This window comes from Triturus cristatus, chromosome 8 (genome assembly GCF_964204655.1).
Source record: "Triturus cristatus chromosome 8, aTriCri1.1, whole genome shotgun sequence".
Taxonomy (NCBI): domain Eukaryota; kingdom Metazoa; phylum Chordata; class Amphibia; order Caudata; family Salamandridae; genus Triturus; species Triturus cristatus.
This window is the reverse complement of record NC_140591.1, coordinates 950436456-950580634: the sequence shown is the minus strand read 5'-3', so window position 1 is coordinate 950580634 and position 144179 is coordinate 950436456.

The window sequence follows — 144179 nt, the reverse complement described above, 5'->3', positions numbered from 1 at the left end:
TATCCAACTTGCTGACTGCTATAATATTTCGTAAGCAGTTAGTAAACCTGGGAGGGGCCGTTGACTTCCATTCTTTACAAATCTCTCTCCTGGCTATAACCATCACGTAGAATATAAATTGTGTGGAGTAATTATTAACGTTATAGCCAGGTGGTAGGCCAAAAAAAACTAACCTCGGAGAGAGTAAAATGGTAGTTGTTAAAACCTTCCCCAGGAAGTCAAAAATCTCCTGCCAATATTCTAGAATCTTTGGACATTCCAAAAATATATGAATGTCGTCAGCTGACGGGAGTTTACAGCGCGGGCAACAGTAGTTGACTCGTGTGACCCTGGTCAATCTAGCAGGGGTCCAATACACCCGATAGGCCGTGAACAGATGGTTTCTCCTTAGATTGGCCAGTTTTATAAGGCTCTGAGACAAAGAAAAGGAATCTATCCAGATCTTACTTATAGCTTCGGGACTATCTGATATCAAATTACCCCAAAGATTAGCCAACTCACAGTTTGACATTTCTGTTGGCCCCAATAGAGCTCTATACCAAAATGATACCTCACGTTTCCACCCGCCCTCCCTACTGACAGATTCAAGTATCTCCGGGTCCCTCTGTTGCTGTAGCATCTGTCTTGACCACCAGGCGGAGAGTTGGTAAAACTTAAATCTTGTTAAAGATCCATTAGTTAGTAAAGCTAAGGAATCCCAGTCCAAAAGGCCCGAGTTGCACCAGAGATCTCCCCATATCCTCACGTCTGCTGTTTTTAAAGGTTGGGACAACTGGTCCTGAAGGCATTCCGGAGTACCCGGGGAATCCCAGATTGGGGCGTAAGCATGATAATATGAGATTCCCAGAGCCCTCCGAACATATACCCAATTCCTAAGGGCGGCCTGCAGGATCTTCAAACGGACTTTTTTATAGAATTTCTGGTCGCCAAATTTAAATTAAAAAAACTCCTGACCCTGTGGTAAGTCGTGAAGCAAAGCCTGAAATAGACGGCCCTGTGAGGTTGAATCCAGTTTATTGGTCAGTAATCTAAAATTTTTAAAGTGAAAGGAATGACAGTATATGAGTAAATCTGGCAAGCCTAAACCCCCAATCCTTAACCCTCTCCTTAGCTTTTTCCAGGCTATCCTAGGAGATTTACAAGCCCATATAAAAGAGCCAATCTTACCTTGAAGGCACTTGATCTCTTTCTGAGGAAATGATAGAGGGATGGAATTATACAAAAAGGTTAATTTGGGAAGTATGAACATTTTAATGAGGTTGACGCGTCCATAAATATTTAATGGCAGATTACCCCATCTAGTTAATGTTTTTGTAATTTCTTTTACTACTATCTGCCAGCTAATTTTTGGAATATTTTTCAATTCTTGAGTTAAATGAATTCCCAAATATCTCATTCTATGTTTTACATTTTGTATAGATGTGGTATTATTCCATCCCATTATTTCGGTCTTGTCTCTATTTATTTGATACTGAGGAGGGAAGTTATCCCGAAACCCAAGCCATGTCTCGGCGATATTCCAAAACCCAGGACATGTATCGGGTCTAGAGATTATTAGTTCAACAAGTACTTACTTGCACCCACTGGGGTGAACCACTCAAGAAATCATTTCAACAAGTACTTACTTGCACCCATTGGGGTGAACCACTCAAGAACTCCATGTACCAGCTTCCCCAGGGGCGACCCGGAGGAGGGGCTAGCGGTGTGCGGTCCATTGCGATTGGTCTACAAATATGGCTCCTTCGAGCTTTGAGCTGACGAGCTCCTGGACGACGCACCTGCGTGCCTGTGCGGGCAACGAGGCCTTTGACGGTTGTTTGGCGGCCCTCTTCTCCACCCCTAACTATTTTCTCTACTGAGGAGGAAAGTTATCCCGAAACCCGAGCCATGTCTCGGGCGATATTCCAAAACCCGGGACATGTATCGGGTCTAGAGATTATTAGTTCAACAAGTACTTACTTGCACCCACTGGGGTGAACCACTCAAGAAATCAGTTCAACAAGTACTTACTTGCACCCATTGGGGTGAACCACTCAAGAACTCCATGTACCAGCTTCCCCAGGGGCGACCCGGAGGAGGGGCTAGCGGTGTGCGGTCCATTGCGATTGGTCCGTCCACTCCCTTCCCCACTGTGTAAACACGCCCTGTGGCTGTTTTAAGTTGGGAGATTAAGTCCTCTTGAATCCCGGGGCCGGCCATTGTTTTTTAATATTATTTTTTTTAAACATATTTATAGAAACACCTAGAACATGCTGGACAAACCGTACGTACCTATCACCATGACGATTTGCGTGATATTCATTAAAAGGCGACTATGCATACAATGAATCCACGTGGAATGTATTTACACCGCTAGTGAAGCTCTGACGTGTCTGACACCCTACCGTGCCTAATTCTGGCGCCCCTGCCGGTGGGTACTCTCCAAGTAGACACCCTTGTCGTTTATTTATACAAACATGGGTACCTATTGACGGGCACATTTAATACATTAAAGCCATTCAAAGGGGATTCGACAAAAATTCGACCAAAACTATGCAAGACACCCCCCTCATGGTTAATAAAACACACATCCACCGCCGGATGTGTAATACTTTTTATTTTACTCTCTGGAAAGGAGAGAAACCTCACTTGCGTGTCACAGCGCGCTCCTGGCTGAGCCCAATGCTGTGTTACACTCACCAATCCCCGCCGAGTGCCACACACCTCTGTGTTGTATTCCACCAGCTAGTGTGTCTGCTATGACACTCTCTAGCCCATGTGCACTGTAAAACCACCCCGTGAATATGTCATGCCACACTTGCCTTTGCATGGATTATATTGCCCCATCTAACGCGCCTTCCTCGATGCCTATGTTATAACGCACAGCGTTATGCCATACATATTACAATCTGGGATCCATATCTTTGTCACAGTGCATATTCAACATTACACTCCCCAGCACATATTTTATATTACAACTTTAGAGACTAGTTAGGCTACACAACACTGCCCTGTGCATATTACACTCCAAGGCGCATATCGCATAGCACGCGCAAGTGCCTGTGCTATCTTGCGCTCTCCAATGAATCTGTCATTGCGCACAATGTATTGCATATCATATTTCACGCCCGGTTCATCTTATATCACACTTTTTGGGGCATAGTTTATACCATACACTATATCTAGTTTTAATTTCGACTCATGCTCTCAGGACTATGTTCTATATAACACTGCATTCACCTACCCTTTTCACAGGCATTACATTTTGCGATGGGGGGTGGAGGGTCAGGGGGTGTTTCTACCAAGTGAGCCCGGAGTCACAGTCATAAACATCCTCTTCTTCCTGAATAAAAGTGAGATTATGCTGCATACTTGTTCATATTTTAAGTAGTTCGCACAGACACACATTTTCAATACAATAAAGTTCCTAATACCCACCTTCTCTGAACAGTTAGCTTGCTGCCCCATCCCTCTCCTCCCTATCCTCTGTTGTCTGAATCCATGGACTAGCCTCCTCCCTCCTGCCATGCATGGTCTGATGTGCTGCCACTGCCCTCCATTTAGCATGATGTACCAGTCCACTCCTCCTGCCCTCCATTGCGCAATTCTATGCCCCATCATTGACCTCCTGCTTAGCACTGTGCTTAGCTTGCTGCCCCTATTCTTCTTACCCCTGCCCTCCGATGTCGTTGTGCATGCCCCTGCTCCATCCTTTTTGCCCACCATGTTCCATGGACCTGCCACTCCTATCTACTCTGAGTGTTCTGTGGAGCTGCCATTCCCCTCCTACCTGACTTGCATTGTCAGATGACTGTAACCTGTCCCTGCCACCTCCACTTTGCCTGTCCACATGCCATGCCCCTATCCCCTTTCTCCTGTCCTCCACGGTCCATTTTACTGCCACACCCTTCTGCCCTCCCTGGTCTGTTCTGCTGCAACTGCTCCTCCTGCCTGCCCTGCGCGGCCTGTTGTGAGGACCCTTCCCCTGAACTATCTTGTCTGTGCCCAGGTCCTGACCCTCCCTTCTATCCTCCATAGTCCTTTGTGCATGCCCCTGCACCCTCCTTCTTGCCCATCAAAGCCATTGTGCTGCCACTAACCCCCCACTTGCCATGCATGGTCTTCTGTGCTGCCACGGCCCCTCCCACCTTCCCTGTGTGGTCAGCTAGTGCCCCTGACCCCCTCCCACCTTCCCTCCATGGTCTGTGTGCATGCCATCATAGTCTCACTGTTGCTCTCCATGGTGTGTCTTGTTTCTAGTGCCCATCCTGCCTGACCTCCATGGTCATCTTGCTGCTCCTGCCCTGCCCCCTTGCCCTAAGCCCTCTGTTTCCATGTGCAGACCCCTATTCCCTCCCTCCTGACTTGTCTGTTCCATTGTAATGCCCCTGATCCGTCCCTCCTGGTCTGTTATGCTGCAGCTTTCTCTCCTGTCTGTCCATTATGGTCAGCTAGCTACCATTGCCTCTTTCCCCTCTGTTCTCCGTTGTCCATGTGCATGTTCCTGTCCCCTCCCTATTGCTTTCTATGGATTGTTGTGCTGCACTCCCATCCCGCATGCCCTGTGTGGTGTATTGTGCTGCTGCAAACCCTGATGCCTGCCCTGCAGGGTCAGTTTGGTGCACCTCTCCATGTCCCTCCTGTCCTCTGCTATCCAAGTCCATGTCCCAACCGCAATTCCTCCTGCCTTCCATGATCCAATGTACCATACTAGCGAACATTTTGAACTTGGTAAGAGGGTGATTTTGAAAAAAAACTGGGGTATTGATTTTCCCCTATGAGTTACATTGAAAAAGAGGAGATTGTAGACAGGAGACTAATCAAATAAAGCCCATTTGGGCTTAAAAACATTGAACGTTTCCTGGCTGAATGGGGTCTGTTGGCATGTATGGTTGTACTACCACTGCCTCTTCCTTCTGCCCACAATGGTCTATTATATTGCCACAGCCTCTCTTGCCAGTCCTGTATTGTTGGTTTGTTGCCCCTGCCCCCCTTTCCACTGCCCTCCATAGTCTGTTGTGCTGCCACGGCCCTTCCTGCCTGCCCAGTGTGGTCAAATTGTTGCCTCTGCACCCTCCTACCTGCCTTCAATTTTCAGAGTCCGTGCCCCTGGCCTCTGCCTCTCAACAGTATCCTAATGAACAACTAGATTGCTAACATTCTATATTTATTACAAAAGTGTGGAACGCCTGACGTCATTTTGATGTAATCAAAACTGTAATACCTAGAGCATTTCCTTTAGAAATTACATATATGAGAGGGTCTTATTTGCATCAAAATTATGGTTAGTGCTCTAAAAAACTAAAATGAGGACACATTTTCTGAGTTTTCAAATAGCGACAAAGCACTTTTAAATTATTTGTTATCTTTATGTTTTTTATCCAGTTGACCAATTGATTAAATGTTGCACTTAGGGGAGAGGATGTGGTGTTACTTCCAGAGCTGCAGACTTTGCAACTGGGGAACCAGGTTGGAGTTTCTGCTTCAGCTCGACATTCTGTGATTCTGGTCAAATCACTTAATCCCCATGTCTACAACCAAAATGAATTTGTTCTTGTGTGATGTAACCAATGCTCATGTAAAGCACTCCAATACCTGACAAGTCTGCACTATATAAAACTGTAAAAACACAAAAAATAAGTGTTTTGCACACTTCTGTCATTGGGCTATACTTTCACACGCTGGTGGGGCCCATAACACCAACATTCATTCTCATCAATCTATCCGTGCCTACAGGGGAGAGAGGTCTTCAATTTCCCTTCCGAACTACTGCTTTATTTCTCTTGGATGGAGGAGACCTCATCTATTTAATTTCATCCTAACAATTCCTCCATCCGGAGGCCAACTGGATCATTTAGTTGAACTAGGGATTTTGATCTTAAACACTTCAATTCTTATGCTAATAAAATATACATTTCAAGAAATAACCACCCGACACAGTTCTTCAAACAATCAATTTCTTTATGTAATGAAATTTGCATGTTAAAATACTAACAAGTGCAATAGACTCTTGAGTCATAATTACCTAATCTGGCTAATTGTCGTTCTCTAAATCAGAAGCGGGTCCTCAGAAAATCATCAAAGAGTCTAGCGTCCTGTCCTCTGCTGTCAGCGTCGTGAATAGCATCGATCAGGGTGCGTCTCGAGATCGTAGGGTGGTAACCTAATTTCCCTCTCTGGACTACTAATATTTATACTGATATTTTGCATAAAAAGGAAACATTTCATAATTTCTAGTCATTTCATTGGCTGAATTCAGCCCCGTCCCAAGATTTTAAGCAACAAATTTAATGTTCACATTCGGATGATGTATTAAACTAGGCGTATGGGAAAATCGTTCCCAGGTCAGGAATGTATCTGTCTATTGTGGAAAAGGTGGCTTTTGGTTCCAAACTAGCAACATTTCTTCCATGTTCAGGGACATTGGCTTCTCGCCCAGAGTAGTCTTCATGGACCTGGTACAGGGGTTCAAGGAGAGGTTGCTACCTAGTCAGAGCAGACGCCTTCCTCTGCTGTCAATTGCATGAAGTCATGTACTTTAGTGTGGATTCGGTTGGCGGCCATCTTTTTAGCAGGCCGAAATAGTCAACTTAAGGTAAAGAAACACAAAACGTAATTAATACATGGAAATGAATAAAACAATGTTATTCCCTTGCTAATACCCTTATGTGTATGCATTTATCTAGCCATATGCGACAATTAAAGCCGTTAAATGCAGGTTTATTTAGGCGCAATCACATAAACATTGCTTAAACTAAACATATAATTTTTAATATGCGTACCATCTTAGTTCACCTATTAATTTAGCCATGCAAATGCGTTCCCACGTATGTTCTCTTGATTAATAAGGTTGGTTAGTTTATCACAGCATACTGTTTAATCATTAAAATTATCATTTAGTCCTTTTAATATAAATATATATAAATGGATTGGGTATACCAAATAATTTTATTTTACCCGCTCCAGCAATCCCCCCCTTTGGTGATTTTATCACCACCAAACAACCCACAAATTTCAATTTGGTTTCCCCTTTTGCAGAAATTTTAAATGTCTTTTTGCTTAATTAAAATTCAGTTTCCCTTTCATCTTCTCTCTGGGTTCTATCATACATGCTCTCCTTCCATTCTTCCATTTCTATTTCAATGAGATCTTTTTCTGGTTTCTTTTCTCTCTTTTTGTAAATTTCTCTGTTAACCTTCTTTTTATTTCTCCTATATCTACAACACATACATCCTAATCTAAGTAGTAATAATACAAGAATCACACAGGTTAATGGAAATAATATTTTCCCTATTATAGTACTATCTAACTTACCTAAGAAAGCTTTTATAGCAGCCATCTTATTACTAATTCTAGTCCAGATACTTTCAACCTCCAGTGGTTTTATTTCGTCATGCAATTCTGTAATATTTTTGATATAGACTTTTAGATCTCTGCTTTCGTCAGGAATGTAAGTGCAACAATGTTGAACTTTCAGCATTCCACAGACTCCACCCTCTTTTGCCAATAGAATATCAAGGGCAAGTCGATTTTGCATAATCATAGCACGCATGGCAACCAATTCAGTGTTTACCAATAGAAATTCTCCAGCTGTGCTTGTTGACAAACGATCCACAATAGTAGATAGTTTCCGATTATTATTTGCATTCAAAGATATTCCTACTGCTGGTATCAAGGCTCCAAAAATATCCCCTACAATTTCTAACCAGGTTTCTCTTCTGCTACACATTAGTCGGATATTTGGTCCACTATTTTCTACTCTATCCATGTGAAAGATCTTTGGAAAGACCAGGCCTACATAACATGTGCCATACCAATGGTCAGGCAACCTGTAATAAGCCTTGTTCCCACAAATATAATATAATCCAGGGAAAACTGGGTCTTCTCCACCTCTAAATCCCCATCCAGATGCAATGAAGTATGTATCCTGACACTCACTTGTCCCTATGTATATGTAATCATACTGGGATCTTTCTCTCATGATGCATAATTTGCCTTTCTGTGGTGAATCTATAGCTATGGTTGGTCTAACGTCACCTTGTGTTTCCTTGTTCCCATCTATTGCCCAAATGTTTTCCCCTTCTTTATGTCCTTCTGCATTCTTGTGTATTTTCAATCTTCTCTCCTCAACCATATCCAAGAATGTTTTCTCTTCTGGTTTCAAACTGCAAGTTAAATTGTTCTTAAAAATATATTCTAGGGATAATCCTTTAGTTTCTATAAAAATTTCTCCTAATGTGTTAGCATCTTTAGCTGGATTTAATTCTTTATTCATGGGCAATCGTCCAAGAATATTATCTATGTTAGACAAATTATATTCTATTTTTCCTACTTGATAAAATATACTAGTCAAGACGCTACATGTTATTCCATAAGTTGCTGGGAGGTGATGATAAGTCACCCCTTCTGAAACAGATGCAGGTAATTGCATGCAGACGTAGCAATCCCTTACTTCCATTGTTTTAACATATTCATACAACAGTTTTGAAAACACATTGCTAGAGAAATCATTTATTGATCTATCTTGATGCACATGCTCTGTGCTTGTTCTAACCGGTATTACTTTTTGTGAGTTTTTCACTATATTAGTCATGTTCTCAGTATGTCCTGCTAATGTATCTAGAGTTACTTTGAAAGAGATCAAAAGAGCGAGTACGCTCCAAAGAAGCATTAATAATCCTGTACAACAGCAACATGTCTTGCACCATCTTCTCATGAAGGTACATCTACTCTTGTTATCATCTATGTTAGCCATGTTGTTAGATCTAACCGTGTCTTTAGCCTCTTCTACTCAGCCTCCTTTAGCTTTTAAAGCTAAACTTATCAGGTTGTCCAAATATTGCAATTTTCTTATTCAATCCTCTGTATTCCTACAAGGATCGCCTAAATTACTCAGCTTGGCCTTTCGTCGTTTTTCACTTCTGTCTCGTCATCCACATGCAGGATTTCCTGATCTTCCACTTCTTCTCCGATGTCGGATAAGATAACTCTCAGGATTTCCCCAGTCTCTTCTTCTTTTATCAGTTTCAGCCAAGTCTCCTCTGGATTTCCTTGACTATCTGCCTCTTTTCCTTGTTCAGGCAGTGCCACGTACGTCCATTCAGGTGACTTATATTTCTGATTTGGTTAAGACCGGATCGTCATGCTCCCAACAAGCACTCCAACCCAAAATTGGGGAACAAATCTGGCGTGGCTATTTTGAAGACCTATACGCCTCCAAGCCACTTATAGCAAACCATACTCCCCCTCTCCCCAATGTTTTTATATCTCATACCCAGGGAATGCTTCAAAAGTGCACTCTCAACGAAGTCAAAGTGGCTCTTAGCAAAGTCCTTCCAAATAAAGCCCCAGGCCTAGATAGGATCCCTGGTGACCTTTATAAGAGTGAGCCAGACATCTGGGTTCCTTATCTATACGGCCTTTTTAACGCAATTTTAGCTGGAATGCCGCTACCTTCTACTTGGGCTGGTGCCGAGATCATACCAATTCATAAAAAGGGTTCCCCCCTTGATCCGGCAAATTATAGACCGATTAGCTTAATTGATGTCGCCCAAAAGATCTTTGCGCATGTCCTCCTAGCAAGATTGCAAACATGGATGGATGATTCCAACATGTTAACCCCTTTCCAGGTCAGCTTTAGAGCCAAAATGTCAACTGTGGACCAACTCTTTAGGCTACAGATGATCCACTGGAAATCTATTATCTTAGAAGGGGGCAGCCTTTATCTCACGTTTGTGGATCTAAAGTCTGCCTTCGACATGGTGAATCGTCGCCAGCTGTGGGAGCTGCTAAAGGGGATGGGAGTCCCCCTTTATCTTTGTGACCTACTGGAGCGGTTACACAAAGATACTTTTGCTAGAGTAAGGTTCGGACTAAATGGTGAACTTACGCACCCATTTGGAGTAGAGAAGGGAGTGAGGCAGGGCTGTGTACTAGCCCCCACCCTCTTTTCTCTCTTTTTAAATGGGCTGGTTGAGGATATACTGACCATAAAAGATATAGATGCACCTAGGTTGGCGGGCAGGAAAATACCTGCACTAATGTTTGCAGATGACACCCTGCTCCTGTCCAGGATGCCCATGGGGATGGAAAGAGTCCTGGACGGATTTGCTTCATTCTGCAGGAAAAGGAATTTAGTCATCAATGTGAGTAAGACCAAATATATGGTCCTCCATGCAGACATCCCAAACCGCCCTACACCAAAACTAGCCGGCCTGCATTTAGAACGGGTGGACATCTTTGACTATTTGGGCTTCACTCTTAATAATAAAATGAACTGGGGCCCCCAGATTTCAAAGGTAAACCTTAAATTTGCACAGATAACTGGGGGAATTATAAAGATGTACAAAAATAGCCCACTAAAGTTGATTAGCCCCCTGGTAGAGGTATACAAAGCCCAAGCAAGGGGGATGGTGGCCTATGGTGCGGAACTATGGGGCCACAATAAAGTCGACATTTTAACCAAGTCAGAAAACCTTTTTTTTAGACAATTACTTGCACTCCCTATGAGCACTCCTATGCAGCCACTTAGGATGGACTTGGGTATACAATCCATTGCTGATATGGTCGCTTCAAGACCAGTTATGTATTGGCGCCGACTATGGAGCACTCCCGAACTTGCTGTATTTCGGGAGGAACTGAGATCTATCTTGATTACTCCAAAATCAGGCGCCATTCCCTGGTTAGCATTTGTAAAAAACTCTGAGGGGGCAATAGGGAGAGAAGACCTTTGGCTCACACCCGAGGAGCCATGCCCCTTATCCTCCAAAAAATCTCTGGCAAAAACCTTGGAGGATCATAATCTGATCCAGATTTTCAGATCAGTGCATAGTCCCAACTTGACCTCGGTATTCCTCGAAGTTAAAAATGGCTATAGCTTCGAGCCTGCATTAGATCTGATCCACCCGGTCATTGCCAAGAAATTATATATACAATTTAGGCATGGCTCCCTACCGCTATTTGCAAGAACGAATAAGTGGGTTGGTTCTAGTAGCCAAACCTGCCCTGGGTGTGGTGATCAAGAAGAATCAGAGGTTCATGTTATATTCTTCTGTGCAGCCTACAAAATCCCCCGTCGAAAATGGATTATCCAGTTGGCAAAAAACATGGGGGTTAGGAACTATAGAGATTTGTTCAGGTTGCTGAAGTATGACTCTTCTCCCCTATTTGTCACGGTGATTACTAAATTCCTATTTTCAATGTGGTTAACCAGGAGACGTTTACTATTACACTAAGGTAAACCTTGTGACACTATCCATCCTAAACTTAGTGCCTTTTTAGACCATGTTTGGAGGTTTTTATACATACATTTTTAATTATGTACTAGTTCCTGTATTTATTGTATAAGTTTTATGTTTTTTGTGTGTTTATGAACTTTTATGGCTGACAGCCGTAATAAAGTTTTTCTGACTGACTGACTGATTTCTGATTTGGCTTCCTTGCTCGTTTGTTTGCTTCTGACACTTCTGTTTCTCCCTCTTTCTCTGGATGCTGACTAGTTACTTCATTCACTTGTTCAGCCTCTGAGGGTTTAGCTCGCGTCAGTCTGTATCTTAATTTCTTAATTTTATTTGGCCAAATGTCTCCTTTGGCGTTCCTTCTTGTTTTGCCGTCTTTGCCGTTGCTTTCCTCGATCCAAGTTCTCTTTCTCAGAACTCGACCTTCTGGTATCTCTGTTTCATTTGATTTTTCTTTTTCAGAAGTCTCTTTTTCCACCTCTTGGGTTGGCCCTACTTCTGTCCCTCCTCGGGTCTCCGGCACGCAATCTTCTTGCTGACTTATTGTCCCTTCACCTGTCTGGATGTTGCAGTTCCCTACACCTCCTCGGGGATCTTCCGCAATCTGTCCCTCTCTTTCTACAACTGTCCCTTCTTCTTCTTCTTGTTCCAATATTTTCTCAGGTGGAATTTCTTCTACTCTCTCATTTGGTGTAAATGTTACTTCTGACTGAATGTTCTTTTCTTTCGTTTTCTTTTTTCTGTGTTCATCATTTGCGTTTTTCTCATCTCCAGAATCTGAAGTATCTGAGATCTGCAATCTTTTCCTCAGAATTTCCTCTCTGGGGGTCTGAACTAGTCTTGGCTCATTTTCCCCCCTTTCAGGGTTTTCTTTTGTTTTTGTGTTTTCACTGCTCGACTCATTACTTGATTCTGATTTGTCAAAGTATTCCTTTCCAATGCCGTCTGCTGGATTTGTAACTCTCAGAGTGTGACTAGCATGTGTCCAGTTCTTCAGTCCTGCACACTTCACAGCAGTTGCTGTAGTCAGTATGACCTGTCTTGGCCTTCCCCACCTTGGAACCAGGCAGTTTCTTCTTCTGTGTACTTTTATCCTTACCCAGTCCCCTGGGCTCGAATCATGGGCTGGTTTTCTTTCAAGAGTGGTGGCATCCGCTCCAACCTGGTGAAACACAGAATGAACTGCGTCAGCCAGGCCTTTACAGTAATCCAAAATCATGTCATCAGTTATAGTCATCAGCTTGTTGACTGGCACAAACACATGTCTCATGGCACGACCCATGATGATCTCGTGTGGACTCAAACCTGTGGTTCTATCAGGAGTAGACCTGATGGTCATCAAAACCAGAGGCAAGACATCAGGCCATTTCAACACTGTGGCCAAACACATTTTTCCAATTCTATTTTTGATGGTACCATTCATTTGCTCGACCACACCAGAAGCCTCTGGTCGGTAGGCACAATGCAGTTTCTGTTGTACACCCAATGCTTCACAAATCAGTTTCATGATCTCATTGTAGAAATGTCCTCCTCTGTCTGATTCAGTGGTTATTGGGAACCCGTACCTTGGGATGAATTCCCTCAACAACAGCTTAGCCACTGTGATTCCATCATTTCTTCTGGTCGGGTATGCCTCCTCCCACCTAGAGAACAGACAAACTACCACCAAAACATACCTCAGTTTGCATTTCAATAAAATCTACTTGCATTCTAGTGAAAGGTCCTCCTTCCCGACCTATGGTACCCAGACTCACCACTGTTTTTCTTCCTGGATTGTACTGTTGACATGTCAAACATCTCTGACAGAGACTTTCTGCAATCAGCCTGAATTTTGGATTATACCAGGTCTGTTTAAAGGCCCTTATCATGGCATCCCTTCCCAGATGTCCTTGCCCATGATACATCCGTGCCATGGTTGACATCATGCTATCAGGCATTACTGGTCTTCCATCTCGATAAACCCACACATAATCTTTTTCTCTGGGGGCACATCCTGCTTTTACCCACTGTCTCATTTCCTCACCCCCTGCTTCATCCTGTAGTTGCCTCACTTCTTCCCATGTTCCCACAACGTTAGTAAACATTATGGAGCAAAAAGACATTTCCTTTTCCTTAGACCGATTGATCGAATATTTGTTTTGGGCACAATACTGAGCCATGTCATTTGCAAACCGGTTTCCAGTAGTGATGTAATCACTACCCTGTCCATGAGCAGCACATTTCACCACAGCCAATTCTTTGGGCATTTGTATTGCCTCAAGCAATTTTCCCACCCCTTCTGCATTCCTTATGGGAGTTCAACTTGAGGTCAGGAAACCTCTTTGTAGCCATAGTTGGCCAAAATCGTGGACAACTCCGAAGCCATACTGGCTGTCAGTCATCACAGTCACTCTTGCATTTCTCCCAATCTTGCATGCCTTGGTTAATGCCACTATTTCTGCTACTTGAGCGGATCTAACTTCTTTCAAGGGTGATGCCTCTATAACTGCTGAAACTGTGCATACTGCATAGGCTGCGCTCAACACTCCTTCATCCGTCCTCAAACAGGATCCATCCACAAAAAAACACATGATCACTTTCTGGCAGTGGTAGGTCTTTTATATCAGGGCGGGGTTTCGTGCAATAATCAAGCACATCCAGACAATCATGATCAGCTTCTTCTCTTATCTCCACTCTCTCTGCATCAGGCAAAAGTGTAGCTGGATTCACATTCACACACCTTTCCAGACTCACATTGTTCGCACCTAGAATGACCTTTTCATACTTAGTCAGCCGACTATGTGACATGAACTGTGTTCGACTCCTTGTTAAAAGGATCGCCACACTATGGGGTACAAACACTTTTACTGGATACCCCATCACAATTCCCTCACTCTGCTCTAGGCTTCGGCAAGTGGCCGCTACCGCTTTCAGACATCCTGGCAGACCTATTGCCACTGGATCTAGCATTGATGAGAAATAGGCTATTGGCCTTCTTTGTCTTCCATGTTTCTAAATCAACACTGAAAGTGCACACCCATTTCGCTCACAGTATAGCTCAAACTCCTTTTCATAGTCTGGCATACCTAGTGCGGGGGCTTCACAAAGACTGTTTTTCAACTGTTTGAAAGCTGCCAATTCTTCTTTGTTCAATTCAAGGGGGTCTTTCACCTCACTTTTTGTCAATTTCACCAATGGTTGGCAATCAGGGAGAAGTTACTTATCCACTGACGACAGTACCCAACCATTCCTAGGAACATTCTTACTTCTCTTTGGGTCATTGGAGCTCTTATTCCTCTAATGATTCGGATTCTGTATATGGTTACTTTCCTCAGGCCTTTCTCAATATTATGACCCAAGTATGTCACTTCCTTCTTACAGTACTGCAGTTTTGCTGGAGATACCTTAAGTCCTCCATCTGCCAGGTGATTTAGCAAAGCTATGGTGTCTGCTTCACAAGCTTCTCGTGTCTTTGACGCCACCAATAGGTCGTCAATATACTGGACCAAAACTGAATTTTCAGGCATGGTAAGGCTTTCCAGAGATTTCTTTAACAGCTGATTGAAAATGGAAGGGCTTTCTGTGTACCCCTGTGGGATTCGGCACCATGCCAAAATGCGGTTTCCAAACCTGAATGCAAAAAGTGGCTGGCTGTCATGATGCAAAGGTATGGAAAAGAAAGCGTGACACAAATCAATTACTGTATACCATTCTGCATCATGTGGGATCTGATACAAAATTACTGAAGGATTTGGAACAATTGGACAGCATGAAACGACAATCTTGTTAACCTTTCTCAAATCTTGTACAATCCTGAATTTCCCACTTGGCTTTTTCAGTCCCATGATAGGCGAATTACATGGACTGCTCATTATTTCCCTCAGCACTCCTTGCTGGATCATCTTCTCAATTAAAGGGGTTACCCCTGCTATTATTTCTGGGGTCAGTCTGTACTGTGGAATGTTGGGGTAAACAGCTCCCTGTTTTACAGCAATTCTCACTGGGTCTACATTTCTCATCAGGCCTACATCTTCCCCAGTGAAGTCCCAGACTGCTGCTTTCACTGTCTGTTTCAATTCTGGGGGCAATTCATCTGGATTGAATACAGCATAGGTCCCAGCAACCTCGCACTCTCGATTAGCTATGGTCATTTTATACAGGACATCCTCATCTGGTGTTTCAAAAGCTATTCCGTCTGGTGTACAGAATATGGTGCAATTCATTTTGCACAACAAATCCCTTCCTAATAGATTCACAGGACTGGTGTCACACACCACAAATCTATGCATGTCTGTGAATTCCCCTATTCTGACCTTTACAGGATCAGTAAGGTACGTTTTTATCTGGGTGTTTGACACACCAACTACTTGGATTGTTTCATCCGAAAGAGGAAGATTTTTCACATCTGCTGATCTGACTGTGGATCATGTAGCTCCAGTGTCTACTAAGAAAGTAATGTTTTCATCATTAACTTTCCCATCTACAAATGGTCCTGTCTGATCTATTTCTAGAGATGCGCCAAGTACGCACTCTGCTTCCTCTTTTCGGCACCGTCAATAGATTTCTCCTGGCTCACTTTCATCATTGTGCATCCAATATTGTGACACAGCGCTCGCGCGTTGCGGTTTGTTTACCTGTTCTTCATTGTAGAATCCCGTTTCCTTGCTATATCTTTGTGTACTTCGGCTCTGTGGTAAGGGCGGTTTTGGAACTTGATTCTGTAGACCGACAGCCTTCTGCTGTTGCGGCGATGGGCCACTCCCCTCACACTGCACCTGTGGATTTAATGACGGATTTTCATCATTAGCAAGAGGTGGATTTTAACACTCGGATTTCCAATGCCCTAATCTGCCACAGTTGTGACAGGGAAAATTCTTCTTTGCTTCTTCAATGTTACCCTTTCCCTTTCCTGGACCAAACTTTGATTTTATACCTGGATTATTGGCCTGTTCTATTAGCTGAGCTTCCTGTCTCTCTGCAACTTTTACTTGAGCCCACATTGCCTTCTCTTTTAATTTCCACTGTTTTGCCTCAATTTCATCACTAAAGTATTTAGCAAGTCTCAGAATCTCATCTATTTTCTTGCTCTGCCAGTCCACGGTGTGCTGCTTGATCATGTCCCCAATCTCAGGACGCAGACCATACACAAATCTATACACAAAATGACTCAGGTCCTTTACTCCCAGGCTGTCATCCCCACTGAACTGTTTGAACGCCAGAATTAGCCGCTCATAGTATGCGTGGACTGACTCTTTCGCTTCTTGATGTGTTCGATCTATTTTAACCCAATCTGTTTCTTTTGGGGGCACTTTATTCTTCAAGAAGGCCATGACCTGCTCATACTTCTTCATCACCTCTGGGTCTGGGGCTCCTGTTTTGGGATCCCTCGGGTATTCTTTGGTGGGCCAATCTATGACTATCTTACATTCTGCCCACAAATCTGCTGGCACTATTATAGAAAACAGACTATTTAGATCAATCCACAACACTTTTGACAATTTCACAAATCTGTCTACCTGTCTGTACCACTCGACGGCTGTTCCCGTAATCGAGGGAAATCATTGGTAAATGACAAAATGTCCTGTCTGGTCCATGGGACACGCACATATCCTCCTCCTGGAATCTCTCTCATAGGTAACTCCATTACCACCTTTTCCTTTTCTCTCACAGGAAACGCTGGGAATGTTCTGTCTGAGACGTCATCTCGCTTTCTATACCACCTGCTCTTCCACTTATCCACATCTCCCCATTTCCTTAATACTGTGATTATGTCCCTAATCTGCCCTATTCGTCCTGCAGCGTTCAGATTCTCAATGTCTTTTTCTGTAAAATCCACTCGGTAGGGCTTTTGTAATGCTTTTACCTTGTCCATGTCGATTCCCATTTCACTCGCTATTTCTGCTAGTCTGTCATGTAAATTCTTCGCTCTCCAGGTGATACTTTTGCAGAGGAACAGTAGTTCCTCATCTTGGTAGTTTTTCAGCTTTTCTGTGGGAATTGTCCTTACTAATTACTATCAGTTCTTCTAACACCATCCTCAGCTTTGCAACATCAATGGTATGTGATTCTTTTTCTTTATCCTGCAAACCTTCTCAAAAATAGGCATAACAGGACCTATGGTCATAGGAACTGTAACTGCTTCTAGATTTTTCGTTAGTTCCCTTATTTTCTCAGTCAATTCTAAGGTGGTTTCCGCTAGTTCTCTAGAATTTTCATTCTCAGCCTTAGTTTCCTTCTCTTTAAGTGAATTTCTCCGTTTTACTTCTGGGGTCATAACTTCTGTTTTAATGATTCTCAGGGTCTCCCTTACTGGTGTTCCTGTAGTGGGTGTTTCTGGTTCCTGTCTGTATGGAGGCGGGCTCTTATAAAACATATCATCTAAAACATCGTCATCTGTGTCACTAGCCTCATACCTCCGGGCTTCTACATGATTTCTTTTTTCTAGACATTTTCTTCCTCCACTTTCTCCTTCCGTTCTAAGTGGAAATAATCCTTCTGTCATACTGGCATCTCGCCACCTCCTCATTCTATCGCTATGAGTTTCTCGATCGTTCGGCCGCCCGAACATGTATCGGTACCTGGATCCATTCCTCTGCTTTTCTCGCTCATGCATCTCATCTTCCCACTCTGTCAATGCCTCAAACTGCGTAGGCCTAGGTCGCGGATCTAAACTCATCATCCATTCCCGTAAGTTCCTTAATATGGCCAAATTAAAAGACCCATCCTCTGGAAACGGTAGAACTTCGTCTTCCTTTGTATATTTTGCCCAATTGTCTAACCAAATACAGGTATGGTACCCATATTTCGCAACCATAAAGGATGTGGGGGTCTTTGCCGGAGGAAGTAACTGTCCTTCCCTCGTCACAATTTTCTTTACAAATAAATTTTTCAATTTACTAAACACAGACTTTTTCTTTCTCTCGGGTGAATGATAATACATTTTCCTGCCTTTCGTGAACTCTTTTAGTCTTCTATACCTTGGTATGATTTTTAATCCAATAGTAGCGCGACTCTTACTCACGCACCAATCCTGGCCCGTCTACGTCACTGTCACAACTTCCAATCCCTGCGCGACTCAAACTAACGCACCAATCCTGGAGCGTCTACGTCGTTGTCACAACTTCCAATCTCTGCGTGACTCACACTAACGCACCAATCCTGAAGCGTTTACGTCATTGACTAGCTGTCCAATCCCAGCGTGGTCCTTCTGACGTCTACAGTCGCTGCAGCGGCTTCTACTCCTGACTCCTGTCCTCAGTCTATCCCTCCTTTACAAAACTACTCGGTAGACTTTGTTTCAAATTTACAATACTGGTTAGTTACAACGTACAAACATCTCCATTGTCTGTCCGCTAACAACAGAATAGCAAAAGACCTTTCCCACGAGAATCCTGTTTTCCCGAGAGCAGCGCTTACCTCTGCCCTACTACAGAATTATTACGTCTGTTGGCAAAGTAGCACGTCCCTCTACTTTACCCTTCTACCACGCATTAATTAACTGTTCTCTCCGGAATTAAAAAACATAGTTGGAAACGTAATGCTCCTGAGAAGTAACACCAGAGTTCCGCAATTAATTCAAATGCTATTTCATTCACGCACTTTCACACAAAGAAGTACTGTTCATTCACACAGAATCCTGCTTTCCCGAGAACAGCGTACAGTCTGTCCCACTACAGGATTATAACATTCATTAACAAAGCAGCGCTTACCTCTACTCTGTCCTTCTAACAAGCTCAGAGAACACCTGCTACCTTTTCAATAAAAAGCGTTATCGGCATACCTATTGGTTTCCTGGTACTTTAGACTGAAATTTCAAAATTACTTTTTGCAATCATATACACTTCTCTCACACAGAAATTATCTCTAATGGTGACACTCAGCGATGCCACCGAATCGAACCCAGACAATGCGGCGTGCAACTTCAATTTTTACGCGTTTTCCCCATGTACCTACGGGCAACCACAATCCGTCTTTCCCGAGAACAGCGCTTACCTCTGTCCTTCTACGGAATTGTCACCGATTTCTTACATCCCAGAAGCCGTACAGACTACATAGAACTCAATACGACTTCAACATATAGTGTTAATACATATATCAACATTAATTGAAAATCAATAAGCTATATGTACATGCCAAATCACCAACTAAACAAAAAACTAATCTCTAGCTACCCAGAATACTGGTAACTTATATACACACAACTCATCACACCTAGACAATAAAAACCATCATCTTGCTACCAAGAAAACTGGTTCAGTTCAGAACACAAAATCTCCTCCTGCTTCCACGGACGGAATGATTCCACGGTCACACGCACATACACACATCACACGCTGGTGGGGCCCATAACACCAACATTCATTCTCATCAATCTATCCGTGCCTACAGGGGAGAAAGGTCTTCAATTTCCCTTCCGAACTACAGCTTTATTTCTCTTGGATGGAGGAGACCTCATCTATTTAATTTCATCCTAACAATTCCTCCATCCGGAGGCCAACTGGATCATTTAGTTGAACTAGGGATTTTGATGTTAAACACTTCAATTCTAATGCTAATAAAATATACATTTCAAGAAATAACCACCCGACACAGTTCTTCAAACAATCAATTTCTTTATCTAATTAAATTTGCATGTTAAAATCCTAACAAGTGCAATAGAATCTTGAGTCATAATTACCTAATCTGGCTAATTGTCGTTCTCTAAGTCAGAATCGGGTCCTCAGAAAATCATCAAAGAGTCTAGCGTCCCGTCCTCTGCTGTCAGCGTCGTGAATAGCATCGATCAGGGTGCGTCTCGAGATCGTAGGGTGGTAACCTAATTTCCCTCTCTAGACTACTAATATTTATACTGAAATTTTGCATAAAAAGGAAACATTTCATAATTTCTAGTCATTTCATTGGCTGAATTCAGCCCCGTCCCAAGATTTTAAGCAACAAATTTAATGTTCACATTCGGATGATGTATTAAACTAGGCGTATGGAAAAATCGTTCCCAGGTCAGGAATGTATCAGTCTATTGTGGAAAAGGTGGCTTTTGGTTCCAAACTAGCAACATTTCTTCCATGTTCAGGGACATTGGCTTCTCGCCCAGAGTAGTCTTCATGGACCTGGTACAGGGGTTCAAGGAGAGGTTGCTACCTAGTCAGAGCAGATGCCTTCCTCTGCTGTCAATTGCATGAAAGCGTTAAAACAAAGGGTAAACCCAAAAATCACTGGGACCTGGGTATCAGACAGTATAAGGGAAAATGGTCCCAGAGCATAAAAGCTTTTAAAGCCTAAACAAAATCGACAACAAAGATACTTAAACAATCGAGTGATGTCCAAGTGTTATTTAATCACACTTAGCAAGTGATACGTTTTTTGAATAAATTGACACTAATCAAACAGTGCGGGGTGCCAAGGGGGGGCAGGGGGGTAGTGAATAGAGTGGGGTAATGGGGCAAGTGACATATAATTTTTATAACACTGTCACAAATCATTTGTTAGGCAAACAATACTATGCCACACAGTCAAGATGAAATTCATTCATTTGAAAATAGATTATTTGACAAAAACCATGTACAATCAGAAGAACACAGTGCACATTGCACTATTGAGGTTACTGGCAAGATCATATGTCGACGTTTCGACCCCTGGACATAGGTAGGTTGGTTGAATCCTTACTAACGGGGTCTTTTTCAGGACAGAAGGGATGGTGTAACAAGGAGTAAAGGCACCTACAAAGATATTAAGTAAGTATTACAAATGAGTATTGTATCAAGTCCCAAAGAGGATTTTAAGAGGGACTAGGTAGGGAAGACATCACCATAATTACCATGTTTGAAGATGGACAAATAGTCAGTATTAGCTTGGCGTCAAAAGGCGCGGGGGCTGGTAGGCTCCAAACAAGGGTGGGGGTGACGTACACCTAAAAAGAATTAGAGTGTCATTGTAATAGTGATCCATAAATCGGATACATGGATTCTTGTGGAGAGGTGTGGCTCACTGGTTAGAGGCGGCAGACCCGTAAGCAGAGAATCGGCCAGGGACCAGGGTTCAATTCCCGACGCGGCAGGGTCGTGGACCAGGGTCAAAACGGGCTCGATAATTCTCGCCTCGGCACCTACTCTAACCAGGAACACACTCGGCAACTCTGGGCATTAAGCTTGCCTCATCTCTACAACGGCCCCCCACAGACACCGGGGATGCCTGGTTTCACCTTGGAGATACCCAGAAACGGACCATCTCACAGGGATAGCCAGGACGGGTTCCCCAGTGGTCTACAGCGCCGGGACGCCCCGTTGCTGGGGCAGCTGTGCGCTTTACAAGTCTACAACATTAACATTAACATTGTAGTTCAAAGGCTAAGTAAATATGACTTACTAATTTCTGATCAAATCACAACGGAGGTATTAATTGCTCCAACATCACACGCCATGGAAAACATCGGTGGGACAAGTGAAATTAATGACGGAGAGAATCGGCCTCTATAAATATAAAATGAAAGAGTGCGAATGTAAAAACAAATTAAAAACCAAACCCAGAGGATGTGCAGGGCGAGGGACAGGGTACCCTAATCTATCATCAACCAAAAAAAGCTTCAATAAATGAGGGAATAGTCAACACAGTAAAACGTAATGGGACATCAAACCCATCAGTTAGCTGTGAGTCAAAGGTGGAAAAAACGACAAAAGTTTGTGCCTATGTTTATAGGAAAACAGTCAAAGTGAGCAATCAGGGTCATGTACGGTAGAATCAAAACGGAACCAGAGAGGTAAACCCTTACTTAGAGGAGAGAAAAAGTCACTATCGTACACACAAACGGGAGTCAAACATTTATTCCCACTAAAGATACAACTGTATACGCTCTAAATCATAAGGAGTGAAGAAATGGCAGAGTAGTTTACAAACACCAAACATCTAACTATTCGCTCGTGCTCAGAATCAGAAGGCATGTTAAAAGCCAAAGACCGGTACACAGAGAGAAAGGCAGAAGAGTCCCTTACCATAAGTAGTAGCAATGAATGCGGTACTCGGAGTTTACTGACAAAGCACTGAGGCTGTAATTAATGTAGTTCGGTTGGTCGATCTCAGTTGATACAAGACTCCAGTGCTTGTTGATTATCTTTTTCACGGCATTACTTCTGGTAGAGAACGTTGTGACACAGATCATTTTTTTAGCAGATACAACAGGATCTTTAGTTGTGAGCAAAGTTTCCCGTGGGTTGAACCAGGCCCTCTTCTGGGCCCTTTTAACCAGGCGTTTCGGGTAGCCCCTGGAGATTAGTCTGTTGCTCAGATCCTCGGACTCAGTTATGTAATCAGTTCGCTTGGTACAGTTTCGACGGATCCGCAGAAACTGACCTACCAGAAGGTTATCTCGCAGGCCACGTGGGTGGTAGCTGCTGTACCTGAGAAGGGAATTCCGTTCGGTGGGTTTTCTGTATAGGGTAGTGAAAAGTTTGTCATCTTCACTGAAGATCTTTAGGTCAAGGAAAGGTATCTCCTGTGCATCAAACTGGATGGTAAACTGAATATCATAATCACACCGGTTGAGCCATTCATGAAACAAATTGAGTTGAGCTATATCGCCATTCCAAATTAATAATATATCATCGATATATCTCTTCCATAAATTAACATATTGAGAAAAGGGGTTGTTGTTGAGAACATAACGCTTTTCAAAATTGTCCATATAAAAGATCGCTAGATCTGGGGCAAAGGCGGCCCCCATCGCAACACCTTTTGTCTGTACGTAGTACTTGCCTTGAAAATAGAAGAAGTTCTTCTTCATGGCGATAGTAAGAAGGGCTATGATGAAATCAGTGGGTACCCTCATTGGTGCTGGTCTAGAATTCAGAACTTCTCGCATAACTTCCAACGCTGGTTTCTGGGGAATGCTGGTGTAAAGTGAAACAATATCACAGGTGACAAGTAATTGCTCACTAGAATTGAATGGTTTTTGATCAACCATGGTGATGACTTGCATAGTATCACGTAGGTACGTTTCTGTTTCCTCAGCAATCGGTTTTAGAAAAAAGTCTATGTACTTACATAGAGGTTCCAATAGTGAACCACACCCAGATACAATTGGGCGTCCAGGTGGATGGAGCATATCTTTATGTATCTTTGGTAGGGTGTAAATGGTAGGTAGTCGTGGACATTTCTGGTTCAGGTAATCAAATTCCAATTTGCTTAGAAAACCGAAGTTCAATGCATCAAAAGTGATTTGGTAAATTTCATCAATCAGATCCTTGGTGGGGTCAGACTTTAGCAAGGAATAGCTAACACCATCTTGTAGTTGTCTTAGAATTTCAGATTTATATGCCGTCGTGTCCTGTACCACTATGGCTCCCTCCTTGTCAGCGGACTTGATCACAATGTCCTTGTTGTTTTTGAGGGTCAGAAGAGAAGCTTTTTCAGACTTGCTGGTGTTAGGTATGGTGTGTTTGTATGTTGATAGTAAGGTATTGACATCTTTCAAAACCACACTCTCGTATGCCAAAATTCTATTACTCATTGCATTGGTGGGCGGGACGAACTTGGATGGAGGCCTTAATCCTGTAAGGGATTTGGAGGGATTATCCTCAGAGTTCCTAAAGAAATACCTGAGACGGATCTTACGGAAATATCCATGGAGTTCTGTCCTGAGATTAAATTAATTTGGATGAGCCATTGGGACGAAAGACAGACCTTTAGAAAGGACGGCTTGTTCATCTGTGTTCAAGGTGTATGAGGAAATGTTGACCAGTGGATTGTTCTTGGGCTCTACCATCTGTACACTTTGCGCCTTGTGGAGATTAGGGGTGGGCGGAATTTGCGGAATTAACCTTCGCAAATTATCGCGAGAATGTTTAAAATTATCGCAAACAAGCAGAAATATCGCGAAGATGCGGAAGTTTTTTTCCGGCATGTTCGCGAGATTTTCTGCATGATTGCGGGTCGCCAACTTACCCATGTGGTTGCTTGCGGGCGCGGCCATCTTGTTTTGAGTTGTTCTCGCGGTGCATGATCGCGAGAAGAAAGACGTGATCGCGCGACGCATGACGTCACTGCGGGCGCGAACTGTCGCGAGACAGCGCAAATGGCTAAAAACAATACAACATCTCATGGAGAACGCGACCGGATCAAGAAAACTTGTCGGCGAACGCAGGGATTCAGGTAAGGCGATCGCGCGCGCGCGAGAATGTATTATTTTACAGCGCGAGCAAGAAACAAATTATCGCCAAGCTGCGGAAACCGGAATTTTTGACATTTTCGCGCTCTCCGCGGAACGCAAAAATGTCAAATTATCGCAATTTCCGCGAACGGAACGAAATTTTTGCCCAGGCCTAGGAGATCTCCCCGTGGTTCTCCTGTTGGAACCGGACCTGCTTGGGGATCGCACCTCTGCCTCTGTCCCAGTTCGTACTCGATGGGTTCTGCTGGCCTCTCGGTGGTCCTCTTGGCCAGTTGCTGCCTCGTCCTCGCGGTGGTCTCCATTGGCCTTCCCCTAAAAAAGGAAAATAACCTTGGGGAGGGTACCAATTATCACGATAGTTGTAGTCGTAGCTCGGGCCCTGAGCCTCCTGGTCACTATCTGAGCTCACCGAGGAATCGGAGAAAGTAGTAAAGTTCCTCCTTCCCCTAAAGGCACCTCTGCCTCTTCCTGTGAAACGACCTGAATTGTCTTGCTTGTAATAATCCTCGTTGAGGTAGGGATAAGTGTTCTTTTTCTCGTAGAATCTGATATCCTTGGAGAGTTTACCTAGCTTCTTATTCTGAGTGGTAGTTTCAAAGTCTTTTAATGTTTTAGTGAGATTTTCAAGAGCGCTTTTGGCATTAATCAAAGTTGCGTCCCCTGCGATTTCTTGTTTAAGGGCAGCAATTTCTCTCATCAAGACTTGAACCTGTTCCGCCGCTGTTTCCACTCCTAAAACCATCCAAATGTCGCAAGGCGTTGTTTGCAATGAAGCTAAAGCCTTCTTTGAATTTAGGTATATCGATGAAAATGGCAGGTTCATTTCTAATCTGTAGTCCAACAGGTATTATGCTAGCCTGTAAATATTTTGTGAGCAGATGGCCATGAAGTTTAGTGCGAATTAGTTTCTTTTCTAAACGTTCAAGTCGTGCTATTTTTTCATTAAGTGTGAAGTCAATATTAGGTGTATCTGATGATAGGAAAAGGTTCCTGGGGTCCTGTAGCAGCTGGTTGATATAATCCTCGGTATAGGAAAGGGTTTCACTCTCCACCATTTTAAAGGACGATATCACATAAAATACCTCGCAGGTATATATCATATCATTCATGTATCCATCTATGACGCCATTCAGGTACCATCTGCAGCCAATTGATACAATTCTAATTCATCCAGGTCTATGTTTATTAACTTAAATATTGGGTGACTTTATTGTGAACTAATACCACCTTCTACGGTCTACATGCATGTATAAATTTGTGCACCACCAGATGTTTCTCTGTTTACACCGTGCTCTTTCATTATGAAAAATGTATATCTATTTCCATGTTGTGCCATTTTGTTCATTTATGGCGTTGTGCACTAATGTATTTGTCTGAGCCATTTGCATCCAGGTGCAGGACAAAAATGTTTTGTAGACTCACAAGTAATATACAATGACCAGCACCATTTGATACTTTATTCATGACGTCAGCCACTACCATGAGAAACGTACATTTCTCCATTAGCATCCCACATTGAATGATAAATATCGGTTAATCCCCCTTTCTGAGTTTCAAATTCTATTACTTTGGCTAAACTAGTCAATTGTATTTCTCCCTGAGAAAACAACACGGGTTGTCTTTCTTCTAATACATTTCCACCGCTAGCATCTAGCGTCTGCGCCCCGTTGAACGTCATGTGGCTCAGGGCGTCTCTATATGAGTGAATACTCATTACAGCCTCAGTGCTTTGTCAGTAAACTCCGAGTACCGCATTCATTGCTACTACTTATGGTAAGGGACTCTTCTGCCTTTCTCTCTGTGTAGCGGTCTTTGGCTTTTAACATGCCTTCCGATTCTGAGCACGAGCGAATAGTTAGATGTTTGGTGTTTGTAAACTACTCTGCCATTTCTTCACTCCTTATGATTTAGAGCGTATACAGTTGTATCTTTAGTGGGAATAAATGTTTGACTCCCGTTTGTGTGTACGATAGTGACTTTTTCTCTCCTCTAAGTAAGGGTTTACCTCTCTGGTTCCATTTTGATTCTACCGTACATGACCCTGATTGCTCACTTTGACTGTTTTCCTATAAACATAGGCACAAACTTTTGTCGTTTTTTCCACCTTTGACTCACAGCTAACTGATGGGTTTGATGTCCCATTACGTTTTACTCTGTTGACTATTCCCTCATTTATTGAAGCTTTTTTTGGTTGATGATAGATTAGGGTACCCTGTCCCTTGCGCTGCACATCCTCTGGGTTTGGTTTTTAATTCGTTTTTACATTCGCACTCTTTCATTTTATATTTATAGAGGCCGATTCTCTCCGTGATTAATTTCACTTGTCCCACCGATGTTTACCACGGCGTGTGATGTTGGAGCAATTAATACCTCCGTTGTGATTTGATCAGAAATTAGTAAGTCATATTTACTTAGCCTTTGAACTACAAGAATCAATGTATCCGATTTATGGATCACTATTACAATAACACCCTAATTCTTTTTAGGTGTACGTCACCCCCACCCTTGTTTGGAGCCTACCAGCCCCCGCGCCTTTCGACGCCAAGCTAATACTGACTATTTGTCCATCTTGAAACATGGTAATTATGGTGATGTCTTCCCTACCTAGTCCCTCTTAAAATCTTCATTGGGACTTGATACAATACTCATTTGTAATACTTACTTAATATCTTTGTAGGTGCCTTTACCCTTTACCGTCCCTTCTGTCCTGAAGAAGACCCCGTTAGTAAGGATTCAACCAACCTACCTATGTCCAGGGGTCGAAACGTCGACATATGATCTTGCCAGTACCCTCAATAGTGCAATGTGCACTGTGTTCTTCCGATTGTACATGGTTTTTGTCAAATATTCTATTTTCAAATGAATGAATTTCATCTTGACTGTGTGGCATAGTATTGTTTGCCTAACAATTGATTTGTGACAGTGTTATAAAAATTATATGTCACTTGCCCCATTACCCCACTCTATTCACTACCCCCATGCCCCCCCTTGGCACCCCGCACTGTTTGATTAGTGTCAATTTATTCAAAAAACGTGTCACTTGCTAAGTGTGATTAAATAACACTTGGACATCACTCGATTGTTTAAGTATCTTTGTTGTCGATTTTGTTTAGGCTTTAAAAGCTTTTATGCTCTGGGACCATTTTCCCTTATACTGTCAATTGCATGAAGTCATGTACTTTAGTGTGGATTCGGTTGGCGGCCATCTTTTTAGCAGGCCGAAATAGTCAACTTAAGGTAAAGAAACACAAAACGAAATTAATACATGGAAATGAATAAAACAATGTTATTCCCTTGCTAATACCCTTATGTGTATGCATTTATCTAGCCATATGCGACAATTAAAGCCGTTAAATGCAGGTTTATTTAGGCGCAATCACATAAACATTGCTTAAACTAAACATATAATTTTTAATATGCGTACCATCTTAGTTCACCTATTAATTTAGCCATGCAAATGCGTTCCCACGTATGTTCTATTGATTAATAAGGTTGGTTAGTTTATCACAGCATACTGTTTAATCATTAAAATTATCATTTAGTCCTTTTAATATAATCATATATAAATGGATTGGGTATACCAAATAATTTTATTTTACCCGCTCCAGCACTATCATGTATATTGGTCCCAAGATGGCTGCCAACACTTCTTGGATGAAGTGCTGACAGCCAATCAGATCTCACTATGAGATGTGTGGTTAGGCTCCGCCCAGATATATATGTGATTTTACTTTTGATTTTCTCAGGAACTACTGAACGGATTTACACCATTTAAGCAAAAGGCACGACTCTGAACAAGGTCTACCTTTCTGCTAAATTTGGTGTAATTCCATTCAGCGGTTCAGGCTGTAGCTGTGGCTAAAGGTCCTATGGGAATTTGCATGGTTAAAACACGTTTTGGAACCCCCCTTTTTTCTCAGCTCCTGCTACACGAATCATCCTGAGACTTTCAGGATAGGAGCGGACCGGAGCTGGCCAAATGTTTTGAACATTTCGCGAAGATTCGACAACGGGCGCCAAAGTTATTCCAAATAGAATGTTGCAGATTTCCTATTGAAAATAGGTCCTAACTATAACTACCTACTGGCAACCGCCAGTAGGTTATATATATATATATATATATATATATATATAACGTATATTATGTCGGACTGGCTTAGACATACTTTGAAATAAAATCATCGTGATTGGCACTGACTTTTGGTTCCGTTCTTCGTCTTCCTGAACAAGGCAGCATTCCAGACAAATTTACTTTCATATATATATATATATATATATATATATATATATATATATTATCTACTGGCGGTCGCCAGTAGATAGTTATAGTTAGGATCGTGTTTCCATAGGAAGTCCGCAACATTCTATTTTGAATAACTTTGGCGCCGATTGACGAATCCTCGCGAAATTTTCAAAATAGGTGGGGCGCTCCGCTCTGCTCCTTCCCTGATAGTCTCGGGGGGATTCGTCAAGCGGGGGCTGAGAAAAAGGGGGGGCCCAAAACGCGTTTTCCCTATGCATTTTTCCATAGGACCTTTAGTCCAAGCTACAGCCCGAACGGCTGAACAGAATTACTTGATCAGGTCAGGGATGTGCCTTTTGCAGGTCTGGTGTAAATCTGTTCAGTATTTCCTGAGAAAATAGCATTTAAATCAATATATATATATATAGGCGCGCTCCGAGCGCGTACGGTAAGCTTACCGTACGCGCACGCTGCCGTGCGCGAGCTTAATTCTGATTGGTGGTTACATGACTGTAAACATTCGAATCGGTCGAAATCAGGAAGTGTCTGCCGCCATTTTGTGTGTCTCACACTGATAAACAAAGGTGGAGAACGTGAAAAGGGGGCAACGAAGAGAGTTGCAGACCCCCTAGCGTTTGTCAGGGGGTCCAAGAAGGACCCAAAAGTATGAAAAATACATTTCATTTTTTTTTTTTTATATCGCGGGGTGCGCGTATGGTAAGCTTACCGTACGCGCACGGCAGAAAAAAATCCTAAAAAAAATAGAATTAAAAATCAAATCGCGAGGTGCGCGCACATTGCGCGCACGGCGAACCGTGGTTGCTCGGTGCGCAAAGCGCACCGAGCGCCCACAGCGCGCGCATGGTGCGCGCACGGTGAAAAACCTGAAACAAAAAAATAACTACATAACTTAGCATTTAAAAAAACGTACAAATTCACTGAAAAAACCATAGGTTTCACACATGTTATAGTTACGAATTAGCATTTAAAAAACCTTGCAAATTCACTTAAAAAACCATAGGTTTCACACATGTTATAGTTAGCTGGACATTTTACTCGTAAAAAACCAATGAAATTCCCCCGTTATAGTTAGTGCAGGCAACTATAACTCACGCCTCTTATATATATACACAATTTTGAAAGGAAAAGGGTGCCCCTAGGTGATGCGCAACCGCAGGGTGAATATCCATCAGGGAAAGTCTTCTCAGCGAACATGTTTCATCTCCTCCTGACGCATTTCGGGCTGACGCCCTTTCTCAAAGGTGAGCTGCATACAGATGACACCAAAACGAGGATTCCAGTATATACCATTCTTTAATTATGATAATATTCCACAAGTGAAACATTCCAGTCCACAGCTGCAAACCCATCTGGGTGCCCCTAGGTGAGGTGCAACCACAGGGTCAATAACCATCAGGGAAAGTCTTCACAGCGAACACGCCTCAGCTCCTCCAGATGCGTTTTGGGTTGATACCCTTTCTCAAAGGCGGCTGTGGACTTCCAGTCCCATAATGCTTCACTTGAGGAATATTGTCATAATTAAAGGAGGGTATATACTGGAAGCCTTGCATAGGTGTCATCTGTATGCAGCTCATCTTTGAGAAAGGGCGTCAGCATGGCACCATTTCACACGGCTATTTATTTTACCTATCAGCCGTTAACATTATTAACTCTTTATAGCTGCAGAAGCTGGAGATTTCTAATACTTTTCAGCACTGAACCTCCCTTACCAGTCACCATATAAGCACACTTGAAAACCTCAGGGGCTCTAACCCTCAAAACCTGCAAAAGCTGAGAGATGGCAGACGTACCCTCCTCTACATGCCACAGTATAAGGACAGCTGAAAATGTCAGGGACTCTCACCCTGAAAACATGCAAAAGCTGAGAGATACCAAACGCACTCTCCTCTACCTGTCAGAATAGATGGACAGTTGAAAACATCAGGGACTCTCACCCTGAAAACCTGCAAAAGCTGAGAGATGGCAGACATACTCTCCTCTACATGCCACAATATAAGGACAGCTGAAAATGCCAGGGACTCTCACCCTGAAAACATGCAAAAGCTGAGAGATGCCAGACGCACTCTCCTCTACCTGTTAGAGTAGAAGGACAGTTGAAAATGTCAGGGACTCTTACCCTGAAAACCTGCAAAAGCTGAGAGATGCCAGATGCACTCTCCTCTACCTGTCACAATAGAAGGACAGTTGAAAACGTCAGGGACTCTCACCCTGAAAACCTGCAAAAGCTGAGAGATGCCAGACGCACTCTCCTCTACCTGTCACAATATAAGGACAGTTGATCCCTGTCTGTTTAGATAGGCGATAAAAGGCAAATACAAAATATTAATAAGTGCACGGGAAACGCAAAACCCACAGTGTCAAATGTTGAATTTCTACAATAAATCCTGTCTCAGTGCCTGATTATGTGTTTTATTTTAAAAGAGAATGTTTTGGGGGACTGAGTAACATGAACTGTGCTCCTCACTGCTCTAGTGCTTTTACTTTTGCTGTTTTGATGTTTACATTGCCCTAATTTTTAAAATTGAAACTGTCTCTTTAAATGTGACTGTGTACTATTGCTGCTTGCTCTTACCTGCACTTCGCACCTTAGGGGGGGATTCAACCACAATTTCCCTTCCTGCTGCTTCTCGGGGAAGACAACTAGAGACGCCATTTTGGTCAGTGCGTGCTCTAGTTGTTTATGTTGGCCTGCCCATTAACATGCACGCTGCGCGGACGTGCACAGCGGTCGCGCTGCTGGCGCACTGGAGGCGCGCCTAAGACATGCTCGTCTGTGCCCGTCAGCGTCCTGAAAGCCACGCTGCCCGTTTTCCACTGGATCACACTGTTGGTTGGTCATATAGTCGTCACAAACTTCTTCGACTTCGACCTCTGTCGTGTTGCCAGTCTAGCAGATGGGATATGTTAGATCTCTCCTCGCCTGTGTGCAAAATCTGCAATTTTGCTCTTCAACCTGGCTGGGACGTTCGTCAGCACCCAGGGTCGACAACTAGTGGTAATGGCAATGGGCCCATGATTAAACACACGTTTATTAGGTAGACACCACCATGACATTTTTGACCTCTTGTTTGAGAATCAGGTCGATCTTTTATTCATTAATGAGTTTTTTAACCCTGTCATTGAGCTAGCGATACCTATCGGATTTAAGATCTTCCAGGTTGATCGCAAAGTCGGGAGGGGTGGTGGTGTTGCAGTTATTATTAGGGACAAATGGGCCTTATGCTGTGAGGAATCCTCTCAGCTAGGAGACGGTGAAGCTCTTGATTTTACTATCACTATCTCTCCTCATGTTTCGTTGGGTGGAACACTGGTTTATAGGCCCCCTGGGCCTGCCGGGTCTTTTAAAAAAAATGATGGATGTCAGCATCACCCGTGCCTCGCGGTTCTCGCACTATCTTTTTCTGGGGGGATCTCAATATTCATTTAGGCAAAGATGAAACTGGAGAAACTAGGGAATTTCTTGATTGTCTTAATTTGACCCAGCTAACTCAACGGGTCAAGGCACCGACGCACTCAGGTGGACACATCCTTGATCCTATTTGTTCTAATTTTTGCATTAGAGTGGAGGATCCACTACCGGTGTCATTGTCTGATCACTTTCTAACATACTTTTCCTGGGTTCCGGATGGTACTATTCCCCCAAGCAGGGTTGGCCAAGCGCCAACGTTTGCTAAAATTGACCCGATGTCCTTTAGTGTAGCTCTAGCTGAATCTCGACCAGCTTCCTTAGCTTCCTCTGCTAATCTGGAGGATGCCTTGGATAGTTTCTCTGGTTGGATTAAGAGGACGGTGGCCCGGTTCCAACCTACGGCTCGCCCCAAGCTGTCTAGAGATTCTCCATCCCAGCCGTGGTTCTCGGACACGCTAAGATTGCAGAAACAACACTGCAAACAGTTAGAACGACTATGGCGGCTGGACTATTGTCCATCGGCTAAACTGAACCTTAGGAAGGTTCAGAAGCTTTATTATTCTTCTATAGCTTTGGCTAAAAGTCTCTATTATGCGGATCGTATTGATCTAGTTAGAAATAACTCTAGGGAGATCTTTTCTATTGTCCAGAGATTTATGGCCCCTAGAGCGACATCTGCAATTCTTCCTGCATCTAATGCCTGGTGTGAGGAACTGTCAAATTTTTTTATTGATAAAGTTTGCTCATTCCAGGCGTCTTTTATGCTAAGTGAACCTCCCATAGTGAGGCCCCAGCCCCTGGAGTTGTTGCTTGCTGAGCCACCTTCTTTGATGGATTCTTTCCCCATTGATCCTCCTGAGTCACTGAAGATCCTCAAGTCTCTGAAGTCAGGCTCCCCGTCTGATCTCTGTGCTGCCAGGCTTCTTTCCTCGGTCGCTGAGACTGTGAACCCGGAAGTCAATCAACTTATTAATCTCTCCCTTCAGGAGGCTCAGGTTCCTTCATTATGGAAGCAGGCTAAGATCTTGCACCTCTTAAAGAAACCAACACTGGATCTGCTGATTCCAGCTCATTACCGCCTTTTTCACTCCTACCTATCATGGCTAAGGCCTGTGAAAAGGTGGTGAATAAACAACTTACAGATTTTGGGAGGGTGCTGGCCTTCTTCATCCAGCTCAATTCCAGATTCAGAGCCTCCCATAGCACTGAGTCGGCCTTTGTGGAAGTCTCGGAAGCTATTCGGGAGTGTCTGGATGCTGGTGGGAGAGCTGCTCTTGTCATGTTGAACCTCTCGGCAGCATTCAATACTGTCCCGCACTTGCTGTTGCTTACGCGCCTTGCTAGAGTGGGGATTTTGGGTGCTGCTCTGAGCTGGCTAAATTCTTTTTGGGAGGGACATACACAACAGATTTGGCTACCGCGTTCTCCTCCTGACCGCAGAAGGTGACCACTGGGGTGGTGCAGGGGTACTCTTTGAGCCCCCTTCTTTTTAATCTTTATGTTACCCCTTTGGTCTATTTGGCTGAAGAAATGGGTGCCAAAATTATAGAATATGCAGATGATACCCAGTTGTCGTTTACCTGGGGAAAATCTGAGAGCTCTATGTCCTTGGCAAAAAACTGTCTGGTAGCAGTTTTTCAATGGCTTTCCTCAGCACAGCTTAAATGAAATGAGGAGAGGTCGGAAATTCTCCTGTATGGGACTTCCCCCACCCCCCAATTTCGAGAATCTCTATGGCCAGCAGAGTTTCCCGTGCCTGCCTCCTCGGGGCAACCTGCAAAACATCTGGGAGTCTGGTTTGAGGAACATTTATCCTTTTCCATTCAAATTAAGAAGTTGGTGGGGACCTGCTTTGGGCTACTTTATACCCTCAAGAAAATGTCTCCTGAAGAAGAACCCCCCCAGCAGACACGGCAGCAAGAAAGCCTCCTGGTTCACCGACGAGCTCATCACCTCCAAGAAGAACTGCCGCTCCCTGGAGAACACCTGGCGCACCAACCAGACCACAGACAACATGACGGCCCTCAAACATGCCACTCACAAACACCACCAACTGATCCGCGCCACAAAGAAGACAGCCTTCAAGGAACGACTGGACAACAACACCCACAACAGCAAGGAACTCTTCAGCATCGTCAAAGAGCTCTCCAACCCCGACGCCGGAAACAATGACATCACTCCCTCGTAAGACCTCTGCGACTCCCTCGCAGCCTTCTTCCGCGACAAGATCGCCAATATTCACAACAGCTTCGGCCCACCAACCACGAACCCCACCACCGAACCGATGCCCCCCACCGCCACTCTCCGCACCTGGACCCCAGTCAGCACCGAAGACACAACACGCACAATGAACACCATCCACTCCGGATCCCCTACGGACCCCTTCCCACACCACATCTTCAACACGGCCGACCACATCATCGCACCCCACCTCCGCGACATCATCAACGCCTCCTTCAACACCGCCACCTTCCCGGAGTGCTGGAAACACGCCGAGATCAGTGCCCTGCTGAAGAAACCAACTGCAGACCCCTCCGACCTCAAGAACTACCGCCCCATCTCGCTCCTCCCGTTTCCTGCCAAAGTCATCGAGAAGACCGTCAACAGACAGCTAGCCGCCTTCCTCGAGACCAACGGATCCCTCGACCACTCGCAATCCAGCTTCCGAGCCAACCACAGCACGGAGACCGCCCTCATCGCAGCCACAGACGACATCAGATCCCTAATGGACAACGGGGAAACTGCGGGCCTCATCCTCCTGGACCTCTCCGCAGCGTTCGACACTGTCTGCCACCGCACCCTGGTACAGCGCCTGAACAACACCGGCATCCAGGAGAAGGCCCTGGAGTAGATCACCTCATTCCTCGCCGGAAGAACCCAGAGAGTCCACCTCCCCCCATTCCGGTCAGCGGCCACCGAAGTCATCTGCGGCGTTCCACAAGGGTCATCGCTTAGCCCCACCCTCGTCAACGTCTACATGAGCCCCCTCGCAACCATCGCATGTCAACACAACCTCAAGATTATCACCTACGCCGACGACACCCAGCTGATCCTCTCCCTCACCAGCGACCCGGACGCCGCCAGAGCCAGCCTACACGAAGGGATGAAAGACGTTGCCGAATGGATGAAGAACAGCCGCCTGAAACTGAACTCAGACAAGACGGAGGTCCTCATCCTGGGATCATCACCCTCCGCCTGGGACGACTCCTGGTGGCCCCCCGCCCTGGGAGCCACCCCCAAGCCAATGGACCACGCACGCAACCTAGGCTTCATCCTGGACTCCTCCCTCTCGATGACCAGACAAGTCAACGCCGTCTCGTCTTCATGCTTCAACAGCCTGCGCATGCTTTGAAAGATCTTCCGGTGGATCCCCACCGAGACCAGGAAGACAGTCACCCAGGCCCTCGTCACCAGTCGGCTGGACTACGGGAACGCCCTCTACGCCGGCACCGCCGCCAAACTCCAGAAGAAACTCCAACGGATCCAGAACGCCTCAGCACGACTCATCCTGGACATCCCCCGACACAGCCACATCTCCGGACACCTGAGAGACCTGCACTGGCTCCCCGTCAACAAGAGAATCACGTTCCGACTCCTCACCCACGCACACAAGGCCCTCCACGACCTGGGCCCCAAGTTCCTCAACAGCCGCCTGACCTTACACAAGCACACCCGCCAGCTCCGCTCCGCCAGCCTCGCTCTCGCCACCGTCCCCCGCATCCACAGAGCCACCGCCGGAGGAAGATCCTTCTCCTACCTGGCAGCCAAGACATGGAACTCCCTCCCCATCCACCTCCGGACAACGCAAGACCATCTCGCCTTCAGGAAGCAACTCAAGACCTGGCTGTTCGAGCAGTAGCGTCCCCCCCCCCCCCCAGTGCCTTGAGACCCTCTGGGTGAGCAGTGCGCTATACAAATGCCTATGATTGATTGATTGATCCCTTTTCTCCCTAGAGAAGCTAAGGAAACGGTGATTCGGGCCTTGGTACTCTCTCTGCATGACTATTCAAATGTGCTGTATACCCGTTTGGTGGGCTATCTTCTTTGAAAATTGCAGACTGTCCAGAATGCTGCTGCTAGACTTGTGTTTAACATCCCAATGAGAAGCAGTGGTCGACAGTATCTGCGACAACTACATTGGCTGCCGGTGTCCAATCGAGTCAAGTTTAAAGCATTGACTCTGGTCCATCGAGCTCTGTATGCCCTTGGCCCCTCTTACCTCCGGAAGAGGTTTTTGTTTTATACCCCCACCGGACATCTTCGATCATCATCTCAGTTCTTGGCCCATATTCCTAGCTTTTGGTTCACAAGAATGGGTGCAGTTCACTTGCTGTTAGAGTGGCTACGACCTGGAAATCACTTCATCTGGCTTTCCGCAGTATTCAGGATTTTTGCCTATTTAAAAAAAAAACTGAAGACCTACCTGTTTGACTAATTTAACCTCACTTCTCTGTTTCTATTCTTTCTCTCTTTGGGCTCGCGCCAGGATACTCCTCGGAGTATAAGTTTAAATAACGTAACATAAAATGTTGTCGTGGCAAGACACCAGTCTGCAAAAGATGGTGGCCTAGGCAGCGCTACACCTGCAAGCCCTCACCCAACAACACCCAGACACTACACCGAGGCAAGCCAAAGAGAAAAAGCAAAAAACTCTTCGACTTACATGTGTGTCCAGTTGTTCAGTCAGGAAGAGCCAGCATAGGGCAAACTCCGGCTGCAGCAACACGGAAAGTCTCTCTCTTTACAGACTGGAAAGTCTTATGCACTTCGCTTCCGTGTTTGCCAAATGTTGGAGTGTGGTTTTGACACATAATTTAGCACAGAAATGTGCTATATGAAATAACAAGTCACACGCCTGAAAATGCAGGAATTGAGTCAGCTGTGACACTATTTATTAAAACAATTTAGACAATAGATGCCAAAGACACATCATTAATCAAAAATAACACCATGCAATCTAGCAAGTAACTCGTGTCAAAGACATATCGCAGTTCATGACCAAAAACATGCAAACTAATAAGTTTAAAATCACAGCAATGCAAAGAAAAAGAGAGAGAGAGAAAAAATTGACATCAAATACAATGAAACATTACAACCTCAATCAAAAGCTAAATAAATCAGTTAACCGGGAACACCATCATCGTGAAGATACCCTGTACGAAGTGGTCAACAAATGGGTCCATGAGTGGACCCTTTATACATTTTTAATGAGGAACGGCTGACCTAACTTTGGCAGGTGCTAGACCACAGAACACAACAAAAGATTCAACGTTTTATCAAAAACATTTTGCTTCACCTCTCTAAAGCTTTAAGGAGATATCTCCTTATATGGTACATAGTGCATAGAAAGGATATTGTCACTTCAAGCCATGTTGCTATCTTAGTTTCCAAGACAAGCAAAACATCAGGTGAGAAGCTGTGGAAAGTTTCAGTTAGCTCCCGCTCCTACTTTTACCCCATCTTGTTCTTCTAGATGACAGAGGCATCCTGTTATTGCTACATCTTCTTAATGTTCAGAAAGATGTGATCACGGAGGACAGTGGCGGAGAATGGGGTCCTGGTGACTTGTTTTTTCAAAAAGCAGTTAACTGAGGTTCATGGATTTTGCAGGAGAAATCAATGTAATCTTTTTAGATAGGCATGAGGCCTACTGTTTCAGTGAATGCTTAAGGCACAATGCACAATTGAGCACACTCTTACCAATTAACGGACAGGGACATTCAGGACTCTCATGCTTTAGATCTGGAAAGCAATAGCTGAGGCATTATATTGTAAAACTGGACCCTGCTTCACATGACTGTGTCAAAAAATGGAGCAACCACAAAACATAATGTTAGTAAATCTTGGCCAAAACGCCCTTTCTCAAAGGTGAGCTGCATACAGATGACACCAAAACGAGGATTCCAGTATATACCATTCTTTAATTATGATAATATTCCACAAGTGAAACATTCCAGTCCACTGCTGCAAACCCATCTGGGTGCCCCTAGGTGAGGTGCAACCACAGGGTCAATAACCATCAGGGAAAGTCTTCACAGCGAACACGCCTCAGCTCCTCCAGATGCGTTTTGGGTTGATACCCTTTCTCAAAGGCGGCTGTGGACTTCCAGTCCCATAATGCTTCACTTGAGGAATATTGTCATAATTAAAGGAGGGTATATACTGGAAGCCTTGCATAGGTGTCATCTGTATGCAGCTCATCTTTGAGAAAGGGCGTCAGCATGGCACCATTTCACACGGCTATTTATTTTACCTATCAGCCGTTAACATTATTAACTCTTTATAGCTGCAGAAGCTGGAGATTTCTAATACTTTTCAGCACTGAACCTCCCTTACCAGTCACCATATAAGCACACTTGAAAACCTCAGGGGCTCTAACCCTCAAAACCTGCAAAAGCTGAGAGATGGCAGACGTACCCTCCTCTACATGCCACAGTATAAGGACAGCTGAAAATGTCAGGGACTCTCACCCTGAAAACATGCAAAAGCTGAGAGATACCAAACGCACTCTCCTCTACCTGTCAGAATAGATGGACAGTTGAAAACATCAGGGACTCTCACCCTGAAAACCTGCAAAAGCTGAGAGATGGCAGACATACTCTCCTCTACATGCCACAATATAAGGACAGCTGAAAATGCCAGGGACTCTCACCCTGAAAACATGCAAAAGCTGAGAGATGCCAGACGCACTCTCCTCTACCTGTTAGAGTAGAAGGACAGTTGAAAATGTCAGGGACTCTTACCCTGAAAACCTGCAAAAGCTGAGAGATGCCAGATGCACTCTCCTCTACCTGTCAGAATAGAAGGACAGTTGAAAACGTCAGGCACTCTCACCCTGAAAATCTGCAAAAGCTGAGAGATGCCAGACGCACTCTCCTCTACCTGTCACAATATAAGGACAGTTGATCCCTGTCTGTTTAGATAGGCGATAAAAGGCAAATACAAAATATTAATATGTGCACGGGAAACGCAAAACCCACAGTGTCAAATGTTGAATTTCTACAATAAATCCTGTCTCAGTGCCTGATTATGTGTTTTATTTTAAAAGAGAATGTTTTGGGGGACTGAGTAACATGAACTGTGCTCCTCACTGCTCTAGTGCTTTTACTTTTGCTGTTTTGATGTTTACATTGCCCTAATTTTTAAAATTGAAACTGTCTCTTTAAATGTGACTGTGTACTATTGCTGCTTGCTCTTACCTGCACTTCGCACCTTAGGGGGGGATTCAACCACAATTTCCCTTCCTGCTGCTTCTCGGGGAAGACAACTAGAGACGCCATTTTGGTCAGTGCGTGCTCTAGTTGTTTATGTTGGCCTGCCCATTAACATGCACGCTGCGCGGACGTGCACAGCGGTCGCGCTGCTGGCGCACTGGAGGCGCGCCTAAGACATGCTCGTCTGTGCCCGTCAGCGTCCTGAAAGCCACGCTGCCCGTTTTCCGCTGGATCACACTGTTGGTTGGTCATATAGTCGTCACAAACTTCTTCGACTTCGACCTCTGTCGTGTTGCCAGTCTAGCAGATGGGATATGTTAGATCTCTCCTCGCCTGTGTGCAAAATCTGCAATTTTGCTCTTCAACCTGGCTGGGACGTTCGTCAGCACCCAGGGTCGACACCTAGTGGTAATGGCAATGGGCCCATGATTAAACACACGTTTATTAGGTAGACACCACCATGACATTTTTGACCTCTTGTTTGAGAATCAGGTCGATCTTTTATTCATTAATGAGTTTTTTAACCCTGTCATTGAGCTAGCGATACCTATCGGATTTAAGATCTTCCAGGTTGATCGCAAAGTCGGGAGGGGTGGTGGTGTTGCAGTTATTATTAGGGACAAATGGGCCTTATGCTGTGAGGAATCCTCTCAGCTAGGAGACGGTGAAGCTCTTGATTTTACTATCACTATCTCTCCTCATGTTTCGTTGGGTGGAACACTGGTTTATAGGCCCCCTGGGCCTGCCGGGTCTTTTAAAAAAAATGATGGATGTCAGCATCACCCGTGCCTCGCGGTTCTCGCACTATCTTTTTCTGGGGGGATCTCAATATTCATTTAGGCAAAGATGAAACTGGAGAAACTAGGGAATTTCTTGATTGTCTTAATTTGGCCCAGCTAACTCAACGGGTCAAGGCACCGACGCACTCAGGTGGACACATCCTTGATCCTATTTGTTCTAATTTTTGCATTAGAGTGGAGGATCCACTACCGGTGTCATTGTCTGATCACTTTCTAACATACTTTTCCTGGGTTCCGGATGGTACTATTCCCCCAAGCAGGGTTGGCCAAGCGCCAACGTTTGCTAAAATTGACCCGATGTCCTTTAGTGTAGCTCTAGCTGAATCTCGACCAGCTTCCTTAGCTTCCTCTGCTAATCTGGAGGATGCCTTGGATAGTTTCTCTGGTTGGATTAAGAGGACGGTGGCCCGGTTCCAACCTACGGCTCGCCCCAAGCTGTCTAGAGATTCTCCATCCCAGCCGTGGTTCTCGGACACGCTAAGATTGCAGAAACAACACTGCAAACAGTTAGAACGACTATGGCGGCTGGACTATTGTCCATCGGCTAAACTGAACCTTAGGAAGGTTCAGAAGCTTTATTATTCTTCTATAGCTTTGGCTAAAAGTCTCTATTATGCGGATCGTATTGATCTAGTTAGAAATAACTCTAGGGAGATCTTTTCTATTGTCCAGAGATTTATGGCCCCTAGAGCGACATCTGCAATTCTTCCTGCATCTAATGCCTGGTGTGAGGAACTGTCAAATTTTTTTATTGATAAAGTTTGCTCATTCCAGGCGTCTTTTATGCTAAGTGAACCTCCCATAGTGAGGCCCCCGCCCCTGGAGTTGTTGCTTGCTGAGCCACCTTCTTTGATGGATTCTTTCCCCATTGATCCTCCTGAGTCACTGAAGATCCTCAAGTCTCTGAAGTCAGGCTCCCCGTCTGATCTCTGTGCTGCCAGGCTTCTTTCCTCGGTCGCTAAAACTGTGAACCCGGAAGTCAATCAACTTATTAATCTCTCCCTTCAGGAGGCTCAGGTTCCTTCATTATGGAAGCAGGCTAAGATCTTGCACCTCTTAAAGAAACCAACACTGGATCTGCTGATTCCAGCTCATTACCGCCTTTTTCACTCCTACCTATCATGGCTAAGGCCTGTGAAAAGGTGGTGAATAAACAACTTACAGATTTTGGGAGGGTGCTGGCCTTCTTCATCCAGCTCAATTCCAGATTCAGAGCCTCCCATAGCACTGAGTCGGCCTTTGTGGAAGTCTCGGAAGCTATTCGGGAGTGTCTGGATGCTGGTGGGAGAGCTGCTCTTGTCATGTTGAACCTCTCGGCAGCATTCAATACTGTCCCGCACTTGCTGTTGCTTACGCGCCTTGCTAGAGTGGGGATTTTGGGTGCTGCTCTGAGCTGGCTAAATTCTTTTTGGGAGGGACATACACAACAGATTTGGCTACCGCGTTCTCCTCCTGACCGCAGAAGGTGACCACTGGGGTGGTGCAGGGGTACTCTTTGAGCCCCCTTCTTTTTAATCTTTATGTTACCCCTTTGGTCTATTTGGCTGAAGAAATGGGTGCCAAAATTATAGAATATGCAGATGATACCCAGTTGTCGTTTACCTGGGGAAAATCTGAGAGCTCTATGTCCTTGGCAAAAAACTGTCTGGTAGCAGTTTTTCAATGGCTTTCCTCAGCACAGCTTAAATGAAATGAGGAGAGGTCGGAAATTCTCCTGTATGGGACTTCCCCCACCCCCCAATTTCGAGAATCTCTATGGCCAGCAGAGTTTCCCGTGCCTGCCTCCTCGGGGCAACCTGCAAAACATCTGGGAGTCTGGTTTGAGGAAAATTTATCATTTTCCATTCAGATTAAGAAGTTGGTGGGGACCTGCTTTGGGCTACTTTATACCCTCAAGAAAATGTCTCCTGAAGAAGAACCCCCCCAGCAGACACGGCAGCAAGAAAGCCTCCTGGTTCACCGACGAGCTCATCGCCTCCAAGAAGAACTGCCGCTCCCTGGAGAACACCTGGCGCACCAACCAGACCACAGACAACATGACGGCCCTCAAACATGCCACTCACAAACACCACCAACTGATCCGCGCCACAAAGAAGACAGCCTTCAAGGAACGACTGGACAACAACACCCACAACAGCAAGGAACTCTTCAGCATCGTCAAAGAGCTCTCCAACCCCGACGCCGGAAACAATGACATCACTCCCTCGTAAGACCTCTGCGACTCCCTCGCAGCCTTCTTCCGCGACAAGATCGCCAACATTCACAACAGCTTCGGCCCACCAACCACGAACCCCACCACCGAACCGATGCCCCCCACCGCCACTCTCCGCACCTGGACCCCAGTCAGCACCGAAGACACAACACGCACAATGAACACCATCCACTCCGGATCCCCTACGGACCCCTTCCCACACCACATCTTCAACACGGCCGACCACATCATCGCACCCCACCTCCGCGACATCATCAACGCCTCCTTCAACACCGCCACCTTCCCGGAGTGCTGGAAACACGCCGAGATCAGTGCCCTGCTGAAGAAACCAACTGCAGACCCCTCCGACCTCAAGAACTACCGCCCCATCTCGCTCCTCCCGTTTCCTGCCAAAGTCATCGAGAAGACCGTCAACAGACAGCTAGCCGCCTTCCTCGAGACCAACGGATCCCTCGACCACTCGCAATCCAGCTACCGAGCCAACCACAGCACGGAGACCGCCCTCATCGCAGCCACAGACGACATCAGATCCCTAATGGACAACGGGGAAACTGCGGGCCTCATCCTCCTGGACCTCTCCGCAGCGTTCGACACTGTCTGCCACCGCACCCTGGTACAGCGCCTGAACAACACCGGCATCCAGGAGAAGGCCCTGGAGTAGATCACCTCATTCCTCGCCGGAAGAACCCAGAGAGTCCACCTCCCCCCATTCCGGTCAGCGGCCACCGAAGTCATCTGCGGCGTTCCACAAGGGTCATCGCTTAGCCCCACCCTCGTCAACGTCTACATGAGCCCCCTCGCAACCATCGCATGTCAACACAACCTCAAGATTATCACCTACGCCGACGACACCCAGCTGATCCTCTCCCTCACCAGCGACCCGGACGCCGCCAGAGCCAGCCTACACGAAGGGATGAAAGACGTTGCCGAATGGATGAAGAACAGCCGCCTGAAACTGAACTCAGACAAGACGGAGGTCCTCATCCTGGGATCATCACCCTCCGCCTGGGACGACTCCTGGTGGCCCCCCGCCCTGGGAGCCACCCCCAAGCCAATGGACCACGCACGCAACCTAGGCTTCATCCTGGACTCCTCCCTCTCGATGACCAGACAAGTCAACGCCGTCTCGTCTTCATGCTTCAACAGCCTGCGCATGCTTCGAAAGATCTTCCGGTGGATCCCCACCGAGACCAGGAAGACAGTCACCCAGGCCCTCGTCACCAGTCGGCTGGACTACGGGAACGCCCTCTACGCCGGCACCGCCGCCAAACTCCAGAAGAAACTCCAACGGATCCAGAACGCCTCAGCACGACTCATCCTGGACATCCCCCGACACAGCCACATCTCCAGACACCTGAGAGACCTGCACTGGCTCCCCGTCAACAAGAGAATCACGTTCCGACTCCTCACCCACGCACACAAGGCCCTCCACGACCTGGGCCCCAAGTTCCTCAACAGCCGCCTGACCTTCCACAAGCCCACCCGCCAGCTCCGCTCCGCCAGCCTCGCTCTCGCCACCGTCCCCCGCATCCACAGAGCCACCGCCGGAGGAAGATCCTTCTCCTACCTGGCAGCCAAGACATGGAACTCCCTCCCCATCCACCTCCGGACAACGCAAGACCATCTCGCCTTCAGGAAGCAACTCAAGACCTGGCTGTTCGAGCAGTAGCGTCCCCCCCCCCCAGTGCCTTGAGACCCTCTGGGTGAGCAGTGCGCTATACAAATGCCTATGATTGATTGATTGATCCCTTTTCTCCCTAGAGAAGCTAAGGAAACGGTGATTCGGGCCTTGGTACTCTCTCTGCACGACTATTCAAATGTGCTGTATACCCGTTTGCTGGGCTATCTTCTTTGAAAATTGCAGACTGTCCAGAATGCTGCTGCTAGACTTGTGTTTAACATCCCAATGAGAAGCAGTGGTCGACAGTATCTGCGACAACTACATTGGCTGCCGGTGTCCAATCGAGTCAAGTTTAAAGCATTGACTCTGGTCCATCGAGCTCTGTATGCCCTTGGCCCCTCTTACCTCCGGAAGAGGTTTTTGTTTTATACCCCCACCGGACATCTTCGATCATCATCTCAGTTCTTGGCCCATATTCCTAGCTTTTGGTTCACAAGAATGGGTGCAGTTCACTTGCTGTTAGAGTGGCTACGACCTGGAAATCACTTCATCTGGCTTTCCGCAGTATTCAGGATTTTTGCCTATTTAAAAAAAAAACTGAAGACCTACCTGTTTAACTAATTTAACCTCACTTCTCTGTTTCTATTCTTTCTCTCTTTGGGCTCGCGCCAGGATACTCCTCGGAGTATAAGTTTAAATAACGTAACATAAAATGTTGTCGTGGCAAGACACCAGTCTGCAAAAGATGGTGGCCTAGGCAGTGCTACACCTGCAAGCCCTCACCCAACAACACCCAGACACTACACCGAGGCAAGCCAAAGAGAAAAAGCAAAAAACTCTTCGACTTACATGTGTGTCCAGTTGTTCAGTCAGGAAGAGCCAGCATAGGGCAAACTCCGGCTGCAGCAACACGGAAAGTCTCTCTCTTTACAGACTGGAAAGTCTTATGCACTTCGCTTCCGTGTTTGCCAAATGTTGGAGTGTGGTTTTGACACATAATTTAGCACAGAAATGTGCTATATGAAATAACAAGTCACACGCCTGAAAATGCAGGAATTGAGTCAGCTGTGACACTATTTATTAAAACAATTTAGACAATAGATGCCAAAGACACATCATTAATCAAAAATAACACCATGCAATCTAGCAAGTAACTCGTGTCAAAGACATATCGCAGTTCATGACCAAAAACATGCAAACTAATAAGTTTAAAATCACAGCAATGCAAAGAAAAAGAGAGAGAGAGAATAAATTGACATCAAATACAATGAAACATTACAACCTCAATCAAAAGCTAAATAAATCAGTTAACCGGGAACACCATCATCGTGAAGATACCCTGTACGAAGTGGTCAACAAATGGGTCCATGAGTGGACCCTTTATACATTTTTAATGAGGAACGGCTGACCTAACTTTGGCAGGTGCTAGACCACAGAACACAACAAAAGATTCAACGTTTTATCAAAAACATTTTGCTTCACCTCTCTAAAGCTTTAAGGAGATATCTCCTTATATGGTACATAGTGCATAGAAAGGATATTGTCACTTCAAGCCATGTTGCTATCTTAGTTTCCAAGACAAGCAAAACATCAGGTGAGAAGTTGTGGAAAGTTTCAGTTAGCCCCCGCTCCTACTTTTACCCCATCTTGTTCTTCTAGATGACAGATGCATCCTGTTATTGCTACATCTTCTTAATGTTCAGAAAGATGTGATCACGGAGGACAGTGGCGGAGAATGGGGTCCTGGTGACTTGTTTTTTCAAAAAGCAGTTAACTGAGGTTCATGGATTTTGCAGGAGAAATCAATGTAATCTTTTTAGATAGGCATGAGGCCTACTGTTTCAGTGAATGCTTAAGGCACAATGCACAATTGAGCACACTCTTACCAATTAACGGACAGGGACATTCAGGACTCTCATGCTTTAGATCTGGAAAGCAATAGCTGAGGCATTATATTGTAAAACTGGACCCTGCTTCACATGACTGTGTCAAAAAATGGAGCAACCACAAAACATAATGTTAGTAAATCTTGGCCTAAATGTACTGTGCCTTGAGGATAGCGCAATGATATTCACATTATTTTTTTCTACCACTTTTTCTACTGCTCTGCTCCTCTTTTGACACCTGTGCGTTGTGTGTTTACATTTATAGATTGACTTTAGTTGTAGTGCATTTCGTGGCAGCAGTGTCTGGTGTAGGTCTTCATATATAAAATGAGTGGCGTTTGCATGTTGTTAATGTATCTTGTGGGTGTGCCATTAACCCATAATCACTGGGAACTTTGTTGTGTTTTTTTTTTTTTTATGTTCAAGTGTACTACATATGAGGGATCTGCACAACTTATATGTATATTTCCCTCATGTTGATTTTTGATGATATTCATCTTCAAATTACTTACCATCTCATGCTCCATTGCCTTGTTTCATGGTTCTTAGACTTCTAGGGCCAGATGTACAAACATTCACGTTTGCGAGTCACTAATTTCATCAAATTGCGACTCCCAATTTGCGACTCGCAAATGTGAATGTACAACAGTGTCTCAGACACTAATTGCGATTTTCAATGGGGTCGCAAGTTGCATGCCTCATTAATATTCATGAGGTAGTCGCAATTTGCGACCCCATTGGAAATAGCTAGCTCTCACAGGGATGGTGTCCTGCTTGGGTCACCAGGCCACCATGTCTGTGACTGCTTCTTTAATAAAGCGGGTTTTCTTTTTTTAAATGCAACCTGTTTTCCTTAAAGGAACCACTGCCTGCTCTTAAAAAATATATTCTCACATACTCACAAAGGGTAAGGGGTACCCTGGGCACCTTTTCCCGTGTGCATTGGTTTACCACCTACTTGAAGTAGGTGGTAAACTGCAAGTGCTTTGCAGCTGCAAATGCTGTCGCAAAACAATAGTACATGGCATGGTGACTCGCTATTAGGAAGGGATGCCTCTTCCTAATTGCGAGAGTCGAAAATGTAATTTTGCAAGTCAGTGACTCGCAAAATAGCATTTGTACATGCCATTACGCTTTTTTGCTGTTGTAAACGGGAGATTCTCCCATTTGTGGACACAAAAAGGGTTGTACATCTGGCCCCTAGAGATTACTGTAATCTTTTGAATGGTTTTCCTTATTTTTACCCTTCTGAATAAGAATTGTTAAATTTAGCATTGTAAGACCTTTACATTCTTTATTTCTTTAGTCGTGGTTGAAATGTGCTGATTGGTTCCTGCATCTCAGCATACCTAACAACCGTCAAGACTGGACTGGGAGTGTGGTGGGGATGGATGGAGAGGAGTGAGGGAAGGTAGCTTGCTTGCAGATGGACTTCATCATTTTGCATTGGGAGCAGTAGCACTGTGTGAAACAGAAAATGAGAAAACACTTGTGGTTGAACTCGATGGTGCATGTCCTCATCACAGCATAACACGGATCATGTCCGCCTGCTTGGACTGTTTGAGCCCCGTCTCCTACTTCCCCCTGCTGGCCTCCTTAATCCTTTGCCCGAGTGAACCTCCCACTGTACATACGGTGTGCCTGCACCTTTAACCATCATCATGTGAACTAACTTAAATACTGAACCCTATCTACTACTATATTGTGGGGTTCCCTTTTGCCTTGCACCAGCTGACCTGTGGTGTGCCTCATCTACCTCCCTCAGTCCTGAGCATGGTCAGACCTCTGCATCCCACAAGCTATGGCAAAACCTCAGTGAAAGCTTTCTTTGTTGGGCTCTGGGCTTTGCTGGCTACATCTATTTTCTCTAGCTGCAGCCCCCTCCTTCAGCCCTGAACAGGGCCAAATATCTGCCTCCTACATACCAAGGCAACACCCGAGGGATGTTGCTCTGTCCGCTTGATCTTAGGTTAATTAGTTTTGGTACCGTACATCCTCCTGATGCTCCTACCTGCATCGTGACCTGTTCCCTACCATCTGCCACCGTGCCTTGGTTTGTGTCTGTGAGTGCCCTCCTTTCCCTGCCTGAGTTGCCCGGGGGCCCCAACCAGCATCCTTCTGACCAGTCCCAGGAACTCCAACTAGCCCCTCCCTGGTGAACCTAACTCGTGATCTCCCTCCTGGGTTGCCGCCTATTGGCATTACCCACATTCGGAACCTCTCCCTGTACTGCCTGCTCCCCGATTAGGTGTTGCCCATTGCATCAGCAACGCTGGCCCTCCCTGGCACCCTGCCAGCCCATCCTCCCATGATGGCTGGGTCTGACCTGATTACAACAGGATGCAACTCTTTCACCATTGCTTACCCTCCCAACCTTTCCAAGTATGCTGCTAAACCCTTCAAACACTCCCTCCTGAGAAGACACCCTGAGACTCTGAACTCTGACCTGTACTTCAAGGCCGTCAGGGGCATCATTACCAATGACCCTATTTTCTATACTAGAAAAACCGCACTATGGCACATTCCATATTTAACCTACTTAGCGTACACATTTCCAGAAACATTCCTTATGGTACCAAACTCACGATTGTGCCTTCCCAAAACCTTAAAGCCGACGTACCATTACCTTTTACAAAAATGGCATCGTCATGATCCAAGCACCAGACATGGTTCTCAATAAATTCACTGACTTCTTCTCCATCCTCAAGAAACAAGTACTTCATTTCTCCACGCACCCCCTGGGCCTGCCGTTGCCCGACTCCTGTCGCAGCGCCGGTTCACTCAACTCTAAATACAAGTGTGAGAAGTTGGCCTGGCATATGCTGGTCACTAGTTATAGTGGCCACCTTGCACCAGTCCAATTCGACTCTTATGGTAGATAGGTTTAAGACAACCTTTTAAAGAAAGCTATCCTAGTGGTAGCTGTGGAGAGCAGCCGTCAGGCTAAGTCTCAGAGGAATGTAAAGCAGCTTGTTTTACCTTATAATCTCTTGAATTACCTAATGAAAGGACACCACACAGGTATATATATCAAATATATATTTGTTTATTACTAGACACACTCTACTAATCTCTTTATGAGATTAGAAGCCAGGAACACATTCAAATATCAATGTTTCACAATAAGTTAAGCACAAATATGGCTGGAGCCCTAGGGGCGTACCAGACCATATACTAAAAAAATGGGTTAACAAAGTCGACTTGCAAAATGACAAGGCCTAGGGCCTGTAGAATCACTGGGGCTTCACTGCTGCAGTGAACGCAGGTAAGTAACAGACCCACGGGAGACGAATGCAGTGTGTGAACACAGCCGCGGGTTCCCTTTTGATTATAATGGAGCACGTCGCGGTTTGATTTTTAAAGTTTTAGGGTACTTCGAGAAAGTCTACAAGCAAGCCACTTACAAGGTAAGTAATTCGAGGGCCAACACACACTAGGGCACTGGAGTGCACGAGTTACCTCACCAAGGGAAGCCGGGTGCATAGGTGTCTTTTGGTGTCGGGCCGCGTCGCTGTTTTCTATGGAGACCAAAGAAGACTTGCTGATTGCGTCGACTGAAGAAGTGTCCGGGAGAATTCAAGGGTGGATTTGAGATGCAGATGACCTGAAAATTGAAGGGACAGTGTTCAAAGTCACTTGCCAAGGACCGGTGGCCAGGAAGATGGCTGACCACAGATGTTGGGTGATTTCAGATCGTCGATCGTGTTTTGACTCTTTGCCCACGAGCTCCAGGAGAGATCGACGATGACCAGCAGCTGGATTTGGAGTGTCCCACAAAGTCTGCAGCTGACTACAGTGTCGGCAGCCAGACTGGAGCCAACAAGCCTTGGCAACTGCAAGTCTTGTGGAAATTAAAGAAGGTCAGCGTTGCAGACCAGCAAGGTCTAGCGACTCACCCAGAGAGGGTGAGTGAGGGCAGACCTGGAGCAACCAGGGGAGCCCTTTTAGTTGATAAGAAAGTCTTCGGGGGACCCACAAGCCAACGGGAATGGGATCGCAAAGATGCCTCTTGAGGAAATGCTTCACAGGAGCCCACGGTCACTCGGGATGGGGTAGGCCTCTGATTTTCACTGCAAAACCTGCTGGAGGCTTGGGACACAAATGGACCAATGCATAAGTTCGTTGAATGTCGTGAAGGGGTTGTACTTGACAATAGTGCATGGTACCCGGGTATTGCTGTTCCTCGTCACTCATGGGGTCCACTCGCCTCAGCTCTGCTGGGGACTCACAATGGCCGTCGAGAAGTCAGGAAATCTACTTTTAGGGCTGCAGGGACTTCGAACTCTGGCGGGAGTGGGAAAGTTTGCGACCGTTGATTAAGGATTTTGGTGCCTACCAAGCAGGGGGGTCACTCCTTGACTCCAAGGGAGATTCTTCTGTCTTCCAAAGGTAGTGGAACATCGAAGGGCCAGGATTCTTCTTTGTAGAGTGTCGTCCAGGGTTATCTGTATTGCAAAGGCAAAGTTTGCTATCTTATACTGAAGATAGGGGAGGGACTAGCTCTATGACCACTCCTCTGGGAGGGTCAGGGTAGGGGGTGGTTAAACCCACTTCCCTTTGTCCAGTTTTGCACCAGAGCAGGGATAGGTAGCCCCTGAACTGGTTTGAGCTGGCATATGCACAGAGGAGCCTACTGCTCCCCCAGTGCAGGACTTCAAAGGACTCTAGAAGTGCACCCACCCAGCTCCAATACACTAAATCCTGTCTGGAAGGTGGTGACACCTCCCTGTGACAGGAGTCCTATTGTTGGGCCTCCTCCACTGCGAGTTTCAGTCAGCAGCAGGAGGGCAGCCCAGTGTCTGTGCTGGTGGCATCCATTTAGTGATCCCAGGGCTCTTTCAGATTTCTGTCGTTTTGCTACAGTGGGTACATGTCATCCCCTCTAGAAGGGTGGGATCATGCTCCCACATCATGGACTGATGTGGGGGTATGATTCCAAGTTGTTTGCACCAAACACGACATGTTTTGATGCAGTCATTCCAAAGTTAGCATTATAATGCACTTAAGAGTATATGGTTTAACCGCATCCACAAACAGCCATAGAGAATAGACTCTGGTAGCTTCAGAGGGGCCCTGCTCATGCAGAGGCACCCCCTCACATTGTAAATCAAGCACCCTGCCCTCAGGATTGATAGAGCCTGCCATAGGGGTGGCTGATAGGTTTATATGTGTGTGTATGGTGAGATATAGAAACCTATACCTCAGTGAGGAGTGCTAACACTACCTCACACAGGCTTCAGATGGGCCCTGCTCATGCAGAGGCACACCCTCACATTGTAAATCAAGCACCCTGCCCTCAGGATTGATAGGGCCTGCCATAGGGGTGGCTGATAGGTTTATATGTGTGTGTATGGTGAGATATAGAAACCTATACCTCAGTGAGGAGTGCTAACACTACCTCACACAGGCTGCAGTAGCAGGCCTGTGGTGTCAGATTGAGTCTGCTTCCCGGGGTGGCATAATACATGCTTCAGCCCCTGGTAGGCCTGTGAAGTGCCTATGCCCTAGGTACCATATACTAGGGGCTCATAAGGTACCACAGTATCCAATCACTAGTGCATCTAATATGCACACCAAGTTGTTTAGAGAGAACAGAGAGACTGGGGCCCTGATTAGCAGGGACCCAGCCAGACTATAGCCAAAAACCAGTGTATACATCAGAAAAAAAGTGGGGGCAACATAAGTGCAGATCCTACTCTCCTACACCAAGGGTAAAGGCCTCCCATCTAGACCTACTAATGCTGCTGCCACTCGCCCTTCCACCCCCTGTCTCCCTTCCATAAGTCGGGTTGATGCAAATCTTCCCAATGTGTTCCCTAATCAGATCAATTCCAGAGACAGTATCTCCCCTAGAGCTGTTAGAGAACTTCCCTCCACTCCCCCGACCTCTAGCATCTGTCAATAAGACAACACCGCCGCCCCCCACTTCCTATCCTCACCCTCTCGCTTAGTAACTAACAATCACCTCACCCTCAGCTCACCTAACTTTCCCCTCAACAGTCCCGGAACCACCCCACTGAGCTTGCCTAGCCCTCCTCTCTCCCCTCCTCCCAGTAACCAAGCTTTGGGGGGGTCAAGCTCCCCCGCCTGGCTTCCCGCTCATGCCGCCAGACCCTGTCCTGACCCTCAGGTCCCCTGTCCGCAAGTACAACCTGCACCTTTGGCCTTTGAAACCCTGAACACCAGAGCATCCATCAAAGTTCAGAGAATCCAGAAATCCTTACTAGACTTGAAGATCATCCTTCGCCTGACTGAACACTCTATAGCCAACCTCAGGCCCACCCTTAACTCAGTCCTTCACCCGCTCACCATACCCACCCTTCAATCCATGATGCTGGCCAGGAGACACCTTCGCTCTTGTAAACATCCCAACTCCCTCTCAGAGGAGGAAACTCAAGCCCTCCTCTTATCCTACTTGACCTCCCCCGGCGACCCCCCATCCTCCTGACAAGAAAGTCGATTACCTGATTCCCACTGTCTCAAACAACTCCAATAGATCATCATCTCTCTGTAATAGAGGAGTAAACAGCAACATATTAACACAAGTACCCCTATCCTCCCCTTCTCACAGCATTTTTCCTGAAGCTTCACTCTCTGGCCTCCTTCTTAACTGCCGCTCAGCTGCGAGACACGCCTCTGACATCGCCGCCCTCATCCTAAGCCATAAAACTAATGTAGCTATCCTAACCAAGTCTTGGCTCAATAAATCCTCATCTCCTTACCTTTGATTTACTGGTCCCACCAAATTATAACATTGTTAGGCTTGATAGACCAATAAAAAACAGGGGGAGGCATTGCATGCATCTACTGCTCAGACCTCCTTGTCACAGTACTCCATGCAGAACCCAAGGACTCCTGCGAATATCTTGCTCTCTCCATTTGTAACAACACTACTCAGTTATGCAAATTGCACATCTTCTACCACCCCCAGGCAAGAATGACTCATTCATGGATCTCCTCATTGAAAACATTACCGCTAAGGTCTCCCCCACTCCAATGACATTTTCCTCAGTGACTTTAATCTGCACTGGAATGACCACAATGACTCCCAGGTCAACATTGTCAAAAGTCTTCTTCGCTGACCAATCTCTCACCCAGGCCTGCACCCTTCCAACCCACTCGAAAGGCACCACTTTGGATTGGATCATCGCTAAGGCATCGGCGGTCAGGCTAAATTCAATAGATCCATGTGACTGGTCAGACCACCATGCCATCACCTTCCTAATACCTGATTACGACATGAAAGGACCTGGGCAACCGGTGAATGCAAAACGCTGGCTCAGAGACACTAAGAGCCTTGACCTCGACAAGCTGACTGCTCGCTGCGAGAAAGAAACTGGAGACAGCACCCCTCAGCCTCCCAACTTAAACTTCTCCGTCAGGCAAGAAATACTTACAACAAGAACATCCTCATATTCAAAAAAGAGTTCTTCAGATCAGAACTGGAAAACGCCAAGAACAGACCTCGCAAGTTCTTTGAAATAGTCAAACTTAAATCTAACAAACTAGCTTCAGTTATCCAAAGAAACTACAAAATCCCTAATAACCTGTGATGAGTTCTCCTCCTTCTTTACAACCAAAATTAACTATCTAGGTAACAAACTTAATTCCACCTTAAACTTCCCTCCTCCTCTTACCGGGACCCATCTTGCCTCTCTTCCCCCCCAGGCAACACCCAAAAATCAAGCTCACTGGTCCAACTTCGAACTATATGATGACTATTCCATCTAAAAAATTCTATCCTCCTTAAAACTGAATACCCACTTCAACATCCCTCTCCCCGCCAACTGCCTGGCAGCGACCTCCTTATTCATTGTTCCCATTTGGACTACTATTATCCACCCTGACTCCCTGAAAACCGGGCAAGTCATCCCCATCCTAAAATAAAAAAACTCTCTGAATCCGGCAATTCCAGACAGCTTCAGACCAATTTCAAATATTCCTCTTTTTGCGAAAGTGCTGGAGAAATGTGTGGAGCTACAACTAAGCCAATATATCGCTAATTTCAATTTGCTAGACGAATTTCAATCTGGGTTCAGGCCTGGGCATAGCACTGAAACTACTATTCTTCACATCGTAGATGATGCTCTCTAAGCCCTTGACCAAGGCAAAACCTGTCTCTTGATCCTTCCGGATTTTTCCTCGGCATTCGACACATTCAACCACGAGAAACTTCGAACATAGGATGGGTCTAGAAGGTACCATCATCAAATGGTTTGGTTCCTTCCTTCAGAATCACACCCAGAGATTCTTAGTCAACAGCAACCTATCTGCTCCTTCCCCGATAACAATCGGTGTCCCTCAAGGCTCTACTCTGTCCCCTACCCTCTTCAATCTCCACCTTGAAACTGTTAGCTGAAATTCTTCGCACGGCCAACATTTCCTACCACATGTATGCCGATGATACTCAGATCTACATCAAAATCTCTTCTCTAGAGAAGATTACCTATCAGAATGACGCCCTGAAACTGACAGTCCAATGGCTCGCCAACAACCAGCTCAAACTAAATGCCAAAAAAACTGAGTTCCTGCTCATCTCCCCCCCTAAAACTCTAATGACATCCTGGAATGAATTAACTCGATCACAGCACTTAACTGCACACTGACCATAGTGGATTCTGCTAAATCTCTCAGCATAACCTTGGACAGCAACCTGAATATGCGTGAACACATCATCTCAATGGCCGAAACTGCCAGGTTCCACTCGAGCTACTTGGGAAAACTAAAACCCTTCCTTGAAACTGCGGACCTAATAAACACAGTTCAGGCGCTAGTTATTTCCAGAATTGAATACGGCTGCTCTACCCTATCTGGCCTACCAAAGACATCCACGGCCCCTTTAAAAGCTTGCCTCAAGGCAGCAGCTAGACTCTTATCTGGCTCAAAAAATGTGACCACATTTCACCTCATCTGAAGGCCTTGAACTGGCTTCCTCTTGAGGCAAGAATCCAGCTCAAGCTGGCCTGTATCACACACAAAGCCTTGTACATGAACTCCCCGGCATATCTCGCCCAGAAAATGGTATCTGGGGGATTCAGAAACTCCCGGTCCATCAGAGACCGTGTGCTCCAGCTACCCTGCTTCTGCAAGGATAAAACATATAACCAAGCGTTCTCTGGGGCTGCACCAAGACTCTGGAACTCGCACCATCCTCCATCAGAAGAATACCTTCTCTGTCAATCTTCAAAAAGGAAGCTAAAACCTTCCTAATGAGCAAATTTCTCCAATAACTCTCCTTAGTCGCGCATACCGCCTTCTGTCATGACTTTTGTTTCTGTACATAATTTCCTGTGCTTCTTTGCCCTTTACATGTACCAATGACACCTGGACAAAAGACAGACTGCGCTCCAATGGTCTTTAACTCATCCCGTGAAATGATGCACCATGTTACGTGCAGAGCATCCACCTTGCAATGGCAGGGGATATGAAAGGGGCTGCCTGCTCTTCCTGCATAACTTCTCGAAAGAGCAAGATTCAGGGTTTCAAGAGAAAGTGCATTCAAAGGTGTTGGCAGGCAGGCAACTCTATGTCACACCTCTGCCAAGTAGGGCCTGTGTGCCTGACTGATTATGGTTCAAAGTGGCATACCAAGGTTTCCATGGCTCTAGGCAAAGCAAGGAAAAATGGCCCTCATCCCCCAGTTTGAAAAAAAAAACTGTAATTTATATACTGTGGCCCCTTAACCAGCAGGCCCTCGGTGACATTGCACCTGCTGCACTATTTATGGCTGCGCCCCTGATGGCAGAACAGTAGCCATTTATATCCGTATATTTAGAGAGAAACTTAAGAAACCTGAAAAAAAACTCTTGCAAGTACTCCGAACATAATGGTTCTGGTGCTGAAAATAACTGCTTTATCTATAGAGAACATGGTTGTCTCGTTCCACTTTTTATCCTCATCTCCTGATTTCATCTCTGACTTCAGTTTGGGAGTCATAGCCCATGATGCAATTGATAAAGCAATGTATTTAAACATTTTAATTGCTTCACAAGAATATAAACAATGTAAACAACAATTTAATGCATCACTTGCCGAAGCACAGGCTAATGCCACATATTTATTTTTCCATTATATTGCTTTTATCATACAATCAGCTTATACATGCACAATTACTGAAAAATGTAATAGGTGACAACAGTGCTGGCTCAATCCTTATGACACGATAACAAAAGATGTTTCTTCTCACAAATACTTAACTATCATTAAGGAATAAGCTGATCTCACACAGAGGGTTACAGAGGCCACAACATCACTAAATAAACACAGTTAAAGTGTGGATTGCAATAGGGAAAAGGGTCGTCCCTGTTCAGATTTATGGTTCACCGGTATTATACAAAAATACATATAAAAAATGTAAACATGTAGGAAATTTGAAGCTGTTTCTTTTGAATGTACGAATTTGAGGAGGTATTGTATGTTTAACAACTCGCATTATTTCTTCGAATAGAAAATTAACTGGAGTGAAAAGAGCCCAGCTTTACCAAAATACAATTTATACTTTTCAAGGAAACAGCCGGTTTCACGTTGTGTGATAATATGGCTCAGAAGAGTCTGGCAGGGGCAAGATAGAGGAGGAGAGATGCAGGGGTGGTGAGAGGGTAGTGGAGATACAAATCCGAAAGGAAAAGAGGCAAGTCTCTAGAACAGACAAGAAGTACGAGATGAAGCAGTGAAAGAATAAAAAGAGAGAGGTGAGATCGGCACAAGGAGAGAGATTGCAAACGGATGGAAGGACGAGCTGTGCTTGTGTAATAATGTTAATTTCAGAATGTCCTGGGCAACCCTGAAAGAGTGGAGTGAAGGTGAATTTAGGTAGGCATATGGTTGTTTGCTGCAAGGGGCCATAGCATGGTGAGTGTTGCCTAGGGCTAACTTATAAAAATATAAGAAAATAACCCAAATAGCAGGCTGGCAACACTGGGATTTTGCCAGGGTACAGCTGTCTGTAGCAAGGACTGGTATCACCATGTGCTGAGTTCAGTCACACGTAGCTGCAGTAAAGAAAACACAGCAAGGCTGAGCATGTAACAGCTAAAGGGTGGTACAACCAGGACATTAGGCTTTAAACCAGTGTTTTCTTTTTTGTATCCACCTACTAGCATCTCTCATTTACAAACACACTCGTTGTGTTAATAATGAAGACTTTTTTCAGGCAATGCAGTCTAATATATAAGGGTAGCCCTATAACTGCCTTTCCACATTCTGCCTCCTTTCCCACCATATAGTGGATGTCATCCACCACCATCCATATCTGGGCTCCCCATCCCCTTCTTCCTCCAGCGGGTCTGTATCATCATGCCCAGTGTGTCTGTCCTTCAGACCTGGTGCTTTGGTGTCGGAGTCTGTGCTTATTTCGCATGAACAAAGTAAATAAACTGTTGAATCTTGCCTCTACAAAGTTGATTGGGGGAGACAGAGCCAATGGGACAGAAAAAAAGCAGAAGCACTCCACGGGGACTATAGATCCTACCTTGTGAGTCAATTCTATGCCTGATCCTTTTTCTATAATTTCCTCTCGCCTTAATGAACACATTCAACAGAATGGTGATCAAAATCTAGGATTAATTGGGGTATAGTGGTCCCATCACAAGCTTTTGTTCCAGTGCCACAGCACCTGCTGCACTCCCACTCCACCTCCGGCAAGCTTCCATATTACCTCAGTCCAGGAAGGCCCTCAATACCTGGCTCTTCGAATGACCCCAGCATTCAACTTAGCTGCCCCCATCCTCCCCAGCGTCTTGAGATCCTCACAGGTGAGTAGCTGCGCTTTACCAACCCTGTTTGATTGATTATCGATACTCCCGGTCCCTCCTCCAGAAACCAATGGTACTAGCCCATGGCCCGGTTGCGCACGACACAAGTTATATTTGGCAATTCCAATAGAACCCTCATCCCCTGATCTTGGAAACCTTAACCCCCTCCAGCTCAGATATCACTTTATTCCTGTCCATTTCACAGGTGCTCTCTTTGACTCACCCTCATATGCAATAACTAGATTGAAAGATTTAGCAAAACAACTAGGAGTTTCCCTCAAAACTAGATAGCCCAGAATTGTTTCTTTTGCCTGTGCCATAGTTCACTACATGAGTGTATTTTGTGGTTTCCTTCTCTGCCACAGCCGCAGTACTTTACAGGATGTATCTTACATACGTCACGAATACCGAGCAGTCTCAGTGTTTTCAGTACGATGAGGATAAGTGGCAGAGACAGCCCTGCCTATATTTGAGCCTGTGTCTTGTGCATTTGATCAAAAATATCCACAGAAGGCATGTGAGGCCCTGCATCCCCACACTCCTGTTACCCCACAAACACCTGTTGAAGTTTACGGATACATTTTGCAGAATCTTTTTGTTTTCCCAAAGTCCCAAGTTCCCAAACTCGATTGGTTGTTCTGCTAGTGCTGGGTGACCTCCGTTCATCGGACAGCCTTTTCCAGATTTTTAAGCTTCATAGTCTTTTTTATGGGCAGATAGAGGACCTTTATTTTTCACCGAACACAAATTATTGGTCATCCCATGAATATTTGCAAGTTACCTTTTCAGGAATGTTTCACATATGAAAATAAAAAATGTTCAATTAAAAAAAGTTGTGTTCTTTTGTAGGGGGTGGCTGTTTTGGATGGGGGTGAAAAGCTATGAAGTGCTTCTTTCGCAAATGTCTCTTAATTCCCGAGAAAACTGTATTTTTTACTGTTAGCCCCAATTGTATTTGTAGGTCTGTTTTCAAGTTAAAATCAGACATTTTGTCCATCAATTAAGTTGCTTAACAGAACATTTATCCACATGCAATTCACCTTCATTTTCAGTTCCAACTACTACTTTCAAAGAAATGTTTCCAGTGTGTGGGTAAAACTGAAACCACTAAACGTTAATGAAAACAAGAACCTTCTAGAAGGGCGTATAGGCCAATAATCTGAATCAATGTGAGACTTTGCTCATGTAATAAAAAATGCGCTACCTTTGCTCTGATGTGCCTGATTAAAACATCCGCGAATTCTATTATCCAATACTCTGTCTGCATACAAGACAATTTAGTTTCTGGCATTGGCTTACTTGAAATTTTACATTTTCTGTTCTGCTGCCGATTTTCATCAGAGCTCATCGTGTACATGCTCCGGGTGCTGTGAGGGCTGAGCTGGCTAGTTCCTGCTGCAGTCTGAGTGTGTAGGCTGCTAATGTGTGCCCTCTGCTAAGAGTTCACCAGACCCTGGAGAAAGGGCTGAGCAGAGCTCTGGGTGCCTGTCTTGGGTAAAGCGCTTACCTTCTCACTTAGAAGCTGGTTCTCAACATGCTGCTGAGTGAGCCGTCCATGCATCTGGTAAACATGGTCACCCAGGTGTGGCAGTGACCCTGCTGTTACATTTCTGGTCTCTCAAGGCACCACCCATTACATCTGTAAAGAGAGCGCAATTCAATCACAGCAGCACAGGGGTCTCAGGGTCCGGACAAGATGTAACAAAAGGCATGCCTGCTAGAAATCAAATTGTAGCAGTCCAGGCCCAGAGGCGATTTCCATGGCAACCATAGTTAACTCGTCTCTAGGTCTGGCTTGTATTGCCTGGGACACATTAAAATGAGTAAACAGACGAGCACTGGCTGCGCACTTGCCGAATGGACTCAAAAGCGTGACAAATGGAGAGGTGCCCAATATGCACAGTAATCTTTTTTATTGCAGTGATTCGGGGAAATGCCTTCAAATGCCTTATGCTAACCCATGATCCTTTGCAGGTTTGGGCCATGCTCCCAACCCAGTCATGACCTCTCAGGCCTGCCTGTGCACAGTGCCAGAGGGGCCCCCTCGAGCTCGGGTGCCCCACAAGGTGGGGGCTGCGGGGGTTATTGTTACGTCACTGATGGCATCGGTGCAGCCCCAGCGCCGGGCCTCTACCACATCCCCAAAACAGTAAAGTCAACTCGGCTATGCAGACTGCCACTTGTCACGCGAGTGGGGTGTGCAGCTGATAAAAAAAGCAGCAATCTCAGAGGGGTGGTGGGGCGGGCAAACACAGCACAGGGAGATGCACTCTAAATGAAGCAAGAGCGTCCCATGAGTGGTGTGCGCACAAGTGAAAATTTTGCAAAAAGCTGTCGCGATTGTCCCGGCAGCTTCGAAAGTGAAAGTGTGCACAGCGCGCTGAATGTAAACAAAGAACATTGTCGTGCCTCAAGACAATAGTGCTTACAACACTAAAACATCACGTACTGTGTAAGAACCAAAGTAAAGGGGCCAGTAACCATGGGATGTTACAAATGACGTCAGTGTAGTGTCAACAAGGCACTAACCATCCAAAAGGCACGGGTCTCCAGAGTCAGAACCTGCCCAATATGTTATAGGGAGGAAAACGGACCTAAGGAGGTAATACAAGTTTTGTATGAAAGCCCTCACTCACCAACCTGGTTGGTGACATGCTTCATCATCGGGCTCCACCGGGTATGGCCGAATGCCATCCCAGTGTGCTGCAACGCCAGGTTACTGCGGAGCGGGATTGTGTGTGGTGACAGTGAATTTAAAATTCCCAATTGAGTCAAAAAAATAATTTAATAGTTTTGCTAATTGGAAAATTAAAAAGTAAAAAGGAGTGAGGGTCAAAAAATAACAGACCGGGTTCACTCCATGGCGGTCAACATGTTTCTGCCTTTATGTGTGTTCGACAGGCTTTCATCAGGACCAGAGTGGGAGTGTGGGAGCCCCGGTGGTATGAACGCGCTAAGGTTCACCCTACCGTGGGCTGCTGTGTGAAAAAATATATAAACACAGTTCAAAATCCACCAAGAGATATGATGGTGGAGAGAAACGAGTTTACTTGTGAAGCAAGACCGTTCGTCGCCTCAGGGATCCTCAGGGATCCTCAGGGACCTCAAGCCTCAAGCCACCGGGTCCACTTCCAGAACCCGGTGGCTTGAGGCATTGCAGGTTCCGAACGGGTGCCGAGCAGCGAGGGCGGTGTGCCATATTGCTCGCACCTTCACCCCGGGATCCCTGAGGCGACGAACGGTCTTGCCTCACAAGTAAACTCGTTTCTCTCCACCATCATATCTCTTGGCGGGTTTTGAACTGTGTTTATATATTTTTTCACACAGCAGCCCACGGTAGGGTGAACCTTAGCGCGTTCATACCACCGGGGCTCCCACACTCCCACTCTGGTCCTGATGAAAGCCTGTCGAACACACATAAAGGCAGAAACATGTTGACCGCCATGGAGTGAACCCGGTCTGTTATTTTTTGACCCTCACTCCTTTTTACTTTTTAATTTTCCAATTAGCAAAACTATTAAATTATTTTTTTGACTCAATTGGGAATTTTAAATTCACTGTCACCACACACAATCCCGCTCCGCAGTAACCTGGCGTTGCAGCACACTGGGATGGCATTCGGCCATACCCGGTGGAGCCCGATGATGAAGCATGTCACCAACCAGGTTGGTGAGTGAGGGCTTTCATACAAAACTTGTCTTACCTCCTTAGGTCCGTTTTCCTCCCTATAACATATTGGGCAGGTTCTGACTCTGGAGACCCGTGCCTTTTGGATGGTTAGTGCCTTGTTGACACTACACTGACTTCGTTGGTTTGTAACCTTTCCCCTGAGGGGACTAGTCGTGTTATTACCCTTCCTCTTCTGTTGTTACTTTGCATGTTACAAATGACGAGATGATCATACTAAGGAGGGACTAACAAGCCAATCCTATTAAGGAATCAGATGCCAGCATTTACGAAAGACAAAGACACATTCCAATGAAAATAATGGGTGGGTAGTGGGAGAGGCTTCTCCTCGGTACTCTACCTACAACAGATCGCCGGCTCAGGCTCGACCTAAAAATCTCTTTATTGTCATTTCAATCAGTTACATAGGTAACAGCAACATGCCACAACCATAGCAAATTGTCACTTCCAAGGAAAATTGGAATTACAGTCCTAGTTGTTGGCATTATAATTTAGGGTTGAAAATATAAAATTGAACAAAATCCCAATTTCGCCCTCACCTCCCACACCAGCAATAGTAATCGCATAGGAACTATACCACATCTACTGACCCTTAAGTGTTATCCATTGGTCCCCATCCACCCATTTAGTCGAACATTCTGAGAGAGCTCAGTTTATTGGGTCAGAGCACATTCTCTGATCTCCCGCCAATTAAATTAGGCATAGGAGTCAAACTGCCAGGAAGTAGTCCCGCTCTTTACCATGTGTGCAGATGGTCTGTCTGCTGCCATCATCCTCCACATTCTCAAGCTGTTTACATTGTCTGGCAAGTGTTAGTTTGGCTATGAGTAGCAACTGATATATCAGCTTTCAATTTCCATGGGGATTTCATTCCAATCAGGCCGACTATTATGGCGCCTGGTGCACACACAGAGAAAACCCAACCATCGTTGATGACAACTACCACCTCCTTCCAATGTGTCTTAATTTGTGGCATGCCCACCATGTGTGAGTATGAAAGTCTTCCTCGTTACAGCTCCTGACTTTTAACATTGCATCGCTCTTCATGCACTTGACTATTCCACGATGATGGGATACTGAGTCGTATCATTTAACTTGACCCAAACTGAGCAATGGACAGTGTCTATACAAGCATATTGGGGAACTAATTGCACATTTCGGCATCAGTATAAGTTTAACAACATTTGTACTATTTGTTTGTGGTTGGTTGTTTGATCCTCCTTATGTGCCTTCTTATATTCATGAGGCAAATCACCCTCTTTCTATTATTGGTTTTGTGATAAGTGTGTGTCTTTGCTTCTATGGGCTCTCCTACTTTACAAAATACAAGTGAGGAACTCTGATGGCTGCTATGTTAATGTATGCTTTTTAAGTCTAGGCTGCAGTCAGCTTGCGATGTCCTCTCCCATAGCTAGTGCTTCCATAAAGAGTAAAGGACACGTGGTTTGTCCTGTGCAAGACTCCAACATTACTTGGACCAGTGGGCGACATCCTCCACCCATGGACTATATTGCATGACGTCTAGGATCCCTTGGGAACTCTTACTTATACTCTGGGTCTCTGTACTAGGAGCCGCTCATATTTGCAATCGCTGGATCAATGCAACTTAAGCAGTAGCCTCAACGATCTTTCCCTTAAGCCAGCCAGCAAGAGGATCTCTTCTATAGGCAAACTTATGCACCCTGCAGTGCAGATCATGAAGGTCAGTTTGTTTCTGCATCACAAAGATGGGACAGAGTAAGATGTTGTTATAAGACCTGCATGCATGGACGTCAATTCACCAAAATGCCAGGGGTAGCAGAAGTGACATAGCACGCCATTTGATCTTTGCTTTGACTCACACTGACATGCTTACACATAATAACACATTAACACACTCTTGTGCACATAAACACACTCTCACCCACAAGTATGCATAGAACATACATTTAACAGTATTTTGTACTTAACCTTAGCTTCCAGATCGGGTCATATTCCAGCTAAGCTACTCCATTTGTTATTACACTAATATTGAATATTATTATTCACTATTTGTGTAAGAAAACAATTGATAGGAACCAGGCTAGTGGAGCCCCAACGAGTGTCCATTAGGAAGAGTTGCCCCTTTCTTCCAGGTACTAATTTTGCCACCTCTTAAGCCAGGGCTCGTAAAGCAGTGCCAGGGGTAGCAAGGGTCAGTCCAAGGGTTGCAGCTGCGACCCCTGACCACCCCTAAATGACGTACATGCTTGCATACCCACTATACATTTGTCAGCTGTTTTTTTCACACTACTTTCTTCTATGTGTGCAATGCTTTTGTAGGCAATACCAACTTGCCCTCTGACAAGTACCTTAAGGGGTTTATGCATTAAAGTAAGAACCATAAACTGACCTTTCTACTTGTAGTTCACTTTACTTGTTTTTTTAAAGTTCAGAAGTAAGTTTTTTAAAGGAATGTAAAGTATCAATATATAATACAATAAGGCAATAGATAGTCACATGGATCAAAATAAAACTTAGAAACAAAATAGATGGATGTAAAAGTCGGATGGACATGGCTTAAAGGAGAGAATGAAAAGGGAATTTAAATTGAATTAATGTATACAAAGGAAAATTGCAATTCATACAAATAATACAATAAAAGTTTAAAATAGTAAAATTAGTAAATCAATACCATGAAGAAAGTCATGGAGGTTGCGCAGCTTCTTGTTGGATAGGGTTTAGGGAAAAGGAACGTTTAGCAATAGCGTCAATAAACATTGTGATAGGTAGCCACAGACTCAAAGGTTTTGTAGCCGTATGAATAGGGTGTACAAGGGTTGTGTCTAATCTGTGATTATGGCAAACAGCATACCACCATGCTTGATAAGATAATTTGGTGAAATCCTTCCAATTTCTGGTTATTTGTTGAACGACAACTGCTAACAGTAGGTCTATAATCTTTGAGTTGGAGTTGCAATTGGTCCAGACAGGAGATAAGCTTCCCAAAAACACATGAGTAATGGAAAAAGGGAATCTGGACCCAAAGAATAATTTAATTTGAGACCAGACACTCTTTCAAAAGTTATGAACAAGCGAACATGTAAAAAGTAAATGACTTAAATCTGCAAGTGGGGAAGAACATGTCCAACAAGTATCTGGTATACCAGTGTGTCTTTTATTTAAAGTTACTGGACATATCAAAAGTCTATTGTATATAAAGAAAAGTGTTGGCGTGGTGTTCGCTGCCCTGGAGGACTTCCTGATTTTAGTCCATATATTGTTCCATGGGATCGTTGACCAGCATACCTCTAAATCTTGTTCCTAGGAAAGTTTGCTTTGTTTTTTTTTCTTGCAGTGCATGAAGTGCGTAAATAATTATAAATAACAGAAGCTTTAGGATTGGTGTGAAGAAGATTATGTAACTTATTAATAGGAGAGGAGGTCGGAGCATTAGGAGGTATAAACAGAGCATATGCTGTTTGAAGGGCTTGTTTCAGAAGGTAATACTTGGACTGAAACGACGTGGGTAGGTCAAAGAATCCACTAACCTGTGAGATAGACAAAATCTCATCTTGTGTCAATAATTGATGTACCCAAATTAGGCCTTTCTGTCTCCAGGATCTCCACTACAAAGGCTTACCATGTATCAATATCAGCGTATTATGCCATATTGTAGATTCGAAAAAAGAGTCCAAATCTGTAGGAATTAGCGGCGAATTGGATTTCAAAACTTTGCATTCGTATTTAAGTATAGGAGTAGATAGGGACTGTGGCTTATGGGTGAAGGATACATATTCTTGAAATGAGAAGGGGGAAAGAATAGAACGTTCAAGTTCAGCCCTTAAAAGGACAATCCACCAATGACTCATTGAGCCTACTCTTGAGGATTGACCGAGTAAAAAGGACTTTTGGTTTGTAGGGAAATTGGGGAAATTAACACCCCCTTCTGATTTTGGGCGTATCAGTTTTGATAATGACATGTGTTGTTTCCTGTTGTTCCATAAAAAAAAAGAAAGCACAGAATTTATCTTCTTAAAGCTTTTTAAGGAGATGGGTACAGGAATGTTGGAGATTGAATAAAGTATTATAAGGGTCAGTATCATCTATAGGGTATCTAAATGACACCACCAAGATAAATATAAAAGGTGCCATTTGGCAGTCAGTGTGGAGATTCTTTGTATATAGTTATTCATACAAAGAGAAAGTGTATCTGGAATAGAGGGATTCAAATGTAGACCTAAGTAATTGATGTAATGGGGGCTCCATGTGAAATTTGAAGTAACAAAATCATCTCTAAAAGTATATTTAGTTAAAGGTAATATTTCACATTTGTCCTTATTCAATTTGTATCCAGAAACAGAGGCAAAGGATTCAACTTCTTGTAAGAACGCATGAATAGAGGATTGGGGTTGTGAAATAAATATTATTATTTTGTCAGCATATGCTGCCAATTTAATTTGAGTTTTCTTAAAATCAAAACCATGTATATCTTGGTTTTGATGGATTTTGGACAGAAAAGGTTCTAGGGCTAAACTAAAAAAAAACAGGGATAAAGGGCAACTCTGACAAACACCTCTACCAAGATCAAAATATGAAGACGTGTTGCCATTTGCACATACGCCCACTCGTGGATTAGAGTAAAGGATTGATAATAAAGAAATAATTCTGGGACCAAAACCAAACCACTTAAGTGTATGAAAAAGTTAAGGCCATTCAACTCTTTCGAACGTTTTCTCCGCGTCTAATGCTACTGCTGTCAGGGATTGAGATAAGTTAGAGGATATAGACAAAATATCAAAAAATAAACAGGTATTATCTGCAATGAGACATACTTTAACAAATCTGGATTGCTCCATCCCTAACAATTTGGGTAAGTGGGACTCAAGACGTATGGCCAAGACCTTTGAAAAAATATTATAATTAATATTGACTAATGAAATGGGTCAGTAATATATGCAGTGTCTTAAGTCCTTGCCTTCCTGAGGGATGAGGCAAATTAAGGCTTCTGAAAAAGAGCAAGAGGATCCGCCTGAATGGTGAAATTTTTTTAAGAGATTGTGTAGTTTGGGGAGTAGCAACTGTGAGAAGTGTGAAAAAAACTCGACTGTGAAACCGTTTGGACCTGGGGCTTTATCTGTTTTGAGAGCCTGTAAGAAAGTAAGGAGTTCCTTTTGCAATAAATTTGATTCCAAGAGTGTAAGATCTGGCCGAGTATCAGAGGACTGCTGAATATCAGAAAAAAACTGGGAGATATAATGCTCTGATGTGTAAAGTGACTTATAAAAAAGGAGAAATTCGTTCAAAATTTCTGTATCTTTAAATTTCGAAATGAATTGTTCATGCATATTAGATTCTGTATTAAGCTTGTTATGTTTAAGTTTCAGGCAATTTGCTAAAATTTTCCCGGCTATGTCTTGGCCACCATAAAATTTTGCACTAGACTTTAATAAATATGTTGAGGCATTGTCTGCCGATTCCTTATTAAATTGAAACTTAGCATTTATAAGTGCAGATAAACAATCTTTTAAATTAGAAGAGTAGTAGAAATGCTCCAAATGCTTTATCTTGGTTAAGAGGATTTAGGTTAGTTCACGCGCAGTTTTGTGCTTTTTGAGACATGACCAATAATAAAATCTCTGCTGCTTTGAAGGCATCCCAGATAACAGAAAAGTTAGGGTATCAGTTTGATTGAACATAAAATATTCATTAGAGAAGGAGCCAAAAGATGAGGTAAATATTGAGTCTAAGAGGAGAGCATTATTACACCATCTTCTAGGAGTGTTAGGTTTTTGTAAAACATCAAGTGGATGGAGGTACGAGCATGATCGCATATTAGAATAGAGCCAATATCCGAAGCTGTTAAGAATTGGGAAATATGTTTGGATATAAAGAAATAATCTATTTGTGATTGAGTTTGATGGTGGGATTGCAGAGTCTCCAAGTATTGATAAGCTTGAATTGTTTAATAGTTTGAACAAAAGATTATGGGCCTTGTGTGGGACAAAAGAGACCATCTAATTCTGGTCTATAAAGGGATCAATAACTTCGTTGCAATCACCTGCCAAAATAAAGTTATCATCAATACAATGGCCAATTTGTTGAGCCAAGGCAGTCCAAAAACCTGAATCTCCAGCGGTGAGAGCATATATATCAAGTAAAGAAACCGGAGCACTCCCAATCGACAATTTGGTATATAACCATCGTCCATCTTTATCAGAACACTGAGAAAGTAATTTAACAGAAAGTGATTTACAGCAAAGGATTAAAACCCTGTTTCGTTTACCATCCCCTGGTGAAAAAAAAACCTCCCCTACCCATCCTTTCTTTAATTTTAAAGATTCTTCTGCCGTTAGGTGGGATTTTTGTATATAAGCTATGTCAGCTTTTAATTTAGCCAGGGTGTCAAAACCCTTTGCCTTTTTATAGGAGAATTCAAACATCTGACGTTCCATGAGATACATTTCAAAGACATGAGATGAATATAAAAATAAATAAAATATACTAATCTAGGCAAACCATTAAGCAGCAAAACACATACCAGAGAACAATCCAACTATACGAAGAATTATTCAAACAATGCAAAAAAATTAGAAACATATATCTATAACCTCGAATAAAACACAAATATTAAAAAGGTTTGTTTGAAATATAGCAACATCATAGTAAAGAGGATAAAAAGGCCAGAGAGAGCACTAATGACAGATATAAAAAGAGGACAGAAAAAAGAAGGATGATTGAGGAAAAGGAAAAAAGAAGTAAAAGGAAAAATAAAGACAAACAGATGGATACACATACTTAAAAGACTCCAAAAAATGTGGGGGGGGGGGTGAGACCACATGGAAGGGCTGCACATCCGAACTCCGAAGACAGGACACACGAACCAGCATGTTCACAAGGTGTAGACAAGGACAAGCACATATAATGGGGCATCTAAAAAGGGGAGAAACAAGGAAGGCATATCAACTTTAAATATCAATAACAGCAACAATATCAAGAACAAAAGATCAAAAAGTTGCATAAACAGTGAAACAGCACAGTCTGCAAAACACAAGGAAAAACATTTCTGGAATTGAAGCAAGAACCTGAAATATTAATTCGAATGAGAGGACGAAGGTCCTGAAGTATCCATATATTCCAACTTTCAAGAGTTAATAATGCTTCTCAATTTAGAGGGATCTTCAAAAATAGTTGTGTTATTTCTGTAAGTAACTTTAAAAAATGCATGGATGGAATAGGCCATAACGTGCTCCCAGTGAATGAAGATCTTGTCTCATGTTTAGGAATTCCTTGTGTCTGTCAGCTGTGTTCTTGGCTTAGTCCTGGGAGAAAAATAATGCATGACCTGACCAGGAAATACTGTTGATTGATTTCGCCACTAAGAGGACTTTGAGTACGTCTGTGTATTCTAAAAAATAAAGGATAACGCCTCTTGGAAGTCTTGGTGAGGAACCCATGGAAGACAAACAACCAAGTCGATGGGCGCGCTGAATGTTTAGAGAGGTGCTCTTAGGAAGCGCAGTTTTGGGAGGAAACTCTTGAAGAAAGTGAGTGGGTCAGACCCTTCCACATTTTCCGGCAAACTGAAAATTCATAAATTATTTCTTCTGTTCCTATTTTCCAACTCTTCAACTTGTTTTTGTAAAACTGAAATTTGGGTTTGTAGAGAGTTCACTTTATTCTCGGTTTTGCTGAAGGAAGAGACCTTGTGTTCCACCACACCAAGACGTTCGTCCATTTGAGACCATCTTTCGGTAAGGTGTTGTAATTTATTATTTGTTTCCTCCATGAAAGGGTGAAGAGCACAAATTTCAGCTAGTAGCAAATCTAGTGAAACCGGATGGGTCCTTTTTTAGATTCTTTGTTGAGGCTTTCCCAGAGGGCAGCATGCCAGAGGTTGAATCAGAAGGTGCACAGTTTCTAGGAGAAACAACTTCCATGGCAGCTAATTTTGTAAAAATTGTAGAGTTTTTGATAAATTTTTGTTTTAATGGCACAACACCAGGGTCAGCCCTCCTCAATCTCCCCATATAAAAGCAACATGAGCCAAATTTCAAGAAAGTCACTGAAATAAGGTGAAAAAAATAGTGCCTTTGTACGAAGATTGACTCTTAAATTATTTATTCAGAGATTCCTGAAGAGCCCAAGATCGCGCCAGAGAAATTAGGCAATTTAAAAAAATACAAGTGCTGTAGAAAGCATACCTTAACAATTGAAGTATGCAGCGTGAGTGGAGGAATCCTCGTTATGACGTCTCTTCAATTAAGCTGCTGTCAATGGGAGCGGCCGCAAGCTAAAATTGGCAGCCGCTCCTGAGGGGAAGATAAGCATGTAAGCCAAAAGGCAGCAAAACACTGTTACAAAGGAGCCAGACCCCTCCAGAAGGCACCCGTTGCTCCCTGCATCCTCCTGTGTTAATGCTGGCTCGTCTGGAGGAGTGCAAGTGGTGGGAACCGCTTGTGGTCCATGCCACCCTGGCGAGAGCTAAGGAAGCGCTGCCATCTTCCTTGGGCGCCTAGCCACATCCCCACTTTACTTGCTTTTAATACCGCAATTCCTTCAAAGGGGTCATCAGCTGAATTGCTTTGCATGATAGTGATCACACGACCCTGATGTGAAATGTACAACACATTAAGCAGCACCTTACCTTTTCAAGCAGAACCTGTTGAGATGCACCACATTGCAGACTTCATTAGGCAGCACCCTGTTGTTACTCTTAGCATCCATTGAAGGAAACCCTGATGTTAATTGTAAAAACCTTTCTGCAGCAACATGATATTGTTAGAAACACCTATTTAGCAACCCAGGCTGACATATGCAGTGCTTATTAGGCAGTGCACTCAACTTAATGGTAAAGGGCATTTTGTCATATCCTGGCATCTACAGCTTCTTGATCTACATAGTTACAATATGCACAAGTGTAGCACACTACATTGAAATAACAATCAACACTAACCAGGTCTTAAATCATTCCTTGCTCAGTATCATAGAAATTACTTAACCTCATAAGAGGCCCACTGGCAAGTGCAAGTGTCGACCGGCATGAGCTTGGGAAAAAGACAGGCTAGGACCCACACATTTCTCAAGACTTGCCTGGAGATGTGTATATCAGTTATCAATCAATCCTGTGAGAGAGTGCGGGGAGTACATTTATATATTTTTGGGTTCTGGAATGCCTTTCCCCAAAAGATGGACACACAACAAAATTACACTACATATTTTTAAAAGACTTTATTAAAGTTGAATTGTTGAATCTGAAAATTGAAGTGCAGATGATATGAGTTTGCATTATTGCTGTTTTAAAACTTCTGATGGAAATAATGAAAGCAGTTCATGAAAAAATAATGAAAATTGGCAACATAGTTGATGCCAATCATTAAATCAAATTAATAATGGAATCAAAACTTGTGCAAATCTCACCAGCTGCGGTCCGTGCATGTAAGAACGGTGGGGCCTGGTGAGGGGGGATTTCGACAGACGACGACGAGGGAAAATGAATTATTTATTTAATTTGCCCTTGTGGTTGTCTGTCGAATCCCCCCCCAACCAGGCCCCACCACTCTTACCTGCACAGAACGTGGCTGCATCCCACCCTTATTAGCCCCTATCTAATGTGTACATTAATTTAAAACAATTATGTAGTAACAAGTTTCCTCTGTGGCCTTTAGCACGCATACCCTTTCTTCATAGTGCTTTGCACATCAAGGATCAGCAACCCAAACGCTTTCATCATTGTCCGCTCTGGGTCAAGTCTGCATGACCACAGATGCATCCACTTCACCTTCAAAAAGACTACATCCCACCACCGCACGCAACAAATCCCTCAAAGATGTTGGAGCAAAATCACCACAGACCAACTCCTCTCATCACTAAGCCAGAACCCGCCAACCGACACCACTGACATCAATGACACAGCCCACAACCTCGCACAGTGGATCACCAACTGCGCCGACGACCTCGCTCCACTGAAGAACCACCCAGGCAAGACCGGCAACAGGAAAACCCCGTGGTTCACAGACGCCCTCAAAGACTCAAAGAAATCCTGCCGAACCCTCGAAAAAACCTGGCGCCATGAACAAACTACAGAAAACATGACAGCCCTCAAGAACGCCACCCGCGAACACCACCAGCTGATCCACACCACCAAAAGGACATCTTTCAAAGAGCGACTAGACAACAACACCCATAACAGCAAGGAACTCTTCAACATCGTCAAAGAGCTCTCCAACCCCAGCGCCAGCAACAACGACACCACACCGACACAAGAACTCTGCAACTCCCTCGCCACGATCTTCCACCGAAAGATCGCAGATATACACAACAGCTTCGGACCCCAGACTCCGCCTCCAGTCACCGAACCAGCGACCCCCACCACCACCCTCAGCACCTGGACCCCATCAGCACTCAAGACACCACCAACGTCATGAACTCCATCGACTCCAGCTCCCCCTCTGACCCTTGCCCCCATCATATCTTCAACGAAGCTGACACCATCATCGTACCCCATCTCCGGAACGTCATAAACATCTCCTTCGCGTCAGCCGCCTTCCCCGAGAGCTGGAAGCACGCAGAAATCAACGCCCTTCTGAAGAAACCCACAGCGGACCCAAAAGACCTCAAGAACTTCCGCCCCATCTCTCTTCTCCCCTTCCTGGCTAAAGTCATCGAGAAGACCGTCAATAAACAGCTGACTGCTTTCCTCGAGGCAAACAACTCGCTCGACCCATCCCAGTACGGATTTTGAGCCAACCACAGCACCGAGACTGCCCTCATCGCAGCCACCGACGACATCAGGACCCTGATGGACAACGGAGAAATGACCGCCCTCATCCTCCTGGACCTCTCGGCAGCCTTTGATACCGTATGCCATCGCACCCTAATATCCTGCCTCTTCAACACCGGGATCCAAGGAAAGGCCCTGGACTGGATCACCTCGTTCCTCTCTGACAGAACCCAGAGAGTCCGCCTCCCTCCCTTCCGCTCAGCGGCCACCGAGATCATCTGCGGCATACCCCAAGGCTCCTCGCTCAGCCCAACCCTCTTCAATATCTACATGAGCCCCCTCGCCACCATTGCAAGCAAACACAACATCAACATCATCTCCTACGCCGACGACACCCAACTGATACTCTCCCTCACCAAAGACCCAGCCACCGCCAAAACCAACCTCCAGGAAGGAATGAAAGACGTCGCAGAATGGATGAAGCTCAGTCGCCTGAAGCTGAACTCAGACAAGACGGAGGTCCTCATCCTCAGACAAACCCCATCCGCCTGGAACGACTCCTGGTGGCCCACAGCGCTGGGCTCCACGCCGACACCCTCGGACCACGCACGCAACCTGGGATTCATCCTGGACTCCTCCCTCACGATGACCAAGCAAGTCAACGCCGTCTCGTCCTCTTGCTTCAACACCCTGCGCATACTCCAGAAAATCTTCATGTGGATCCCCACCGAAACCAGAAAGACCGTCACCCAGGCCCTCGTCACCAGCCGACTGGACTTCGGAAACGCCCTGTACGCAGGAACCACCACCAAACTTCAGAAACGACTACAACGCATACAGAACGTCTCCACACGTCTCATCCTCGACATCCCTCACCACAGCCACATATCTGCCCACCTGGAAAACCTGCACTGGCTCCCTGTCAGCAAGAGGATCATGTTCAGGCTCCTCACCCACACACACAAAGCGCTCCACGACATGGGCCCCGAATACCTCAACAACCGCCTCTCATTCTACACTCCCACTCGCCAACTCCGCTCCGCCAGCCTCGCCCTCGCCACCATCCCACGGATTCGCAGATCCACCACCGGAGGAAGATCGTTCTCCTACCTGGCAGCCAAAATATGGAACTCCCTCCCCGCACACCTACGAATGACCCAGGACCATCTCACCTTCAGGAAACACCTCAAGACCTGGCTTTTCGAGCAGTAGCAGCACCCACCCTCCCTTCAGCGCCTTGAGACCCTCACGGGTGAGTAGCGCGCTCTATAAATGTTTTGATTGATTGATTGATTGATTGATGAATAATATTTTATATTGATTTTTATCAAGCTTCTATTTATTGATGGGTTTTACTGTCTGATCTGACAATAAAGATTGATTGACTGATGACCGTGCAGAGCCTACACCTGTGAGTATTGTGGGACGTGGTGTGTAACGCAGCAATGCGAAAGTAGACACCTACCAGATATGTATATCCTGAAGATTGTTTTGCTCCTTGAAGACTGAATTTATAAGCATGTTAGATTATTGCATGAAGGGCAGCACTGCTGTCAAGGGCCAATGCATGTTGGCTTGTGGGTCTTAGAGACAGTCTGCTGCGTAAGGTCCCAGTCTGTCACATCTTCTGTACCTCAGTTATGTCTTTAGAATGTATCAGCATGTGCTTCAAAGTGCGCTGTATGTTGTCTGTGTGTTTCATCACTTTGTGTCGATACCAGCATATATTCACCAAAAAAGCCCCAGCTTCTTGGTTTTGCAATTATTTTCACTGCTCCTTCATCAGAACAATGAATTACCAGACTTCAAATGTACTGTTCTGTATTGTGGTTTCCAGTGTGACCCGAACACTACATCATAGTTGCTATTGCATCTTTTCAGCCTCTGTATTGCTGCTCCTGCTTTCCTGAGCTACCTATCACCCTAATTAAAAAAACAATTTGAGTTCAAATCTGCTATGCGGCAGGGTGCCTTTATTTTACTTTATAATTAATGCTGTGGCCATATGTTTCACAATTAGATTAACAAGTATGTTGTTCTTTGAAATAGGTTGACATCCGGAATACTTGAATGCCTGTTAAAATGAGTTCACAGCCAAGTAAATAAAACAGTAACCTGAAAAGAAATGCCTGATATCAATTTTTAGGTCTGGCATTAGCGAAGGCCTTTTGATTTTGCTAAAATGAAATGTATGATATTGTTACTGACAGGGACTTTCACTCATCCCTTTTCATTCATTGGATTGTTATTATGTAATTTACATTTTTCTTTTGTCCACTACAGCCTGCAACATTGGGCAGTGGTTCAGCCCACTTTAGCCATTGGCTAACTTCACTGTGAGCGACACCATTATCTTCTTTCACAAAGAGCAGTTTCACACACAAAGAAGTTCTCTTCAGAGCCAGGGACTGCTTTGCAATATATGCTTTTGGCTACAAATTTTTTTCTTGATTTTAGGCAAGATTTTGTTTGGGATTTATGAGGGCCCTTCAGATTCTACAATAATATTTTTTTGCAAAAAAACAAAACATAAAACAAGCTTTGAAAAACGAATAGATGCAGCCAATTGTCGACCAATTGGCATTGCCAATGTTTGTTCGCACATCTCGAGGTGTGTGGGTTAAACAGTCACAGTCCTAGCCATACCCTGGGCGAACAGACTGGAAACTTTTCATTGAGAGGGCACAATACAAGGGAAACTACAAATTAATCGTAGGATGCACTTGAACAATATTGCACCCTTGAGACTATAACATCGAATAACATGAAACACTGCATTGCAACGAAATCTGTATTTCCATATAAACATGAGATGCTTTGTGCGGAGCCTTCAGCTGTGGCTCGGCATTACTTCTGTGCATTGCACTGTGAACAGAGACTGCAAACTCTGCCGTGGCTGCCACGAGTATTTCCCTAATGACGCTTCTGAGTCATAAATAAGCCAACTGTGCAGCGATGGAAATCAGGTCGGTTTTCTCATGTAATTCCAAGACCTTTCAGTTTTGCTTACATAAAACATCGGAATCTAGCAAAAAGACGGGGCTTTGCAAATATCTTTTTCAGAGCTCTGTCAGTATTTTACCAACATATAATTTTTTCTCACAAACGCCGCTTGCGTTTGTATTTTATACAGCAGAAGTCGAGTCCTGCTGATACCTGCCTTGTAATATTATTTAAGTATACTGCAAAAATATGGTGTACCTCCAAGAGCCTACGTATGAAAAAAAATAGCAATATTTCATCACTGAATATAATATAAAGGTTTCTGCCTTTCAACCCGGGGCAACAATATATGGAATAAAATATAACCCGGGGCAACAATATATGGAATAAAATATGTATCAGCCATGGTTTTCCAACTTTGTGTTAGTGCGGATTAACGTTACTTCAACGTTTCAAAACCAACTCCTCCAAATACAAACATTATCACTCAGAATCTATGCATTGGATGACCAAGTACCAAAGGCGGGAATTAGCCACTGGGCCTCTACCACAGGGTGTCCTATAGCCTTCCGGAAACTCTGAAGACGTTAATTCGGTTATCGACAGGCTACTTAACTGAAAGTGTCTCTTCATTGTTTAATGGAGAGTGTGTGTGTGCGTGGTGTGTGTATGAGTGTGCGTTATATTGTGCATGGGTGGTATCAGTAAATGAAAGAATGAGTCAAAGGGTGTGGATGCTTGCATCCGTGCACTTAATCACACCCTTTCCATCCACTTGGTCATTCATTATGGAACTCATGTATCAATTCATCCACCCTTTAACATATCCTTGCATTCACTCACTAAACATCTGCGGTGCCACACACAAATCAATGAAGATGCACAACAAATTCAGACCTATTGCCATTATCAGTCCTCGGAATGCAGAAGGTTGGAGACACATTGTGGCATCATGATCAGGGTTCACTTCTGTCTTAGGGCCTTATTATGATGTTTGGCGGTGCAGGAGCGGGACCGCCCGCTCCCACACCACTAAACCCATGTACATACCGCCTATTAGATTAGGGGTGTGCTCCTGTCAGGCAGGCTGTTCTGTGGTGTTCCCTGGCGGTGCCTATAAAATAGGCACCACAATGGAAAGGCCAAAGGCAGTACCTGCACAACATTGACTGTTACAGTCCATGCTGTGCAGGTACTGGTGTGCATGCACACAGGGAGGCACATGTTGTGCCCCCTGTGTGCATCCACATGGCAGGAAGCACCAGTTTCCTCACCACCACACTTTTCATGGCCGTCGCACCACCATGAAAAGTGTTGTGGAAACTTCTAATATGCTGGGCGAGGGTACAGTGGCCCCATCAAGCATATTGCGGCCTCAGGACTGCCGCGTCACCTCTAGGGATCTCTGATCCCTGGTGGGTGCAGTTGTCCCTGGACAGCCCGACGGCCCTGATCATAATGTGGAGGTTAAAAGACTGCCACCACTGAACCCCCTCAAGTCTGGCGGACTGCCAGACTTGTAATAAAGCCCTTAATGGTGTGCAGTTCTTTTCTAGGTCCTCCAAAGATTAAGGGGCTGATTTAGATCTCCCCGCCACCCTGGCTGGACTATCACCCGACAAACTACATGATCACCACCAGTCCTGCAGGGATCCATGTACCTTCAGAGGAGCCACTGTCCCTGTGACTCCTCTGAAGGCCCTGAATTTCTGGTGCCCAGCCACCATATTTTAGGTGATTGCACACCAAAGGGTTTGATTTGCAAAACCATCCCCCCACAGTGGGAGTTTGTTTCTGAAAAACAAAAAATAAAGACTCCAACACCATTGGCATTCTGTGACGGAATGTGAGGGTCATGATTTAATCTCTGGATGTAGTTTTAAGGTGATCATCAGATAGTGATGAATAGAAAAAATAACATAATACTGTTTTCTCCAACTAGCATGGGTGGTCTGAAGCACCAAACCTGATGGCCTGGTCCATCAGGTTATTGAAGTAAGTTTTGTGAAGCCAGCAGGGTCTCAGAAAATGATGGTCTGTCTTGCTCAAAATGGAGCAGCGAACCAGAATTGTGGTGGACCTGGTGCTCCATCACATTCGTAAATGAGTACTCTGTCTGCCAAACTCTAAATCCGGCTCTAAGTTACTTTAGAGAAGCAAGTTCAGCAGGTAGAATACACTGCTTATCTCGCTTGGTTCCAGTTAGACAAAGCATCCATTAGGGGATCTCATCATTCAGAAAAGAAAAATACCAGAGACTAAACGCTCATGGAAGCTTTAGCAGGGCAAAGACAGCTGCACGTCTACAATGGTGCCTTTGTATGGAGGTCTTTCAGAAAGGCTATTAACTCTAAAACATGTATACTCTGCGAAAGTGGGCACCAATCACTTAAGTGGCTTGACATTACACCCTCAGAAACGGTCACGGAGTGCGCCCTTGCATGCAGACAATCATCTGTTTAAGCTGAGCATTAATCAGCAGAATTGTTTATTTTTGGTGAGAGAGGTGCACACAGGCTTATTTTGTATGCGGTGTGTGAAATTCACATAATGTGCTCCTGTGTAGTGATTTGAGATTACAGCAACATTATCCAAATATACTTGTAATTGCGTTAAATGCAAGTCTGCCATTTAGCACTATATTTTAGACATGAGAATGCATTTGTAATAAACAATAAAGCAAAATACAAAAGCACTTTGAACAGCAGCCATTCACTGTAATTATTTTCACCAAATGGTGCAACATGGTGTAGTCGAATTTCGGGCATTTAGCTAACATCCCTAAAACGAAATTCCCGAAATTACACTTATTACGCAGGCGAAATAAAAAAAATTCCCGAGCCTAGCTTTTGTTAATATGGCATCAGGGTTTGCAATTTATTCATTTGTGGGTGATTAAAGGAGCTTTGAATGCCACACTGTAGTGACGTAAGTGGACCTGCAAGTCGAGTCACGTTAGCTGGAGCTCTAGTACTTCCTTCCGTGCTTGAAGATTGACTGTATGTTTTTTTCACCTGGAACTGTTCAATAGTTTGAAATTAATGAGTCATAAACATGCAAAACAATATTTTTATCTTGAAACGGAGCATCGCCTAGTATCGACGACGGAAGCAGTTTAGCACAGTAGACAGACCACTGGAAGCAGAGACGGGGATTTTATTTTATTTTGTGATTGGGAAGCTGACACGGCTGCCTTATATTAAGACTGCCCCTTAAATTTGAGGGACCCAGGATCACAGCTCTAACAACAGTGACGTAATGTCTGTACATGGGACAGACAGAGTTCTGTGTGTAAGGGGAAACAGTCCCAACGTGGGGAACCACACCAGATACACTGAGGCAAAGTTACTCAAAGGCTTGCACGGTCTTTCTGTGTAGATCATTCGCATTTACTATTCGAGAAATGCAACTGTAACTGATCAGGTCCTGCACTTTACTGTCATAGATGCCTGATCGTCATAAAAAAAGCAACAAACAGATCCACATAAAAGATTATACCTTTTAACCAAGAGAGTAAATCATTAACCCAGAGTCTCTTAAAAAAACATCAGCAGTTCGGTTAACCCTTAAACTAACATGCATATCTGCCTCCTTGTTCCGCCAGACAGCTGGAAGCCCTTACTACACCACAACTTAACACTGTAGATGTACCTGCATGGGAGGGAAATGCATGTGTACATTGCTTAAAAGCATAGTACCATCCTTACAGAACATGTTGAATGTTGCTGAGAGGTTATTATCCCAAGCCCCTGCAACTTAGGAGCGTAAGGTCTCTGTGCGTCAGGCACCAGGCAAAATTAATGTTCTACATTTTCGTGGATCCTTGACAAATTTCCAAATTAGATTCATTTCTGCATCACATCATGGGCCATGGTTCCCTAAAATGTTACTTTGGTTGGTCATACAAAGGCCTTGGAATGAGTGGACATTACACCGCAGGTGGCTGGGGTGAGGTGTGCTGAACTTGTTTAGGGAGACAGTAGGCATGGGCATTCTATTACAATTATGTGAGTGTGCTGAAGGGCTGATGCTCGAGTGGTTGCATTGGAGAGGGTGGGCCCAATTTAGGGGAGGGGCATGAATAGGATGAACTGGCTTTGGTGTGATGGGGGATGGAAGGGTCAGGTATGCAGGTATGCTGGTACAATACAAATGAGTTGTGAAATTCTTTTGGGAAGATCAGATGAGTGCATAGAGCCTGACAGTAAAAGCATTCATGTGTGTCGATCTTGCAGGCAAGCTGGCTCTACACATAAGAGCCTGCTAGAAATGTAGGAGAGGTGACGCAGCTTGAAATTAATTTTCTGAATATACCTTAGGCTGAAAGTTCTGCAAAAATGCCTATTCATGGCGCGACTTTCTTATTCTCTCCTCACTATAGTGAACCTTTTGAGCTCATAAAAGAATAATGCTGCTGCAAATCTTGTCAACAGAACTAAAGGTTGTTTGCATATTTCTTCATAATCCAGGTAATCGTGGCGGCCAAAATGTGGCTGTTCTATATTATGTAAAAAAAAAATGCCCACCAAAGAAAATCAAAACACTTTAAGAGTGTCTCAGGAAATATTAATTTTCTGCGGATTGCAAAGCACTAGAAGAAAAGGTTGGGCATCGCACCCCGCAGGAGCTGTCTAGAAAGTGATGGTAGTTTAATCTGAAGTGAATCTAAAATTGCATGACTTTTTAAGACACTAAGTTGTTGTGTTGATGAATGAGAACAATCATTGGGCTTAGAAGACATGAAAGTCAGAGGAAGTGTTTTTTTTAATTGTTTATTTAACATGATGGATGTTGATGTTAAGTCAGTGCTCTAATTTAAATTTAAAAGGTGGAAGTGCCTTCTTTTCCTGATGACCCTTGGCACTTCCATGCTAAAAATAGATCCTGACAGGCTCTTGAGTCTGCTGTGCCACAGCCCCTTTCGCAGCAGCAGCCCCGTGCCAGCTTAGGCAGCAGGGAGAACTCTGCCTTGCACTGCAGCCACTCTGAAAAGAATCCACCTACTCACAAGCACACCATCCTGTTGGAAATGATCTCTCCTGCCCAAGATCAAGGAGAGCATAAGACAGAGCAGTGGCTCACATATACCTGACCCTGGCCACACACAGTTACCTCTCAGTTCTCTGAGGAGCAGTCAGAGGTTCAAATATTAAAGCCATGGGGGTTTATCGTAGTGAGCAGATGGGGAGCAGACTCTATAGCTGATAGAGATTGAGGTGAGGCAGCATGAGGAAAGGAATGGCCTTGACAAGCAACGGCAGAGAGCTTCTATGATGCAAGATGCCAGTGGAAGCAGCAAAAGAACAGTGGAGCACTTCGAAGTCCGAAAAGGTGAATGGCGGGAACAGCAGGGAAGCTGCTGGGGGCTTGGATTTTCAAAGGGATACCCAGTGGGTGTAGCAATATCACTGAAACCTGATAGTGTAATGGAGGATGCTTAGGGCCCTACCAGTAGTAGTACTTTTGGTCACAGCGATGATGCACACTTTAGAGTAAATTTCCAACTTCTTCAACACGGTGTGGACTAGTTCAAATCTTGATGGACTCACGCTCCACCTAATGCTTCAAAAGGGGTCCTTCCAAAACAGTCAATAACTTCCGGAGACTGACTCAAATTTCAGCCTGTACATTATATGTTGTGTATTTTGTGTATTTTATGTTGTGTGTTGTGGTTTGCAGCCTACTTGAAAAAGCGAGGAACTAGAAAACGTGCCGGTAAAACCAGAAACAAATAATACAATATTTTCTATCAACACACATCTCAGCTTGTGATAGCGCCTGAAATTTCTTTACAGTTATACCGGGATACACTTGTTGTGCAGGGCTGGAAACGATTGCCCAAGTCACAGTTGATTGTAAAATAAACTGTCAAAATCTCATATAAATGACTACTAACTGATTTAATGAGTGTCTTAGATTTGGAGCCAGCAGATTTGTTGAATCAGGAAATGATGTATACCTGACTAATATGGGCCAGGTAGCCCCTCATTACTCAAGGGGCCCATTTTGGTATTCTGAAGTACATGAGATAGATGTCCACCAATGAAAAATATTGAAGGTTGGTAAAGCACTCCATGTTTAACAATGTTTTATATGTTTTATGACATTAAAACATGTTTACCTATTTGGCCCTCGTAAGCCACAGGGAATTATTTTAGCTTTGTGATATTGTACCAATGTTGTAGCAAGGAATCTATGTTTACGAATACATCTGTAACCCACATTATGGAAGAATATTACACAGTTTCTTGAAAGATTATACTAAATTCTAAACAAATGTTATTTGATGTTGATCCTGGTAATAATTGAAAAGTTAGCAAAGCTTCTTTCTAAACTGGATGAGGATATCAACAAACCAAAATCTGAATTAACACATCATATGGAGGAAGGCACTTGGCTCCAAACATTGGAAGACCTCAAGAGCAAACTTAATAGATACACTAAAGAAATCAATGATGGAAAAAGTAATACATTTCGGCGAGGCACCTTCAACTACAAACTACAGGATGTTTACACTTGGGCAGAAGTAAATGCAAAGAGGCGAGCAACTAATAAAACTAGGACATGACTACAGATAAAAGCAGTACATCAGAAGAAGAGAGAACGCAAAATTCAAAAACAATATAACACACATGTATGAATAAAGAAGATGCACCAACAGCAGTAAATCAAGATTTGACAGCATCTACTGCTATAGATCCAGATTTTTCATCCACCAGTCCGTCAGCCAACAACAAACCTCTAGAACAACCAGCAAAACCAGGAAAGGACAAGGAAAGAAAGCCAGAAACCATGCATCGGAATCTGGGAAGCCAGGTGAAAACCTTATGGTCTGTTCATCTACCTCAAAGTTTTCCAAACATCAGTTGTTTATTCTATTGAAGGGATAAACTTTTGTTCCAACACATTATAGCTCTTTGCTGGAAAGTGAAATAAGTGTGTTTAAATTCGTGAGAATCCTCTATTGGAAAGGATTCTTTCATCTACATTCCAAACAAATGGTTAAACAAACTCAAAGCATATATTAAGAGTTTAAAAAGAAGAGCACTTTACTGGCACACACGTAGGACAACATATTGGGTCATTTTGAAACATTGATACAATCCGATTTAAAGAAACTCAGAGTTCCAAGCACCCAAGAATACCAACTCAAATATGAAAGCCAGAGCCACCATTGTAGCTTTGGCAATCAAACATGAAATAACAATTTAAACTGCAGGTAAAGAAGGTGCAGTGGTAATAACAGATACCATGTATTATACACTCAAAGTAGATGAACAAGTGATTAATGTTGCCATTTATTTGGAATTAGACCATGATTCTACTAAGGACTGTTAAAAGACCCTTGAAAACAATGTAAACCAAGCTGAAGATTTTTCATGGATCAGCACCAGCTCAAAAAAATTTGTAACCATTATATTTTCATGTCAGCCCTGGATATACATGCTACCGTAATTACACAAGAACCTACAAGATCCTTCATTTCGTCTGATTGTTTCCAGTTGTGGTTCAATTCGAGAACCCATAGGAAAATAAATTTATGAATTTCTACAACCAATAATACAAGAAATTCCTTCTTATATTTAAGACACCACCGATTTCTTAAATGAACTACACAATCTGACATTACCCCCTGACACTGAATCATTTGTATGTACTATTGATGTAAAGTCAATATACACCTCACTTCCCCACACTGGATCTAAAAGCAGTGGAATGATTACTGCTGAATGCCAATGAGATACAAGCTAACAAAGTGCCCATTTTACAACCACTACTCTTTGCCCTGTACTATAGCTCTTCCAACTGGCAAGATAGATTTTACCTACAAATCAGTGGAACTTCTCTGGCTTTTCTGGAGCATCCAGTTACGGTAAAGCATTTATGTTATTGTTTGAGCATAAATACATTTACAAAGCATTCTGAACAGATCATTTAGTATTGTACACTAGGTACATAGATGGCATTTTTCTAATTTGGCAAGTCACAGGAGTCCGTCTCGAAAACAATATCCAGGCATTGAAATCCAAATGTGTACACCTAATTTTTAGTTATAGTATCAGCAAAGAATTTGTTTCTATTTAGATATATTCATATGTTTGCAGAATCAGAGTATCATCACAAATGTATACAAGAAATAAAAAGGCAGAAATAACCTCCTTCATTATGCAAGCTTTCACCCAGTCCATCTCAAACAACATTTAATATTCGATAAATTCACCCGTATAAAGAGAATAGTATCTGATTCACACGTTTTAAAGACAGCAATGGGTCAAAAGACGATAAGATTCAAGAGGTTACACACAGCCAATTCTGAAAAATCATTAGCAAAAGAACAACAATTTATAATAGATAAATTACTACAGAAACAATCCAAACTATCACAAAACCAAATTATGTTTGTGTGTACCTATTCAGCCAAAGGTACAGCTGTAAAACACATCATAGAAAACAGATGTATGTTTACGAGTTGCACCAGACTTTCAATCTTTGTTCATTAATTTACCATTGTTCGCTTAACGAAAAATCCTCAAAGAACTTGTTACAAGTACAGAATTCAGAACTATAAAAAAGGGTTACTTTTCCATTTCAAACAATTGTATCTATTCTTTAAAGCATCCCTTTTGGGCTACTATATATTGGAATGACTGAAGGAAATAAAAAAGTATGCATTGCTGGACATAAAAATAATATATGTCATTATTCAGTAAAATACTCAATAGCTTTATATTTTAATACATTTCAAACACAATGTTTCACACCTAAAATTCCAAATTGTTAAAAATGTTGAGAATAATCCAGAATTTGACACAAGGAAAAGAGTTATTCAAAGAGAACTATATTGGATTAAAACACGTTACACACCACAACCTAAGGGCCTTAATAACCGTATTGACATATCTATTTGGATAATAGACAATCACAGAACTTTTGATGAACAATTTGAGTTGGACTTTTTATTTTAGTGGTAGAAATGATTAGTTATCAAACAGGTTGTTAAAATATGGTGGTTTTTCCAGTCTTAATAAGTTTCTTTAATATAGGTGTTTTATAGCGTCTAGTATGCTGTAAATATACCATGTTGTTTAACGAATTGGAATTATGTTCATGGAAACATAGCATTAGGTCATTAGACTTGAAAGGTACTCTCTTTTAGGAGCATGTTTAAAGATAGCCGATCATTTTCTCTTCAATTACTTGAGTGAGATAGTGAACGCAAATGGTTCCCTTTAATGTTTCTTTTTTCACAATAATTAACACATTTTTATTATATTGATTGTGCAGTTTCCTGTTAGCACTTTGGGCCAGATGTATCAACTTTGAATTTTGTAATTCCATAATAGCGAATTTTACAGATTCACTATTATGGAATCGCAAAATGCAATTTATGTAGGTTTCACAAAAAGAATTGTGATTCCTACATATTCTTTAACAGCAAATCACGATTTGCTAATAAGGAATGCCTTTCCATTCATTCCTTTGGGCCTAGAGGCCCGTAGGAATAAATGGGAAGACATTCGCAATGTGTGATTACCAAATTGGCAATCGCAATTTGCGAATGCAATTACAAGGGTGATAGTGGGTCTAAATGCACCCTGATGCACCCCCAAAAAAGGTAAGTGTGCCCATGTGGTGCACATATATGCCCTAAGGCCATGTATGTGCGCCACATGGCACTTAGAAAAATGCAAAATGTGCATTTTTCTACAAATTGGCAAATTACCAACAACTTCAAATTGGTGATAATTTGCGATTCCTTAAAGCAAGGTTGCAATTTTTACCTGCTTCTTGCATTGCATTTAGGGAACCACAAATTGCAATTGTGATTCCCTATTTTGCGAATGCCTTTGGAGATGATACATCCCAAAAGGCTTTTTACTGTTCGCAAATGGGCCGATTCTGCGAATCAGCTCGTTTGCGACCGGTAAAAGGATGATACATCTGGCCCTTTGTTTCTTAACATAATTAATTTTTCTTTAGATTGCTCTCTTTTAAATAACAAAGAGTTTAACTACTTCAACATGGGCACTGCACCTCGTAGGATCACTTTGACCATTTAAAGATGACAATTTTGCCATTAAAACTGTTTCTTTTCTGGTCTCAGTGTTGTACCAAGTGAGAACCCCTTATCTGTGATAAGCTTTACCGATTCGCATCAACCACATACCTGGAACTAACATTCAACCTGAGTTGGGTGAGCTTTACTTTCCCAACTTCATAGATGATTTTGATATATCGGTTTGGCATGTTTATACAAAACAGGTATGCATCCTTACGTTATTTTGACTTTGCATTGGTCACTAGTGGTGTTTTATTTACTCACATTTCCATTGAATGGTGCCCATCTGAACAATAACATGGTGTATGGTATATGTATTGGCTAGCTTAAAGCACAGTTTTACATTATATTACTGGTGTTACAGATTCACAAGCATGCTCATTTCCCCGAATTTTTTGCAATCCATGAGTTAGTACCCACATATTTGACTAATGCATGCAGCTTTTTGATCACTTTTGTTGAGGAGAATATTGTCTACTGTCATTTGTCAGCAGTTTTTGCTTTCTCGGTGTAAGAGCAACAATGTTTTACATTACAAATTTGTTATGAAAATTCCACTGATGAAGGACAGACTGTATGAAATGCATTGGGAGTTATGATGCAACAATGGAATACAAATATGAATAAAGCCATGGAGTTATATGACAATTAAATTGATTTGAAATTGCACAATAAATTCTTTGAAACGTTTCTACACAAGAGTCTATATTGGCTAAAAGGTTCATTTCCAACTACACACAATGTGGTTTGGGTCTATAATTATTTCCAACTATAGCATCTTTAGTAGTTGTCCACCAATCCCTACTTGGTGTTCTTGATATCATATCAGGACTTCTAAATCAATATTGAGTTTATAATTAGCAGGTATTGCAGTCACTGTTTATGTATTAGCACGTCCCATTAACCTACCCCTTGTGTTGTGAAAACCCTCTAGCCAACAGTATAAGTGGTGACCTGACTTTTACCATCAGAATAGGTTAGTGTGCCAGTATACAATATATTCGAAACATGAGATTCAAAACCAAAATTGGAAATAACCTTTTAATAGTCAAATGCCTGACAAACCCACAGCAGAGAGGGAGCACCTGTCTGAACTGAGGAAGAACGCCAATATTAGAATGGATGTCTCTGCTATTAGTAATAATTGGTAATGCCTTGTGTGGGTCATTCAAGGTTGCTCACAGATAGACCTCGTGTTGGGCGTCAATTATATGTTTTATGGATTTCTCTCCAGTACACAGCCCTGGAATGAGTTTTCTAGACCCTCTGACACTAAAGGCATAGTCCATGTGCCGGTTCAAGACAGAGAACTCAGTAGACTGAAAACTCCCTCAATGCACTGAGCATTAATTGATTATGGTGCATATAAGATAACAATCAGTGCTGTGAGACCCATAGGAATAGTGAATGAAACCAATGCTGTATTTCATTATGAACAAACCCCCTTAAGAACACTATTAAACTAGGCATATGTTTTCAAAATGTATTAAAATCCTATCCCAGAGCATGTGATATGAATGGCAGGTATTATAAAAAATAAGCAAGAAAGTGGAAGAGATATTTGTCACTAGGCAGAACAACAGCAAATATTGCACATTCTTATGGTAGTTTATGGTTTTTATTCAGTGATAACCCCAAACCCTCCCTTCTCTTGGCTATCAAAGTTGATCTTAGCACAAAAAAAGGGGCCTGCTTGATTTTCATATGAGGGTCTACGCCCGCATACATTTTCAGCACAACGGAAGCAGTGTTCAAAAGGAAGATCACTGTTTTTCTTGTCTTGGTCCTTCAGTGACAAGGTTGTCCTCAAGCTGACAGAAAAGCCTGTCAGATGAATCAATTTGCCTTTCCAACAGCCTTCAACAAGGAAAGGTGTTTACAGCTACTGTGTGGCAATAAGCCTGGATCAAAGTGCGTCTTTTGCTAATAATGCTTCCTTCCAGTTTGTATACTCTTTCTGAACATTCTTCTCCAGTCTTTCACCCACTTTATTTCTATAATTTTTTTTTATGGTTTAAAAACAATACCTGAAAATACAAAATATCAGCTTCTAAGACACCTTGTTGATTGCGTACGAATAATGACTAATAAACCAAAATATGAAGCCATACTAAAACAATATATACAAGCATGCAGAATTACCAAATTGCAATTAATCAAATACCTCTACAACATTGTGCATTTGATTTTCAAAATGGACACCTGAATAAATGAACAAATACAATTAAAAAAGGAGCATACATAAGATCAGAAGTATATGAAAATCATGTCAAAATAAAGGAAGAAGAAGAAATCAATGGCAAAAGGAATGAGCATGGGTTTTTGTTGACATTGATGCCAAACACTGTCATGCAAAAATAATTGTTCTATGATAAAGAACATTAAAGCCAGACCATTTGGCTTTTCCAAGGCTTTGCAGTCGTGGTAGTTCTGTTACTGGCAGTGATGTTATTGGAGACAATTGTTGAGGTGGTTATGATGGTTTGATATTTGTGCTGTTATTGGTGGTGTTGGCAATGATGGTTTAATTAGTGACAGTAATGATGGTGGTAGTGATTTCAGTGGTGGTGGTGTTATTGATAGTACTATTGTGATACATGTGGTTGCATTGATGGTTGTGGTACTAGTGTTTGTATTGGTTGTGAATATACTAATGGTGGTGTGACGTATTACGAGTAGTGTTGATATTGGTGGCAGTTTTGGTGGTAATGAATTGCTGGTTGTATAGGCAGTATTGGTGGTGTTCGTGTTGCTGGTTCTGGTGGAATTTATAGTGGTGTGATATAGGTATTAGTGGTGTTTTTGCATTGTAGTATTCGTGGTGCTGGTGCTAATAGTGGGGTGTTATGTTAGCATTAGTGATGAAAATATTAGTAGGATTGGTATTATGGTCATAGTATTTGTGGTAATAGTGGCTCAAGTGGTGGCAGTATCAGTTGCATTATTGTTAGGGGTATTGAAGGTTGTAGTAATATAGGTGGTGAGAATATTGGTATTGTAATTAACAGTGCTATTGGTGATAGAACTGGGTGGCATGAAAGTGTTGTTATCATGGATTTATCAAGATTGTGGAAGTGCTATCGGTTGCCTTAATGGTATGGGTGGTGCATGACTTTAATTTTGTGAAAGAATATTGTCAGTCATTAATATTGTTTCAGTTATACCATAATGTATTTTATGTCATGGTATCTTTTATTGCAGGTAAGAATATCTTTTATTGATTTTTCAATATCTCTGTACATATTATTGTGTTTTTAAATATCGTTGTATACATTACAGTTTATTTTATGCTATTTTCATTTGTCAGCTATTGTGTATTTTTATTTTTCTATTAGAGGATCGAGTAGGAGTTTGCATACAAAGTCATAGTCAAATGCAAAAATTTGCTTTATTCGGTTAAAATTTAAAACCATCAAAGCACATAACAATAATTCATGGTACGGGTAAATACAAAAAATTCACAGAGGATTTAGTACAATACATTGGCACTAAACGCAATCAAAGTATGTCAATTTAAATAATTCTAATCAGTTACGAATTCAGTTTGCATACAATCAGTATGCTCTGACACTTGAGAATTAAAGGTTTGACATGCTCAGCTTTATTTTGGATTCCAACCAGCTTAACGGAGCGCGGGTATCACTTAATAAATCATATTCCACATATCCTGCTTGAGAGATCTTGTCCACCATTTAGCGCTGGTGCTAGTCACGTGTGCAGTCCTGTTGTATTAAGTCCAAACAGTAGCATAGAAATGTCTTTGATGGCACTCCAGGATGCAAAATCATCTTTATTGTGATACAATTCGGATCTCTGGTCACTCCTCTCCAATGGAATATGGCTAACATACCCTTAAGAGCAAGTGCATCACAATCACAGGATCAAACTTTGTTGTGGCTTTAAGGCATCCATAGGGATGATAAGGATTCAATATGATGGAAATAATGGAAAAAGAGAAAGAAGATGTAAAAAAGTTATTGGATGAAGAAGCAGACATAGATTTGCATGAATGGTGAAGAAATAGCAGTGCTAAAAATCGGGCCAGCATAATCAACTAAACAGTTACTAGTTAACTTGGAGAAAAGGAAATGCAAAGATGTCAGCAATTGGTGGGAAATTTCTGCACTGGAAAACTATGTTCAAGTAAACAGTGTCCCCAGAGGATTGAAGATTTTCTTGGTTCCAACCTATGAAAACCCTGACCTAAAACTGCTTGAAGAATGGGCAGTATTAATCATGGACACATGCAAATCAACCCTAATCCTGCTACTAAAATATGTAAACTTGGATTTGGAAAAAATCTGTGCAGAAATAGAGGAAATTAAGACTGGAATAAAAAATCAAGAAAAAAATAAAATAGTGATAAGATTTAGGAGAAAAATGGAAATAAGACTGAATAAACACAATGATAATATTAAAGTAAAAGAAGAGGCGGAATTCCTATGGGATAAAAATGATTACACCACAGCTCGAATACTAACTTTTGGTAAAAAGTATGAAGCAATCGGAATGGAAATTTTGAGAATCTCAACCAAAAAGCCACATGAACTAATAACAATGGAATCATGCTCATATACGTACTCAGGAACAGATGATCAACCAAGCACTTTGTTTGAGGAGAATGCCAAACATGGTATAGACTTTTAAAACAGACCTATATGAGGGAGACATGAAAAAGAGTGTAAATAAGATGAAGAGGCAGAGGAAGAGGAAAAGAAGGGGAGGGGGCAGACAACCAACATGGAGAGAAAATACAATATGGGAAAGGATGACACAGAAGGACTCATAAGAATTGATGAGGGTGAGAGACAACATTCTGTTTTAAATCTATCAAATCATGTTCTTACCCCTGAACAGTCACTCTTGAAAATATGCTTATCCTTCCTTCCTTACTCTAGCTTTAACTATGGTTCATGTAAAAGTGATCAATGTTCCTTCATAATAAAATTGAAACTTTTGGAAGTATATAAACTCAAAAGGGATCACCAGAAAAAAGACAAAAGCATGAAAGACCAAGATGGCCTTTGTATTAAAGATAACGAGAACCTGATTAAACTTATGAGTTTGGAAGACAGAACAGCAGATGACATATATGTGGGAGAGACATTGTTATGAATAGGAGTAACAACTGATGAATTTGAACGGAGCAGCTGTAAATTGAAATCTGTATATTGCCCTAACATTCCTCATGATAACATCAATACTTCCCAAAACTTGGTATGCACAGACCTTTTAAAAATATATCAAAATAATTCTAAACCTGCATGGCATAACTTGACAAAGAATAAATGAACCGCAATTGAAATATTGAGGCAGGATACCAACAGTGTCATTAAACCCTCGGACAACTAGAGCACTTAGAGGTCCAGGAATACAAATCTGTGATTACATATATTACTATGATATTCTATGGAACTGAAAATAGATATGGATGAGTATTAGTTTTTTAAAACTGAGGAAACCACTGTCCGATGTTTTTATTTATTGCCTAAAATACACAAGCATCCCACTTCACCACAGGGTGGATTATTAGTGTTATAGAATGGAGAGATCTTGGAGAATGTGGGGACAATTTGAATTTTGATATATTGCTGTTTGTTTTGATCACACCATCATTTTTCAGTAACACAACTGATTTTCTTGCCAAAATTGTTCAGATACAATGGGATCCCCCTTTTTTTTTTTTTTTTTGGAAAAACTTTATTGTGCAGAAAGCAACAGTACAAACGTGGGCCTACAACCACCAGGGCCGGCCGCTAGCACATGCATGCCAATTACGAGACGTCACAAAGCAGCGACTGATCCCCAGAGGCGCAGCAGGATTACAAAATTATGCTCAGCAACGCAGAAGTTAGGCAGAATACTGACATTTTAAATTTTGAAAAGAGAAAACGAACAAAGAAGAAAAACAAAACTCAAGGCGAGAAACAGTCTAGACAGTGTCAAGCGCCGACGGGGGGACCCCACCCCACCAGGTAAAGAATCAGGAGGTCAATAAAGATGACCGGGGGGGAGGGAGGCAGCGGGGAGGCCAGAACAATCAGTGTAAAGAGTGCAGTACTCAGGGAACCCCAGGATCAGGGGGACAGGGAAATATCAGAAGTGTCTTCAAAAGGGGGCGAACAAATGTTACCCCGGTAGGCGTTCCACTGACCCCAAATTCTACCCCACGCCCCAGGCTTGCCCCGCACCAGATATACCGTCTTCTCCCTGAACATACACCAGTCCATGTTCTCCTTCCACACTGACACGGTGGGAGGCCGTCGGGAACCCCAAAGCTGCGCGATATCCCTCTTTGCGATCATGTTCCCAAGTGCCGCCCACCGGGCCTGGGCAACGTTATAATCATTCGGCTCCCATACATTCAGCAAACATCGACGAGCCTCAGGCAACAGAGCAACCCCAGTAACACACTCCATTACCGCATGCACACGGCGCCAATAAGCCGCAACCTCGCGACACTCCCAAAGGATATGAAGGAAGGTGGCACTCATACCACAGCCGCGCTTACACAGCCCATCCAAAGAAAAACCCATCGCAACCAAACGAGGACCCGTCACATACACATGGTGAAGAATTTTAAGCTGGACAAGACGGAGACGGGCAGGAATGGCGACCTCTTTCGGGGAAGACAATGCAGACTGCCAGTCCTCGTCATCCAACTCCAACCCGTCTCCGGTCCAGGCCTCCCGAAGATGCCCCAGGAGGTCCGCCCGACTGTTGATTAACTTCTTATAAATTAAAGAAATCGTACTATCGGGCAGATGACCATCAAGTATATGGTCCTCGAGTGGTGAAGCTACGGGGATCGTGGTACTGGCCTTGAAAACCGACAGCAAAGCATGGCGAACCTGTGCGTACCTGAAGAACTCCCTCTCACTCAGCTTATACTCACTCTGAAGCGCCGAAAAGGACTTGACAGAACCTTTCACCCAGAGATCACCCACTCTGCTAATGCCAATCATATCCCAGTTCTCAAAACCTTTTGTCGTCCAGAGGCAACCCAATCCGTCCGACGCAAGCAGAGGGGTCGCTCGTGTCAGGCGATCATTCCAACACATGGCCACATTGGCATCCCTCCACGCACGCACTGCAATCTTAGTGGGTCCCGTTAGGTTCCTCCCCGCTGTCCGAGAATAGAGCGCTCTATTGAAGTTGCCACCAGGCAACTGATATTTATCCATCTCGAAAGCCGGATTTGGGCCGGGGGCATACGTAGCATGGTTGACAGCGGACAGCTGGGAGGCCCAATAGTACCTCCTGATGTCCGGGAGCGCAATGCCCCCGTCATACCAGGGGAGAGTCAGTTTTGCAAGAGCGATACGAGCGCGACCGTCCCAAATAAGTCTCCTCTGTAGACCCTCCACCTCTCGGAAGTAGGCCGCCGGAATAATATCAAAGGAGTTCTGGAGTGCGTAAAGAAATCGGGGCAGGGACATCATTTTAAAAAGTGCCGCTCGACCGAGTGGCGACAACGGCAACCTACGCCAACGAGCCACGTCCAACTTTAGTCGCCGGAGAGGAGGAAGGAGATTATTCTCATGGCGGACCGCCGGGTCCAACGATACGTAGATCCCCAAGTACTTGAAACCGGATTGCGAAATTTGAATGGGAAACCTATTCGGCAAGGGGGGAAGGTCACCGGAAATAACATACACACAGGATTTGGACCAGTTGATGATCAGCCCGGAGTTTTTCCCGAAAGAAGTGAGGACGTCAAAAAGGACATTAAGGGATTCACGCGGGAAGGTGAGGTACAAAAGAATATCGTCGGCGTACAACGAGACTCGGTCCTCAAAGCCAGGGGCCCACTGAATGCCCTTTATCGACGGTTCCCATCGGAGCCAGGCTGCGAGCGGTTCTAAAGTAAGAGAAAAGAGCAGGGGGGACAGCGGACACCCCTGCCTAGTACCCCTCCCAAGAGCGAAGGGCTGGGACACCCTCCCATTGACAACAACCTGAGCCAGTGGATCCGTTGAGAGCGGTGTTCCGGTGCGGGATGAAACCAGATTGATCCGGATGAATCAGGTCACAGATAACAGCGAGTAGGCGATTAGCGAGGACCTTGGTGAGGATCTGGTTCAGCATTCAGTAGGGAAATGGGCCTGTATGAGGCACAACGATCACGCGGCTTGCCCTCCTTGGGAATCACAACTATGGTGGCCAGCCGCTGGTCACTAGGGAGGGAACCAAGCTCACGCGACTCCAAAAACATATCACGGAGAAAAGGGGCGACTTTATCCGGACACAATTTGTACAGTTCAATGGGCAATCCGTTGGGGCCCATAGCCTTACCAGTACGAAGGGAACGAATCGCGATAGCAATCTCGTCGGCTGACAACGATGCCTCCATGCACTCTCGATCCTCTTCAGACAGGCAAGGCAGCGCAATGTCCTTCAACAAGGAACGAGAGTCAACCTCATCTCTGTCGGACACCGGTGAATAAACCACACGAAAATAATCAGCAAAACACTCCACAATCTCGCCAGGGTCAGTCACACGCACACCACCGGAATCCTGAAGCACAGGGACCACGCGGTTCACTCTCTCCTTCTTATTGAGCCACGCAATCAGTTTACCCGCCTTATCCCCAACATCATACAGTCTACCTTGCTGTTCCCTGTACAGTGTCTTGGCAGCGTCAGTAACAAGGGATTTGTATTCGAACTGCTTCAAGCCAAGGGCGTGGAGCCCATCCTGGGTGACACCCGAGTCTAGCTCAGCCTCCAACTCCAGTATTTCAGCCTCCAGCCTCACAACCTCCCCATTCCTTGCTTTCTTGGTCTCCACTATTAAAGAGAGGGCCTGTCCACGAATAACAGTTTTGAAAGCTTCCCACAGGGACACGGAGGACAGGACAGACCCCTCGTTTTCAAGGAAGTAGTGGTCGAGCGACTTAATAAGGCTATCGAGAGTCCTGGGGTTGCGCAGATGCCAAGGGTTAATAGGGGCGATCCGCCCCGCGGCTTGCGTCCCCGTGTCAAAAAGCAGCCACACAGGGGAGTGGTCTGAAATGCCCCGGGCCAAGTGTCGAACCTCCCCAACATGGGTGGACTGGGCCGCGGGCATGAGGAAGTAATCAAGCCTAGAGAGACTCCCATGAGCCCCGGAGTGGAAGGTGTATTGACATTGCGTCGGGTGCATTAACCTCCAGCAATCCACCAGACCGAAGGTGTCCAAGAACCCACCGAGCCATGATTGGGAAACGGGAAGGGCCCTGGGGGGTTGACGATCAAGATCGCCGGATAGCACCGAGTTAAAGTCCCCACCCATGAGGAGAAGACTATCGGGGAGTTCCAACAACAGCCGGCCGACATCCGAAAAAGTAGAGGTCTGGAGGCCTGGGGGAACATATATCGTGACCAAGGAAAGGGTCTTGCCCTCCCACCTCCCAGTTAGGGCAGCATAACGCCCTCTGTCGTCAAGGATGACCTTATCAATCTCTAGTGGGAGGGAAGACCAGACAAGAATACCAACCCCTCTGGAACCAGTGGTGAACCCAGAGTGTGCAACCAATCGGTATCCCCACCTGTTCATAGCATGACACACATTGCCAACCAAATGCGTCTCCTGCAGGAGTACGACATCAGGAGTCAAACAACGCAAATATTGCAATACAACCCCCCGTTTGATACGATCCCCCAATCCATTGACGTTCCAAGATATCAACCTCAACCCACTACCCCCCATCCCCACAAAAGTAGCAGGAGTCTCCCCACAGAGAGCAGGACACCAGAAGCAAAGAAAGAACCAATATGCCGCCTTGAGAAAGAAAAACACAAACCCCCCAACCAAAACCCATTACAACTCCCCCCTCCCTGCACCCCTGCAAACAACAAAACCACCCCAAAATGCAGTGTGCCTGTCGCCCTAACAATCCCTTTCTACAAAAAGACCCCGGAGGAGGAGAGAGGCCCGTCTCCACCCGCCACCCAGACACGAACTACTATAAGACAAATTATACACAAAAAGGTTGAACCCCAACTGAGCAATGTCCGATTATCAAGGTTAGGGACCGAAAGATCACTTCTGTGGAGGCTCACCACCTTCGGCACCGCCAGGGTGCCCCGCTCGATCGCCCCGGCCAGGCAGGGAATCCAACCAGTCACTCACATTGTCCGGTCATTCAAAAAAGAAGGTCCGTTCCTCATGTTCCACTCAAAGCCTGGTAGGGAAAAGCATAGCATACTTCAAGCCCAGGTCCCAAAGACGTCGCTTAACCCCCTGAAAGCCCATCCTCTGTCTCTGCACAAGTTGAGTGAAGTCCGGAAAAAAATTGACAGAGGAGTTTTCAAATTTCACCGGGCCGTGCACCCTCGAGGCCTGCAAGATCGCATCACGGTCCCTGAAATGAAAGAGTTTAGCAATGATAGGCCTCGGGGGAGCACCAGGCTTGGGCTTGCCGCCCGGAACACGATGTGCACGCTCCACAGCGAAGAACTTGCTGAGCCCAGAAGGGGCAAGATGAGTGAGGATAAGATCCTCAACCAGGAGGTCAACAGAACGAGTCTCGGAATTCTCCGGAACACCTATGACGCGGATGTTGTTGCGTCTTGCCCGGTTCTCAAAATCGTCCAGCCGATGAGACATTAAGTCGTTGGCCGATTTTAGAGCGCCAAGGTCTGTTAAAAGTACCGACACATTGGCCGTGAGGCTGGAGGTCTTCAAATCCAATGACTTCACCTTCTCATTAGTTTTGGTCAGGTCAGCCCTGATTACAGTGACGTCAATGGCGACCGTGTCATTTTTACGAGCCAGGGCCTCATACTGCTGGCCGATGGTGTCCTTCATGCCGGTGATGGCGCCCATAATGTTCTGCAGGGACAAGTCAACAGGGGCAGATAGGTCTTCTCTGGCATCCACCGGGGTACTGCTGGAAGGCCCGGGGGATCCTTTGGCTTGAGTATAGCGGTCCATAACATTTGTCTGGAGCTGTCCCCCACGAAGAGACGTCGCGGTCTTCCGCTTTTCGGGTTCACCCCTGCCCGCCATGGTGGAAGATGCAACCCGGAGGGGCCCACAAGACCGAGTGAAAATGGCCGCCGGCAGGTCGGGCACCAGCTGGCCAAGAAGCTGGCTCGTGGGGTCCGGAGAGAGGCGCGACTTGACCCAGTACGCTGTGATGAGAAGGCAGAGATGGCAACAGAAGGAGGCTGGATTGGTCCCCGGCCGAGCGAAACAGGCCCTCGATCAGACCACGCCAGAAACCGAAAGCGAAACCGAAAGTGGGGACACGGCCACTGAGGAGGTCCCAATGCCGTTGTTGTTCAACTACGCCCCGGCTCCACAGATCACAAAGTCCCCGGCACGGCCTCAAGGTGGGCCTCAAAAGTTCAAAGTGCCGTAATTTCGGTAGCCCAAGTCTAATTCAAATTCTGGAAAGAGTTATGGACTCAGTCGAGGTTCGCCTTCAAAAGTCTGTCCAAGAAATCAGGATATCTTCAGGATAAGTTGCGAGGAGCGGCAAGGGTCCTGAGGAAAATAAAATATCATGAGGCCTATGTGTCCCCGTGTGTTTCCCACCACTCATGTGCACATACATGTAACCTATGTATTTCCCCTCCATGGCCTGTCTATCATGATGCTTATGCTATAACGTGGCCTGCCATAATCCAGTCTCCCATGAGAGAAACGACAAATCTGCACTGAGGCCTACACGTTTTGCATCATGTTTTCCCGCATTTCCATTATTGTGGCTCAGCCAGAGCCGAAAAGAGGTTTCAGGCCTCAGAACGCTCTGAAAGCTGTAGCTGCGTATCCTTGGCCTTGCACACTTGGGCCTCAGCCAAAGGGGCCCTGTCCGAGACAGTATTAAGCACGGTTATCTGCTTACTCCTACCGAAACCACATTCCTGCCTGGAGAAGGAGGGATAAACATGACCCATCTGCAAAGGAGAAAGCCTAGCCTTTCTGTCTCTTTTTGTGCGATTACAAAGCTCACGTCAGTGAAAAGCCCATAGCCCCCATGTAAAGCTTCAGCAGTAAACGAAGAAATAAATGCCACATTGGCTCTTGGTGATGGGCAACCTATGTCACGAATCAGTCCCTGCTCCAGACCCAAGATATCAGATAATACAAGATGTGCTGGTCGCCCTGACACTGAAGGCCTCATTTTCAGACTCCAGACTCCCCGGTTGCATAGCAACCCTTCCCCACGTCAGTTACACGTCATGCTCGAGTTGAGCACAAGTAAGGCAAAGTTCCAGTAAAGTTCCAGCTGATCACGCAACCCCCCCTAGGCATCCACCCACCTATGACACTTACCTATTATCATCAAGTGGACGCCCACCTTCACGCCTACTTACACACCCACATGCTCTTATCTCATTCTCTCTTGCTCCGCCTGAAGCACTCCTGCTTACGTATATTATTACAAACATATATATACTGTACTCTGTGAATAAAGTTTGAGAATATTGAGAATATCTTTTTGAGAATCCTGGTCCTGATCCCTTGTGGTGATGGAACTATTCTCCCTATAACTCGAGTTATTTGAATAAAGCCCTTTTGAACCTGACACCACGGACTCAGCCTCTTGCTTCATGCATGATCATATTTGATATATAGAAATTCAGAGCGCGTAATATTTTATTTACGACATTAATGGCGCCCGAATAGGGACAAATCTCCTTCCCCATGCGCCGGAGATGAAGGTCCAGTTTTGCCCCCTTCCACAGCCGTGACGGACTTCGAGTGTACACATCGCGGGTTTTCCCGCCAACTCCCTCAGGCCAACGAAGGAGACGGACTGCGACCAGGCATCCATACGAGGCGGTGAGGATTGCGGATCGTCCCGACCCAGAGCCCACACTGCGAGAGAGCTGTGTCCGAGGTTTCTAGAGATCCACCTAAGATACGCCATTCCAGCGCAGCGTCAAGTGTCCGAGGCCTTTAAGTTCAAGTTCAAGTTCTGCTTCCCGGTGAGTTTCTCATGGGGGTTGCAATAATGATGGGTTCATTTAATGAACACGGTAAAGACGTGTCTCACTTGTGAGACCGGTATGTTCAAGAGCATGCATTCAAGGATTAATGTTTCAAGAATTAAAGTCCAAGTTTTCAGGTGCACCGATATAACTGTATGAATGTTATTGTCTTAGTAAGGTTCAGTTAGGTTTGAATGTGTCAGGTTTTTGTGTAAGTTTGTTTCATTGTGATTTTTTTTTTTTTTTTTTTTGTTCATTGTGATTTTTGTTTTCGGTTACATTCCAACATGCCGTTATTTACAAAACTGCGTAAGATATGTACCAGAAAAGGTGTACTAGAGGAACCAGTTAACATTCCGCCTAGGGACACACCTGGACATTTCATGTACTGTAAGCATGGTTTAGATGCCGTGTTGTTTTTAGAACTATGGGTGGATTACACGAAGGATTTAGAGACAAAGTATAAATGGCCCATTACGGGAACGTGGGATGCAGAATGCATTATGAAGGTAGAGGAAGAGATATGGAAGAGAAAATCTAGACCTGCTCAGAAGGATGCCATTGAGTTATGGCGCAAAGAGTCACATAGAAGAACAGAGAAAGAGTTCCACAAAGCAGAGAGAAGTAGACAGGAGTCCAAAAAAGCCAAAGAAGAGAAATTACAGGAGGAAGGGGAGCGGGTAAAAAGAGAGCAGGCTGAAAGAGAAAGAAATACTGCCGTTGCTGGTATTTATCCCGTCCTTTCAGAGGAACTAGCAGAAGTGGCCCCAGTAGAAAGACCAGTTAGAGTGCCACCGCAAGTACCCCGAAAAATAAAACAAACAGCATCCGAAACGTTCATTAACACCTACCTAGAGGAATCCCCACCAGCATACGTGGACGGATTTTTCCCTGCACCCCCAACGCAAGAACAACTCCAGGAGCTCGAGGACGGCGGGGAGGGAGGATCCGGGGCAACATCAGGAGGGGGGCCGACAGTAAAAGTAGACATCTCCGAATGTATATATGACCCAGATCCAGGAAAGGGCAGAATGCTCGTGTTTTCACTACGGCTTAGACGAGCAGTCGCAGATTTGGAAAAAGTACCAGATATGGATAAACATCTAAAGAAAATGAACACATTCATAAGAACAGGGGAAGGTCCTGAGTGTATAGCAGAAGCTGTACAAAATAGAAAGGTAATTATTAAGAACTATATCCTTCGCTTCCTAATTAATTGTCTGATCAGGGAAAAAGACGAAGGTGATGGTGACGTAGACCGTTGTTACATTGGTTGGAGTGATCGCATAGATGCCGGTCAGCATGATAAATCAGGCCAGACAGACAACATGTTGACCAAAATTCGAAAGGCAATAATAGCGTCACACGAAGGAGGCCCGAACGAAACAGCTGAGTTATCATCTGATGACGAAGCAGGGGACAAAGACAGAATACATTATGTGGGCGGTGCCCGGCGATTCGAAAGGCCCAAGGGCCTCAATCACCGTAAACAGGGAACTGCCATAAAAGAAAGATATTCCCTTGAAAGTTTGTTCCAGATCACCGAAAAAGCAGTGAATAAATGGCTAGGTAACGATCAGCCCCTCACCCCGACCGAAAATGAATTAGCACGATCAGCCACCCTGTGGATATCCCAATATGATATATATAATAATGATATCGTAGCCCAAACGTTCTTGAGCCTCCCACCAAACGAACAGCGCATAGCAGGTGTTTACATGGTCCAACATTTGATCACGTTATATGAGAGTCAGTCAGTCAGTCAGTCAGTCAAAGTACTTTTATTTCGATAAATAAATATCATAAAAAGACATAGGAACGATACAATACAAATTCATAAAGAAACATTATTTCATTAAGACAATTCAATCATTAAAAATTTTAAAAAAGATGTCAGTCAGATAAAACCATCTATTTACATCCATCTAAAAATTACGTTTATATACAAGAATCCCCCAAGAAACGAGATCCTGCTGACAGTGTTAGTGATATCACCATTATAAATTGATATTTGTCTGATTATTGGGTAACTTGCTTTTCTTGATCCTAACAGCCCCCACCAGGAAACTAGCTACATGATACATAATCCTGGGGGTTTGTAAAAGCTGTAAAAACAGGATTGCAGGCTTCACTTGAATAAACCCTGCCTCCCTTAAAATAGGAAGCAAATATTTCTTTCTTGGGGCAGTGTAATAGTCACAGAACATCAAGAAATGTGTAGTATCCTGAATCGAAAAATTATCACATTTACACGGACTGGCGTTTTCTGGGATACACCAGGTTGGAAAATGTCCAAGTATTAGGTGAATCATATTAAACCTGAAACGAGTTAAAAGGAACCGGTGAAAAGGTAGGTTTACTATGGTTAGATAGGGTTCGGTACCTATGTGAGTACTCAAAATAATGCTACTCCTAACCGAAGGTTTCTCCAATTCAACTCTTTCCCTTTCTGAGCTTAATAACTCGCCCATCATCCTCTTAATTAGACCAATATCTTTCGCAGTAATCCGTTCCGGGGAGGAAAAAAGCTCCAATCTCCCTAACTTAGCAAAACAATTTTTAATGTAAGCTAGCCACGGTATATTTATGGCTCTATCCAACTGCAAACAGTCTTTTAAAATGATGTGGTTGAGGGGAATTTCTTGATTCAGCCATGTTTTTAACCATGCCACCACCGGAGCTACTCTAATCAGATCTGTGATGTAACCCATTCCAAGTTCTGTATGGACAATATATGTGGGAGAAGACTGCGGTACAGAGAGTACTGATCTCAAAAATTTATTTTCAGTAATCTGTATACTGTCAGAATTGCAATTGCCCCATATAGCACTTCCATATGTGGCAACAGCAAGACATTTTGCCTTATAAATTTTAAGTAGCGATGCTATTGGCCTAGCTCCTAATTTTTTACCAAATCCCTGAAGGGCTGAAGATGATCTAGCTAGGGCAATGTTTCTATTTTTTATCTGGGGGCCCCAAGTGCCTCCTTCATCAAATGTGATCCCCAGGTAAGGAAAAGTAGCTACCTTACACAGCTCTTGCTTCCCACAAACAAATGTCTTTGAGATCTTACTCTTTTTACTCTTGCCCATTATCATAATTTGCGACTTTTTAGCATTAATCTTTAAGTCCAATGATCCCATAAAATTCTCAAATGCGTCCAATAATCTTTGTAGACCCACCCCAGTGCGTGAGAGCAGGACGGCATCATCGGCATATAAGAGAACTGGAATACCAAGTTCTCCTACGCGTGGGATGTCTAGGGTTGCATCTTTGAGAATAGGGTCCAGGGCGTTTATATAAATGGTGAATAGTAGCGGCGCCAGAATGCACCCCTGCCGCACGCCCCTATCCGACTTAAAGTGACTCGTGCAGCGCCCTTCTGGAGTTACTCTAATCGAGGCTGTTAAATCAGTATGTAAGTCTACTAATAGATTGACAAGGGCCCTATCTAGTCCAATGTCTAGCAAAATTTCCCATAGTTTAGAGCGATTTACCAGGTCAAACGCTGACGAGAGGGCCATGAACCCTCTTTAGCCCTTGTATATTTTTCAACTAGTAAGTGCAAATTGAGCCCTTGGTCTATTGTACTTCTTTTTGGTCTAAAACCATACTGGGCATTTGACAGAACCCCTTTCTCTGTAAGCCACTCATTCAATTTTGTTAAAATAACTCGTCCCAATATTTTCACTGAGGTATCAATCAGAGAAATAGGTCTGTAACAAGAAGGATCTTGCCTGTTACCCTTTTAAAGACAGGAATAATGATGGATTTTTTCCAGGAATCTGGGATTCTTGCATTAGGAAGAGCATTAAAAACATTACATAAAATTTTTGCCCAAAATTTCGGCTCACTTTTATAGACATCCCCCGGCACCCCGTCAGGGCCTGGGGCTTTATTTTTTAGTGTTAAGTCTATCGCCCTTTCAACGTCTACTACATCAAAGGAGACAGCAGTGTCAACAGTGGAGGGGGCCCCTACGTCAGTTTCCGGAATCCCATCATTTGCAGCAACACTAATGGTTGCTGAGTATATCTGACTAAAATATTTGATCCAGTCTTCATCTCGGATATTTGCCTCCAAGGGGCTGTTGGAGTCCTCAGAGAAAAGTGGCTGGTTTATTATTTTCCAGAATAAACTACTGTTTTTTAAAATTTCTGGTTCAAGGAGTTGGGCCAGCGCATTTTCTTTCAAGACCCTCTTTCTTTCTAAGATGTTTTTTTTATACACAGACCTTGCACTGATTATATCAGCACGAATTGTAGGGGTCGGTTTAAGTGCTTTTAATAGGATTCCATGTGCTTTTGTGCATTCCTTGTCAAACCATCTTTTTCCCATCAAGGGCTTCTGGCTCGATTTATTCTGAAGACCATGGTTCAATTCCTTACAGATATTTTCAAAAGCCATTAAAATATCTATCGGTTGTGTGCTACTCTCTAAACATATTGTTACTTCTTCTTCTACTTTGGACAGCACATCTCGTAAGAAGATGTCCGGGACAATTTTAGTCCATTTCAGCCGACGATTCTGGTCTTTTGCCTTGAGGTTTACACCCCCTCTGTCTTTTACTCTATTTAGTGAGATTAGATCTGTTTGCATTACTGCAAGTACAACAGGATTGTGGTCACTAAAAACTGAAACCTCTGTATAATAATTTAACACATTATACAACAAAAAAGAAGACACAAAAATATAATCAATTATAGTAGCCGTATCCTTTGCCTTAAAAGTAGGGGCTCTATGTATTCCCTTCCCACACCCTGATTCATATAAGTTCCATCTAGCCAAAAAGATTTCCAAAAGCTCCCCAGACCTGGTATGTTCCAGATGAACAGGTGAGGAAAGAGGGGGGCCTTCATCCTCTTGACCAATACAGGGGAGGGTACACGGATGTATATTAAAGTCCCCTAATAATATTAATTCGAAAGAATTTACATTAGCACTATAGACCGACAAGAAGTTGTCCAATACTTCCAGATTTTGACTGGTACACTCCTTAGCGTGTGCATTATAAAAATTTACAAATAAAATCCTAGCCTTATCTAGGGTTAATAATTCAACAACTAAGCAATTTTCAGAGCCCGACATACACTGTGATAAGGTCCCTTTCAAATCCAGTTTGAATAAGCTCAACAGACCCCCCTTAGACCTCCCTGCCATACTGCTGGTTGCTGGAATAAAAAAATGGGAATAGCCATCCAAGGCGAAACTGTTCGTAGTGTCCCAGGTCTCTTGTAGGGCAATGATGTCAAAAGATTTTAATGATGTTAACCATGCATCAATCCCACTTTTATTTTTTATGCCGGCGATATTCCATGTGGCAATTTTAAGGGATGATTCTGTTGGCTGTGTGGACTTCACTGGTGTTTCAGACAGTCAGTCATTTTCCTCCAATGATGATAAAACAGAAAAACGATTATGAAGGGATAAAGTGTTGCCCAACTGACTGTTTGGTAACTGCTGAGCCTGTAGCTCCCCACTTATTTGATAGGAAGATCTATTCACATTTGCAACTGAACCAACTGGCCCCCTCCCATGACCAGAATACCTTTGCTGTACAGGCAGATAGTGTTGAATATTGTCCAAATGATTATAAAAGAAACCCAGAGGTCTAACACGTACCGAATTTTCCAGGGTTGGCAAAACGGCTGCCCTAAGGAGGACTGTTGCCACGTGTTGGGGATATTTGAAGTTTATGATAATACAGTCCCCCCTTATATTCTTCCTACCGTTGCCAATCCAGCTAACTCGACGAGTGAATAATATATCTTCTGCAAGGGCACACGGAAAACCACAATTCCTGTTCAACCAGGCCAACGTTTTGTTTTTTAGGGCAACATATGTTTCTTGCCTTGAGTCAGACAGACAACTATCAATCTCTGGAACGTTAGTTAGTACAAGAGTATATGGCACACAATCCGGTGGGAGATTTACACATTCATTCCTCCTCGGTCTATTTCTCCCACCTAGTTCAGTCCCACCTGCATTATTCTGCTTGTTAATTTGGGCATGTTGTGTTTGTACTGTTGTCTGTGCATTTACAATACCCATTGATGGCATAAACGTTGGTAGGGTAGTCAGTGAGTTAATGACTAAAGGAGCCTTTGCATTCGCCCCGGTGTCATTGCCGTGTACCTTTGGGCCATCCAATTGACGTGCCTCCGGACCCCCTGGTCCCCCTATACTAGATCCCATCACCCCCGATAGACGAGGTTGTGATATTGCCCCATTTTGAGACTGTGTAATGTAGGAGTGTAAAGCACCTTCCAAACTAGTGACTTTTTGGGCCACAAAATCTAACTTTTCTACCAGTGGAGTAATCAATGCCTGTAATTTAGACTCAAATATGGATGTCAAGAGAATAATCTGGGAAGGGTGCAGAATGTTACCCTCGACATTATTTATTGGCTCAGGGGCATCTTCTCTACTAGTGGGGGATGTGCCTGCCTTTTTAGTCTTCCGAGTCACTACTCTTCTAACGGGTGCCTTCCTACATGCGCGTACCCTTCTCCGTAATGGAGACTGAATTGGTGTAAGCCTTTGGGGGGATGTCGCACCTGGACTTAATATAAAGTCAGGAACAGTCTCCTGTTGGGCCTCTACTATCTCATTATTTGTTTCAGTATTAATATCCGTTACCGAACAGCAATTAGGCGATGTGATAGTCTGGGTACATGCCCTTGTAGGTGAAGGATCTGGGCTAACCCTTGTTAGTGATAGTCTCCTATCTTTATTGATCTTACTGACAACCTTAACAAGATAATTGTCCATTGTCCTTGCTTCAGTATTTGGGACTTGTTTACCAGGCCTCAATTTAGACATAGTCAACATGAGCAATATAAATCAGGTTTGGTCAAACAGACGGACACAATATGACTTACAGCCTCAGCCAGGACATAACTAACTGGGGAAACAAAGTCTTACTGTGTATCATGGTTGTAGGATGTACGGAGCAAATGACAGGGCCCGGCCCGGCCTCACTCGGTCCTCTGAGGGCCACAGAGGGCCCGCCCTTTGCCCGGGCTTAGCCCGGCGCAGTCCCGCGTGCGGTCCCCGCGTGGCGGTGATACAGTTTGATTTTAAAGGGCTCCAAGCGCGAAACTGCGGTGGGCGGGTTCCTGTTCCGCTTCCTGTTCCAGCGCTGAGGGTGCTGGGAAGCGTAGTTCCCCTCCGCACAGCGGCCGCGTTTGTATTGCGGCGGCGGGAGGGAAACAGACAGCGTGCGTGGGCCAAGAATCATGGAGAAATCCAGGTATGGTGTAGCCTCCTGCAGTGGTGTCAATCCTTTGGAAGAATGCTCGCCCGCTCTGCCAGTGACACAGTTTGATTTCAAAGGGCTCCAAGCGCGAAACTGCGGTGGGCGGGTTCCTGTTCCGCTTCCTGTTCCAGCGCTGAGGGTGCTGGGAAGCGTAGTTCCTCTCCGCACAGCGGCCGCGTTTGTATTGCGGCGGCGGGAGGGAAACAGACAGCGTGCGCGGGCCAAGAATCACGGAGAAATCCAGGTATGGTGTAGCCTCCTGCAGTGGTGTCAATCCTTTGGAAGAGTCAATATTCTGGTCCTGGTCTATTGTATAAGTTGCTGGACGACATAATACTAGACAGGTGGATGAACATGGGTACTGAACTGATTAATGTCATTCTGGATCAGCGACACAAGTATATAGTATACGTGACTAGATCCCTGCTTCCCGCTCCACCCCAGGTTAAGGGACAGTCATACGACAAGCTGAACCCCCTACGAGAGGTTCATCCTGTAAAGGATGCAAACAATGACCTGCAACGGGTGTATGTCTACACCCCCTTGTCGAAATTAGAGATACTGGAAATGAAAAAAATGTTACCATCCCATGATAAAGACCCGGGGGGTTTTCACCGAGAACTAAAGAACATTCTTCGCCTAGGAGAATATACATATGCTGACATTCTAAAGTTATTAAAAGTACTCTTGCCTGCTGGTATTTACGAGAAGCTGAAAGGACAGGACTGGGAGGTGGGAGAGAAAAGGCTCAGCTGGGATCTGTTGAAAAGAGAGGAAGTGGGAAGAGGCCCGGGGGTTGGTCTGGGTCCCCGAGCTAAAGACCTACCTGAACTCCTTGTACAAGTTTTGCCCAGATTACTAATTACCAAGAAAGAAGACTGGGATGCTATTTCAGCCTGTAAACAGAAACCAGACGAAGACACTAGCGATTTTTACTCTAGGTTTGAGAAATGTTTTACTATCAATAGTGGTCTTAAGCCCGGTAGTGATTCATATCCCCATCTTTTCGTGAGCAAACTAGTAGAAAATTCCCTACCAGAGGTGAAGTATAGGGTACTGAAGGTTGAGAGTACTTGGCAAGCAAACAGCCCTTCACAAATGTTACAGATGTTACAATACCACCAGAACAGAATTAGAGAAGAACACGAACAGGACAAGAGACGCATGAGAGACACAAAGATGAAGATGCTGGTGGCCCAATCGACCCCGGCAAACACAAACACGAACAAGAATAGCACGAAACAAAATAATGGGACCTGTAATTATTGCAAGAAGCCAGGCCACTTCATAAATGAATGTGCGGTCCTGAAACACAATATAGCGATAGGTAAAACTAAGCCACATCCTTATCCTCCCAAAGAAAATAACACACATCAGACATCAGATACATTTCCACCGCCGCCGCCGCCTGTCCATGCACCTGCACCAGCCCACGCCACAACACAAATGTATGAGCACGCTCAGACTAACTATCCAGAATACCAAGCACATTCGTGAAGAAGCCCAGAGAGGGAATTCGACTTGCCCCTTATTCCAGTTCCTGTGGACCAAGCGGGTCCCTATGTGCATGCACGTTTACTAGGAAAGAATTAAAAGGTTTTGATTGACACTGGGGCAAGTAGAACTACCATCAGTCATTCTGAGGTTCCAGGGGCACCCCTCTCGGGCTCAAAGAGTATATCCCTGGGCTTTTCAGGAAAGCCTATTATCAATGAGGTTTCAGAACCAGTCTCTTTAGGAGTTGGTCCACTAATACATACAACAGACTTACTGCTTACTAAATCATGTCCAGAAAACTTACTAGGCATAAAAACGTTAAAGGAACTGGGGGCAATTATCTGTTGCTCGCCAGAAGGAGTGCGACTGTATTTACGTGATGTCAAGGGACATTTCGATGAACTCATCGCACAAGGGGTGGTGATAGAGACAGATTCAAACATATGCAATTCACCAGTTCTTCCTATTCTTAAAAGAACTGATCCCAATGCATCACCTGTCTATAGATTAGTTGTGGACCTGCGAGAATTAAACAAATGTGTGGTGCCACAGTACCCTGTGGTCCCGGACATTTCTTCATTATTGACTGCCATTGATGCGAAGGCTACGTTCTTTACAGTTATCGATCTGAAGAACGCCTTTTTCAGTATCCCAATACATCCGGACAGCCAATATCTTTTCGGTTTCAGTTTAAAAGGCCGCAGCTTCAGATTCACAAGAGCACCACAGGGCTTCACGGAAAGTCCTAGCATCTACAGTCAGGCACTCAAAAGACAACTAGACAGTATTCATATGCCTACCACTACAGCACTGATACAGTATGTAGATGACATTCTCATTACTGCACGATCGGAAACTGACTGTGAAAATGCATCACTAACTGTTCTACATTTCCTAGCTGACAAGGGGCACAAAGTGTCCCCTTCGAAGTTACAATTTTGTGAACAGCAAGTGGCGTACCTTGGGCACTTGCTATCCAAGGAGGGTAGGCGACTGACACCAGAACGTATTCAATTGATTTCTGGCCTTTCACAGCCCAAGACGCAGAAGGAGGTACGTGCATTCATTGGCCTCACTTCATATTGCAGGCAGTGGATTCCCCAGTATGCTCACATAGCCAAGCCCCTAATACAGTTGACGACACAGGAGGTAGCTTCTACTAAAGTCCTCCCTTGGACACAAGAACACACTGTGGCATTTGAAGAATTAAAAAGAGCTTTATGTCAAGCACCAGTTTTAGCGATCCCTGATTACAACAAATCTTTTATGCTTTTTGTGACAGAGCGGGATGGAACAGCGCTATCTGTCCTAACACAAGATCATGCAGGAAAACACAAGCCCTGTGCTTATTTCTCTAGTACATTGGACCCAGTAGCACAGGCTTTGCCTGCGTGCCTAAAATCTGTTGCAGCAACTGCCTTAGCCATAAGACAAAGTGACTCGATAGTGCTGGGCCACCCCCTGACAGTACAAGTACCACACGCAGTAGAGGTTCTCTTGAACCGAACACAAACACAACACCTGACTGTAGCGAGACTGACAGGTTATGAGCTGACGTTATTTCAACCACACATAGAGATCAGACGATGCAACATACTGAATCCTGCTACTCTTTTGCCCTCCAGTACAGAAAACGTTTCCCCACATGACTGTGTTGAAGTAATACATACCGTGACTAAACCAAGACAAGACTTGACAGATGTTGCACTCCCAGACCCTGACCTAACACTCTATGTTGACGGTTCATGTATGAGGACGGGGGCGGGAGAATTAGTGGCAGCATATGCAGTGACCACTGCTACTGAAATCATAGAGACTAAAAGAATAGACATACTGTCAGCACAAGCAGCAGAGCTCATCGCTCTGACACAAGCGTGCATAAGAGCTAAGCACCTGAGAGTAAACATTTACACTGACTCACAATACGCATATGGGGTAGTTCATGATTTCGGCGTACTATGGAGGGAAAGAGGTTTCTTGACCTCTCACGGGGCCAAGATACAGCATGGCCCCCTTATTCAAGCCCTCCTAGATGCGATACATTTACCAACAGCCATAGCGATCCTGAAATGCAAAGCACATACTAAAGCCACAGATACCATTTCTCAAGGCAATGATCTGGCAGACCGAACAGCTAAACAGACAGCTCAGACCCCACTAGACATGACGAAATCACAGGTACCATTAATGTCCAAAACCATGACAGTCAGGGATCCTTCCAAGGATGTACAAGACATTCAGACACATGCTACTCTAGACGAATTAAAGAAATGGTCGGAACAAGGAGGGGTACTGACTGATCAGGGTTGGATGACTAAGGGCAAAGAAACATGGTTTCTTCCTGATTCGATGGTACAAGTGATCATCAATACCGCACATAGTCCTGCACACTTAGGAGAGAGAGCAATGCTAGACAGCTTACAGAATATATGGTTCAACAAGCACCTGCGTGCAGCAGCGAAACAAAAGGTCAGAACATGCATGATCTGTTGCCAATTCAATCCAGGTAAAGGCATTCCAATGGAACAAGGTGGATTCCATCCACCTGACCATCCTTTTGAAATCCTCCAAATGGATTATATCCAAATGGACAGATGCAGAGGTTACAAATATGTCCTAGTCGTAGTATGTTCCCTATCAAGATGGACAGAGGCCTATCCAGTCCCTGATTATACTACTGTAACGACCGCCAGACAATTGGTACGAGAGTTTTTCCCACGTTATGGATTACCGCGTGTCGTATATTCCGACAACGGTCAGCCTTTCTCCTCTGAACTCATGAAACAGGTGTCCCTCCTGTTAGGGTATACCTGGAAGTTCCATTGTGTACGACATCCTGAGGCAGCAGGCCTTGTAGAAAGACATAATCAGACCTTAAAGATAAAACTAGCAAAGATTTGCGCAGACAAAGGTGTAGATTGGATGGTAGCCCTGCCGGTAGCCCTCTTTTACATGCGAATGGTAGCCCATTCTAGAACAGGCTTATCTCCCTATGAAGTGGTCTTTGGTAGACCACCGAATATGTGGGGCACTCCAATGCCTAAAAAGATCACTGATGTTGATAGTAACATGCTGACAGATTACCTGGCTTCCTTGATGTCTGCACTACTCTCTTGTCGTTCGCAGGTTGCTGCTGCCTTCCCTGACAACACCCAGGTCAAGGAACATTCCCTCGTTCCTGGGGATTATGTAGTCATACGGAACTTTGATAGAACGAGTCCTCTTGAGCCAAGGTGGAAGACGCCCAAGTTGGTATTATTGACCACGAGGACCGCTGTTAAAGTCGAAGGACGGAAAGGATGGGTTCATCTTCATCATTGTAAACGCTACTTTGGAAATAACGATTCGTTTAAAAAGGACATAAACTCTTCAGACTTTGAGCCCCCTTTACTAGAGGAGACTTCCCAGCAGGAGTACAAAGCTAAACTTAGATCTAAAAAGTCAGAACCCGTTTGATCAATTAAGTCCACTAGGTGGTGAAGCGGTTGAACATGTATTCTGGCTTGCATAAGATCTTGGATACTACGGATGAGAGAAAGAGGAAGATGAAAAGCAAATACTGTAAAATATTACGTGGTAGATGTATAATGACTTTGATTATTTTATTTCTTCTGTGCATCACGATGATATGTATCAGCTTAATACTACATGCTATTTTTCCTCCTATTGCCTCACTCTTACACTCTTCTACTAATGATACCATAAAGCACACATTTAGTGATCTGCCATCCCATGAGCTATCATATCGACTTGCCTTACGCAACAATACCTTTATTCAGATGCTGCACCATTCACATCAGACTAGCAATGCTACAGACTGCTGGGTCTGTGGCCGACTTCCCCCGTATCAGAAGGTGAAGGGAGTGTTGCCTCTTTTCCCATTTCCATTCTCCCATAATGGTTCTTGCGGAGCATGGTTTGCCTTAATGACATCCATCAACGGTGATGCCAAAGAATGTCAAGACAAGGAGTGTAGGGGCGACTGGGTATGGGGTAACTTGAATAAAGTCATGAATAAAGCATGTTTCCCAGATGAAGAAGGTCTTCCCCAAAGGAAAGGTACAGATCTAGAAAATGAAGAGTATCTGCAAGGAAATGCGACCCTTGACTTTATAGTGTTGAATGTCAAGCCCATACACAATTTAGGTCCATCCTCAATCACAGTCCTGCCAGTAAAAGGGAACTTGTGTGTCAGAAAAGAAGGCTCTGTACACTTGGGGCACAGCGAGTGCAACACTATAATAGTGTTTAAAGACAAAGGAAAGTCTTACTTCAGAGCATCACGACACACCTACTTTATTTGTGGCCAGACAGCCTATGTGCAACTGCCCCTAGACTGGGGTGGGACGTGCTATATATCATTTCTTTTACCACCCGTTTTCTTGGCCCCATCGAACTATCATCAAAATCTCCAACTAGCACTTATCAGACACAGACGAGGGCTTGATGCCTCTGGCATTGACCAGACTGAAACAGCTTGGGAGCAATATACGGATTTCAACAAAGGATTCTTTTTCTTCATAGGTCCCGTCCAGAATAGTAAACTTATCCGCAGACTAACAAGGATTCTAGAAACAGTTGCTAATGAGACTGCATCAGCCCTGGGGAACTTGACCCAGGAACAGTCTGCTATGAGAATGGTCGTTCTTCAGAATCGTCTTGTTCTTGACGTCATCCTAGCGGATAGGGGCGGGGCCTGTAGGGTCATCGGTTCCAGCTGTTGCGTTTTCATACCTAATAACGCACCGTCTGTATACAAAGCAATAACAAGACTCCACAAGATTGCCCAAAGCATACACCAAGACCCAGGCACGTGGACTTGGTCCAGTTGGCTCTGGGAAGTAATATCAGCATGGGGATGGAAAGTGTTAACAGTCTGTGGACTAATACTACTGATGATATTCAGTTGTTGCCTATGTCTGCAGTGTGGCCCGGCCATTTGCGGCCTGTGTGCTACTGCATGTGTTCCACATCCCCATTTACAGAGCATTGAAAATGGTAAAATAATGCTGCAAGAACAGATTGACTGTCTCATGAGAATAGATATGACATGAGGGTCCACTAGGGGACAAGGAGGGAATGAGGAAAATAAAATATCATGAGGCCTATGTGTCCCCGTGTGTTCCCCACCACTCATGTGCACATACATGTAACCTATGTATTTCCCCTCCATGGCCTGTCTATCATGATGCTTATGCTATAACGTGGCCTGCCATAATCCAGTCTCCCATGAGAGAAACGACAAATCTGCACTGAGGCCTACACGTTTTGCATCATGTTTTCCCGCATTTCCATTATTGTGGCTCAGCCAGAGCCGAAAAGAGGTTTCAGGCCTCAGAACGCTCTGAAAGCTGTAGCTGCGTATCCTTGGCCTTGCACACTTGGGCCTCAGCCAAAGGGGCCCTGTCCGAGACAGTATTGAGCACGGTTATCTGCTTACTCCTACCGAAACCACATTCCTGCCTGGAGAAGGAGGGATAAACATGACCCATCTGCAAAGGAGAAAGCCTAGCCTTTCTGTCTCTTTTTGTGCGATTACAAAGCTCACATCAGTGAAAAGCCCATAGCCCCCATGTAAAGCTTCAGCAGTAAACGAAGAAATAAATGCCACATTGGCTCTTGGTGATGGGCAACCTATGTCACGAATCAGTCCCTGCTCCAGACCCAAGATATCAGATAATACAAGATGTGCTGGTCGCCCTGACACTGAAGGCCTCATTTTCAGACTCCAGACTCCCCGGTTGCATAGCAACCCTTCCCCACGTCAGTTACACGTCATGCTCGAGTTGAGCACAAGTAAGGCAAAGTTCCAGTAAAGTTCCAGCTGATCACGCAACCCCCCCTAGGCATCCACCCACCTATGACACTCACCTATTATCATCAAGTGGACGCCCACCTTCACGCCTACTTACACACCCACATGCTCTTATCTCATTCTCTCTTGCTCCGCCTGAAGCACTCCTGCTTACGTATATTATTACAAACATATATATACTGTACTCTGTGAATAAAGTTTGAGAATATTGAGAATATCTTTTTGAGAATCCTGGTCCTGATCCCTTGTGGTGATGGAACTATTCTCCCTATAACTCGAGTTATTTGAATAAAGCCCTTTTGAACCTGACACCACGGACTCAGCCTCTTGCTTCATGCATGATCATATTTGATATATAGAAATTCAGAGCGCGTAATATTTTATTTACGACAGTCCGGGGAGCCCTGTGCTCACGCGACCATCTTGGATGCGCGCTAAGCTCCTCCTCCCGGGATCCCCACTTCTTGATGGTAACATTAGATGTCTGCTCATTATATATGTGGATTTAGCATGACCAACAGCTGGCAGCTTTTGTTGACATTTCCTGGGGGGCAGACTAATTGCACTGTTTGATCATGCAAGAATGCTGCTACACCTCTTTAGAATTTGCTTGGAAAACAAAATGTTCATGTATGGGGAATGTTACTACAGGCAAGTATCATGAACTGCTATGTTTTTTGTGGGCTGGTGGGAGGAGCAGGTGGTCTGGGCAGAGTAAAATCAGGAAATGTGTAACCCCATATTTTTGCCGATAAATGATATCGACAACCTCTTCTTCATCTGGAATGGGGACAGAAAGAAATTCATAGCACATTGCATATAAAAATAGAAACAAGCTGTGATTAACAGATTTAGACACAGAGGATACCTGTGCAAATTTGTCAAAACACAACCTTCAGAGCCAGATCTGAAAAAAGCTAAATCTTACTCTTTGACCCTAAAAAATGTGCTGGAAAAGATGAAGGGATAACAAGACACATCACTGCTTTCAATTCGTAATCACATGAGATAAGACAAATCCTCAGTAGACATTGGAAGATTTTTAGAGATGATTGGGTCATTGAGAGAGATATAAATCCCCATGTTTTGATAACATTTTGAAAATCAGTCTTTAAAAGACTTACTGGTCTCCAGTTACCACTCGGGTGCAGGCAGAGATATGTGAATATCTAGGATGCAAGGCTTTAGAAAGTGTGGCCATTGGAACAGCCTGGACTACAAGAGAGAATCATCTTATCCAAAGGCAGAAGTAAGATCTTTTCCAAATTCACTACATGTAGTATTGAATTTTTCATCTATGTGTTCCATTGTACATACAAACTTCATTATGTGGGAAGTACCATATACCTAGCCCGGAAAGGGATTTTGGAACACGTCTGAGCAATTAAGGGGCACATGCATCAAGGTAGGCTTTTGGGAGTCCTTAATTACAATTATTAAGGAATCTCAATTAAGGACTTGCAAAAGCCTATGCATCCTATAAAAATAGTGATTCCTAAATATTCCTTAATTACGACTCGCAAATTGCGATTTTTGCATTAGAGATGATGCATCCCAAATGCAAAAATTGCAGTCACAAAGGGGCATATTCCCCTTTTGCAACCTCAATTTCAAATGATGCACGCGCCCCAACGAACCCAAATGTGAAATATCCTGTGGCTTGATATTTCACTGAGGTTCATAATCAAGACACAAAACTGATAACTTTTTTAGCATTGACAGGATCATTTTAAAAGCATTAGGAGAAATTGAGAAAAAAGAACTGCACAAATTATAATCCAGATATATTATTGAAGTCTGTACCAAATCACCTGGAGATTTCAATAAGGATAAAGAGCGGTCTGTACATATTGCATAATCAACATAAACAAGAAGTACAATCTGCAAACAACAAAACCACCCCAAAATGCAGTGTGCCTGTCGCCCTAACAATCCCTTTCTACAAAAAGACCCCGGAGGAGGAGAGAGGCCCGTCTCCACCCGCCACCCAGACACGAACTACTATAAGACAAATTATACAAAAAAGGTTGAACCCCAACTGAGCAATGTCCGATTATCAAGGTTAGGGACCGAAAGATCACTTCTGTGGAGGCTCACCACCTTCGGCACCGCCAGGGTGCCCCGCTCGATCGCCCCGGCCAGGCAGGGAATCCAACCAGTCACTCACATTGTCCGGTCGTTCAAAAAAGAAGGTCCGTTCCTCATGTTCCACTCGAAGCCTGGTAGGGAAAAGCATAGCATACTTCAAGCCCAGGTCCCGAAGACGTCGCTTAACCCCCTGAAAGCCCATCCTCTGTCTCTGCACAAGTTGAGTGAAGTCCGGAAAAAAATTGACAGAGGAGTTTTCAAATTTCACCGGGCCGTGCACCCTCGAGGCCTGCAAGATCGCATCACGGTCCCTGAAATGAAAGAGTTTAGCAATGATAGGCCTCGGGGGAGCGCCAGGCTTGGGCTTGCCGCCCGGAACACGATGTGCATGCTCCACAGCGAAGAACTTGCTGAGCCCAGAAGGGGCAAGATGAGTGAGGATAAGATCCTCAACAAGGAGGTCAATACCTGCTCAGGGGGTCCCACAGGGACCCCCAGGCCCAGGGGAGTCTTCCGCACTTTGTTTTCTTAAAGCCCCTGGGTGGGCCAGGTCCCAGGGGCAATATTTAATAATGGTGCGGGGGCACACTAAGCCCCCACAGCCCCGGGGACCAACACCTCCCCGGGGCAACCCTTATTTAAATGCAGGGGGCTCGCGGTCCCACCGCTGCCCCGGAGACCACCACCTCCCCCGGGCTTTATTCAAAATACAGAAATACAAAGCATGCAGGGGCTCTTGCCCCCACACAGCCCCAGGGACCGGTACCTGGGGTGTTAATCATTAAGTGTGGGGGTATTGCTGCTCCCCGCAATGCTGGGGACTGAAACCTTCCCAGGGTTTTTTTAATTAAAGGTGTGGTGGGGGCTCCTTTACACCCCACACTGCCCCGGGGACCACCACCTCCCTGGGGCAATGTGCATGTTGGGAGGGGGCCCGCAGCCCCTCTTCTGGTGTCCTCAATGGCCCTGGGGACTGCCACCCCCCATGGCCGACTCCTGCAATGTCCCAGGGTGTCCACCCCCGGGACATTGCAGTTTGCTCCTGCCCTGCCATAGCAAACTCCTGCTTTGCTTCTTAGAAGCGAGAGCAGGAAACCTGCTCTTGCTTTCAAGAAGCAAAGCAGAATTTCTTTTGGCAAGGTGAGCTGCATATAAGCAGCTCCCCTTTCCCAAAAGCAATGCCGGCTCCTGCAGGAGGCAGAGAGCCTGCTGGGACCATGGGGGCATTGGGGTTCCCCCCCACGGTCTCCAACTTGAGGGCCAGTCTGGGCAATGGGGTCGCCGATGCCAGAAGTGGCCCAGGGTGAGGGGGCCAGGCAGCCCCCCTCCCTAATTAAACAAAAAGCATTGGCCAAGCCCCGGGGAATGAGGACCCTGGGGCCAATAGTGTCCCAGGGAAAGTGGGCCACGCAACGCCCTCCCTAAAAAAAAAATATTTAAAGCTTTGGCCATGCCCCGGAGGATAGGGTACCGAGGGCCAAAAATGGCCTCAGTAGGGGGGCCACGTGACCCTCCTCAAAAAAATAAATAAAAAAGGCTGCCAGGCCCTGGGGGATGGGGTCCCCGGGGCCAGAAGTGGGCCAGGGGAGGAGGGTCACCCGGCCTCCCTCCCAGGAAAAATATTTTATAAAAAAGGCCAGGCCCTGGGGGGTGGGGTTCCCGGGGCCAATAGTGGCCAAGGGAAGGAAGGCCACGCAGCCCCCTTCCTGTTTTTTTTTTTATAAAAAAGGCTCAGGCCCTGGGGGATGGGGTCCCAGGGCCCAAAAAATACTAAATAAAGGGGGGCCACACAGCCCCCCATTCTAAAAATATTCCAAAAAATAGAAAAACTGACATCTCGCCAGAGGCCCTGCCTCCTCCCTGCAACACTCTGCAAATGCACCCCCCTGGCACATTCTAAGTTGGGGGATTAAGTCCCCTTCATTCCTGAGGAGTCCCTGGGGGCCTACTAGCCCACCTGGTACCTCCAGTAATCCCCAGACAGTGAGATTGCTGAGAGATGGTACGAGGGCACGCCCCTTTTTACACCACTCTGTAAATGCCCCTCTTGGCACACAGGTGATGGGGTGATGAGGTCCTCTTTTGTCCTGAGGACCGCAGGACAAAAGTAGATTTCATCCCCCAAGCAGCACAGCGCATTTGCAGAGTTGTGTAAAAGGGGGGCGTGGCCGCAGACCACTCAGCAATCCAGCTATTTGAGGCTTACTGTAGGTAACAGAAGGGCTAGTTGGCCCCCAGGGACCCTCAGGAGATAAGGGGACTTTCTTTCCCAACCAAGAGCGTGCCAGGAGGCGCAGTTGGAGAGTGGTGGAGAAAGGGGGCATGGCCTGTGTCCATCTCTCAGCAATCCCACTGTGTGGGACTTATTGGAGGTAGGAGGTAGGCTAGTTGGCCCCTAACCACCCCCAGCAGGGAAGGGTACTTCAACCCCCATCCAAGGGCATGCCAGGGAGTGCGTTTGCAGAGTGGTGGGCAAAGGGGGCGTGGCCTGATATGAGAACTTAGCAATCCTGTTGTGTGGGACTTATTAGAGGCAATAGGAGGGGTAGTTGGCCCCCAATGATGTCCTTTCGGGGGCACCTACCCCTCTTGTAACCTCCAGTAAGTCTAACAGAGTGGGATTGCAAAGACATCTGCGGAGGCCACGCCCCCTTTTTACAAAACTCTGCAAACGTGCCACCTGGCAGACTATGGGATGGGGGATGAAGTCCACTTCACTCCTGAGGGACTTTGGGGGCTAAGAAGCCCTCCTGGTACCTCCTGCAAGACCTATGCAGTGGAATTCCTGAGCGTTGGTCGGAGGCCCAGCACCCTTTCTCCACCACTCTGCAAACGCGACTACTAGTAAAAGAAGCATTTACAATGTTATAGGTTTCACATTTGCGAGAGTTAGAGCTATTGGCGTTGTAAATGTAAACGTGTTTTAGTAATGTTTCTTGGAGTCGAGTGAATGTAGGTTGTATGTAGTGGAATTATGTGGTATGTTGTGCAGTGAAATTATGTGGATAGAAAGTATGTGGTACTTAGTGAGTAGGAATTATGTAGAGTGGAATTATGTGTTATGGAGAGTAATTGTGTGGTATGATGGTCTGTGTTGCGGAGTTGTAACCTCAGGTTAAGTCTTCCTCATTTTCATAGAAGCTAAACTACGAACTCAATGAGACTAAAAAAAGAAGGAACCACTGTGGAGCACTTCTGGACCTAGTCAGAGGTATGAGCGTAGCCACTGGAATTATGTGACTGTTTGGCTGCTAAGAATTTTGCACAATGATACATTTACCACATGTGAGAAGTTGGCCTGATATATGCTCTCCACTAGTTATAGTGGGCACCGTGTATCAATCCAAACAACCCTTTATGGTGATAGGTTAAAGACAACATTTATTGAAAGCTATCCTAGTGGTAGCTATGGAGAACAGCCTTCAGGCTAGGTCTTGAAGGAATGTAAAGCAACTTGTTTTACCAGTCTATAATCTCCTGAATGACAAAATGAAGGGACAACCACACCAGGTATATATTTAAAATATATGTATTTAAGATGAAACACACCCCTCTAGTCTCTTTATGAGGCTGGAGTTCGAAGTACTTGAGTTACAAGTCAGTATTCAACAGTAAAAGCACAAATACACATTTGGGCCCTAGGGGCGTACCAAACCATATACCAATAAAGTGGTATAAGAACCACGACTGAACTAGACACAAGGCCTAGAGCCTGTAGCAGTGCTTGGACCACAAGGAACCACCCAAGGTAGTGACACAGGGGACCCACGGGGGACGCGTGCAGTGTGAGAACACAGCCGCGAATCGCAGTTAACTTCTATGGGGAAAGTCGCGGTTGGAACATAAGAGTTTAAGGACACTTAGGGGATGACTACGACTGAACCCTTTTGGACTTAGAGGTGTCTAGGTCCAACACCCACAGGAGCACTGGAGTACTCGAGTTACCTCACCCAGGGAAGCCGGGTGCATAGGTGTCAAATGGTGTCGGGTCGTGTCGCTGTTTTCAATGGAAGCTGCTCAGGAAGTGCTGCTGCCGTGAAGAGGAGAAGTGTCCGGAGAGATCCAAGCCTGGCTCTAGGATGGAAGGAACCTGAAAGCATAGGGGACCAGGAAGATGATGGATAAGCAAAAGATCACGGCGACCAGGGGTCACAGTTCCACGTCACTCACGATAGCCACGGGCCTCAGCATTGCTGTGGACTCAGGGTAGCCTCGGGGAAGACTAGAAATCCACCTCTGGGGATACAGAGTCTTCGGCGTCCGGCGGGAGCTTCAGAATTGCAGACCGGAGAGTTGCTTATTTGGTGCCCGCCAAGCAGGGGAGTCACTCATTGACCGCAAGGGAGATTTCTGCAGTCTTCTAGTTAAAGTAGAACGCCGAAGGTGCAGGATTTATGTTGCAGAGTTTCGTCCAGGGTAATCGAAAGTCGCAAGGACTGGGTTCCCATACTTATACAAAGTTTGGGGGTTGGATATACTCTACAGACCCACCTATGGGAGGGTTTGGAAATAGGGGTGGTTACACCCATTTTCTTTGTCCAGTTTCGCATCAGAGCAGGGGCAGGTAGCCCCTGCAACCGTTTTGAACTGGACTATGCACATGGACACCAAGTGTGCACCCAGTGCAGGACTTCAAAGCACCAGAAAGTGCTCTCGCCCAGCCCCAATACACATCTGCTTGTCTGGGGAGGTGGTGACACCTCCCTGGGACAGGAAATCTATTGTCCAGGCCTCCCCTGCCGGAGTTTCGGTCAGCAGCAGGAGGCCAGACCCGTGTCTTTGGCAGTGACATCCATTTTGTAATGCCAGGGCTGTAGAAAGTCTTTACCGGGCAGACTAGTGTGAACATGTCTCCCCCTCTAGAAGGGTGGAATGCTACCCCTGCCGCCAGAACTGGCGGGGGGTAGTATTCCAAAGCGTTTGACACCAAACACGACATGTTTCCGTGCAGCCAGTCCAAAGTTAGCAGTTACCGTGAGGTTATAATTTAAGAGCATATGGTCAGGCTGCACCACAAACAGCATCAGAGGAGGTACTCCGAATGCTGCAGAGGGGCTCTGCTCATGCAGGGGCACCCTCTCACATAAAAACCAAGCACTCTGCCTTCAGGATTGTTAAGGCCTGCCATAGGAGTGACTTATAGGTTTTATATGTGTGTGCAATAGTAGTGATATATGTGGCGTATCCCACAGTAAGGGGTGCAGGCACCACCTTACCCAGGCTGCAGTAGCAGACCTGTGGTGTCATTTTGGAGTGCTTCCCAGGGGTGGCATAATACATGCTTTCGCCCCTGGTAGGCCTCTGAGGTACCTATGCCCTAGGTACATAGTATACAATATACTAGGGGCTTATAAGGCACTCCAGAATCCAATTAGAAATGTACCTAATGTACATGGAAACCATTTTAGAGAGGAAGCAGGTAGGCTGGGGTCCTGATTAGCAGGGCCACAGCCAGACTAAGGTCGAAAAACATTGAAACACCAGCAAAAAGTGGGGGTACCCATGTGAAGCAGATCCCATTCTCCTACACAACCCCGCCCCAAATGCAGGGACATTAAACTAACCTTGACCAGTTGATTCTTCATGTTCTAAGTGGAAATACCTTGAGAGTCCATCTGCATTAGCATGGTTACTCCCAGGTCTACGTTCCACTGTAAAGTCTATCCCCTGTAGGGAAATGGACCACCTAAGCAGTTTGGGGATTTCACCCTCCATTTGTATTAGCCATAAGAGGGGATTATGGTCTGTCTGAACAAGAAAGTGAGTACCAAACAAGTATGGCCTCAACTTCTTCAGAGCCCAAACCACAGCAAAGGCCTCCCTCTCAATGGCTGTCCAACGTTTGTCTCTAGGGGTCAGCCTTCTGCTTATGAAAGCTACTGGCTGATCCTGACCTTCATCATTCAATTGTGACAGTACAGCCCCTACCCCCAATTCAGATGCATCTGTTTGGACAATGAACTTATTGGAGTAATCAGCACTCTGTAGAATGGGAGCAGTGCATATGGCCTGCTTCAGGTCATCAAATGCCCTTTGACAGCTAGCTGTCCACTGAACCTTTTTGGGCATTTTCTTAGAAGTTAAGTAATTCAGGGGTCACTATTGATCCATACCCCTTGACAAATCTCCTAGAGTACCCAGTCAGGCCTAAGAAGGCTCTCACCTGAGTCTGGGTAGTTGGAGCAACCCAGTCCATGATGGTCTGGATTTTGCTCTGCAGTGGTTGAACCTGGCCCCAACCTACAAGGTGGCCCAGGTACACAACCTGACTCTGCCCTATCTGGCACTTGGTGGCCTTGATAGTGAGGCCTGCCTTTTGCAGGGCCTCCAAAACATTCCTTAGGTGGACCAGGTGATCCTCCCAGGTGGAGCTAAAGACAGCAATATCATCTAGATAAGCTTCACTGTAGGCTTCCGGACCTGTGAGAACTGTATTCACCAACCTTTGGAAAGTGGCAGGTGCATTCTTCAAACCAAAGGGCATCACCACAAATTGGTAGTGCCCACTTGCGGTCGAAAATGATGTTTTTGGCTTTGCATCATCAGCTAGTCTGATCTGCCAGTAGCCAGCTGTCAAGTCAAATGTGCTAAGGTACTTGGCTGAGGCCAAAGTATCTATAAGCTCATCTGCCCTTGGAATTGGATGGGCATCAGTCCTAGTGACTGCATTGAGACCCCTGTAGTCCACACAAAACCTCATCTCTCTTTTCCCACCACTGGTGTGAGGTTTTGGCACAAGGACCACTGGACTAGCCCAAGGGCTATCTGAGGGTTCAATAACTCCCAAATTCAACATTTCTGGACTTCTGTCCTGATACAGTCCCTGACATGGCCTGGTTGCCTATAAATCTTGTTTTTAATAGGCAGACTGTCTCCAGTGTCCACTTCATGAGTGCACCAGGTAGTCTGACTTGGAGTCAGAGAAAACATGTTTCTGAACTGATTGAGCACCTGTCTGCAAACAGTTTGCTGCTGGGCAGTAAGGCTGCCTGCCAAGGTCACACCATCAACTGAACCATCATCAGTGTTCTGTAAGAGGAGGTGAGGGAGTGTGTCACTCTCTTCCTCCTGTCCCTCATCAGTAGCCATGAGCAAGCCCATGTCAGCCCTGTCTACAAATGGCTTTAGCCTGTTGACATGGAGAACCCTGTGGGGACTCCTGGGAGTTCCTAGGTCAACTAAGTAAGTAACCTCTCTCTTCTGTTCTACAATATTGTGGTGTCCACTCCATTTGTCTTGGAGAGCTGCTGGGGCCACAAGCTCCAACACCCACGCTCTCTGTCCTGGCTGGTAAACAGTCAGTACAGCCTTTTGGTCATGTCAGGCTTTTTGCACTTCCTGGCTAGCCTCAAGGTTTTCAGTTGCATTTTTCATGTACTCAGCCATCCTGGAGCGGAGACCAAGTACATAGTCCACTATGTCTTGCTTTGGGGGCTTGAGAGGTAACTCCCAACCTTCCTTCACCAAACACATTGGACCCCTGACAGGGTGACCAAACAAAAGTTCAAAGGAGCTGTAGCCAACCCCCTTTTGTGGCACTTCCCTGTATGCAAACAAAAGGCAGGGTAAGAGAATGTCCCATCTTCGCTTAAGCTTTTCTGGGAGCCCTTTAAGGTTTTGTTGAACCTTTCAACTAAACCATTGCATTGTGGGTGATAGGGAGTGGTGAATTTGTAAGTCACTTCACACTCCTTACACATTGCTCTTAAGTAACCAGACATGAAGTTGGTACCTCTGTATGATACCACCTCCTTAGGAAAACCCACTCTTGAGAAAACTCCCAACAGCGCTCTTGCCACCACAGGTGCTGTAGTGGTCCTAAGAGGTATAGCTTCTGGGTACCTGGTAGCATGATCCACTACCACCAGGATAAATCTGTGCCCAGATGCTGTTTGGGCATCCATGGGACCAACAATGTCAATCCCTACTCTTTCAAAGGGCAAACCCACCACAGGTAGTGGTATCAGGGGGGCCTTTGTAGTGCCACCTGCTTTGCCACTGGCTTGGCAGGTTACACAGGAGCGACAAAACCCCTTTGTGTCTTCAGACATGTGGGGCCAGTGAAAGTGAGGGACCAGTCAGTCCCAAGTCTTGTTCTGGCCCAGGTGACCTGCTAAAGGGATATCATGGACTAGGGTCAATAGGAAGCCCCTGAACTTCAGAGGTATAACCAACTTCCTGGTGGCACCAGGCTTGGGGTCTCTACACTCTGAGTACATGAGTCCATCATCCCAATACACCTTATGGGTACCACTAGCCCTCCCAGCAGCCTCAGCAGCAGCTTGCAGTCTGAGGGGTTCAAGAGAGGGGCAGCTCTGCTGCTCCTGGCTCAGATCTTCCCTGGAAGGGCCCCTGTCCCCAGGAACTCAACCTGATCAGGCTCAAGCTCCTCTGGGACAGTTACTTATTCAGGACTGTGATCATCTCCCTCAGGAAACTGATCCTCCTTCTGAGTCAGGGGGAAGGCTCTGCCTTAACCCTTCTGCTTCTCCTCTTGGAAGGCACTTGGTCCCTTATTCCAGAATCCAAGGCCTGTTCAGTTTCAGACATTTTGGCCTGTGACCTGGTCACAGCAAACACATCTGCATGGATGCCCAGCATATCTGCATGAGTCCTGAGCTCTACTTCTGCCAAAGCTGAAGTCTGTAGATCATTGCCAAGCAAGCATTCGACTGGTAGGTTTGCACTCACCACAACTTTCTTAGGGCCAGTTACCCCTCCCCAGGAGAAGTTAACAACTGCCAGAGAATGGTCTGTTCTGACATTGCTAGCATTGGTCACTTGGTACATTTCACCAAGTATAATCTGCCCAGGATCCACAAGATCTTTTGTCACCATAGTGACACTTGCTCCTGTGTCCCTGAATGCCGAAGCATGTACTCCATTGATTAAAGGCTGTTGCCTGTACTTGCCCAAGTTACTGGGCCTCACAGAGGGGGGTCATATCCATGCCCCCATCACAGACAAGAACAGCCTGAGTGGTTTCTCTGACTAGGCCAGAGTCCAACTCAGTGTCAACCCTACTAAACACTTTGGCTGTGTATTCCCACCACCAATTGTAACTGCACTAGGAGGAGCAGGTGCCTTAGGGGCATTTGTGGGGGCTGGAGTATTCTCTTTGGACTTGGTGCAATCACTGGTCTAGTGTGTCTTTTGCTTACAGACTTTGCACCATGGTTTCTTTTGGCCTTTCCCTTTGTTAGCCTGTGAATCCCCACCTGAAGAAGATTTTTGGGGCCCTTGAGAAGACTTCTGGTATTTACCCTTGTCCCCACCCTTGTCAGAATTCTTAGAATCTTGCTTCTTTGGGTCACCACCTTGGTTCTGTACCTTCTGCCTCACCCTGGTTCTGACCCATTTGTCTGCCTTCTTTCCCAACTCTTGGGGAGAGGTCAGATCAGAGTATACCACGTACTGATGCAACAGCTGATTTTGACAATTATTAAGAATCTGCTCCCTCATTATCAGATTGTACAATCCTATGAAGTCACTCACTTTACTGCCCAATAACCAACCTTCCAGAGCCTTAGCAACACAGTCAACAAAGTCCACCCAGTTTTGATTTTGTGCCTTTTGGGTATCCCTGAACTTTACCCTGTATTGTTGAGTGGTTAGGCCAAATTCATTTATCAGTGCACTGTTAAGACCTGGTAATCATCAGCATCCTCTTCTCTTACAGTGAGGAGCTTATCTCTACCTTTGTCTGCAAAGGAGAGCCATAAGATTGCTGCCCACTGACCTTGAGGGACCTTCTGTACTTTACAGGCCCTCTCCAAGGCAGTTATCCATTTGTGGATGTCATCCCCACTCTGGTAGGAAGGGACAATCTTACTTAGGTTTCTATGTTTATAAGACCTCTCCCTATCTCTAGGGAAATTGCTGCCACCAAGGGACTCTAGTCCCTCTTTTTTCCTAGCTCTGTAGAGCTCTAGGGCTTCCCTATCTAGGGACATCTGCTGCTTTCTGAGGTTGAATTTATCTTGCTCATACTTCAGCAGTCTCTCTCTCCTCTCCTGGGAGGTTTCCCTTCCTCTGTGAGAAGAAACAGAGGTCCCTACAGAGGAGGTAGACTGAACAGACTCCCTTGAGAGAGATCTATTCCTTCTAACCCTACCTTCAACTCTTCCTGGAGGGACAAAGAGGGGAGCATTGGGCTCTTCCTCATCATCTTCATCCAGTTGAGCTGTGGTCACCAGATCCTGATCATCGTCATCAGTCTGGTCAGCAGCAGAGTTTGGGCCAGGGGGAATTCCACCCCTAGATCCACCCTCAACTGCTGCCCCACCCACTCTGCCTACCCCTTCAGGCCCACTAGGCCCTGGGAGATCATCCAGCCTGAGTATCTGTAAAAGATGCTGGGTAGTTGGGCTTTTGCCTGTCTTCAGCTTCCTAATGGAACATAAGGCCCTAAGCGGTGCAAAGGTGAGCTCCTCATATTTATAGGGGAGAAGCCCACTGGCTTCTGGCAGGGACCCACTGGTTCCTGGCTGATTAGACATTACTAGTGTGGTGTGGTGTATTACACTACCTACACTAGTGTGGCCTACTAAACTCTCTTGAGTTGTAGAAAGGGTGTGCTATCCCTTAACACACAACTCTAAATACAATAGAACTTACTGTATACTAAACTTGATATTATATGTACCTAAGGTACCTATAGTGGTTTTCAGATGATCAATTCTATTGAGATTATCTAGTAAAACAATAGCAAGCTAGAATCCCACACGCTGCACACCAATGTGAGAAGTTGGCCTGATATATGCTGTCCGCTAGTTATAGTGGACATCTTGTATCAGTCCAAACAACCTCTTATGGTGATAGGTTAAAGACAACCTTTATTGAAAGCTATCCTAGTGCTAGCTATGGAGAGCAGCCTTCAGGCTAAGTCTTGAAGGAATGTAAAGCAGCTTGTTTTACCAGTCTATAATCTCCTGAATGACTAAATGAAAGGACAACCACACCAGGTATATATTTAAAATGTATGTATTTAAGATAAAACACACCCCTCTAGTCTCTTTATGAGGCTGGAGTTCGAAGTACTTAAGTTACAAGTCAGTATTCAACAGTAAAAGCACAAATACACGTTTGGGCCCTGGGGGCGTACCAAATCGAATATCAATAAAGTGGTATAAGAACCACGACTGAACTATACACAAGGCCTAGAGCCTGTAGAAGTGCTTGGACCACAAGGAACCACCCAAGCTAGTGACACAGGGGACCCACGGGGGACGCCTGCAGTGTGAGAACACAGCCGCTAATCCCCGTTAACTTCTATGTGGAAAGTCGCCGTAGGAACTTAAGAGTTTAAGGACACTTAGAGGATAACTACGAGTGAACCCTTTTGGACTTAGAGGTGTCTAGGGCCAACACCCATGGGAGCACCGGAGTACTCGAGTTACCTCACCCAGGGAAGCCTGGTGCATAGGTGTCAAATGGTGTCAGGTTGCGTCGCTGTTTTCAATGGAAGCTGCTCAGGAAGTGCTGCTGCCATGAAGAGGAGAAGTGTCCAGAGAGATCCAAGCCTGGATCTAGGATGGAAGGAACCTGAAAGCAGGGGGGATAGAGTCTGGGTCACTTACCAGTTACCAAGGGCACGGTAGTCCAATGCCCACAGATGTCAGGTGCTTCAGGTGAGTTGACGGGTGTCTTGACTCTCCAGCCATGAGGTCCAGGAGGTGTCGACGACAACCAGGAGCTGGATTCGAGCTGTTCTACAAAGTCTGTCGAGTGCTGCGGTGTTGGCGACCAGATTGGACCCAACAAGCCTTGGCAACGGCAAATCACTTGGAAATAGGAAAAGGACGTCGGTGCAGACCAGCAAGGTCTGGGGGACTCACCCAGCAAGGGTAAGTCAGGGCACATCTGGAGCAACCAGGAAAAGGAGTTGCCTTCATAGGGACCTACTAGCCAACGGGCTAGCGATTGCGAAGGAGCCTCAAGCGGTCACACTGGAAACTGGCCCACGGTTCACTCGTGGAGTGGAGGCCAGAAATCTTCAGTGCAGGAGGTGCTCAAGGCTGGGGCTACACGAGGCCAAAGCACAACTTCAAGGAAGACCAGGGGTCACGGTTCCACGTCACCTACGATAGCCACGGGCCTCAGCTTTTCTGTGGACTCAGGATAGCTTCGGGGAAGTCTGGAAATCCACCTCTGGGGATGCAGAGAATTCGGCGTCTGGCGGGAGCTTCAGAATTGCAGGCCGGACAGTTGCTTCTTTGGTGCCTGACAAGCAGGGAAGTCACTCCTTGACACAAACGGAGATTTCTTCAGTGCTCTAGTTAAAGTAGAACATCGAAGGTCCAGGATATATGTTGCAGAGTTTCGTCCAGGGTAATCTAAAGGCGCAAGGACTGGGTTCCAATACTTATACACAGTTTGGGGATTGGACATACTCTAGGGACCCACCTATGGTAGGGTTTGAAAAGAGGGGTGGTTACACCTATTTCCTTTGTCCAGTTTCGCACCACAGCAGGGGCAGGTATCCCCTGCAACCGGTTTGAACTGGACTTTGCACAGGGACACCAAGTGTGCCCCCAGTGCAGGACTTCAAAGCACCAGAGAGTGCTCCCGCCCAGCCCCAATACACATCTGCCTGTCTGGGGAGGTGGTTACACCTCCCTTGGACAGGAAACCTATTGTCCAGGCCTCCCCTGCTGGAGTTTCGGTCACCAGTAGGAGGCCAAACCCATGTCTGTGGCAGTGGCATCCATTTTGTGATGCCAGGGCTATAGAAAGTCTTTACCGGGCAGACCAGTGTGAACATGTCTCTCCCTCTAGAAGGGTGCAATGCTACCCCCGCCGGCAGAACTGGTGGGGGAGTAGAATTCCAAAGCGTTTGACACCAAACATGATATGTTTCCGTACCGCCAGTCCAAAGTTAGCATTTATCGCAAGGTTATAATGCACTTAAGAGTATATGGTGAGACTGCACCACAAACAGCATCATAGGAGGTACTCCGAATGCTGCAGAGGGGCACTGCTCATGCAGGGGAACCCTCTCACATAAAAACGAAGCACTCTGCCTTCAGGATTGTTAAGGCCTGCCATAGGAGTGACTCATAGGTTTTATATGTGTGTGCAATGGTAGTGATATTGGTAGCCTATACCACAGTAAGGGGTGCAGGCACCACCTTACCCAGGCTGCAGTAGCAGACCTGTGGTGCCATTTTGGAGTGCTTCCCAGGGGTGGCATAATACATGCTTCAGCCCCTGGTAGGCCTCTGAGGTACCTATGCCCTAGGTACATAGTATACCATATACTAGGGGCTTATAAGGCACTCCAGAATCCAATTAGAAATGTACCTAATGTACATGGAAACCATCTTAGAGAGGAAGCAGCTAGGCTGGGGTCCTGATTAGCAGGGCCACAGCCAGACTAAGGTCGAAAAAAAGTGAAACACCAGCAAAAAGTGGTGGTACCCATGTGAAGCAGAACCCACACTCCTACACTGCATTTGCCACATAATCCATTATCTGCTGCATAATCTGCAGATTTGACCAAAGAAACATTTTTTCTAGCTCATACGGCTCAAACGTTACCAAAAATCCAGCGGCAAGTGTTACAGCATGGTGGAAGGCCCTGTGCAAACCTAGAATGGTCACCTGTTACTTATTGCTAAATGTGGGTATAAAATTGGTACTAATCATGTGTAAACCACTCTTGCTTCTTTCTGCGCCTCTCTTGCCTCTTTCTGCATTTCTGTTGCTTCTTTCTGACACGCTCATGCCTCTTTCACACCATTCTTCCCTTTTTCTGTACCTCTCTTGTTTCTTTCTTTATCCCTCTTGTCTCCTTCTCTACCCCACTTTCCCCTTATTACATCTCTGTTGCTTCTTTATGCAGTTTCTCTTACTTGTTTCTGCACCTCTCGTGTGTTTCTGCACCCCTGTTGCATCTTTCTTTATCTCTGTTAGTTCTTTCTGTACTGCTCTTGCTCTTTCTACACCATCGCACCTCTTTCAGCACCTCTGTTGCTTCTTTCTGCACTTCTCTTCCTTCTTTCTGCACCCCTCCTGCCTCTTTCTGTACCTCTCTTGCCTCTTTGTGCACATCTCATACCTCTTTCTGCACCCATCTTGCTTATTTTTGCACATCTGTTGGTTCTTTCTGAACTGCTCTTGCTTCTTTCTGCACCGCACTTGCTTCTTTCTGCCCTTCTCTTGGTCTTTCTCCACTTCTGTTGTGTCTTTCAACAATTCTCTTGCCTGTTTCTGCACTTCTCTTGCTTGTTTCTGTATCTCTGTTGCCTCTTTCTGCACCTCCCTTGCTTCTTTCTGCACCCCTCCTGCCTCTTTCTCCACTTCTCTTGCTTCTTTCTACACATCTCTTGCCTCTTTCTGCTCCCCGCTTGCCTCTTTGTGCATTTCTCTTGCCTGTTTTTCCACATCCCTTGCCTCTTTCTGAACCTTCTTGCCTTTTCCTGCACCTCTCTTGCCTCTTTATGTACTTCTCTTGCTTCCTTCTGCACGTTTCTTGCTTCTTTCTGTACCCTTCTTCCCTTTTATGCATTCTCTTGCATCTTTCTGCTATTCTTTTGCCTTTTTCTGCATCTCACTTGCCTCTTTCTGCACTTCTCTTGCTTCTTTCCACACCTCTGTTGCTTCTTTCAGCAATTCTCTTGCCTCATTCTGCACTTTTTTTGCTTGTTTCTGCACCTCTCCTGCGTCATTATGCACATCTGTTGCCACTTTCTACACCTCACTTGCTTTTTCTACACCCCTCTTACCTCTTTCTGCACTCCACTTTTCTGTTTCTGGACCTCTCTTGTCCCTTTCTGTACCCATGCAACTTTCCTGCCTGTTTCTGCACCTCTCCTGCCTCTTTCTATATCTCTTTTGGTTCTATCTGCACTTCTCTTGCTCTTTCTGCACCCTTCGCACCTTTTTCAGCACCTCAGTTGCTTCTTTCTGCACTTCTCTTCCATGTTTCTGCACCCCTCCTGCCTCTTTCTGTACCTCTCTTGCCTCTTTGTGCACCTCTTCTACCTTTTTTTGTACTGCTCTTGCTTCTTTTTGCAGCTCTGTTGGTTCTTTCTGCACTGCTCTTGCTTTGTTCTGCACTTCACTTGCCTCTTTCTGTACATCTATTGCCTCTTTGTGCACCTCTCATACCTCTTTCTGTACCCCTCTTGCCTCTTTTTGCAACTCTGTTGGTTCTTTCTGCACTGCTCTTGCTTCTTTCTGCACCTCACTTGCCTCTTTCTGTAATTCTCTTGCTTGTTTCTGTACCTCTCTTGCATCTTTCTGCACCTCTGTTGCCTTTTTCTGTACCTCACTTGCTTTTTTCTGCAACCCTCCTGCCTCTTTCTGCACTTCTCTTGCTTCTTTCTACACCTCTCGTGCTTCTTTCTGCTCCTCTCTTGCCTATTTGTGCATTTCTCTTGCCTCTTTCTTCACTTCCCTTGCTTCTTTCTGAACCTCTCTTGCCTCGTTCTGCATCCCTTTTGCCTCTTTCTGCACCCCTCCTTTCTCTTTATGCACCGCTGTTCCCTCTTTCTGCACCTTTCCTGCCTCTTTCTGCACCTCTCTTGTGTCTTTATGCAACTCAGTTGCCTCTTTCTACACCTCACTTGCTTCTTTCTGCACCTCTCTTTTCAATTTCTGCACCCCTGTTGGTTCTTTCTTCACTTCTCTAACTCTTTCTGCACCCTTTGCACCTCTTTCAGCACCTCAGTTGCTTCTTTCTGCACTTATATTCCATCTTTCTGCACCCCTCTACCTCTTTCTGTACTTCTCTTGCCTCTTTGTGCACCTCTTCAATCTTTTTCTGTTCCGCGCTTGCTTCTTTTTGCACCTAGGTTGGTTCTTTCTGCACTGCTCTTCCTGCTTTCCTCACCTAACTTGCCTCTTTCTGTACTTCTATTGCCACTTTGCGTACCTCTCATACCTCTTTCTGTATCTCTCTTGCCTCTTTTTGCATCTCTGTTGCTTCTTTCTGCACTGCTCTTGCTTCTTTCTGCACCTCACTTGCCTCTTTCTGCACTTCTCTTCCTTCTTTCTACACCTCAGTGGCATCTTTCAGCAATTCTCTTGCCTCTTTCTGCAATTCTCTTGCTTGTTTCTGCACCTCTCTTGTGTCTTTCTGCACCTCTGTTGCCTCTTTCTGTACCTCACTTGCTTCTTTCTGCAACCCTCCTGCCTCTTTCTGCACTTCTCTTGCTTCTTTCTACACCCCTCTTGCCTCTTTCTGTTCCTCTCTTGCCTCTTTCTGCATTTCCCGTGCCTGTTTCTAGACTTCCTTGCCTCTTTCTGAACCTTTCTTGCCTCTTTCTGCACCTCTCTTGCTTCTTTCTGCACCCTTCTTCCCTTTTTTGCATCCCTCTTGCCTATTTCTGCTGTTCTCTTGCCATTTTATGCACCTATCTTACCTCTTTCTGCAGCTCACCTGCCTCTTTCTGTACTTTTCTTGCTTCTTTCCACACATCTTCTACCTTTTTTTGTACCGCTCTTGCATCTTTTTGCAGCTCTGTTAGTTCTTTCTGCACTGCTCTTGCTTCTTTCTGCACCTCACTTGCCTCTTTCTGCACCTCACTTGCCTCTTTCTGTGCTTCTATTGCCTCTTTGTGTACCTCTCATACCTCTTTCTGTACCCATCTTGCCTCTTTTTGCAACTCTGTTGGTTCTTTCTGCACTGCTCTTGCCTCTTTCTACACCTCACTTGTTTCTTTCTGCACCTCTTCAATCTTTTTCTGTTCCGCGCTTGCTTCTTTTTGCACCTAGGTTGGTTCTTTCTGCACTGCTCTTGCTTCTTTCCCCACCTAACTTGCCTCTTTCTGTACTTCTATTGCCTCTTTGCGTACCTCTCATACCTCTTTCTGTACCTCTCTTGCCTCTTTTTGCATCTCTGTTGCTTCTTTCTGCACTGCTCTTGCTTCTTTCTGCACCTCACTTGCCTCTTTCTGCACTTCTCTTGGTTCTTTCTACACCTCAGTGGCATCTTTCAGCAATTCTCTTGCCTCTTTCTGCAATTCTCTTGCTTGTTTCTGCACCTCTCTTGTGTCTTTCTGCACCTCTGTTGCCTCTTTCTGTACCTCACTTGCTTCTTTAAGCAACCCTCCTGCCTCTTTCTGCACTTCTCTTGCTTCTTTCTACACCCCTCTTGCCTCTTTCTGTTCCTCTCTTGCCTCTTTCTGCATTTCCCGTGCCTGTTTCTACACTTCCTTGCCTCTTTCTGAACCTTTCTTGCCTCTTTCTGCACCTCTCTTCCTTCTTTCTGTACCCTTCTTCCCTTTTTTGCATCCCTCTTGCCTATTTCTGCTGTTCTCTTGCCATTTTATGCACCTATCTTACCTCTTTCTGCAGCTCACCTGCCTCTTTCTGCACTTTTCTTGCTTCTTTCCACACCTCTTCTACCTTTTTTGTACCGCTCTTGCATCTTTTTGCAGCTCTGTTAGTTCTTTCTGCACTGCTCTTGCTTCTTTCTGCACCTCACTTGCCTCTTTCTGCACCTCACTTGCCTCTTTCTGTGCTTTTATTGCCTCTTTGTGTACCTCTCATACCTCTTTCTGTACCCATCTTGCCTCTTTTTGCAACTCTGTTGGTTCTTTCTGCACTGCTCTTGCTTCTTTCTGCACCTCACTTGCCTCTTTCTGCACTTCTCTTGCTTCTTCCTACACCTCAGTTGCTTCTTTCAGAAATTCTCTTGCCTCTTTCTGCAATTCTCTTGCTTGTTTCTGCACCTCTCTTGCATCTTTCTGCACCTCTGCTGCCTCTTTCTGTACCTTACTTGCTTTTTTTCTGCAAACCTCCTGCCTCTTTCTGCACTTCTCTTGCTTCTTTCTACACCTCTCGTGCCTCTTCCTGCTCCTCTCTTGCCTCTTTGTGCATTTCTCATGCCTCTTTCTGCAATTCCCTTGCCTCTATCTGAACCTTTCTTGCCTCTTTATGCAACTCTCTTGCTTCTTTCTGCACTTTTCTTGATTCTTTCGGCACCTCCTTTGCTTCTTTTTGCACCCTTCTTCCTTTTGTTGCATCCCTTTTGCCTCTTTCTGTTGTTCTCTTGCCATTTTTTGAACCTCTCTTGCCTCTTTCTGCAGCGCACTTGCCTCTTTCTGCACTTTTGTTGCTTCTTTCCACACCTCTGTTGTTTCTTTCAGCCTATTTCTTGCCTCTTTCTGCACTTCTTTTGCATGTTTCTGTACCTCTCTTGGGTTTTTATGCACCTCTGTTGCCTCTTTCTACACCTCACTTGCTTCTTTCTGCACCTCTCTTGTCTCTTTCTGCACCCCTGTTGGTTCTTTCTGCACTTCTCTTGCTCTTTCTGCACCCTTTGCTCCTCTTTTAGCACCTCAGTTGCATCTTTCTGCACTTATCTTCCATCTTTCTGCACCCCTCCTGCCTCTTTCTGTACCTCTCTTGCCTCTTTGTGCACCTCTTCTTTCTTTTTCTGGACCACTCTTGCTTCTTTTTGCACCTCTGTTGGATCTTTCTGCACTGCTCATGCTTCTTTCCCCACCTAACTTGCCTCTTTCTGTACTTCTATTGCCTCTTTGCGTACCTCTCATACCTCTTTCTGTACCTGTCTTGCCTCTCTGTTGGTTCTTTCTGCACTGCTCTTGCTTCTTTCTGTACCTCACTTACCTCTTTCTGCACTGCTCTTGGTTCTTTCTACACCTCTGTGGCTTTTTCAGCAATTCTCTTGCCTCTTTCTGCAATTCTCTTGCTTGTTTCTGCACCTCTCTTGTGTCTTTCTGCACCTCTGTTGCCTCTTTCTGCACCTCACTTGCTACTTTCTGCAACCCTCCTGCCTCTTTCTGCACTTCTCTTGCTCCTTTCTACACCTCTCTTTCTTCTTTCTTTTCCTCCCTTGCCTCTTTCAGCATTTCCCTTGCCTGTTTCTACATTTCCTTGACTCTTTCTGAATCTTTCTTGCCTCTTTCTGCACCTCTCTTGCTTCTTTCTGCACCCTTCTTTCCTTTTTTTGCATCCCTCTTGCCTCTTTCTGCTGTTCTCTTGCCATTTTATGCACCTATCTCACCTCTTTCTGCAGCTCACTTGCCTCTTTCTGCAGTTTTCTTGCTTCTTTCCACACCTCTTCTACCTTTTTTTGTACCGCTCTTGCTTCTTTTTGTAGCTCTGTTGGTTCTTTCTGCACTGCTCTTGCATCTTTCTGCACCTCACTTGCCTCTTTCTGTACTTCTGTTGCCTCTTTGTGCACCTCTCATACCTCTTTCTGTACCCCTCGTTCCTCTTTTTACAACTCTGTTGGTTCTTTCTGCACTGCTCTTGCTTCTTTCTACACCTCAGTTGCTTCTTTCAGCAATTCTCTTGCCTCTTTCTGCAATTCTATTGCTTGTTTCTGCACATCTCGTGCATCTTTCTGCACCTCTGTTGCCTCTTTCTGTACCTCACTTGCTTTTTTCTGCAAACCTCCTGCCTCTTTCTGCACTTGTCTTGCTTCTTTCTACAACTCTCGTGCCTCTTTCTGCTCCTCTCTTGCCTCTTTGTGCCTTTCTCTTGCCTCTTTCTGCACTTCTCTTGCCTCTTTCTGAACCTCTCTTGCCTCTTTCTGCAACTCTCTTGCCTCTTTCTGCACTTTTCTTGCTTCTTTCTGCACCTCTCGTGCTTCTTTCTGCACCCTTCTTCCTTTTGTTGCATCCCTTTTGCCTCTTTCTATTGTTCTCTTGCCATTTTTTGAACCTCTCTTGCCTCTTTCTGCCGTTCACTTGCCTCTTTCTGCACGTTTCTTGCTTCTTTCCACACCTCTGTTGTTTCTTTCAGCCTATTTATTGCCTATTCTGCACTTCTTTTGCTTGTTTCTGCACCTCTCTGGTGTTTTTCTGCACCTCTGTTGCCTCTTTCTACACCTCACTTGCTTCTTTCTGCACCTCTCTTGTCTCTTTCTGTACCCCTGTTGGTTCTTTCTTGACTTCTCTTGCTCTTTCTGCACCCTTTGTACCTCTTTCAGCACCTCAGTTGCTTCTTTCTGCAATTAGCTTCCATCTTTCTGCACCCCTCCTGCCTCTTTCTCTACCTCTCTTGCCTCTTTGTGCACCTCTTCTATCTTTTTCTATACCGCTCTTGCTTCTTTTTGCACCTCTGTTGGTTCTTTCTGCACTGCTCTTGCTTCTTTCCCCACCTAACTTGCCTCTTTCTGTACTTCTATTGCCTCTTTGTGTACCTCTCATACCTCTTTCTGTACCTCTATTGCCTCTTTTTGCATCTCTGTTGGTTCTTTCTGCACTGCTCTTGCTTCTTTCTTCACCTCACTTGCCTCTTTCTGCACTTCTCTTGGTTCTTTCTACACCTCAGTGGCTTTTTTCAGCAATTCTCTTGCCTCTTTCTGCAATTCTCTTGCTTGTTTCTGCACCACTCTTGTGTCTTTCTGCACCTCTGTTGCCTCTTTCTGCACCTCACTTGCTTCTTTCTGCAACCCTCCTGCCTCTTTCTGCACTTCTCTTGCTTCTTTCTACACCTCTCTTGCCTCTTTCTGTACCTGTCTTGCCTCTCTGTTGGTTCTTTCTGCACTGCTCTTGCTTCTTTCTGTACCTCACTTACCTCTTTCTGCACTGCTCTTGGTTCTTTCTACACCTCTGTTGGTTTTTCAGCAATTCTCTTGCCTCTTTCTGCAATTCTCTTGCTTGTTTCTGCACCTCTCGTGTGTCTTTCTGCACCTCTGTTGCCTCTTTCTGCACCTCACTTGCTACTTTCTGCAACACTCTTGCCTCTTTCTGCACTTCTCTTGCTTCGTTCTACACCTCTCTTTCCTCTTTCTTTTCCTCTCTTGCCTCTTTCAGCATTTCCCTTGCCTGTTTCTACATTTCCTTGACTCTTTCTGAATCTTTCTTGCCTCTTTCTGCACCTCTCTTGCTTCTTTCTGCACCCTTCTTTCCTTTTGTGCATCCCTCTTGCCTCTTTCTGCTGTTCTCTTGCCATTTTATGCACCTATCTCACCTCTTTCTGCAGCTCACTTGCCTCTTTCTGCACTTTTCTTGCTTCTTTCCACACCTCTTCTACCTTTTTTTGTACCGCTCTTGCTTCTTTTTGCAGCTCCGTTGGTTCTTTCTGCACTGCTCTTGCTTCTTTCTGCACCTCACTTGCCTCTTTCTGTACTTCTGTTGCCTCTTTGTGCACCTCTCATACCGCTTTCTGTACCCCTCGTGCCTCTTTTTGCAACTCTGTTGGTTCTTTCTGCACTGCTCTTGCTTCTTTCTACACCTCAGTTGCTTCTTTCAGCAATTCTCTTGCCTCTTTCTGCAATTCTATTGCTTGTTTCTGCACATCTTGTGCATCTTTCTGCACCTCTGTTGCCTCTTTCTGTACTTCTATTGCCTCTTTGCGTACCTCTCATACCTCTTTCTGTACCTGTCTTGCCTCTCTGTTGGTTCTTTCTGCACTGCTCTTGCTTCTTTCTGTACCTCACTTACCTCTTTCTGCACTGCTCTTGGTTCTTTCTACACCTCTGTGGCTTTTTCAGCAATTCTCTTGCCTCTTTCTGCAATTCTCTTGCTTGTTTCTGCACCTCTCTTGTGTCTTTCTGCACCTCTGTTGCCTCTTTCTGCACCTCACTTGCTACTTTCTGCAACCCTCCTGCCTCTTTCTGCACTTCTCTTGCTCCTTTCTACACCTCTCTTTCTTCTTTCTTTTCCTCCCTTGCCTCTTTCAGCATTTCCCTTGCCTGTTTCTACATTTCCTTGACTCTTTCTGAATCTTTCTTGCCTCGTTCTGCACCTCTCTTGCTTCTTTCTGCACCCTTCTTTCCTTTTTTTGCATCCCTCTTGCCTCTTTCTGCTGTTCTCTTGCCATTTTATGCACCTATCTCACCTCTTTCTGCAGCTCACTTGCCTCTTTCTGCAGTTTTCTTGCTTCTTTCCACACCTCTTCTACCTTTTTTGTACCGCTCTTGCTTCTTTTTGTAGCTCTGTTGGTTCTTTCTGCACTGCTCTTGCATCTTTCTGCACCTCACTTGCCTCTTTCTGTACTTCTGTTGCCTCTTTGTGCACCTCTCATACCTCTTTCTGTACCCCTCGTTCCTCTTTTTACAACTCTGTTGGTTCTTTCTGCACTGCTCTTGCTTCTTTCTACACCTCAGTTGCTTCTTTCAGCAATTCTCTTGCCTCTTTCTGCAATTCTATTGCTTGTTTCTGCACATCTCGTGCATCTTTCTGCACCTCTGTTGCCTCTTTCTGTACCTCACTTGCTTTTTTCTGCAAACCTCCTGCCTCTTTCTGCACTTGTCTTGCTTCTTTCTACAACTCTCGTGCCTCTTTCTGCTCCTCTCTTGCCTCTTTGTGCCTTTCTCTTGCCTCTTTCTGCACTTCTCTTGCCTCTTTCTGAACCTCTCTTGCCTCTTTCTGCAACTCTCTTGCCTCTTTCTGCACTTTTCTTGCTTCTTTCTGCACCTCTCGTGCTTCTTTCTGCACCCTTCTTCCTTTTGTTGCATCCCTTTTGCCTCTTTCTATTGTTCTCTTGCCATTTTTTGAACCTCTCTTGCCTCTTTCTGCCGTTCACTTGCCTCTTTCTGCACGTTTCTTGCTTCTTTCCACACCTCTGTTGTTTCTTTCAGCCTATTTATTGCCTATTCTGCACTTCTTTTGCTTGTTTCTGCACCTCTCTGGTGTTTTTCTGCACCTCTGTTGCCTCTTTCTACACCTCACTTGCTTCTTTCTGCACCTCTCTTGTCTCTTTCTGTACCCCTGTTGGTTCTTTCTTGACTTCTCTTGCTCTTTCTGCACCCTTTGTACCTCTTTCAGCACCTCAGTTGCTTCTTTCTGCAATTAGCTTCCATCTTTCTGCACCCCTCCTGCCTCTTTCTCTACCTCTCTTGCCTCTTTGTGCACCTCTTCTATCTTTTTCTATACCGCTCTTGCTTCTTTTTGCACCTCTGTTGGTTCTTTCTGCACTGCTCTTGCTTCTTTCCCCACCTAACTTGCCTCTTTCTGTACTTCTATTGCCTCTTTGTGTACCTCTCATACCTCTTTCTGTACCTCTATTGCCTCTTTTTGCATCTCTGTTGGTTCTTTCTGCACTGCTCTTGCTTCTTTCTTCACCTCACTTGCCTCTTTCTGCACTTCTCTTGGTTCTTTCTACACCTCAGTGGCTTTTTTCAGCAATTCTCTTGCCTCTTTCTGCAATTCTCTTGCTTGTTTCTGCACCACTCTTGTGTCTTTCTGCACCTCTGTTGCCTCTTTCTGCACCTCACTTGCTTCTTTCTGCAACCCTCCTGCCTCTTTCTGCACTTCTCTTGCTTCTTTCTACACCTCTCTTGCCTCTTTCTGTACCTGTCTTGCCTCTCTGTTGGTTCTTTCTGCACTGCTCTTGCTTCTTTCTGTACCTCACTTACCTCTTTCTGCACTGCTCTTGGTTCTTTCTACACCTCTGTTGGTTTTTCAGCAATTCTCTTGCCTCTTTCTGCAATTCTCTTGCTTGTTTCTGCACCTCTCGTGTGTCTTTCTGCACCTCTGTTGCCTCTTTCTGCACCTCACTTGCTACTTTCTGCAACACTCTTGCCTCTTTCTGCACTTCTCTTGCTTCGTTCTACACCTCTCTTTCCTCTTTCTTTTCCTCTCTTGCCTCTTTCAGCATTTCCCTTGCCTGTTTCTACATTTCCTTGACTCTTTCTGAATCTTTCTTGCCTCTTTCTGCACCTCTCTTGCTTCTTTCTGCACCCTTCTTTCCTTTTGTGCATCCCTCTTGCCTCTTTCTGCTGTTCTCTTGCCATTTTATGCACCTATCTCACCTCTTTCTGCAGCTCACTTGCCTCTTTCTGCACTTTTCTTGCTTCTTTCCACACCTCTTCTACCTTTTTTTGTACCGCTCTTGCTTCTTTTTGCAGCTCCGTTGGTTCTTTCTGCACTGCTCTTGCTTCTTTCTGCACCTCACTTGCCTCTTTCTGTACTTCTGTTGCCTCTTTGTGCACCTCTCATACCGCTTTCTGTACCCCTCGTGCCTCTTTTTGCAACTCTGTTGGTTCTTTCTGCACTGCTCTTGCTTCTTTCTACACCTCAGTTGCTTCTTTCAGCAATTCTCTTGCCTCTTTCTGCAATTCTATTGCTTGTTTCTGCACATCTTGTGCATCTTTCTGCACCTCTGTTGCCTCTTTCTGTACCTCACTTGCTTTTTTCTGCAAACCTCCTGCCTCTTTCTGCACTTGTCTTGCTTCTTTCTACAACTCTCGTGCCTCTTTCTGCTCCTCTCTTGCCTCTTTGTGCCTTTCTCTTGCCTCTTTCTGCACTTCCCTTGCCTCTTTCTGAACCTCTCTTGCCTCTTTCTGCAACTCTCTTGCCTCTTTCTGTACTTTTCTTGCTTCTTTCTGCACCTCTCGTGCTTCTTTCTGCACCCTTTTTCCTTTTGTTGCATCCCTTTTGCCTCTTTCAATTGTTCTCTTGCCATTTTTTGAACCTCTCTTGCCTCTTTCTGCAGCTCACTTGCCTCTTTCTGCACGTTTCTTGCTTCTTTCCACACCTCTGTTGTTTCTTTCATCCTATTTATTGCCTATTCTGCACTTCTTTTGCTTGTTTCTGCACCTCTCTGGTGTTTTTATGCACCTCTGTTGCCTCTTTCTACACCTCACTTGCTTCTTTCTGCACCTCTCTTGTCTCTTTCTGCACCCCTGTTGGTTCTTTCTTGACTTCTCTTGCTCTTTCTGCACCCTTTGCACCTCTTTCAGCACCTCAGTTGCTTCTTTCTGCACTTATCTTCCATCTTTCCGCAACCCTCCTGCCTCTTTCTCTACCTCTCTTGCCTCTTTGTGCACCTCTTCTATCTTTTTCTATACCGCTCTTGCTTCTTTTTGCACCTCTGTTGGTTCTTTCTGCACTGCTCTTGCTTCTTTCCCCACCTAACTTGCCTCTTTCTGTACTTCTATTGCCTCTTTGCGTACCTCTCATACCTCTTTCTGTACCTCTATCGCCTCTTTTTGCATCTCTGTTGGTTCTTTCTGCACTGCTCTTGCTTCTTTCTGCACCTCACTTGCCTCTTTCTGCACTTCTCTTGGTTCTTTCTACACCTCAGTGGCTTTTTTCAGCAATTCTCTTGCCTCTTTCTGCAATTCTCTTGCTTGTTTATGCACCACTCTTGTGTCTTCCTGCACCTTTGTTGCCTCTTTCTGCACCTCACTTGCTTCTTTCTGCAACCCTCCTGCCTCTTTCTGCACTCCTCTTGCTTCTTTCTACACCTCTCTTGCCTCTTTCTGCTCCTCTCTTGTCTCTTTCTGTATTTCCCTTGCCTGTTTCTACACTTCCCTTGCCTCTTTCTAAACCTTTCTTGCCTCTTTCTGCATCTGTCTTACCTCCTTATGCACTTCTCTTGCTTCTTTCTGCACCTCTCTTGCTTCTTTCCGCACCCTTCTTCCTTTCTTTGCATCCCTCTTGCCTCTTTCTGCAGCTCACTTGCCCCTTTCTGCACTTTTTTTTCTTCTTTCCACACCTCTCTTGCTTTTTCTAGCAATTGTCTTGCCTCTTTCTGCACTTTGTTTGCTTGTTTCTGCACCTCTCTTGTGTCTTTATGCACCCCTGTTGCCTCTTTCTACACCTTACTTACTTCTTTCTGCATCACTCTTGCCTCTTTCTGCACTCCTCTTTTCTCTTTCTGTACCTCTCTTGTCTCTTTCTGTACCCCTGTTCCCTCTTTCTGTACATTTCCTGCCTGTTTCTGTACATCTCTTGCCTCTTTTTGTACCTCTGTTGGTTTTTCATGTCCTTCTCTTGGTGCACCCTTCATGCCTCTTTCAACACCTCTGTTGATCTTTCTGCACCTCTCTAGCTTCTTTCTGCACCCTTCTTCCCTTTTTTGCATCCCTCTTGCCTCTTTCTGCTGTTCTCTTGCCATTTTATGCACCTCTCTTGCCTCTTTCTGCACCTCATTTGCCTCATTCTGCACTTCTCTTGCTTCTTTCCACACCTCTGTTGCTTCTTTCAGCAATTCTCTTGCCTCTTTCTGCACTTTTTAGCTTGTTTCTACACCTCTCTTGCATCTTTATGCACCTCTGTTGCCTCTTATGACTTGCTTCTTTCTGCTTTCCTTTTGCCTCTTTCTGCACCCCTCCGTTCTCTTTCTACACCCCTGTTCCCTCTTTCTGCACCTTTGCTGCCTGTTTCTTCACCTCTCTTGTGTCTTTATGCACCTCTGTTGCCTCTTCCTATACCTCACTTGCTTCTTTCTGCACTTCTATTGCTCTTTCTGTACCCTTTGCACCTCTTTCAGCACCTCAGTTGCTTCTTTCTGCACTTATCTTCCATCTTTCTGCACCCCTCCTACCTCTTTCTGTACCTCTCTTGCCTCTTTGTGCATCTCTTCTATCTTTTTCTGTACCGCTCTTGCTTCTTGTTGCACCTCTGTTGGTTCTTTCTGCACTGCTCTTGCTTCTTTCCCCACATAACTTGCCTCTTTCTGTACTTCTATTGCCGCTTTGCGTACCTCTCATACCTCTTTCTGTACCTCTCTTTCCTCTTTTTGCATCTCTGTTGAATCTTTCTGCACTGCTCTTGCATCTTTCAGCACCTCACTTGTCACTTCCAGCACTACACTTGGTTCTTTCAACACCTCAGTGGCTTTTTTCAGCAATTCTCTTGTCTCTTTCTGCAATTCTCTTGCTTGTTTCTGCACCTCTCTTGTGTCTTTCTGTACCTCTGTTGCCTCTTTCTGCACCTCACTTGCTTCTTTTTGCAACCCTACTGCCTCTTTCTGCACTTCTCTTGCTTCTTTCTACACCTCTCTTGCCTCTTTCTGCTCCACTCTTGCCTCTTTCTGCATTTCCCTTGCCTGTTACTACACTTTCCTTGCCTCTTTCTGAACCTTTCTTTCCTCTTTCTGCATCTCTCTTACCTCTTTATGCACTTCTCTTGTTTCTTTCTACACCTCTCTTGTTTCTTTCTGCACCCTTCTTCCCTTTTTTGCATCCCTCTTGCCTCTCTCTGCTGGTCTCTTGCCATTTTATGCACCTATCTTACCTCTTTCTGCAGCACACTTGCCTCTCTGCACTGTTCTTGCTTCTTTCCACACCTCTGTTGCTTTTTTCAGCAATTGTCTTGCCTCTTTCTGCACTTCGTTTGCTTGTTTCTGCGCCTCTCTTTCTACACCTCACTTGCTTCTTTCTGCATCACTCTTGCCTCTTTCTGCACTCCTCGTTTCTCTTTCTGCACCTCTCTTGTCTCTTTCTGCACCCCTGTTCCCTCTTTCTGTACATTTCCTGCCTCTTTCTGTACATCTCTTGCCTCTTTCTGTACCTCTGTAGGTTCTTCATGTACTTCTCTTGGTGCACACTTCGTGCCTGTTTCAACACCTCTGTTGCTTTTTTCTACACCTCTCTAGCTTATTTCTATACCCTTCTTCCCTTTTTTGCATCCCTCTTGCCTCTTTCTGCTGTTCTCTTGCCATTTTATGCACCTCTCTCGCCTCTTTCTGCACCTCACTTGCCTCATTCTGCACTTCTCTTGCTTCTTTCCCCACCTCTGTTGCTTCTTTCAGCAATTCTCTTGCCTCTTTCTGCACTTTTTAGCAGCTTGTTTCTGCACCTCTCTTGCATCTTTATGCACCTCTATTGCCTCTTTTGCTTCTTTCTGCATTCCTTTTGCCTCCTTCTGTACCCCTCCTTTCTCTTTCCGCACCCCTGTTCCCTCTTTCTGCACCTTTCCTGCCTGTTTCTACACCTCTCTTGCCTCTTTCTGTACCTCTGTTGGTTCTTCCTGTACTTCTCTTGCTCTTGCTGCACCCTTCGTGCCTCTTTCAGCACCTCAGTTGCTTCTTTCTGCACTTCTATTCCTTCTTTCTGCACCCTTCCTGCCTCTTTATGTATCTCTCTTGCCTCTTTCTGCACCTCTTCTACCTTTTTCTGTACCGCTCTTGCTTCTTTTTGCACCTTTGTTGGTTCTTTCTGCACTGCTCTTTCATCTTTCTGCACCTCACTTGCCCCTTTCTGTACTTCTCTTGCTTCTTTCTACACATATGTTGCGTATTTAAGCACACCTCTTGCCTCTTTCTGAACCACTGTTGTTTCTTTCTGCACATCTCTTACCTCTTCCTGCACCTCTCCTACCTTTTTTGGTACTACTCTTGCCACTTTTTGCACCTCTTTTGGTTCTTTCTACACTGGTCTTCTTTTTACATCCCACCTGTCTCTTTCTGCACTTCTCTTTCTTCTCTCTACACCTCTGTTGCTTCTTTCAGCAATTTTTGTGCCTCTTTTTGCACTTCTCTTCCTTCTTTCTGCACTCCTCCTGCCTCTTTCTGTACCTCTTTTGCCTGTTAGTGAATCTCTCACATCTATTTCTGCAGTCCTCTTGCCTCTTTTTGCACCTCTATTGGTTTATTTTGCACTGCTCTTGCTTCTTTCTGCACCTCGCTTGACTCTTTCGGTACCCCTGTTCACTCTTTCTGCACCTTTCCTGCCTGTTTCTGCACCTCTCTTGCCTTTTTCTGTACCTCTGTTGGTTCTTTCTGCACTTCTCTTGCTCTTTCTGCACCCTTTGTGCCTCGTTCAGCACCTCTGATGCTTCTTTCGGCACTTCTCTTCCTTCTTTCTGCAACCCTCCTGCCTCTTTCTGTACCTCTCTTCCCTCTTTGTGCAACTCTCCTACCTTTTTCTACACCCCTCTTGCCTCTTTTTGCACCTCTGTTGGTTCTTTTGCACTGCTTTTGCTTCTTTCTGCACCACTCTTGCCTCTTTTTGCAACTCTGTTGGTTCTTTCTGCACTGCTCTTGCTTCTTTCTGCACCTCATTTGCCTCTTTCTGCACTTCTCTTGGTTCTTTCTACACCTCAGTTGCTTCTTTCAGCAATTCTCTTGCCTCTTTCTGCAACTCTATTGCTTGTTTCTGCACCTCTCTTGCATCTTTCTGCATCTTTGTTGCCTCATTCTGTACCTCACTTGCTTTTTTCTGCAAACCACCTGCCTCTTTCTGCACTTCTATTGCTTCTTTCTACACCTCTTATGCCTCTTTCTGCTCCTCTCTTGCCTCTTTGTGCATTTCTCTTTCCTCTTTCTGCACTTCCCTTGCCTCTTTCTGAACCTCTCTTGCCTCTTTCTGCAACTCTCTTGCCTCTTTCTGTACTTTTCTTGCTTCTTTCTGCACCTCTCTTGCTTCTTTCTGCACCCTTATTCCTTTTGTTGCATCCCTTTTGCCTCTTTCTATTGTTCTCGTGCCATTTTTTGAACCTCTCTTGCCTCTTTCTGCAGCTCACTTGCCTCTTTCTGCACTTTTCTTGCTTCTTTCCACACCTCTGTTGTTTTTTTCAGCCTATTTCTTGCCTCTTTCTGCAGTTCTTTTGCTTGTTTCTGCACCTCTCTTGTGTTTTATGCACCTCTGTTGCCTCTTTCTACACCTCACTTGCTTCTTTCTGCACCTCTCTTGTCTCTTTCTGTACCCCTGTTGGTTCTTTCTGCACTTCTCTTGCTCTTTCTGCACCCTTTGCACATCTTTCAGCACCTCAGTTGCTTCTTTCTGCACTTATCTTCCATCTTTCTGCACCCCTCCTGCCTCTTTCTATACCTCTCTTGCCTCTTTGTGCATCTCTTCTATCTTTTTCTATTCCACTCTTGCTTCTTTTTGCACCTCTGTTGGTTCTTTCTGCACTGCTCTTGCTTCTTTCCCCACCTAACTTGCCTCTTTCTGTACTTCTATTGCCTCTTTGCGTACCTCTCATACCTCTTTCTGTACCTCTCTTGCCTCTTTTTGCATCTCTGTTGCTTCTTTCTGCACTGCTCTTTCTTGTTTCTGCACCTCACTTGCCTCTTTCTGCACTTCTCTTGGTTCTTTCTACACCTCAGTGGCTTTTTT